Source organism: Taudactylus pleione, unplaced genomic scaffold (genome assembly GCF_031769625.1).
Source record: "Taudactylus pleione unplaced genomic scaffold, aTauple2 ptg000192l, whole genome shotgun sequence".
Lineage (NCBI taxonomy): Eukaryota > Metazoa > Chordata > Amphibia > Anura > Myobatrachidae > Taudactylus > Taudactylus pleione.
The window spans coordinates 726,818-870,996 of NW_028284594.1; positions in this window are offsets into that span (position 1 = coordinate 726,818).

The window sequence follows — 144,179 nt, forward strand, 5'->3', positions numbered from 1 at the left end:
GTGCAAGGTTCTTCAGCCCTTCGAACTTGCCACACGTGAAGTCAGTTCAGACACTGCCAGCTTGAGTCAGGTCATTCCCCTCATCAGGCTTTTGCAGAAGCAGCTGGAGAAAGTGAAGGAGGAGCTAAGACGGAGCGATTCCGCTCGGCATGTGGGACTTGTGGATGAAGCCCTTCATTCGCTTTGCCAGGATTCCAGGGTGGTCAATCTGTTGAAATCAGACCACTACATTTTGGCCACCGTGCTCGATCCTAGGTTTAAAGCCTATGTGGTGTCTCTCTTTCCGGCCGACACAAGCCTGCAGAGGTGCAAAGACCTGCTGGTGAACACACTGTCAGCTGAAGCGGAACGTGACACGTCAACGGCTCCTTCTTCATTTTCTCCCGCAACTGGGGCTGCCAGGAAAAAACTTAGGTATCCTAAGCAACCCGCTGGCGGTGATGCAGGGCAGGCAGGACCAAGTTTGGACATCTGGTCCGGACTGAAGGACCTGGCAACAATTTCTGACATGTCTACTGTCACTGCATATGATACTGTCACCATTGACAGAATGGTGGAGGATTACATCGGTGACAGCATCCAAGTAGGCATGTCAGACAGTCCATACCTGTACTGGCAGGAAAAAGAGGCAATTTGGAGGCCCCTGTACAAACTGGCTCTATTTTACCTGAGTTGCCCCCCCTCCAGTGTGTACTCCGAAAGAGTGTTTAGTGCAGCCGGGAACCTTGTCAGCGAAAGGCGTAGGAGGTTGCTTCCACAGAATGTGGAGAAGATGATGTTCATCAAAATGAATTATCAGCTCTTCCAGGGAGACCAGCCTCCAGAAGGTACAGAGGGACCTGTGGTGGTGGATTCAAGTGGGGACGAGTTAATACTTTGTGAGGATGAGGATGTACACACTGAAGAGGGTGAGGAATCGGTGGATGAGGAGGATGAGGATGACATCTTGCCTCCGTAGAGCCAGTTTGTGCAGGGACACATTAATTGCCAGCTTGTTTTGTGGGGGCCCAAACGAACCAATCATTTCAGCCACAGTTGTGTGGCAGACCCTGGCGCTGAAATGATTGATTTGTTAAAGTGTGCATGTCCTGTTTATACAACATAAGGGTGGGTGGGAGGGCCCAAGGACAATTCCATCTTGCACCTCTTTTTTTCTTTGCATTATGTACAGTTTGGGGCCTAGTTTTTCTAACTGCCATCCTGCCTGCCACTGCAGTGTCACTCCTAGATGGGTCACGTGTTTGTGCCGCCCACTCGTGTCGCTTAGCATAGTCATCCAGCTACCTCGGTGCAACCTTTTGGACATAAAAACACTATTGTGAGGTGTGAGGTGTTCAGAATAGACTGGAAATGAGTGGAAATTAAGGTTATTGAGGTTAATAATAGCATAGGAGCAGAAAAACCTACAAATTCTGTGATTTTAGCTGTTTTTATGCTTTTTTTCAAAAAAATACAGATCCAAAACACAAAACCCAGAACCCAAAACACGGAAGGGTGGTTTTGGCAAAACCAATCCAGATCCAAAACACGAAGAAAGATCCAGATCCAAAACCAAAACACAAAACACGAAAAGTGGCCGGTGCACACCCCTAGTGCATACCCATAAAGTAGGTGCATACATAAACACCCATGCAGATGTACTTTGATTTGAAGGTGAACTGGGGCAGGTGTAAATAGCTGCTGCTGCTGATGATGATGCTGGACCCCAGCACCAATGCGCTGCTTATGATTGTCTGGTTGTGACTGCTCCTCTCTCACTGACTGGTGAATTCTTTGTTGCTCTGGCATATGTTACAGTGTGGTGCATGTGTTTAAGCAAAACTCTTTTTTTTGTACATACACAAGATGAGGATTTGTCTCTGCTGCATTAGGGAGGTTATTGCAGTATTATTGTTGCCTAGTATTGATTTGTGTTTGTTGCAAATAAGTATATGGTTAATAACACAGCACAGGGCCTGATTCAGAGATCTACACAAACCATAGTTGCTAACTCTCGGTGATTGTCGAGGAGACTCCATTAAATAGTAGCAATCTCCCTGTCTCCCTGATGAGTCTAGGAATCTCCCTGATTGCACCTTACCCCCATTATGTAGCTGTTATATACAAAAAAAGAGATATTTACATACAAATGGGATCATTAGTGTCATTTCCCTGCATTAGTTATAAGGCACAATGATCCCTATGGCTACATGCGTTTTCTGAAAGGTATCAGTGTGTTTTCATCAACAAGTAGATCTTAATAACTACTTTGGGGCTCATTTACATTTGGATGTAAGTAATTGTACAGCACACCTCTCAGATGTAACAGTACACGTCCACTTTACCACCACGCTCATAGGTGTTGCTGTCACAATCTCCCTTAAATACTTTTTTAAAAGTAGGCAAGTATGACGCAAACCTGATGGTTAGCATACATCCCCGATTGTTGGTGGTCTGCACATGATCACTCACAGTTCCCCCTTAGCTGCAGCATGATTGACATGCTGTGGCATTTGGTGGTGGGCAGAAGGACCATTCTCCAATACGAGGGCATGTCGTCCCTGTTTTGGAGGTGTGTTGAGCCCAGGGTCTGCATTGTCTCATGCAGAGTTCCTGCACTCGGCTGTCCAGTTCAGATGGCCAGGCTGAGTAGTTTCAGCTTATGCAGCCTGGCCAAAGCAGCAACCATCACAACCAGATGGCAGCTGCATGTACTGTAGGTGGTGTCTATTTCCTACAGACTGCTCCTGCTGCATTTGCATTTAGTTGGATGGTATTGCACAGCTGCTTCCCTGTGGCTGTGCAATACCGTCCATCAGGCCCACATTACGGTATTCTGAAAACAGTCTACATTTATACAGTAAATGTATAGAGAAAATAGCCAACGGTGCTGATGACACGCAGCTGTCAAAATCAGGTGGCAAAGCAATGAAGAACTACTATAGAAAAAGCATACACAGGGCTGAAATAGGGCTGTCTATATTTTTCTATAGTAGTTCTACATTTATACAGTCACCACCATTAATGACCTCTGCCTTCTGTCAAATATAATGACCCTATAAATTCTACTTTTTCATTCTAATTCTACAATTTTAATAAAAATATTATGTCTAACAACTATTAATCAGTTAAAACAATTTAATTTAGAGAGACTGTGAATTTTACTTGGTAGAGCCAATTATGTTATCATAGTACATGTGCATGTTCATTTTATTCCCCACAAAGAAGAAAACTATGCTTCCCTATGTGCCACGGATAATGATACAAAACTGTATAATTGAAATATATGGGAACTATTAGAGAACAACGAGCTCGGGCACTGTCTCCTCTCTCCATCATATATGCTAGGGGAGGCGCGACCTCTGACCTGATGAAGTCACTGCTGGGCTACTGCTCATGTAGCTGGAATCATCTTTATTGTGTAGAACAGGAGTGGCCAAACCGCGGCTTTTAACCGCGGCTCTTACTTAGTTGTGCTGTTGCTCCTAACAGCAGACCCCATGGTGGCAACTGTGAACGCTAGCCTCTGTGAAAGCTTCAGAGGCCAGCGTTCCCAGTGATGCAGTGTTCGGGTGAGATCATGACGGAAAGCCTGCCCTGCGTGTCTGCTGGATCCAGTGAGATCCAGTCAGAGGCAGCAGTAGCGGGTGCCAGCGTGGTCAGGTAAGTACTAGGCTGGGGGCACTGCATAAAGGGCACAACTATAGGGGGCACAACTACAGGGGCACTGCATATAGGGCACAACTACAGGGAGCACAACTACAGGCAGGGGCGCCGAGAGGGGGGGGAGCGGATACAGATTACCGGGGCCCGGGCTTCCTGAGGGACCCGGCGGGGCCCGGGTTCGGCGCTGCTCCCCCTCCCTCACAGCAGCCCAGCACACAGCGTGTGCTGAGCTGCAGTGGAGTCTGCTCGTGGCTGCTGAGCAGCAGCCACAGCAATCTCCTATGCTTTTGGGGGGGAACGATCACACTGATCGTGCCCCCCCTTCCTGGCTTTGAGCAGGGCTGAGGGGGCCCAGAGCGCCCCCCCTCCCCAGCGCTGCAAATCTTTTTTTTTCGGGAAGGGGGCGTGGCCGCGCCTCCCGCGATTAGGCCACGCCCCCTATTGCCCGGGCCCGCCGCGGCTCTCAGCGGGCCTGACTACAGGGGTCACCCGCGCACGCAGGGGGGGTTTCCGAGTACCTTGAAACCCCCCCTGCCCGACCCAGTGAGCAGAGCTGAACAAAATAAATATATATATATTTTTTTTGCATGCACGCTGAGACTGCCTGGGCTGGCTGTAGGGTGAGCGGCAGCGCGCAAGCCCCTCCCAGTCAGTTCCCATAGGCCAGGCAGATCATGAGAGAGCTGCTGCTGCCGGGACACTGCCAGCGCTGTGTAGTTTTGGAGGTGAGCCGCAAGAACTATTGACGTAGGTGGCTGGGTGCAGCCCGGGGGGGTAATACTGTATGACTCACTGCTCTATGCCGGGAGTCTTGCGGGCGGCGGTGGCAGAGGGGGGTGAATTCTTAAATTATGCCATTCTGCTTTGTGTGTATGGGGTGGGGGAGGGGCGGGTGGCAGGGCAGGGGAATAATATGTATTAAAATGATACCATTGCATTTCAACTATGTATTTGCGGTGGGGGTGAAGGGGGGGAGGATAATTTTTTATTACATTATGCCAACTCAGCTGTCTGCTGTATGTTATTCCCTGGAGGGTGGGGGGGGGGGGATGGGAGGATAATATTTATTAGATAATGCCAGCTGCTGTCTGCTGTATGTTATTCCAGGGGGGGGGGGGATAATATTTAATAAATTATGCCAATTATTATCCTCCCATCCCCCCACCCCTCGGGAATAACATACAGCAGATAGCTGAGCTGGCATAATCTAATAAATATTATCACTGCTGTATGTATTTTGACTCTGCATTCATGTTTTTTAGGTGAGCGCTGTGGTGTGTGTGTATATGTGTGTGTGTATCTGTCTCTGTCAATGTGTGTGTTTATGTGTATCTGTCTGTGTCATATTGTGTAGTGTGCAAGCTATGGAAGAGGGGTTATTTTGATTGTGCAGTATTAATGCTGGGGGTATCGTTGCTTGTCTCAGACAACGGTCAGAAGATCGTTGTCTGACCATTCTGCATGTGCTGGATCGAGCATCCAGCACATGCAGTAACCCCCCCCCCACTACTGTTGATCGCTGGTCCCTATAGTAAACAGGTTAACATGGTCGATATCGACTATGTTAGCCTGCAAGCATGGGCGATGGTAGGTGTATGTTGCAGGCTTATTCTGGTTAGACGTTTTTGTCATTGGGTCTGTAGCCAATTATTTGGAAACCCCCCTTTCAAAATCCTGCGTTTGCCACTGGGGGTCAATGCATATGGGGTACTACTACAAGAAGCACTGCATAATGGACAGTACTACCTGGGGCATTGCATAAGGGGCATTCAAAAAAATTATTGAAAACAGGGATTGTCAATAGTCCCACTAATAAAAAATTACAGCAAAAAGGTAAAAAATATATATATTTGGAAAATTATGTAAATTGTGTATTTTAAATGTGCTGGGCTCTCCCCCAGCATAACTAAAAACAGATTTGTGACACAAGGTCAAGCTCCTGCAAATGTCATATCAAACAAAGGTGTGCGCACATAAATGGGGCGTGGCCTTGTGTCAGCTCTTTAACTTGACTACAGATATTTTTGGGCTCTTTGCCTCTGACTGGTTGACCACCCCTGGTGTAGAGTGTCACAGTACTGTGCGGATGCCCAGTATTACTTACCGCTGATACCACTGTATTACCTCTATTTCCTGTTACCCTATTATTAATAAACCCAGCACCGTGGTTAAGAACTCTCTGTGTGGCCTAACACTCACTTTTACATTCTGCCTGATACCTGCAGTATTGCGACCACCACCTCAATAAGCTATATCAATAAGAACATTGGCCCTCATTCAGAGGCGGTCGCAAGAAGCGATCGCTCGCTCTGAATGAGGGCGGCCGCTTGTTTTTTTAAGTGCGGCCTCCTGGTCACTAGCTAAGCTGTGGGTTACCACCCACAGCTTTAGCGACCGACCAGGTTGATGGTCGCGATGGTCAAGACCATTGCGACCATCGGGCTTGCAACGAGACCCTAAGGTTGGGTCTCGGCAACCGCAAGCCCCAGGGAGCTTCCTGCTCTGATTGAGCAGGAAGCTCCCCACTGACATCACTGCTGATGTCAGTGCGGCCGCCCACAAAACGGCAGGCGTTCCTTAAGGAAAGCCTCCGTTTGTGTAGCCACCCACGCCGCGCCTACAAAACGGGGCGGGCTGTCGATCAACATCGACAGCCGCCCGTTTTGTAGTGAGCTCCAGAGCGAGAGAAATTCTCTCTTGCTCCAGGGCTTGCGCACGCGCAGTGTGGCCGCTGCACGTGCACAGGGCATAAACATTGACCCGGTTGCGAGCGCTCAGTGCTTGCGACCGGGTCTGAATGAGGACCATTATCTTTAGAAGCTTGTAGGTATTAGATGTTTTTTTCTGGGGCATTTTTGCATACAACTATTTAGTATGTTACTGTGGTGTTATTTGAGCTGCAGTATTGTATTTTGTGTTTTATTTTCGTACTGTTTCTCTGTTTAAGTCTCAATGACCTAAATATTTCTCTGTGCTGCAAACTGTATGTACCTAGGTGTAAATTTTACATATACTGTATGCAGTTATAAGGCTGATTTTTGTCACCTGCCGCCTCAATTTATCAATACAATTTTGCCAGGTAGCTGCCTGGTGACACTGGTCAGGAGCGCTAAGAGTTTAGGGGTCTATGTACTGAGCTTTGGAGAGAGATAAAGGGCCTCATTCAGACCCGGTCGCAAGCGCTGAGCACTCGCAACCGGGTCGATGTTAAGACCCTGCGCACGCAAGCCTCGGAGCGAGAGAGAAATTCTCTCACTCCGGAGCTCACTACAAAAGGGGTGGCTGTCGATGTTGATCGACAGATCGCCCCGTTTTGTAGGCGGGGCGGGGGGTGGCAACAAAAACGGAGGCCTGCCGTTTTGTGGGGGGCCACACTGATATCAGCAGTGATGTCAGTGGGGAGCTTCCTGCTCGATCAGAGCAGGAAGCTCCCTGGGGCTCGCGGTTGCCGAGACCCAACCTTGGGGTCTCGTCGCATGCCACGATGGTTGCGATGGTCTTGACCATCGTGACCATCACCCTGGTCGGTCGCTGAAGCTGTGGGTGGTAACCCACAGCTTAGCTAGCGACCAGGAGGCCACACTTAGAAAAACAAGCGGCTGCTCTTATTCAGAACGAGCGCTAGCTTCTTGCGAGCGCCTCTGGATGAGGGCCAAGGTCCCAACCAACTAGCTCGTACAGTAACTGTTATATTTCCAGCACAACCTGTGAAATGGCATGATTGGAGCTGATTGACTGGGACTTTGGGGCTGATTCAGCAAGATGTGCTATTTTGATCACAATAGCGATTACGCACGCAGTCTCACTGCGAAGATGATTGCAATTGTAACTCGATACACAGTCTAACATAAGGACGCCCATCGAAACCATCGGTAACATCGAGTACAATCACAGCCTCACGCACACTTACACAAGCTCTGTCCTTACTCAGAAATTGCTAACCTCATTGCAAGCAGTGAAAGCACTAGCACACGCAGGGGGGTTTCTGGGTATCCAGAAACCCCCCCCTGTCCAACTAATTTTTTTTTTTCCAGAGACAGAGACAGCCTTGTCTCTGTCTCTGCACAATCAGCGGGCCACACTCGGAGCTGCCTAGCCGCGGCCTATTCAGCTGCCAGTGCTTCTGTCTCAGGTGGCTTTCATACCACCAGATGCGGAAGCGCTGACAGCTGCACTGACAGTGGCCAGGCAGCGCGCAGCAATCACCAGGGCCGTCATCAGAGAATAGACTGGAGGCCCGGATAGAGAGGGGGCCCCGCTCGCCCGGCATTGCCGACCCCCGCACCCGCTATTTTTTTGGAAGGAGAGAGAGACCCAGCGGCCGTCGCGCATGATGTCACGCCGCGCCACTGAGAGCAGAGGACTTGGACCCGCGGCTTTTGACTGAGGAGCTACAAGCATCAGGTAAGTGTGGGGTTGGCTGTCTGGGGCTGGCAGGCTGGAGGTGTTTTATTCACCTCATATGTTGCAAGTCAAAGTAATACGATTAGCTGGTCAACGTGTGCCTTTGTCAAGACCTCCCAGACCCACAGCAACATGGGAAGTAAGTCAAGGGGCCTATTTATTAATGTACTATCTGCAGTCAATCTTCCGAAAAGGATTGCTGCTTTATTGAGTGTTGGGGCTATTTAACTTAATGGTATTTACATTTTTAATTCACAAAGCAGTGCCCAAATTGGCCTATTTACCAAGCTCTGAAAAGCTTAGCTTTCGGAGCTGGCACCTGGTAACTAATGCCACCTAGAAATGGTGTTCGTCATTGTCAGCCTTTCAGCAACCTTTTCGCAGAGAGGGATCCTCAGACCCCTGGGTGTGCATTTGCAAGAGGTCAGCGGGTCCTATGCTCCCAGTAAAGAGATCGCATATGCTATCATTTTACCTTTTACGGGTTGGGGCTGGCTGTCTGGATAGAGGCTGGCAGTGTGGGGTAGGGGCTGGCTATTGGGGGCTGGCTGGCTGGGGTGATGATCTGGTGCAAGGGCTGTCTGGGACTGGTTGTTTGTGGCTGGGGCTGATATACAGTATATGTGTGTATGTGGAATCCCCCCCCAAAAAATCCTGCGTTTGCCCCTGGAAAGCCCAAGCTGCGTATGGCATTGCAGTGACTAATTTATCTCCGCCCCTGTAATGGCGTTCAAACACACTGACATGCCTGTGTTTCGCCGACCACTTCCCCCAAATTGTACTTCCTGTCTATCACTCTGCGATGGGTCTGCGTAGTGGAGTGTTCGCGTACACTCACTGCGATATATACACATGCTCAGAACGCAACAATCAGCCGATTGCATGTGTAATCGCAATAACGATCCTTGCTAAATCAGGCCTTTTATCTCTGTTCACTTTATCTCCATCCAAGGCTTAGTACCTTGACCTCTTAATCAGTAGTGACCACTATTATCAGCAGAACACCAGATCAAACTGGCCGTGAGCTTTTCAACCTATGATAAATATGCCCCTTAATGTATGTTTGCCTATACTCCCGAATCCTGCGGGAGACTCCCGGTTCAATGTGGAGTCTCCCGATGCCCCGGAAAGTTAAATAAAAACCCCGGATTCCCCACCGATTCCCCAAACGTGATGAGGCGGAGCCTGAATAATACATTGTCATGATGAAGCCCGGCATAAACGGAGTCATCCCCAGGTCCCCCCGGACTGTACAGGGATGCTTGCAGTCTGTCCTGCCGGTAAGTGCACTGCTTTGTCGGTGGAGATTGCAGGAGGGAGGTATGCGGTGTGCTTCACAACAACAGCGCATCATCATATCCAATCCGGGGCTTCCAATAGGGGCTGGAGGGGAGCGCCTGCACAGGCTTCCGGAGCTTCTGTCTCCCCCCACAGACACAGGGCAGAAGACAACTTCCCCAGCGGATCGGCGGGGAGTGCCTGAAAGGAATCGTGGCACAAGCGCCTCTCCACCCTGGGGCCAAGCTGGTGGAGTGGCACGTCAGGCAGCAGCTCAGCTGCTGTCCGGAATGGTAGAGCTCTTCCCCCTGGCAGTGGAGAGGGAGTGACGGCGAGGAAGGGAGCTCGGTGGAGAGGGCAGAGGAGGATTGCCTGTTGTTTCCCGGGGTTAGTGTCTAAGGTTTTACCTGCAGCAGCTCCATATGCTGGCACTGCCCCTTGTGTATGAGTGTGTGTGTATATGCTGGCCCTGCTGTGTGTGTGTGTGTATGCTGGCACTGGTGTGTGTGTATGCTGGCACTGCTGTGTGTGTGTGTGTGTATACTGGCACTGGTGTGTGTGTGTGTGTATGCTGGCACTGGTGTGTGTGTATGCTGGCACTGGAGTGTGTGTGTATGCTGGCACTGGTGTGTGTGTGTATGCTGGCACTGGTGTGTGTGTGTGTATGCTGGCACTGGTGTGTGTGTGAACTGGCACGTGTGTGTGTCTCTAGGCTGACTCTGAACCCTGTGTGTGTTAGTCTGTACGGTGTGTGTTTGTCTGTAGGATGGCACTGACCCCTATGTTTTCGCTGGCACAACTTAGAAATATAATTTTATATTAAACAGGCAGGTCAGAATATTCCACAAATATGCTTATGCAACATTAAAATATTAGCTGCATCATATGTTTCTAATCCTAGAAACATATAGTTTAGAAGGTAGATAAGAAACTATTTGCCAATCTAGTTTGCCACTTTTGCCCAAAAGTGGAGGCTTAAAAAATAATTTGTTAGAGGACTCATATTGGTTAAGTCAACCAGAGTCATATACTGGGGCTGATTCTGGCACGGATGCAATGCCAGTTATCATGTAAATGAGTGATATTTTCTGTCTGCACATGTCACCCATTCACAAACCCCACCTGGCAGCCTGCTACACTTAGTACTTTTATATTACCGGCCACTGCAGGACACACCAATGACCAGCATTCGATATGCTCATAGGTGGAGCTAGACATGCCCTTTGGGCAGAGCATGACACGCCCCTAGGCCCCACGTCGCACTTAGCGCAGCGCATTCTAATATCGTTTATAGTCTCCCTGAAACAGTTTTTCAAAAGTAGGCAAGTATGCCTTAATGTAACAACCACTGGTTGTTACATTAAAATATATATACTAGCATTCACAGGGGTTCAAATCCTGACAGCCGAAGCCCGGCAAAGGTAAAGATCCCGAACGCTAAATAAGGTAAGTACTGCTAACCCTACTCCCTACCCTAACCCTAAGCCTCCCTTAGGGGTGCCTAACCCTAACCTCCCCCCAAGTGCCTAACCCTAACCACCCTCTAAGTGCCTACACCTAACCCCCCCTTCCCCTCAGTCTAACCCTGTCTCCCAGGGGGGTACCTAACCCTGACCTTCCCCCGGGGGTGCCTAACCCTAACCCCCCCTTCCCCTAGCCTAAACCTAACCCTCCTGGGGGGTGCCTAACCCCAATTTCCCCCGGGAGCCCTAAAACCTAACCATCCGCCCCCACGGCTGTCCGCGCCCGGCGCCTGGGATACCTTCGTTTGGTATACTGGGCGTCGGTCTTCCAGCATAGGTCTAATTACAGGCGTCAAGTTTTCGATGCCTGTCTTTAGTACCTTGCTGAGATTTGACAGTCGGGATGGTCGGTGGTCGGGATTTAGACCATCGGCTTCCTGACTACATCCCCATTTACAGTATAGATGTTATTCTTGTAGTCTGAACAGTAGTTTAATTGTTATTTTAGCATAAGTTATTTTTGCATATGCATGGCTATACTGTATATTACAATAAGGGGTAAATTTACTAAGATTCGAGTTTGGTCAACTTAGCATTCTCTGGAGAGTTTGGGCATTTTTTTCCACTAGCAAATTTAATGTCAAACTCGGGAGAGAAATCTCCTTTGCTACAGGAAAATTCTGGAGAGTTAGCAACCTCTTTTCACTTCACCATCGGCCAAACTTGAGTAACTTTTCAATAGTGAAGATAGGATTCGGGAATTTACAAAGATGAGAGTTTCTAAACTCTCATGAGAATGGACAAAACTCCTATCCAAATTCGTGAAATCAATTCACCTGCCTGTGAGCTGCGAGTTCAGCATAAACTATGTGCGCCGACCCCTGTGTTTTGGTTTTGGATCTGGATTGGTTTTGCCAAAACCTCACCTCCATGTTTTGTTTTCGTGTTTTGGTTTTGGATCTGGATTTTTTTCTTAACAAATAAAAAAAAACAGCTAAAATCACATAAAATGTGCCTTTTTTTGTCCTACAATATTAATAACCTCAATAACATTTGTTTCCGCTCGTTTCCAGTCAATTTTGGTTGCCTCACAGCTCACAATATTGATTTTTTTCATATAGTTAAAGGGCCAAAAGGTTGAATCCAGCTTGCTGGCTCAAAACTGATTGATATAGTTATTAATAGAGTTGAGGACTGTGCAAAGATGGGATGCCCTTGAGGATTGAAGGCATGGGCCTTCATAGAGGACAAGGAAGTTGATGGCCTTGCATTATCATGATGAGTGCTGGCGGCAGCTACAACATGTGGTTCTTGGCCTTGCTCTCCTGTCATGTGACAGCCCTCCATATTTTCTGCAGTCTTGAAGCAGTGTCACAAGCACCAACAGTGTAGCCAAGGTGCGGTTACAAAATTCACACACGTGCAGTTGTGCGCACACAGAATTTTTTTTTACAAAAAAAGACAATTGATTTACATTTTTTTATGCTCAAGAACTTGGGCCCAGAGCAGTGATTGATCACGACTGGAGTGGGGCAGCACTAGGTTGCAACTTGCGTTGTTGGCTGGATACAAGCACACACACAGACAGTTAAAGTTAAAGATAAAAAAAAAGACAATTTATTTTTATTTTTTTATGCTCCAGAACTTGGGCCCAGAGCAGCAATTGATCACGACTGGAGTCGGGCAGCACTAGGTTGCAACTTGCGTTGCTGGCTGGATCTTGTGCGGTTAAGCCTAACACGCACACACACACACACACAGAAAAATATTACACTAAAAGACACTTTTATTTTTTTACAATATATATTTTTTATTTTGGGAGTCTAGAACTTGGGCCCAGATGGACGCAGCACCAGCCCAGATGTATTCTACACCAGCCCAGATGGACACAGCAGACAGCAGAGCACCAGCCTAGAATGGATCAGCACTGCAGCACCAGCCCAGAACACAGCAGACAGCAGAGCACCAGCCCAGAATGGATCAGTAGTGCACCAGCCCAGGACACAGGACACAGCAGACAGCACAGCACCACTCTCCTAGCTCTACACTACCCACCCTCCCTGTTCAGTCTCCACAGCTGGAGTGAAATGGCGTCCGCCGCGTGGTCCCTATATACTACATTGATCATAGAGACGTAAGCTTGCGATCCGCGAGTTTTCCGACTCTATGGTTTTGCCTCAGTTTTGAGATCCGAGTCAGACGGGAAACTCCAAGCCTGCTTGGATCTGTCTCGGATCTGCAAAATCTCTGAGAACCGAACCCGCTCATCCCTAGCATAAACATACACAGATCAGTGTGATCAATGTATGTTTCTGCCTGTAAATAGTTAATGAAGGGTTCATTTTTATAAAAAAATTCCGTAGCATCCCCCGGGGGTAATAATGTGGGAAATAGTTCAAAACTATTGTATTTTACAGTGGAAGTACAGGTGCCAGCATGCCTGCCCTTTGATACTTGTGGAACTACAATTGCCAGCAGGCGGCCGGCACCCATACCCCCACTGTAAAATTAATATTTAAATAACCACAAGACACACGTATAGTAAAACTTTATTACATACCTACATAACTCATTCACACATTCTTATCTGCTGCCAGCTGTTCTATCCCCTTTTATAGTATAATCCAATGGGGGTACACGGAAAAGATCCCATACGCACCATCATCCTCGTGCCGCTCTCCGTAGCATCCCCGTACTTGGCAAAATAAAAAACGACTGACTCGATCCATGCCCGACATGTGTAAGTATATGTTGTCACATATACTTACAGTACACTACGCAAAATGACAGTTGACTGCTATCATCTGTATTTCCCATGGAGCACTAGCCGCTTTACATGTAGCGGCCGCTCATTAGCTTGGACCCACATGTAACCAGCCAATGAGCAGCCACTACATGTAAAGCGGCAGCTGATTGGCTAGTGGACCATGGAAAATACAGATGAAAGCGGTCATCTGTCATTTCGCGTAGTGTAACCCCGGGCTTGACTAAGCCTGGGGTGTTGGGAGAGGGCGGACCCCTTCTTGGGGGTCCCCACCTCCCCTGAGATCCCCAGCTTGGGATGACCGGCTTGGAGTGTGAATGCTTTGACTGGGGAGACCCGGTGATAGGGTCCCCTGGCTGTGGCATTACACCCCGGTCGGTTTGGGTCCGGTGCTGGCTTTAAATATAGGGGGATCCCTACGCATTTTCCCCCCCTATATTTAAAACCAGGACTGGCCCTGCAGCCAGGTGATGGTTCCTAAATTACAGGGGAACCCTACACATTTTTTTCCCTGAAATTTGAGCAACCTTGGACTGGCTGAGCAGCCCAGAGCTGGTTATTCTTTTGGGGGAGGCCCTACGTCATTTTTTAAAAACATTTAACCCTTGTTTTACAAGTACAACACAGGCAGCCTCCACATATCTCACTGATATGTGCAGGCTGCTTGTTCGGGAGAGTTTGCCAGAGAGAAAATACTACAATCTCGGGTGAGTAATCTTGTTCAAAACTTGCTGCTCGGTGGAGAAATCTCAATCTGCTTCACCACTGGCAAACTCACTTCTTAGTAAATTTGTGAGTTTCAGAAGCATCAAATCACCCAAGTTTCGGCTAATCAAGTTGAAAGAAAAAAAACTTGATTAGACTCGATTCTTAGTAAATTTACCCCTAAGGCTTTCATGATTTAGTATTAGTATGAATAACGATTCTCTTCGCTGCAAACTCATCTTTATGAAAGATCAAAATGTTTGGAATTAAACAGTTGGTAAACCACAATCGTGCTTCAAGATTTAAAAAACTGATTGAAATCAGACAATTTAGAGGTACTTATCAATTCTAATACAGGTTGAGTATCCCATATCCAAAATGCTTGGGACCAGGGGTATTTTGGATATCGGAATATTACGTATTTTGGAATAATTGCATACCATAATGAAATATCTTGGGAATGGGACCCAAATATACATACAGAATGCATTTATGTGTTATATACACCTTATGCACAAGCCTGCAGGTAATTTTATACAATATTTTCAATAATTTTGTGGCTCAAACAAAGTTTGTATACATACATGAAATTCATTTATGTTTCATATACACCTTATACACAAAGCCTGAACGTAATTTTATACTTTATTTTCTACTTCAGGGTCCATAGGGTATCCACAGGATACCTTGGGGGTATAGGTGTGACGTCAGTCGCAGGGCACCAAAGAGTTAAGCTTTCAGCCTCCCAGGATGCACTAGGTCCCCCTCCTATACCCCGCCCCCGAGCCAAGGCACCTCAGTTTAGTTTGGTGCCCGGCCGGAGTCGGGTGCACCTGTTGGAGTGGGGGCTAGAAGAGCCCCTGAAGCTTATTCTTCATGCAGCTGTGGCTGCACAACTGGATGAACAGCATGGACAGTCAGTCCTGACGTCCATGCTGTCTTCCCTACACCCCGCCGGTACCAGAACGCCGGTACTGATCCGGGGATGCTGGTGGGCGTCTGGGGTCACAGCTAGCGGTGACCCCAGATGCTCCGGACCATGGCCGGATTCAAGGGGGACAGAGGTAAGCAGCGGGGTCCCGCGGTGGGTCCCCGCTGATCATATGGTCCTAAGTCCCCAGGCAGGGGGCTCCCTGGGGACTGGCTGCAGCGTGGAGCCAGGCGACCAACCTGCGCTTCCACTACCCCCTGGGACAGCGGACCGCAGCAGAGCGGTAGCGCTGCGGCGTCCCAGGGGTTAAATGCATGCCAGGGGAGCGCGCCTTCCCTGTCTCACAGCCGGCGCCTCCCCCGCTGCACACAGCCCTCTCTGCATGCTGCCGACTGGTCCTGTGGCAGCGCTCCTCCCCCAGGCCAGCCTCCTCTCTGCTCCTCGGCGGCCATCTTCTCCAGAACGCATGGTGAACGCTGCTGGAAGCGCTGGAAGGAAGCATTGTGGTCTGGGTCCCCCCGCATACCTCTCCTCCGCTGTGGTCAGGTCTGTGTATGCAGCGCTGTGTCCTACCAGGCCCTGTGTCTGTGTAGTTGAGTGATCAGCGCTGTTAGTGCAGGAATTGTTATTTTTCTGCATTGTATGTGACTGTGCTAGCGCTGCTGCCTGTAATCTTTTCTCTCTAAACTGTCAGCTTTATTACTGTCCCTGTTCTTTCTGCTAAAGCCCTTGCGGTGCGGTGCTGCAGGGTGGTCTCTCGCCTATTTAATACTTAATTGGTGAGAGAGGTCACATACGTGGTGCCATCATGTCTGAAAGTGATTTTCCCCTCCGGCTACAGTGTACCACGTGCAAAGTACCGTTAGCGGAGGGGGAGGGTAGCGCGGAGGGCCTTTGCCGGCAGTGTTTGTCCATGGCGCGGCCTATTACGGTTACAGCACCGGTACAGGAGCCGCCCTGGGCTTGTTTCGCTCAGGCGTTAACAGCTTTAGTGGGCCAGTTAGCTCCGCAGCCCGCGTTTACTCCGATGGGTTTGTCCCAGCAGTCTGTGGTGTCGTCACCCATGCAGGGGTTCCCACGACAATTGGTGGTACCCCACAGTCTCCCTATTTCCCCGCTCCCGGGTTCTCAGGAGCCAGCGTGGGTTAACTCCCTGACGAGTTCTGTACAGCACTTGTCGGATGTGTTGCAAGGGGAGTCTGTGATGCGGTCTCATAAAAGGCCGGTGGCGTCTCTGTCCGCTCCTTATGAGGATGACGAAGGGACGTCTGATGATGGGGAGATTCTAGATCCTTACGATCAGGAACCTCTCCATACTAAGGACGCTGATGCTAAGTCCAAAGTATATATTCCTGGACTTATTCGGGCGGTCCGCACAGCCTTGGTGATTGAGGACGAAGTTCCCCCAGCGGCTAAATCTAAGTATGCCTTTTTCAAAGATGTGAAGGGCGATGCCACAGTCTTTCCTCTTTCGGGTCAGTTGGTGGACCATTTAGAGGAGGCGTGGAAACAACCTGGCAAAAGATACCAGCCGCAGAGACGCCTGGCGGTGGCTTATCCGTTCGCGGATAATTATTTTGCGAAGTGGGAATCCCCTCCACAGGTGGATTCTCACGTGACCCGTCTTGTCCGTAGTGCCACATTGCCGATGCCATCCATGTCCTCCCTTAAGGATGCTACGGACCGCAAGGTAGAAATCTGCCTGAAGTCCGCTTATTCCCTTGCAGGGGGGGCAGCACGGCCGGCTATGGCCATTTGCTGGGTTGCCAGAGCGATGGAGCGCTGGGCGGATTCATTAGAGGCTTCTTTTGAATCCGACTGTCCGGCCGATCAGGCGGAGTTGATTGGCAATCTCCGTGATTCGGCCACCTACATCAACGAGGCGGCTCTAGACATTAGTACTCTGGTGTCTAGAATTTCTTCAGCAGCGGTAGCTGCTCGTCGCACCTTGTGGCTGCGATCCTGGAAGGCGGACGCAGATTCCAAGAAAGGTCTGGAAGCGTTGCCGTTTACCGGAGAAGTTCTCTTCGGTCCGGATCTGGATAAGATTGTGGCCACGCTGGCGGCAGCCAAATCTGCCTGTCTCCCGTCGGCCGCTGCTCCTTCTGGTTCGGGACCATCGTCCTTTCGGTCATCTAGGGCCCAGGGCAGGCCCAAACCACAGTCGTTTCCTCGACAGGCTGGCCCTAAGAAATCGGTCAAGCCCCGGAAGCAGGCATGGAGTACCAGACGTCCGGCCCCCAAGCCAGATGGCAAGCCTGCGGCCTGACGGTCCGGGCCTCCCTTTGGGGGATCCCAGGGTGGGAGGCCGCCTGCTACAGTTTGCCCAGTGTTGGTCGACTACTACGACAGACACTTGGGTTCTGGAGGTGGTTTCCCACGGATACGCCCTCTCCTTCCGGCACAGACCCCCGGCTCGCTTCTTCACCACGGGTCTCCCATCAGACCGGAACAAGGCTACGGAGCTGCGGAAGGTATTGCACACTATGCTCCAGGCTGGAGTTATAGTGGCGGTTCCATTCTCCCAGAGGGGCCAGGGTTTCTATTCAAATCTATTTTTGGTACAGAAACCCAATGGGTCATATCGTCCGATTCTCAACCTCAAAGCACTCAACAAGTCTTTGCGGGTCCCGAAGTTTCGGATGGAGACCCTACGGTCCATCATTCTGGCGCTGGAACCTGGGGACTACTTGGTGTCATTGGACATACAGGACGCTTACCTGCATGTCCCTATTCTTTGGCGCCATCAACAGTTCCTCAGGTTTGCAATCAGCAGCGACCACTTCCAGTTTCGGGCGTTACCTTTTGGCCTGGCAACAGCACCACGTGTTTTCACCAAGGTGATGGCGGTCATGGCGGCTTCTCTGCGGCTGCAGGGAGTCCGCATGTTGCCGTATTTGGACGACCTGTTATTGGTGGCAGGATCTCCAGAGCTCCTGTTACGCCACTTGGACCTGACCATTGCACTGCTGCAACGGCACGGCTGGCTAATCAACTGGCAGAAGTCCACTCTAATCCCGTCTCGGAGGATTCTGCATCTTGGAGCCTTATTGGACTCGGGACAGCAAAGGATCTTCGTGACGGAGGACAAGATCTCTGCTTTACAGTCAAGGGTGCGCAGTTGTCTGCACAGCCGCCGGGTGTCCTTACACTCGGCGATGAGGTTACTGGGCTCCATGGTGTCGGTGTTCGACATGGTGGAATACGCCCAGTTTCACTCCAGACCTCTGCAGCACCTGATCCTGTCCAAGTGGAACGGGCTGACTCAGTCTCTGAAGTCCCAGACGATTGTGCTCACCCAGGAGGTTCGCCTGTCCCTTACGTGGTGGTTACAGACGACCCACCTCAACAAGGGACGTCCGTTCTGGGTTCCAAATTGGGTCCTGTTGACAACGGACGCCAGTCTTCGGGGCTGGGGAGCAGTTTCGGGTCCACACTTGTTCCAGGGCAGGTGGACGCCGACAGAAGCGGAGCTTCCAATAAATATCTTGGAACTCCGTGCGGTCTTCAATGCTCTCCAGCAGGCACAGCGGTTTCTCCAGGGTCGCCCGGTGCAGGTCCAGTCGGACAACGCTACCACCGTGGCCTACATAAACAGGCAAGGAGGAACTCGCAGTCGGGCGGCTCTCGTAGAGGTCTCTCGGATCCTGGTTTGGGCGGAGCGCAATCTTCCGGCCATATCAGCGGTTTTCATCCCGGGAGTGCTCAATTGGGAGGCGGACTTTCTAAGTCGCCAGGACGTTCATCCGGGGGAATGGTCCCTGCACCCGGACGTTTTTCAACTACTGGTGGACAGGTGGGGTCTTCCAGAAATCGACCTCATGGCGTCCCGGCACAACAACAAGTTGCCGGTGTACGGGTCTCGCACAAGAGACGAAGGGGCGTCTCTGGTGGATGCTCTGTCCGTCCGGTGGACGTTCCGGTTCGCATACCTGTTCCCTCCGGTCTCCCTTCTTCCACGGGTAATCCGGAAATTCAAACAGGAAGGAGGGACGCTCCTGTTGATAGCTCCCGCGTGGCCCAGACGGCACTGGTTCTCAGACCTTCAGGGTCTGTCCGTGGACATTCCTCTGCGGTTGCCGCTACGACCGGACCTTCTGTCTCAGGGTCCTTGCCTTCACCCGGACCTAACTCGGCTGTCTTTGACGGCGTGGCTGTTGAGACGGCCATGCTGAGGTCCCGGGGGTTTTCCAGCTCTGTGGTGCGTACCATGTTACGAGCTCGGAAACCGTCTTCCGCGAGGATATACCATCGCGTGTGGCATACGTTCTTCCAGTGGTGTCGACCGAGAGGTTATGCACCGCGGGAGTTTCGTCTGTCTCGGATTCTCGCCTTCCTGCAAGCGGGACTAGATCATGGGCTTCGCCTTGCTTCTTTGAAGGTACAGGTTTCGGCCCTATCTGTCTGGTTTCACCGTAGGATTGCTACAATCCCGGATGTGCGCACCTTTATGCAGGGTGTTCTCCGCATTCAGCCGCCCTTTGTTCCACCTGTGGCGCCTTGGGATTTGGCTGTGGTCCTGAGGGCTCTCCAAGGACCGCCGTTTGAACCACTGGGCTCAGTGGATCTTAAATGGCTAACAGCTAAGACTGTTTTCCTTCTGGCCATTGCTTCGGCCAGACGTGTTTCTGAGTTAGGGGCTCTTTCTTGTAGACCCCCTTTCTTGGTTTTTTATGGGAACAGGGCAGTGCTTCGCACTCGGCCCGAGTTTCTTCCCAAAGTTGTTTCCCAGTTTCATATTAACGAGGAAATAGTTGTTCCGGCCTTTAACTCACCGGGTCTTTCCGTGGGTGAGGCCTCTTTGGATGTTGTGCGGGCCTTAAGGACTTATGTTGACCGCACTTCTTCGTTTAGGAAGTCGGACGCTTTGTTTGTCCTCTTTGGCTTCCGTAAAAAGGGTTGGCCTGCTTCAAAGCAAACTTTGGCAGCCTGGATCCGTATGGCTATTTCTGAAGCTTATCTTCATGAAGGCCTACCGGTCCCTCCTTCTCTGAAGGCTCATTCCACTAGGTCTGTGGGTCCTTCGTGGGCAGCTCGACGTGGTGCCTCGGCAGTTCAGATCTGCAAGGCTGCTACGTGGTCTTCTGTCCATACCTTCGTGAGGTATTACAGGTTTGACACCTTCGCCTCTCAGGATGCTTCCTTCGGGCGGCGGATTCTCCTTTCTGCACAGGAGCGTCCCCACCCTTAAAGGATACTGCTTTGGGACATCCCCAAGGTATCCTGTGGATACCCTATGGACCCTGAAGTAGAAAATATGAGATATGGTAAGAACTTACCCTTGTTATCTCTATTTCTACGAAGTCCATAGGGTTCCACAGGACTCCCGCCCTGTCGCACCTGTGCTGCAGATGGACTTTGCTCTGGTCACCGGTTTTCCGTCTCCCTCTGGTGAGAATGTGATTCTTGTATGTGTCCAGATCTTTGTTCTCTCTCTTCCTTCTCCTCCTCCGGCCTATGGCTTGGTAACTAACTGAGGTGCCTTGGCTCGGGGGCGGGGTATAGGAGGGGGACCTAGTGCATCCTGGGAGGCTGAAAGCTTAACTCTTTGGTGCCCTGCAACTGACGTCACACCTATACCCCCAAGGTATCCTGTGGAACCCTATGGACTTCGTAGAAATAGAGATAACAAGGGTAAGTTCTTACCATATCTCATATTTTTAATAATTTTGTGCCTTAAACAAAGTTTGTGTACATTGAACCATTAAAAAGCAAAGGTTTCACTAACTCAGGTACACTAAAATAATCCGTATTACGGAATATTTGGATATGGGAGACTCAACCTGTGCCACTAATTAGTGGGACTTGAAATTGTGGTGGTCACAATAGATGGGGTGAGGTCTGGCTCCAGGGGTAGCTGTGCCCTGTGCCATGCTGGGTATACTGCGTTGTCTAGTCAAAAATGGAGACATGACCTAATTACCATAGGGCACGCCCACTAAGTGCTGTTATTTGGGGGCGTGCCCGCATGTCACACCTCCCGTGTAACGTCAGGCTGGGGGCAAGCCCAGCACTCCGTCACTAGCTGGGCTTCACCCAGCCCTCTCCTGGCACTGAATGGATGCCGTGTGCATGCGCACAGCATCCATTCAGCTACTCCAGGGGTCCGGCACTGCCGCACAGATACAGCGGTGGGGGTGCCCAACCTCCCGACCATACCACCCGTGGGCCGAAGTGGCCCACGGGTGGAATAGCGGGACACGCTGAAATCGGAATGTTGAGAGGGGTGCGCCCTCTATGGGGTGGTGCCCCTGTTCGACCACACTGGTCGAACACCCCAAGAGCCGGCCCTGGATGGAGCAATGGCTGATTCACTATGGGGCATATAACATCCCCATGGGCCCTTCCCCTACTCTATTGCCCCTTCAATGTAGTTGGAAGATATGCTAATATTATTTGTGTTAGCACTGTTTAAAGAAAAGGAAATACAACAATTAACATGGCCCTCAATGCAATTTTTGCATTTTGCATGACTAGACAACCAGGGCTGAATCTCACTATAACAAGTAATACAGTCCTTAGGTTGATCAGGCCTGTGTTTCTATTGTAGGGATATAAAAATTAGCATACAAAACAGAAAGACTTTTGCTGCTGGCACTAACAATAGTATACTGGGGATTTTCATATTTTGATCAAAACATTTAAGCTTGCAGCCTGCCATCAATGGACCCCAGTTCTCTGCAAGTTCCTACACTAGCATTATAGCATATATGCCCACCATTATACACACCATTAAATTACAGTTAAATGCACTCACCTCTCAGGTACAGAGGGGAACATCCAGACAAGGGCTGGTCTATGAGCCACACCCAACTAGGCTTTTTATAGCCTTGATTGAAAGCTGCCATGACAGCACTAGATAAAAATTTTAAACAAAACAGAAAAGAAATATGCCCGCAATTGGGCCCTGTTTCAGAGCCAGACGCTCTTTCAGAGCGCTCGCTCTGAATCAGGGCGTTTTTTTTTTTTTTGGAGCCGGCCTCCTGGCTGCTTGCATAGCTGTGGATGACCACCCACAGCTTTTGCGAGTGGCCAGGTGATGGAAGCCTTTAACTTCTCGGAGTCCATCTGGTTCGGAACCAGAGATAATATACCCGAAAAAGGGTATAACCGGAACTTCAAAAATGCACTTGGAGATCTTACCATAAAGCTTATTAGCGTGAAGGCGGCTTAATACCTCTTTGACATGGGTACAATGATCAGAAAGATTCCTGGAAAAAAATCAAAATATCATCAAGATAAACAATAACAAACTGATAAAGCATATCTCGGAAAATTTTATTCACAAACTCCTGGAACACCGCGGGAGCTTTACATAAACCAAAAGGCAAGATAAGGTTCTCATAATTGCCATCTCGCATATTAAACACAGTTTTCCACTCATCTCTTTCGTTAACTCTGATCAAGTTGTAAGCTCCCCTTAAATCAAGTTTAGTAAAGTCAAGACCCCTTTAACTCTGTCAAACAATTCTGTAATGAAAGGCAAAGGATATTTGTTTTTTTACCTTGATCTCATTTAGACCTCTAAAGTGGATACATGGACGAAGACCACCATCTTTTTCTTTACAAAAAAGAAGCCCGCTCCAGCGGGAGATGAAGAAGGCCTGATAAACCCCTTTCGTAGGTTATCTTGCACATATTCCGACATGGCTTAAGTCTCAGGAACAGAGAGAGGGTATACTCGACCTTTGGGTGGCATTTTACCAGGAATAAGTTCAATAGGACAATCCCAGGGAAGATGCGGTGGAAGTTTGTCTGCTGCCTGCTCAGAAAAGACATCAGCAAATTAATGATAAGGCTGTGGGAGAGAAGGTGGAACATCTACTTTCACTTCAGCGATTCGTACCACATGAATCAAACAATTTAATTTGCATTTAGGACTCCAAGAAAGAATTTGAGAACAAGTCCAGTCAATATGAGGGTTATGAAGAGTTAACCATGGTAAACCAAGAACTATATCATACATAGAAATAGGTAATACCAGAAACTCTAAACTTTCTTCATGCAAAGCTCCTACCCTCAACTTCATAGACTTTGTTTGATGTGAAACATATCCATTAGAAATTCTAATCCCATTTACTGCAGAAAGGGAAAGAGAACGGGTTAATTTGACAACAGGAATTAGAAATGTTTGAACCAATGACAGCAAAATAAAATTGCCCGCTGCTCCAGAATCTAGCAATGCAGAAAACTCTTGACACGGAGACCCAAAATCAGGAATACCCACAGAGATTAAACAATCCTTTTTGGGGAGAACTTTTGAAAGCACCCCTAGTTTGACTTCAACTCCATCAACTAGGGATGGCCATTTCCCGGCCTCATTAGACATTTAGCCAAAAAATGTTCTGAGGATGCACAATACAAGCACAAATTAGAACGCCTCCTATGTTGCTTCTCCACTTCAGACAACTTAGCTTTCTTAATTTGCATAGGCTCATCAGATGTACCATGAAGGGAGCGAGACTGGGGAAGAGAACTTTTAGAACACTCAGTGCGATTCCTCTGAACCACTCGTTCTCACATACACAAATCAATTTTAATAGTCAATGAAATTAACTCATCCAAATTCTCAGGAAGTTCCCGAGTCACTAACTCATCTTTAAGTTTCTGAGAGAGACCATTCCAATATGCTGCTCTTAATGCCTCATTGTTCCACTTAAGTTCTGCCACTATAGTTTGAAAGCGAATCACATACTGACCAACTGGGGCTGTTCCTTGTTTTACTGGTAACAATGTCCACAGACGCGGCCACTGATCTTCCAGGTTCGTCAAATACCCTTTTAAAAGTGGAAACAAAAGCTTGGTAATTAGACATTAAAGCATAATTTCTCTCCCATAAAGGAGAGGCCCACTTGAGAGCAGCACCAGACAACAATGACACGATATAAGCCACTCTAACATGAGAGGTGGTAAAACTTTGTGGTAATAATTCAAAATGAATCTCACATTGGTTGAGAAATACTCTACAGGTTTTTGGATTACCATCATAAGAGGTAGGAGTCGGTAAATGTAGATGGGAAGCAGAAGCCCCTGATGTAACAGGAATCTTAAGTTTATCAAGACGTGTGGAAAGATCCTGTAAACATTGCAAAACTTGAACTTGAGTATTTTCCTGTACTTCCAGATGGGCGGTCAAACCTTGAAGCACCTGTACCCCAGTAGCCTGTTCCAGATCCGGAATAATTTTTAGGTCTGTGCAAACTGTCACGGCTGCTGACACTTGAAACTCCTGGAAGGAGTCAGGCCTACTGGGCACTATAGGTTTTAGGAATGACCTGTTCATGGAATCTCAGTAACATGGAATAAAAGTAAATAGAATTTATTCATAGGCAAAATATATAGCAATGTTTCACATACAGTCTCAACAACACAGAAGTTCAGATATGCAGTAGTCAATATAGGAGTAAACCCCCATATGTAAATAAAGTCTCTGATACTAATGTGGTGGGGAACCCCAAGTCCAATATGAGGCTAAGACCTCAGGATGGTATAAGGACGTTACTAGGGTTGAGCCCTGTAGTGTGATGAAAATCCAGAACAGGGTTGAGCCCTGCAAAGTAGTGAAGATCCAGAACAGGGTTGAGCCCTGAGATGTGGTGAAAATCCGAGACAGGGTTGAGCCCTGTGATGTGAAGCATGGTTGAACCCTGTGATGCAGTGAAGATCCGTGACAGGGTTGAGCCCTGTGATCTAGTAAAGATCCACAGCAGGGTTGAGCCCTGTGATGTAGTGAAGATCCGGGACAGGGTTGAGCCCTGCGATGCGGTGAAGGTCCGGAGCAGGGTTGAGCCCTGCAGCGTGACGGGGATCCGAAGCGGGGTTGAGCCCCGCGATGTAGTGAGGGTCCGGAGCAGGGTTGAGCCCTGCGGCGTGACGGGGATCCGGAGCGGGGTTGAGCCCCGCTATGCACGAAGGGTCCGGCGACGATAACTGTAACAGTGCAGTTGACAACTGTAGTAGAGGTGAGTTCAATGTCCACGGAAGTAGAAGACAACAGGCAGAGTAAATAATCCTGTAAGGAATGCAACCACAGCGATGGAGCAGGATAACAATACTTAGGCAATGGCAATGCTGAGCTCTGTAGTGCGGCTGGTAACCAGTATCAGAAATTTAACCAGAACACGGGCAGAAATATAGCAAAGTCCACAGCAAACCACAGGCACAGCAGGGTTCTGGCAAGAGTCCAAGAAAGACCTGAAACTAACGTTGCACAGACACTGAGACATAGGGCCTGATTCAGACCCACTCGCGAGCGGCTGTCCGCTCGCAAGTGGGTCGATGTTCTGGACTGAGCATGCGCACGATGGAGGGAGCTCCGTCGTGCGCACGCGCCAGACGCGACGAGCGAAGGAAAGTCCTTCGCTCGTTGTGTCCGATCAAAGGGGGCGTGCTGTCAATGTTGATTGACAGCACGCCCCCTTTGGTAGGCGTGCCGGGGGCGTGCCTCCCTGACGGGGGCGTTCCCATGGGAACGCCTCCCGTCAAAAGCCGGCCCACTGACATCACTAGTGATGTCAGTGGGAGTGATTTGGGCTCTGATAGAGCCAAAATCACTCCGGAGCTTGCGGTTGAAAACCTTAACCGCAGGCTCCGGCTCGCAATTTCGATGGTCGCGATGGTCTCGACCATCGCGGCCATCAAAATGCACGCTCGTATAGCCTGTGGGTGGTGACCCACAGCTATACGAGCGTCCAGAAGGACGCTCCATTTTCATGGAGGCCGGCCCTCATTCAGAGCGTGCGCTCTGCTCAGAGCGTACGGCTCTGAATGAGGGCCATAGTTAGTAACAGGCTTTATACTATGGGTCTGTGATCCATAGGAAGTTCAGAACATGTGACCCAAATGGAATCAGGTTTGAAATAATAAGCAATCAGAAATCCCACAACCTGACAACACCTTTGAGACAGATGATCATTTTAACTCTCTATCCCCTGTATGTGGGGAACGCCAGCACCCAGGATAGATCCTCCAACGACCACAATGGAACTTTGGCAAATGTAGTTTATCTTTACATACTGAGATAGTCACAGTCCTGACAGTTCTGTCATTTTGTTTTATATTTTCTTCACTACAGGAATCAGTGGGTCCTGAATGTCAGGTTATGCTGGCACTTGTTGTTTAGCTGCTTCAGCCAGGTGCCAGCTACTGGAAAAATGTGGGAACCCAACATAGGTTTTCCCCCAATTTTCCACTACAGACGGGGCACAGAATTTTTTTTTAAACATTAACCCTTATTTCACACTTTAACACACCAAAGCCTGGACAGATCATGCTGATCTGTGCAGTGCTTTGAATCCACTTCCGACTGTTATTCATAATTATATCTGGTTGCGGAGTTTATCATAAATGGGAAAATCTGACTGAAACTGCACATGGAAGAAATAGATGAGTATCACCATCGGTTCAAAATAGTAAATTTGTGATTTTGACCTTCTAAACTGCTGGAAATGTCCAGCGATTTCATTTAGAAGTGAAACATGATTCTTAGTAAATTTTGCCTGGCCTTTATAGCCTGCGGTTTCAGTTCCTAAACTGTTCACATTTTAGGTTGTAGGAATATGGGTAGATTAATATTTATATATCTTTCTGATATCACAATCAATGCAAACAATCCAGGGTGGAATAAATTAAAGTGAGAAAAAATGTGGGTATAATAATCAGCCATGGTTTGATGTCATTGGGTATTTGAGAGTAAAAACTCTCAATTTTACTAGCGATGAGCGGGGCCGGTTCTCAGAGAACCAGACCCACCCGAACTTCCAGATCTGAGGTGAGATCCGAGCTAGGCTCGGGTTTCCCCATGTGACTCGAATCTCAAAACGAGGTAAAACATCATCCTCTCGGTGTCAGATTCTCGTGGGTTTTGGATTCTATAAAGTTCCCGGTGATCTGCGCCATTTTCACTGCGGGTGTGGATGGTGAACTGAACAGACATTTTGCTGTCACTGTCTGTGTCAGTGTGTTGACCAACTTATCCTGTCAGGGTCTGGGGCTGAAGGCTGCTGCTGTGTTGTCCATAAAGGGGCTGCAGTATATAAAGGGGGGCTTCAGTGGGTTCTGCAGCTGCTGTGTCACTTGTCCTGTCAATCAAGGGACTGCTGCTGTGCTATTATACATAAGGGCTGCTGCTGTGTTATTATATTATACATAAGGGCTGCTGTTTTCGTCCTGTCCATCAAGGGGCTAGGGCTGCAGTCCATAAAGGGGTGCTGTGTTGTCCAGGGGGGGCGTGCTCTGTCAATCAGTGGTGCTTTTCCCCAGTGTAAAAAAAGATGAGTGCTTTTTTTGTGTGTGTGTTAGCAACTTAGCTGCGCTATCATTGTTTGGTGACACTGCCAGCCAGACCTCAGTTTATTGTCCACGTATATATGTGACTCTGTAGGTGGTATGTCCGCACTCGGCAGGGGTGCTTTGTTGTCCATAAAGAAGGGGTGCTATCTTTGTTGTTCATCAAGGGGCAGCTGCCTCATTCAGGGGTGCTCTTCCCCAGTGTAAAAAAAATAAAAGTGCTTTTTTTGTGTGAGTTAGCAACTTAACTGTGTTATTATTGTTTGATGACACTACCGGCCAGACCAGTTTATTGTCCACGTATTTGTGACTGTGCACTGCAGGTGGTCTGTCTGCACTCGGCAGGGGTGCTTTGTTGTCCATCAAAAAGGGGTGCTGTCTGTGGTGTTCATCAAGGGGCTGCTGCCTCATTCAGGGGTGCTCTTCCCCAGTGTGAAAAAAATAAAAGTGTAATTAATAATATCAATCCACAAAAAAAAAAAATTTTTTTTGTGTGTGTGTGCGTTAGCAACCTAGCTGCGCTATTTTTGTACGGTGACACTGCCGTAGTTTATCGGCCATGTATTTGTGACTCTGCAGTGGTCTGTCCACACTTGGCAGGGTGCTTTGTTGCGTATCAAAAAGAAAGATCCTCTGGCGCCTCCTATAGGTTCCGTATATGGCAAATGAAATAGTAATCACAAATTAGTATTAAAACAAATGGTTTATTTTAAGACACCATGAGCATGTAATGGGAGAGGTACTGAAGCTAGTTAGTACCTCTCCCAATACTGGCCTCTCCCTAGGGCAACCAGAGAGTGGCATACTGAGGTCTGAGAGAGGAAGTGCTAGGGCTTCCATTCATTCACATGCTTCCTGGGCAGAGGAGCTGCGGGATATATATATACTGACATCTGGCTGCTTCCAGCCTTTCAGACCTGGCTGGAAATAATCATCCTTGTGGATTAGTACTTGCAGAGCAGCGGAACGATTGGATAGAGTACAGAACTTTTGGATATATCCCTACAAAAGGAAAGCGCTGACTTCAAACAGGAATAAAAGCCACGTGCTCGTGTGCACTCCACGATCGTGAAGCGGAAGTGACGTGTGACCGCATGACACAACGGACCAGAAGCTGACGCCAGACCGGCACTGCCCCATCCAACAATCGAGAATAATCGGAAGTGACGCGAACACAGTGGAGCCGCCGGCCGGAAGTGAAGTGCATGCGGCAGAGCGGGTAATACAGAGCGAGGAGGTATAAATAGGTCAGTAAGAAGGACATCCGCACACCATCCTGAGGAAGCCTAGTAGTAGGCGAAACGCGTTGATGACAGTGGAGGGGGACCTGGTTCACGTCCATATACATAGAGCACCCCAAGTTTGCCGGCAAACTACTTCAAACTGATTTACCTCCCGAAAAAGCCACTATTTGGAGGAACATCATCCAGTGCGGTAAGCACATGTGCATATACATTTTGGAACTATAACTTGAGACTTATATCACTTAGGAGGATATCTGCATATATCTTACCTCCTCATATTTGGACTATCTTTAAAAGGATTCTAGGAACAGAGTAAAACGCATATATAGCGTGTCTGTTCTCCTATCTATCACTGTATCTGTTTTATGTTTTATGTTATATGTTGTTAGTGAGTTTGTATAATTTCTTATTGGCTAAAGCCTATCTTACATTGCTCTATATCACCATACATAAGCATGCTCATGGTGTCTTAAAATAAACCATTTGTTTTAATACTAATTTGTGATTACTATTTCATTTGCCATATACGGAACCTATAGGAGGCGCCAGAGGATCTTTCTTTTTGATACGCACCATATTAGGGAAGGTGATCCCCAACCCTTTCCTCTATAGGCAGCAACCTAATAGGATTAGTACTAGCGCTACCTTCATTCCCCTTGTTTTCACTAAGGTGCTTTGTTGTCCATCAAAAATGGGTGCTGTCTGTGTTGTTCATCAAGGACTGCTGCCTCATTCAGGGGTGCTCTTCCCCAGTGTGAAAAAAATAAAAGTGAACTTAAATTAATAATATCAATATCAATCCACAAAATAAAAAAAAACATATTTGTGTGTGTGCATTAGCAACTTAGCTGAACTATAATTGTTTGGTGACATTGCCGGCCAGACTGCAGTTTATCGTCCATGTATTGTGACACTGTAAGTGGTAGCTTAGTGTGTTATTCTTATTCATAAATAATTAATCTTGTGACACTGTAAGTGGTAGCGCAGTCTACTATTCAACTTTTCACTTCTTTCCTCAATTGTGAATAAATGATTACTCAACAAGACCACAACAAAGTGCTAAGTCATGACGATACTAGTCCATCTACATCATCTACTAAAGCCGATGCCCAAGGGCATATAGGGCTTAAGTCGGGGTATCTAAAATCAAGAACCAATCTTTTACAGTGGTAAAGAAAAAAACATCAAAGGGAAAGTTAGCTGCAGAAAGATATAAAATTGGCAATATGCCAGTTTCACCACATAAAGTGGCAAGGAAATGCTAAGGCCTTGGCCTTTATTTATGACTGGTGGTTCAGCCTTTTATGATGATGTATCACAAGTGTACATGCTGACATAGAAATTGAGGATGCTTCTGTGGAATGCACCAGGATGAACAGGATATTTGTATAGCTGACGCTAATGAGGATGTTGATGATGAGGATGGTGTTGATGAGGATGTTGTTTGTGTAAATTAGGCACCAGTGGATAAAACAGTTGTTGGCCATGATAAGGAAAAGCCCATTGTCATGCCTGGGCACAATACAAAAAAACTTGGTTGTGTTGACTCATCTGCATCACCAGTGGGTTTTTTTTGGGAAAGTTAAGTTTTTTTCTTGGCAGATGCACTTGCTGGAGAAACTGAAGGAGAAGCCACCGCTGCATCATGTGCCACTTGAGCTGACAATTTGCTTACCAGCAGCTCTTTGCATCTCTTCAGATCTGTGACCATTGGGAAGAGAGACACAATGTCTTCATCCCTTCTTGAATGAAAAATCCAATCCCAGCAGGACTTAAACCTTAAATCTTGCATTTGCTCTTTTCAGCTTGTCCACATATCTGTGGTTAAGTGGACAGTGGGTACAATGGCATTTTGGGGGCCACTAATTAAGTTTTTTTTAATGTCCTTATAAAGGTTGGGAAATGCTTTTCTAGTGAAGTGGAATCTTTGAAAAGATTTGATTATCAGCCAATTGTTTTTGAAAGCACTATGAGTTGTCTTCCTGGTCCCCTTCTGAGATGAAAATCCACTCCCAGTAGCAACAGGCATAGCACTCAATGATTACTCTGGGGCAAGGACTGATGTGAATGAGAAAAATATATTTTGTAAATGCCTCCTCCCTTATAAATTTGCTTTGGAATCAAATAATGAAATTAAATTTACTACCAATCAACCCTTCCTGTCCCTGCCTTCAACTACATACATACTCCAACTCCCTCAGGCCTCTTAGTCAGCCAGATAGCTTGGTACAAATTTTGGGCCTAAACCGGATGAAAACAATATTGTGTGCTGTGAGGTGGTCAAAATTCATTGGAAATGAGTGGAAATTAATGTTATTGAGGTTAATAATACTGTAGGAACAAATTATGTGATTTTAGTAGTTTTATAAAGTTTTGAAAAAAAATACAGATCCAAAACCAAAACACGCAAGGGGCGGTTTTGGCAAATCCAGATTCAAAACACAAGGAGATACAGATCCAAAGCCAAAACCTAAACCAAAACACGGGGCTCAGAGCACATATCTAATTTGTACCCATTGTTTAGCGTTGCCCAAATGGGTCAAGTGTTTATTAGGACTCTATGTCTATGTCTTGTATATCATGTATTGTGCAGTTCTGTGGTTCACCACCCAGGGCTACTGCCCAGGCACCGCTCCTGGAATAATCAGATTTAACTGCAAGGAGTTAGGACCTCATTCAGAGTCGGTTGAAGCGGCCGCACGGTCGTACGCCACTGATGTTCGCTATACTGCGCATGCGTAAAGTTCGCAATGCGCGTGCGCAAACTAGCCGCTACAATCAGAAATTTCTCTCTCCTTGAACACAGCCAGGTCGGTAGTTTGAGTGACAGATGGAGGCGTTTGTGGGTGGTAACAGGGGAAGGTGCTTGAAAACGGGGGAGTGGAGATCCGAACGCAGGTGTGCCTCATTATGCGAACGGCGTTTTATGGGAGTGCATACGGATTATGGGAGTGCATAATTAACAAAGTAGCGTCATGGCACATGTGACATGGGAGGTTTTTACACTGACATGATCGTAGAGCTTAAGAGAGGGTATGGTCAACCTTAAGCTCTACGACCAGTTCCGATGGTTCCCGATGGTCTTGATTAATCCTTATATGCCCGGAGATGACGTGCAAAGCGTACGAGAAGGGGGCGTATTTTTTTGGCTTCCGACCGCTTCCTCCCCTTGGTTGGCCAACTACCGATCCGAACTTAGGGACGCAACTTGTGAGGGAATCATTTGAATATCTGGCCCCTTTTTCCGTACGACCGTGCGGCTGCTTCGACCGACTCTGAATGAGGTCCTTAATTCTCTCCGGTTAGCTGCACCTGTGGAGCAGGTATTAAACTCCTCTCTCTGACTCCTTTAGTTACTGGTTATTGGTGATTCTGCATCTGTTCCTACCTGCCTGGAACTCTCTGAGTTTGGACTCCTTGTACTGAAACTCTCTGTCAGATAATTTAATTTTGTTACCAGTGCTATCCTGGACTTTTGCTCAGCTCTGTTACACAGCATTCAGCAAACCTGCACATTTCAGGATATTTGACAAGTGTTTTCTGCAGACCTAACGACTGTTAACTCCCATTGAGTTTCCTGTGATATGTTCCTGGATAGTTTTGTGTCTAATGTGCCTTTGTCTACTGTTTCTCTCTGCCTGATACTGTATGTAAAGTATACTGTAAACTGGGACTTTTGTTTATCTGCCTGCCCACTGCTGAGCCACGTCAGTATGCAGTTACTGGATTTCTATGCCTGCATACCATGTTTTGTATTATTTGTGTACTCTCCAGTCTTCAAGGGCTCCACATACCCTGCATTCATGTATGATCTGTCTAATAAACCTTTTATGCACCTTCATCTGCTTCTGGAATCTGTATTTGGGTTTGCACATGCTGAGATTATAACTGAATGACCAGTTTAACCAAAATGGAGCCTGCTGCAGAGTACTTTATCTCAGATTCATGTCAAGGTAACTGGACTTTACAGGCCTGTCCCTTTACATTTGGAGGAACCTTCATTGCATTGCCACAGTTGGAGATGGTGCTACTATGTTGCCAGTTAGCACAATTGCTTAGTATTATGACTGATCTGCTGAAACACCTAGCACCACCTACCACAGTTAACAACAACTTGGGCAAAATGTACTAAGCGGCGGGTTCTAAACCCCGGTGGATTGGTTGCGGTTTGGCGGCTGTTTTACTATCCGCAGATTTACTAATGCCAAACTGCTGCAAAACCACTGCAAAACTGCCGTCAAAACAAATTTTAGAATAGAATAGAACAGGGCTGTCATTAAGAACCTGCCGTCAAACCACCATCAAACTGCCGGTGTTTAGAACCCACCGCTTAGTAAATTTTGCCCCTTCTATGCTGCTTCTGGCACTGCTGCATCATTTATCTCTGCAGGTTACCAGGTAGGAGAGGAAGGCCAAACCTTACCAATGGTGGGTCCCAGTGAAGGAACGTCTGTGGGGCTTACTAGTTTTCCTTTGGATTTTGTTTATCAGACTGAGCATGCTAGTAGTTACATCTTTGGGTGCAGAGGCGGATCAGGGAAGCCAAAACACTTTTGCGGCTTTTGCATATTTTAGCACAGTCGCTACATACAAAGTCGCAGAGGTCGCAGCGGTGGTCGCAAAGTCGCAGCGGTGGTCCATCTCTGAATCAGCCCCTCTAGCAGTAACTCAGTGGACTTGCAGGCCCAGTGATTCCAATTAGCAAATACAACAAAAACCTGAGCATTTAATAATAAAAACACACACAAATACCTTTCCATTTTTTTCACAGTGTGCGCTTAAATAAAATAAATATATGAGGAACGTCAGTATGATCCAAAATTTCAAAACCTGACATAATTAACTTGAATAGCACATAAAATGCTGAGTTCAAACAGGAATAACACTTGTTATTGCACTCTGGGTCTGATTCACTACGGATTGCAATATAGCGCACGCATGCATTTCAACTGCGATAGTATGCTAATCCACAGCGATCGCAATGCCGCCACAGCACTACATAAGGACGTCCACTTCACCTACACATCCGTAATGGTTAGCAAGACTGCGAAAAGATCAGTACAATTGAGTACCATCAGACCCATATGCAGAGTTAAGGCAGGTCAGACCTCACTGAGGAGTTGCTTACTTCAACGCATGCTATGAGGCCTCAGGCTGCATCTGGTATCGCAGCGGCTAATTTATGCATGCCCCTGCAACACTGTTAAAACGCACTGGCATGCCTGCGTTTGCCTGACCACCCCCCACCCCCCCATCACCACTTACAAACGGCGCTTCCTGTCAATCACTCTACGATTCTCTCTGGGTCGCAGTCCCGATTGCAATGACTGGTTTGCACACACTCACTGCGATGCATACACATGCGCAATACGCAACAATCAGCCGATTGCGTGCATATTAGTAACTGCGTACGGTAGTGAATCTGGCCCTCTGTTATTAAGCTGTAAATTCTACTAGTACAGGTACAGCTGACTACATTTAATTAGCAAAAAAACCCCAGGCATTTAAACTATTTAAAAGGTTTGTTTACAGTGAGTGGAATTTTTGGACAAAACAACATGACTAACTTAGCCCACGACACTACTAACTTTGTTCCCCTTTTTCTGCTGGAATATGTAAGTGACGCATGCTGTAGTTAAAAATAGTGCTGCTAGTTAGCTAACAAAGGCCCTCATTCAGAGGTGCTCGCAAGAAGCGAGCGCTCGTTCTGAATGAGGGCGGCCGCTTGTGTTTTTTGGTGCGGCCTCCTGGTCGCTAGCTAAGCTGTAAGTTACCACCCACAGCTTTAGCGACCGACCAGGTTGATGGTCGCGATGGTCAAGACCATTGCGACCATCGGGACTTGCGAAGAGACCCTAAGATTGGGTCTCGGCAACAGCAAGCCCCAGGGAGTTTCCTGCTCTGATCGAGCAGGAAGCTCCTCACTGACATCACTGCTGATGTCAGTGAGGCCGCCCACAAAATGGCAGGCGTTCCGTCAGGAACGCCTCCATTTGTGTAGCCACCCCCCCGCCCCGCCTACAAAACGGGGCAAGCTGTCGATCAACATCGACAGCCGCCCCTTTTGTAGTGAGCTCCGGAGCGAGAGATATTCTCTCTTGCTCCGGGGCTTGCACACGCACAGTGCGGCCGCTGCGCGTGCGCAGGGCCTTAATATCGACCTGGTTGGGCCTTAATATCGACCTGGTTGCGAGCGCTCAGCGCTTGCGACCGGGTCTGAATGAGACCCAAAGTGGTTAGCACTGGAGTCCATGTGATTTAGCCATGTCTTACAAATTTCCCAAATCAAAGATCAGGACATGTCTGCATTTATTTTGCCTGCCCTTTTATGTTATGCTTGTCCTGTTTTCCTGTCTAACACAACAGAGCCGTTTGGAACCTTACAAAACAATAATAATAATAATAATAATAATAATAATAATAGTATTAGTAATAATAACACAGTATGTAACATCTCTTCTCCACCCACAGGATGTGTGACATGACCTTCACTGTGTATCTAGTGTTACTCACTTGTGTTCTTATCACTGACACAGTGCATCCACCTAAGTCTTTCTTCACTTGCATAGGGACAACTCAGGGAACTCCTCATCTTGCTGGACATCCTCTCTGCTTACAGAAAGTTTACCATGGTCCGGAATGACCATCTCAGACACTCATTTAAAATACCCAGACTGTCAAATGTTCCCCAGGTTCTCCCAGAGGATCATCTATTCTGAGTCTCACTGAACTTTCTGTGACTGTTTTTACTACAGTCATTTGGCCACGCACTTCAGTCTGCTCTCCTCTACTCCAATCACTCCCAGCTCTCTCCAGCAGGATTCCTTCTTCAATAGTGCAGCCTGCAATGCTTGCAAAAGTGCAGTTCCCACTCTAAAGGCGATATAGCAGGCGATCCGACTAATTGGTGCGATTTGCCTGCTATATTGCACCGTGTATCGCCCTGATATCGGGCCGAGTGCGCTCCCGTGGGGTCGTACATCGCACCCCCTGATTTGTCATGTCCCATGGATTGCTATGCAGGTGAGACGGGGGGAGCCGGCATATCGGGCAGTCGGCCACCTGATCGCACCATGTGTGCGGACCGCGCGATATGTCGAACAATGGATCCAATATCTCCTCGCACGGTGCAATCGCACCGTTTATGGGGACCTTAAGCCTTCCAGTACGCCCACCTCTCACAAGAATGTTGCAGCAAGACTCTGGCTTTTCCTGCCCCAAGGGTCCTTTATTACATCTTCTTAGCTCCTTCCATTGGCTGGTTCTCCATCTCTCCTCCCACATATAGCACACCCGTACCAGGACCTGGCATCTCTCCAAGACTTAGGACCTCATTCAGAGTCAGTCGAAGCGGCCGCACAGTCGTACAGAAAAAGGGGCCAGATATTCAAATGATTCCCTCGCAAGTTGCGTCCCTAAGTTCGGATCGGTAGTTGGCCGACCAAGGGGAGGAAGCGGTCGGATGACAAAAAAATATGCCCCCTTCTCGAACGCATTGCACGTCATCTCCGGGCATATAAGGATTAATCAAGACCATCGGGAACCATCGGAACTGGTCGTAGAGCTTAAGGTTGACCATACCCTCTCTTAAGCTCTACGATCATGTCAGTGTAAAAACCTCCCATGTCACATGTGCCATGACGCTACTTTGTTAATTATGCACTCCCATAATCCGTATGCACTCCCATAAAATGCCGTTCGCATAATGAGGCACTCCTGCGTTCGGATCTCCACTCCCCCGTTTTCAAGCACCTTCCCCTGTTACCACCCACAAACGCCTCCATTTGTCACTCAAACTACGGAACCTGGCTGTGTTCAAGGAGAGAGAAATTTCTGATCGTAGCGGCTAGTTTGCGCACGCGCATTGCAAACTTTACGCATGCGCAGTATAGCGAACATGGTGGCGTACGACCGTGCGGCCGCTTCGACCGACTCTGAATGAGGTCCTTAGCCCAGTCTGCTGCAGTTAGGTGCTGCCATTTTAGGTGAATCTCACAATCGCATTGACCCCTTCACCACTAGTGATGGCAGGGGTTACATCTAGAAGGGGATGGGTACGGGATGCCGACTGTCAAAATCCCAACACCAGCATCCCGACAGGGTTAGGATACCGACACCTGTTGGTCGGTGTCCTAACCCTTCCCCTTTCCCTACTTCTAACCCTCCCCACAGCCTAAATCTAACCTCCCTCTAGTGCCTAAACCTAACCCGCCCTCTCCGTATCCTAAAGCTAACCTCCCCCTTAGTGCCTAAACCTAACCCTCCCTCTACATAGCCTAAAGCTAACCCCCCCTAGTGCCTAACCATAACCCCTAACACTCTCCCTTACCTAATGGTAATGGGACAGACTAGATGGGCCATGTGGTTCTTATCTGCCGTCAAATTCTATGTTTCTATGTAACCTTAGTACTTACCTTCGGTATCCCAGTGGTTGGGATGGCGCCGCCGGTATTCTGACTAGTGTCGGGATTCCGGCGTCAGCATTCTGACTGCAGGAATCCCCATGGTCGGGATATTGATCGCATCCATCTAGAAGTTGGTATAAAAGATTATTTAATGTGGCCTCTTCACTCTTCTCTGTCTCCATGACCCAGAAAGTGCACACTTTAACTGTGCCAGATCTAGGTCCAGGAAACAGTTGTGCTGGTAGCCATCTGGCTTTTAGATCAGCATCGGTGGATTGTGGACGACATACAACTTATGTCTGTCTGTATCCACCCTCACATCTTCTTATTTAAAACTAGAGTGGGGGGGGGGGAGTGAGGTGATGGGATGACATCAAAATGATGACATCAAAACGAGGTTTAACTCAGCATAGTCGTAAAAAAGAAAAAGTTGTATTTGTAGAACCACTGCCAGAGACAAGTGAGACAAGGGAGGAGATTTACAATGCGTTGTTTGGGAAGCGGTTTGCATACCACCACAGAATGCATTGCATTATTCAGAGCCACACCATCTAATTTGTTAACCTACTGTTTGGAGTCTTAAAACTCAAACTGCATGCAAATGGTTGCAGTTTGCAAAGTCCCAAACCACTTGCAGTTTAGAGAAAGCACTACAAAAAAAGGTACATTTTATAGACATGGTGCTGACAGGCAAAACATTGTGCAGTTTTGTCAGGACAGAAGAAAGGGGTTGGGTATGGGAGACTTGCAGTCGGGATGCCGACTGTCAAAAGACTGACAGCGGCATCCCGATGCTGAGAATTCTGACAGGGGCTCAGTAATTGGGATGCAGTCAGGAAGCCGACGGTCGATAGCTGACCGCCGGCTTCCCAACTGTCTAATCCTGGCAGGGGTCTAATGACAGTCATCGAGATCCTGACGCCTGTCATTTTACCATCGAGCCCGACGCCCGTCAAATCCATCGAAGGTTAGCCGGGCGGTGGGCGCGAACAGCCGCAGGGGGGAGGATTAGGTTAGGGGCTCCCGGGGGGGACTTAGGGTTAGGCACCCCCCCAGGAGGGTTAGGGTTAGGGGAAGGGGTGGTAAGGGTTAGGCACACCCCCTTCCCCGGGTTACTTAGGTTTAGGTTACGGGGAAATGGGGTTAGGTTTAGGCACTTACAGGGGGGTTAGGGTTAGGCACTTGGGGGGAAGGTTAGGGTTAGGCACCCCTAAGGGAGGGTTAGGGGGGGTTAGGTTAGCAAATAGAGAAAATACTTACCTGTCAGGATCTTCACTGCCGGTTTTCCAGCATTGGAATTCTAACCGGTATTTCATACCTATCCCCCGTAATTATCCTAACCCTCCTCCCTTCACCCCCTAATCCTCCCTTCGTGCAGCCTAACCCTAAACCCCCCCACACCATAACCCTCCCTGTTAGTGCCTAAACCTAACCCTCCCTATTAGTGCCTAAACCTAACCCTCCTGGTAGTGCCTATACCAAACCCTCACTTTCAGCAGCCTAAGCCTAACCTCCCATCCCCTGCAGCCTAACCCTAACCTCCCTGTGGTGCCTAAACCTAACCCTCTCGGTAGTGCCTATACCAAACCCTCACTTTCAGCAGCCTAAGCCTAACCTCCCATCCCCTGCAGCCTAACCCTAACCTCCCTGTGGTGCCTAAACCTAACCTTTTCCCCCCGCAGCTAACAGCTAACCCGGCTTGCTATACTTATGTTCAGGATGCTGGCAGTCGGGATTCCGGCGTCGGCATCTCTACTGATGGCAAGATTCTGGCGTTGGTGTTCTGGCCTCAGGCCGTGATTCTGGCGCTGGGATTTTGACCGCTGGCATCCCGTGCAGCGTTAAGCTGACTACGTCCTGAAAAAAGAATAAGGTAAGTTTTTATTAGAGTCTAAATTAATTAATTAATTATGGTGCAAAACCATTATAAGCACAGCAAGTATACTATTTCACCACCGCTATAGAAGGTGGGCATATTGCTAACATCCGCCACTGCATTTACTGCTCAGACACACAGCACACTATAATGTCCAGCAAGACCCTAAAGCTGCAGGCTGCTTTTATTTGCTACAGTTATACCTGCATATCCCTTATGCTGCTTGTTGTTCTGCAGTACCCGGAATAATAAAGCTAGAACTGGTTAAGCTATAATACATGTGGTCTAACTGCCACCAGCACCAAACAACTCTGCTACACACTCAACATCATATAATCATTGCCAATTGTATTCCCTCCTGGTGGGTAAATTGTCTGGGGGACTAATATATCCAGCATTTATTTAATACTGAATAAAAGAGCTGTATACATGTTAAACAGTAGAAATATATACTTAAATGAAATTATATTATAAGTAAAACATATCAGAGAGTCAATTAGCATGAAAGTTTGATTTGACTGCTTTAGTTTAGACTAGGGGTGTGCACCGGCCACTTTTCGTGTTTTGTGTTTTGGTTTTGGATCTGGATCTTTCTTCGTGTTTTGGATCTGGATTGGTTTTGCCAAAACCACCCTTCCGTGTTTTGGGTTCTGGGTTTTGTGTTTTGGATCTGTATTTTTTTGAAAAAAAGCATAAAAACAGCTAAAATCACAGAATTTGTAGGTTTTTCTGCTCCTATGCTATTATTAACCTCAATAACCTTAATTTCCACTCATTTCCAGTCTATTCTGAACACCTCACACCTCACAATAGTGTTTTTATGTCCAAAAGGTTGCACCGAGGTAGCTGGATGACTATGCTAAGCGACACGAGTGGGCGGCACAAACACGTGACCCATCTAGGCGTGATACTGCAGTGGCAGACAGGATGGCAGTTTGAAAAACTAGGCCCCAAACTGTACATAATGCAAAGAAAAAAAAGAGGTGCAAGATGGAATTGTCCTTGGGCCCTCCCACCCACCCTTATGTTGTATAAACAGGACATGCACACTTTAACAAACCAATCATTTCAGCGCCAGGGTCTGCCACACAACTGTGGCTGAAATGATTGGTTCGTTTGGGCCCCCACAAAACAAGCTGGCAATTAATCTGTCCCTGCACAAACTGGCTCTACGGAGGCAAGATGTCATCCTCATCCTCCTCATCCACCGATTCCTCACCCTCTTCAGTGTGTACATCCTCATCCTCACAGAGTATTAATTCGTCCCTGCTGGAACCACAGGTCCCTCTGTACGTTCTGGAGGCTGGTCTCCCTGGAAGAGTTGATAATTCATTTTATGAACATCATCTTCTCCACATTTTGTGGAAGCAACCTCCTACGCCTTTCGCTGACAAGGTTCCCGGCTGCACTAAACACTCTTTCGGAGTACACACTGGAGGGGGGGCAACTCAGGTAAAATAGAGCCAGTTTGTACAGGGACCTCCAAATTGCTTCTTTTTCCTGCCAGTACAGGTACGGACTGTCTGACATGCCTACTTGGATGCTGTCACCGATGTAATCCTTTAACAGATAGACGCACGCTTGTCGCTGCTGCTTTAAGGATGCAGGTGCGGCTACAGCCCACACAATTCACAAAGACAGAAAAAAGAAGAATATTTTTATTGTTTGTGTAGCACACTTTGAGGGTGTCACCACCCTTTAACAGACAGACGCACGCTTGTCGCTGCTGCTTTAAGGATGCAGGTGCGGCTATAGCCCACACAATTCACAAAGACAGAAAAAAGAAGAATATTTTTATTGTTTGTGTAGCACACTTTGAGGGTGTCACCACCCTTTAACAGACAGACGCACGCTTGTCGCTGCTGCTTTGAGGATGCAAGTGCGGCTACATCGCACACAAGTCACAAACACATTAAAAAAATAGTTTTTTATTTTTTGGAGCACTTTGAGAGTTACACCACCCTTTAACAGACAGACGCACGCTTGTCGCTGCTGCTTTAAGGATGCAGGTGCGGCTACAGCCCACACATTTCACAAAGACCGAAAAAAAAGAACAATATTTTAATTGTTTGTGTAGCACACTTTGAGGGTGTCACCACCCTTTAACAGACAGATGCACGCTTGTCGCTGCTGCTTTAAGGATGCAGGTGCGGCTACAGCCCACACAATTCACAAAGACAGAAAAAAGAAGAAGAATATTTTTAATGTTTGTGTAGCACACTTTGAGGGTGTCACCACCCTTTAACAGACAGACGCACGCTTGTCGCTGCTGCTTTGAGGATGCAAGTGCGGCTACATCGCACACAAGTCACAAACACATTAAAATTTTTTTTTTATTTTTTGGAGCACTTTGAGAGTTACAACACCCTTTAACAGACAGACGCACGCTTGTCGCTACTGCTTTGAGGATGCAAGTGCGGCTACAGCCCACACAATTCACAAAGACAGAAAAAAAATGAACAATATTTTAATTGTTTGTGTAGCACACTTTGAGGGTGTCACCACCCTTTAACAGACAGACGCACGCTTGTCGCTGCTGCTTTAAGGATGCAGGTGCGGCTACAGCCCACACATTTCACAAAGACAGAACCGAGGACACACTACCTCCATCAATTGTCTAAATCCCACTGCACTAATGGCGGATACCGGACGCACGTCTAACACCAACATAGCAGTCAAGGCCTCAGTTATACGTTTTGCTTCAGGATGACTGCTGTCGTACTTTATCCTCATCGCTAGGGACTGTTGGAGGGTCAATTGTTTAGTAAAAGTAGTGATGTTCCTACTTCCTCTCTGGGATGATGAACAACTCCCAGCAGCAGCAACAGCACTAGGAGGAAGTGGTTCTTGATCTTTCCCTATTTTATTTTTATCGGAGAAAGTTTGGTCCTCCATTTATGTTATATTGATATATACGTGCGGCTAAGGCGCACACAAACACAGAAAATATTTTTTTATTTTTGCTGGAGAGTAGTGCACTTTGTGGGTTACACCACCCTTTAAGAAATGAGCCAGCCGGCTCTTTACTTATGGGACACAGGCGCACGCTTGGCGCTGCTCCTTTGTTGATGCACGTGCAGCCACAGTGCACACAAGTCACAAACACAGAAAATATATATTTTTTTGTTTTGGAGTGTACTTTGGGGGTTACAGAACCCTTTAACGGTCAAGCCAGCCGGCCCTTTACTTATGACACAGGCGCACGCTTGGCACTACTTTGTTGATGCACGTGCGGCTACTGCGCACACAATTCACAAACACAGAAAATAATTTTTTTTTTGGTTTGGACTGGAGTGTACTTTCGGGGGTTACAGCACCCTTTAACGGTCAAGCCAGCCGGCCCTTTACTTATGACACAGGCGCACGCTTGGCACTACTTTGTTGATGCACGTGCGGCTACTGCGCACACAATTCACAAACACAGAAAATAATTTTTTTTTGGTTTGGACTGGAGTGTACTTTCGGGGGTTACAGCACCCTTTAACGGTCAAGCCAGCCGGCCCTTTACTTATGACACAGGCGCACGCTTGGCACTACTTTGTTGATGCACGTGCGGCTACTGCGCACACAATTCACAAACACAGAAAATAATTTTTTTTTTGGTTTGGACTGGAGTGTACTTTCGGGGGTTACAGCACCCTTAACGGTCAAGCCAGCCGGCCCTTTACTTATGACACAGGCGCACGCTTGGCACTACTTTGTTGATGCACGTGCGGCTACTGCGCACACAATTCACAAACACAGAAAAAAATTTTTTTTTGGTTTGGACTGGAGTGTACTTTCGGGGGTTACAGCACCCTTTAACGGTCAAGCCAGCCGGCCCTTTACTTATGACACAGGCGCACGCTTGGCACTACTTTGTTGATGCACGTGCGGCTACTGCGCACACAATTCACAAACACAGAAAATAATTTTTTTTTGGTTTGGACTGGAGTGTACTTTCGGGGGTTACAGCACCCTTTAACGGTCAAGCCAGCCGGCCCTTTACTTATGACACAGGCGCACGCTTGGCACTACTTTGTTGATGCACGTGCGGCTACTGCGCACACAATTCACAAACACAGAAAATAATTTTTTTTTTGGTTTGGACTGGAGTGTACTTTGGGGGTTACAGCACCCTTTAACGGTCAAGCCAGCCGGCCCTTTACTTATGACACAGGCGCACGCTTGGCACTACTTTGTTGATGCACGTGCGGCTACTGCGCACACAATTCACAAACACAGAAAATAATATTTTTTTGGGTTTGGACTGGAGTGTACTTTGGGGGTTACAGCACCCTTAACGGTCAAGCCAGCCGGCCCTTTACTTATGACACAGGCGCACGCTTGGCACTACTTTGTTGATGCACGTGCGGCTACTGCGCACACAATTCACAAACACAGAAAATAATTTTTTTTTTGGTTTGGACTGGAGTGTACTTTGGGGGTTACAGCACCCTTTAACGGTCAAGCCAGCCGGCCCTTTACTTATGACACAGGCGCACGCTTGGCACTACTTTGTTGATGCACGTGCGGCTACTGCGCACACAATTCACAAACACAGAAAATAATTTTTTTTTTGGTTTGGACTTGAGTGTACTTTGGGGGTTACAGCACCCTTTAACGGTCAAGCCAGCCGGCCCTTTACTTATGACACAGGCGCACGCTTGGCACTACTTTGTTGATGCACGTGCGGCTACTGCGCACACAATTCACAAACACAGAAAATATATTATTTTTTTAGCACTTGGGGGGAGCACCCCTGATGGACAGAGCACCCCCTGGACAACACTACAGCACTCCTTTAGGACTGGGACACTGCACAGGACTTTGGAGTGGACACAGCCCCTATGGAGAACTGACTGCACAACACAGTCCAGCCAGCCCCTATGGACTTTGAAGTAGTGGACACAGCCCCTATTAACAACAGCAGCACAGCACAACACAGCCAGCCCCTATGGACTTTGAAGTAGTGGACAACAGCAGCACTACACTACACTACACTACACAGCCCTAACTCCCACCCTCCCTCTTCACTGTCCACAGCCGAGTGAGAAAATGGCGCCGACGCGGGTACCTTATATAGGATCCAAAACCCGCGAGACTCGGAAGGCGGGATGATGACGTTTTGCCTCGATTTCAGATCCGAGTCAGGCGGGAAAAGTCGAGCCTGACTCGGATCGGACTCGGATCGGGGGGGCTCGAGGGGGTTCGGATTTCAGAAATCCGAACCCGCTCACCCCTAGTTTAGACAGAGCCATAACTAGACATTTTGGTGCCCTGTGCCAGAAAATGCATTGGTGTCCCCCCATGTTGTAAACAGGGACAGTCAGGGCCGGTGCAAGATTTCACCAACCGCCCCTGCTCCCTCCATTTCATAATATGCCACGCATCAGTCTCCCCAGTTTATAATATGCCACACAGCAGTGTCCCAAATTTATAATATACTATATAGAATATGCCATACAGGAGAGTGTCAAAATCATATCGACCCTCTTAACACTGCCGCCAATTCATAATATACCACACAGCTCTGGCACAATATTATATATCATTCTGCCGTGAATTCTGCCATTTTTTCCAGTGGCCGGCGCCCCTAAGCGGCTGCCTAAATTTGCCTAATGGTAGCACCGGCCCTGGGGACAGTGCACGTCACAGGTTCACGCCAGCAAAAAGGGTGTGGCCACACTATACTACCCCCCAATTCACATTACAAGACATAGTAGTGCCCCTTATTCACATTACACTACATAGTAGTGTCCCTTATACACGTTATGCTACACAGAAGTAATGCTTACACATTATGGCCACACAGTAGTAGCGCCCCTTACAGATTACACCACACAGTAGTAATGCCAATTACACATTATGCCCACAGTAGTAATGCCCCTTATACATTATGACCACACATTAGTAATGCCCCTTACACATTATGCACACAGTAGTAATGCTCCTTACACATTATGCCCACAGTAATAATGCCCCTTACACATTTTGCCCACAGTAGTAATGCCCCTTACACCAGAGCCGTAACTAGACTTTTTGGTGCCCTGAGCCAGAAAGAGCATTGGCGCCCCCCTCATTTTTCAAAGGGACATAGTGCACCCACAAAAGGGGAATGGTCTCATGGGGAAGGGCCAGGGAAGAGATAGGGGAGGCCAGGAGATGCTGGGATGAAATAAGAGGAAGCTGCAGTACAAGTGAGAATGATAATAAACAGATATTTGACAGGCCCAAACAGCACACCCTGACCTGTGGTGCCATGTGCGATGACGCCGGCTGCATTACCCTAGTTACGGCCCTGCCTTACATATTATGCCCACAGTAGTGATGCTCCTTACACATTATGCCAGACAGTAAAAATCTCCCCTTCCCCTTACATATTATGCCAGACAGTAAAAATCCCCCTTACACATTATGCCAGACAGTAAAAATGCCCCTTACACATTATGCCAGACAGTAAAAATCCACCCTTCCCTCAGGTCTCCCTCCATAAAGCAGCATTAGCTTTATAACAAAGTCTTTCAGCAGGTCACTGTGGGAGCCGGGGGTTAGGGGCACAGGGAGCCGCAGTCTCTGTATCCGCCGCAGTAGGAGGAATGGCAGCGGCTTCTTGGTGCAGGGCACCTTGGGACTGGACTGGGAGAGACATCATGACATCTCTCCCAGTCCACAGTGATACTACCAGAGAGAGGGATGGTGCGGACCACAGGGGCATGCAGTGCTGCAGCACTGCTCGGCCCACTGTAATGTATTTTAGTAGCGGTGTGTCCGGCAGTTAAAGAGCCAGGCACACCGCTATTATTAAACTTTGTAGGGGGCAGTAGTGGACGTGATCGCATGTGTTCTCTGTGCGGGCGCACCGGCCGCTCCACCCTAGTTATGGCCCTGAGTTTAGAGATCAATATATACACATCTAGGGTTATATTTACTAATGTGTGGGCTTATAGAAGTGGAGGTGCTGCCCATAGTGACCAATCAGATTCTAGCTATTATCTTCTAGAAAGTGCTAGATAAATAAGTAGAATCTGATTGGTTGGTATTGGTAACACCTCCACTTCTCTAATCCTGCACTTTAGTAAGTATCCCTGGATTCCAAATTTCTGGAAATTTCAAATAGTTTGAATCCAACCAGTTCCATGCCTTACCAGAGTCAATTGGCACGTAGGGCCTGGTAATACCCATTTGGCGCTCACACTGATGTTTGCCTTTACAAATTCCTCTATTGGACCCCTGTTTTATCTGGCAAAATTTATACATGGATTTTGAATTTCTACATGTACAAGCTTCCATTAATCAGGTTTGGAGTATACCTAAACTTTTGCACTCTGGGCCTGATTCATACCTGGTCGCAAGTGCTGAGCGCTCGCAACTGGGTCGATGGTGGCCCAGAGCGCATGTGCACGATGGAGCTGGCTCCGTCATGCGCATGCGCGAGACCCGGATAGCGACGGGCAATCCGTCGCTCCGGGTGTCGCACCAAAGGGGGCGTGCTGTCGATGTTGAGTGACAGCACGCCCCCTTTGGTTTGGCGGGCCGGGGGAATGGCTGCCCAGACGGAGGCGTTCCCATGAGAATGCTTACCATTTCAGGGCGGCCCCACTGACATCACAAGGGTCTCGTCGCAAGCCCAATGGTCGCGATGGTCTTGACCATCGCGACAATCATCCTGGCCGCTCACATTAGCTGTGGGTGGCAAATCACAGCAATGCGAGCGGCCAGGAGGCCGCTCCATAAAAAAAAAGACGCACTTATCCAGAGCGAGCGCTCTGTCAGAGCGTCCGGCTCTGAATCAGGGCTTCTGTGCACACCGCAGGCTGTTTCCTCACTTAGGAAGTTGGTAACAAGTAACTACACTAATTTCTATGGGACCCGGTTTGATACAAACAATTTGAAATTGCCCGTAATTTGCAGTCTAGAGGTAGACATATTGATATAATCAACTAAGGCATAATCTTCAAGTTTTCATGCTAATTGTCTCTAGGATATTTTTTATTTATGATATCAATTCATATAAGTATTCATGTGTAATATTTAACATATATGCAGCTTTTTTATTCAGTATTATACATAAGTATGTTAATGTTTTACACACACAATATTTCTACTATTTTTACATATGATTTGGTTGTAAGATTACTTATCCTTTGCGCTGTCTAGTCCCATAGATTTCAGTTATTCTGGACAGGTCACTATCTTGTTGTTGACAGCTGCCCATTAGGGTTGCTTATCTATAAATTGAAACAGTACTTAGCTTGGTTTAGTAGTACAATGAAGAGTTCTTTTTTTATCTCAAATATAATATTCTGTTTTCTGTGACAGTGCCACAAACAGGAAATATAGGCCCTCATTCAGAGCCGCTCATTAACAGCAGTACGCACGTTGCGTTCCGATGTTGAGAAAGCGCGCATGCGTCGGTGTAACACTGCGCATGTGCGTACGGCATATTGCGAGTTTTTTTTGTCTCGTTCGTCAAATTGCGTACAGGAAGTGACATGTCAAATGTGATTGACAGAACAGGGCGTTTTTGGGCGTTGACGGGGGTGGAGATGGAAAAACACAGGTGTGGCGAGGCGTTTTTTGGGCGTACATACATTATCTGATGCGAACGTAAAATGAGTTCGTACCAAGTCATACGTCACTGGATGATCCTCTTTCCGTTCAAACTGCTCGCACAGCTTGGGGTCTGGATTACTCGACCACATTGGCGATGGCCTTCTCCTCCGTCCCGGCCGTCCACGATGTTTCATCGATTAATCACGGCTTGTCAGAAAAACAATCAGTTTTGTATTGAAAATCAGCTTGTAATGTGTTTTGAAAACAGTTTTTTTGATTAGCACAAAACCGTACTCAGGTGGAAATCATAGCTGCTAATTTCAGGTTTACACAATCAATTCGCGTACATTTGTTGGTCTGTTTTTTTGGGTTGATATTTGGTTTTTGTGCTATTGTAACAATAATGTCATCATGTTTGTGTGTATTTTTCCATTTTGAATTTGTCGGGCGAATTTGCATCCTTATGTAAATTTTAAAGTGTTCCTTAAAGTGCCCTTTTTTTTTTTTTCAACTTTTAATTTTTTGGGTGCTCGTTTTTGCCTTGTGGGCCAGGATTAAATGTAAACCATTTCTAAAATAATGTCAGAATACAATGTGGAACATTTTTTCTCAATTTATTGGAAATTAAAATCAATTTCTGGCACATTTTTGGCCCAAACATTTTTGGCAGTGTTATTCCTAAAAAAAATATCATTTGTGCAAACATAAAAGGTATGGAAACTTAAATCAAAAAATTAAAAACAATTCACAAGAAAGTAGAGGGAAGTTTTGGCCAGAAAGGAATATGGGGCAAGCACAGAAGGAGTGTGGGAAAAGTAGCCAGTGCTGTCAACGTTTTTTCCCCCATTTGGCTGGGGGAGGGAGGGCGCCAGACCGGGTCCGGAATGTCATCGGGCTGGCCTGTCCAGAGGCAGATGTTGTGGCCTCTGCACTAGGCACAGGGCTAGGCACATTTGGAGGATTGGCTGATGTTGTGCCAGAGGTGGAGGATCCTGATGTTCCAGCAGGAAGGGAGGTCGGCTCCACGATGTGCTGGTGAACGAGCTGCTCCAGGGCATTGGCGATGTGGATGTTGGCCCTGGTATTTTCTGCCAGGGCCTGACCAATGGTCACGTTGGCCACAGCATTTTGCTCCAGGGCCTCAGCCACCCGTACCAGACTGGCGTCCATCCTCTGCAGAATCTCCGTATGGAAATCCGATTTAAAATTGAGTTCTGTGAGGAGGGACACTGCCTGCGAGGGGGATTGCCCTGGACTGGCTTCTGCAGGGTCCTCAGCCGGATGTACTGGTTCCTCCCCTGCAGAGCCAGCAGAAATTCTGCGGCCAAGGCTCCCCTCTGGAGCAGACTCATCCGCCTGTGTCTCTGTTTGAAAAATGAGAAAAGAGTCACATTAGAATCTACATATTGGCACAATAACATTTCAGAGTTGGTGACATCACAATATTTACCTTGGACAACATGAGGAGCCGTAAAGTCTGGCATGTCCGTATCCATGTTGGACACGCCAAACACCTCCACAGCCTGCACACACCCCTGTGCCAGCTCTTCTAAATCATTCAACTCCAATGACACAGGGGTGGGACCCCCACCTGTCCCCCTTGCATGCCTAGCCCTGTCCGCCATTTTTTGTTTCAGGCGATATTTGAAGTCTTGCCATCTGTGGGTGAAAAAGGAACCATTATTCCGTTTTTTTGGGGGGTTTTGGTTTTAGGGGGGTCAAGTTTTTACTTACCGCCGTTTGACATCCCGGGCTAGACGGACATAATCACCCACCCTATTGACAGCACTGGCTACCTCCTCCCACATTCTCCACTTCTGGCTTGCACCCATATTCCTGTCTGCCTGTGGCAGGATGTCCACACACTTCTGAACCAAAACCTCCATCTCCTTTCTTGTGAATTGTGGCTGCCTTTTCTTTTTCCCTGCTTTGGCCGGAGTACTGGGCCCAGCAGCCTCTTCCATGTCATCCTCCTCACCTATTTGTTTAAACGTTGAGAAATTTAAGCTTGACAACTTGCACTATATTATGTTTCAAAATAATCCTTGTTTGGAAATGCATGAAATACTTACCGGCAGACTCTTGGCCATTGTTTCCCTGGTCTGTAGCCATTTCTTATCTCCCAACAAGAAATACACCAGAACGTTTTTTTTGGGTCGTGACATATTTATACATGCGTCCTTATTTTTCGTCTGCATCATTCATTGTGCGTTCCTATGATCCCTCCTTAATTTGTGCGGGAAAATAAACACTATTTATGGCTTGGGGCGTCTCGAGTCGAGGTGGCGGTTGTTGGTTGTTGGAGGTTACGTTGGTCGGAGTGGATTGTTGGCGGGATTTGGATTTGGCGTTGTTTGGAGTGGTTTTTGGTTTGTCTTTTTGGAGTTTTATTTTCCCTTCGCTCTTTTTGCTGTGGTTGTTTTCTTTGTCGTGGTTTTTTTTGGTAAGTTTTTGCCCGTCTTACTTTTGTTCACTTTGTGTCTCCTTCTTTTTGTGAAGTTTGGCTCGTTAATTTCTTTAAAAATCTCCTTTGTTAGGTTTCTTTTGGCTCTGCCCCAACGACCTTTTTTATCGGTGACTTATATATCCTCTATTGGTAAGTTTATATTTTCACTTGTTTATTAAATGGTCATGGTTTTTTTTACGCAACTTTGTTTGACCTTACACTTTTAAACTTTGGTTTTGTGATTCCGAAATGTATGAACTAATTTGCTTTTTTTTATCTGCGTATTTTTTGCCTTGTATTTGCGAAGTAATTAGCGCATTTTTATCTGCGTATTTTTGCCTTGTATTTGCGAATTAATTAGCGCATTTTTATCTGCGTATTTTTGCCTTGTTTTTGCGAATTAATTAGCGCATTTTTATCTGCGTAATTTTTGCCTTGTATTTGCGAATTAATTAGCGCATTTTTATCTGCTTATTTTGTACCGTGAAATTGGTTGTGATTTCCCTTTAGCATTTTTTTAAAACATTTGGGCCCAAATTGAGGTAGTCTGCGCACTGTCGTTTTACTCTTTGCCCAAATGTGTGTTTCTCCCCTTTTCTGTTTTGTCTTGCACCCAATTTAGATTCCTAAATGCCCACCCTAAATTGTTGCATTGTTTATTTGTTATTATTTATAGGTTGGGAAAATCATGACAATACCCCGGCATGTAAGCATCATTGGATTGTATCGTCAAGCTAAGTAATTTTTCAATTATTTTTGGGCAAAAAAACCTTACATTCAATTCTTGCAATTTCAGGTTGATCTTGGTCGGATTGTTCTGGCCATTCTCCTGGAATCCGACCAACCTCATTCTCGTCCCAGGCGTAGGCATCGTAGGCGTGCAAGGCCCCAGATATATCGAACATGTGTCACCCTTTTTGGAATGCCCGATGATGAGGTGTTAAGACGCTACCGTCTTCCGCCCCAAATCATCATAGACACTCTCTCATTAATAGAGAGTGATCTTGAGCGGCAAATTGACAGTCCTACAGCAATACCACCACTTACACAATTTATGGCGGTGTTACATTTCTGTGCCTCAGGATCGTTTCAAACAACGGTGGGAATAGTGGCGGGAATCTCACAATCCTCCTTTTCCCGGATCCTGAGGGCAGTGATGGAGGCCCTTTTCAAGCACCTCCATCATTTTATTAAAATGTCTTTGGATATGGGTGCCCTTAGTGTGGCCAAGGCCAATTTTTACCAAATAGCTGGCTTCCCACACATCATAGGGGTTGTGGATGGTACTCACATACCACTTCAGCCTCCAGCACGGCTGGAGGCCATATTTCGCAACCGGAAACACTATCACTCCCTGAATGTAATGGTGGTATGTGATGCCTCCCTCCAGATCCTGTCCCTGAATGCAAAATTACCCGGAAGTGCACATGACTCATTCGTCATCCGGCAATCAGGGATATGGCACAAATTAAACAACCTACAAGCTGGTGATGCGTGGCTTCTGGGTAAGTGGAGACCTTTAGTACATAACAATGTTAAGCTTGATACACAGTGATCCTGATGTTGTCACTTCTTTTTCACAGGAGACAGTGGCTACCCTTGCACGCCCTGGCTGCTCACTCCTTATTTGGCTCCCACACCAGGGCCACAAAGTAATTTTAATGCCGCACTTACAGCCACCAGGCAAGTGGTGGAGTGCTGTATCTGCCTTTTAAAAGGCCGATTCAGATGCCTCCACCGCTCTGGTGGCGAGCTCATGTATTTGCCGGATATGGTTTCGAAAATTGTGGTCCTGTGTGGGATATTTCACAACATCGCCATAAGGAGTGGTGTCCCAATGCAGGCAGAGGATGCCTTGCCTGAGGATGGCCCCCCCGAGGTTGGTCGGAGGTCAGTATGTGGGGGGGCCATACGCGATGATGTGGTGGCCAGATATTTTAGGTAATTATTGGCAACAAAGAAGTTTTTTGACACAATGTGGTAAGGATTTTTGGAGACCATCTAATTAATTTGTTTTTTGTTTCCCATCTTCTGTTTGATTTCATAATCTTTGGGACTCAAACGATGACTACTTCCTGCTACCCAAAAAAAACCTTCATGGGGACACATTGGATATATATTCTGGAACCAATATTGCAACGCAACATTTGTGGAATCATGTTGGCATGCTCCTTCGTCAACCAGTTCTTGATTTTTCATTACTTTTTTCATATGGTGTTTGATGGGTTGTATTTTTTGTTTTCACTGTGTGTATTGTTTGTGAGTCAACACTTTGGTTTTTTAGTTATGTTGAGAATAAATGTTTTGAGAGTGTAATTTTGCAAATTTTATTGACCATTGCAAGCAAGTGTAACCAGGTTCACCCACGTTAAAATTTATTAAGGGTTAATCCTGTAATGACGCAATTTAATCTAAATTTAAATATGCTTTCTGGGTCAAAACCAACACCAAAAGGAATTCTGTACAATCAGTAGGCTTTGTAGTCTCGGCCTAAGCAGGTTGCCCCCCAAATTGGAACATGTAAAATGTAGTAATATATAAATTGTCACACAAAAAAAGGCCAAGCAGATTGTTACTGTTAGGTGTTTCATGTGCCTGTTTCCCTAAAAAATACAACACACAATCTTAGTGACATTAATTGCAAATACTTGCTGGAAGAGTCTACTTATGTCAGTGTAAACAATCTAAGATTTGGAGACAAGGAATGAGACAGAACGTTAAGTTAAAATTTTTAATTAATACAACTATTTAAAAAAAAATAAAAAAAAATTAGGGACGCAGGATCACAGACATACGGTCAAGGACCACCAGCAGCCCGATGACGTAGCCCCGCATCCTTTTGAGGCATCCGGCTAGGTCCGCCAAATGCCTCTGGTCCTCTGTGGGTTCGAAAAGTGTGGGGCTTAATACATAATTAATGAAACCCAATGAAAAAACAAGCCAAACAAAGCTATCCAAAAATGACAATATTGTGACCAAAAGCACATTTAACCCAAAAAATCCAAGGACCCAAAAATGGACACCCAAAAAATTACACCAAAAAACATCAGATTTTTACAGGTGGGATATGTGTATGGGGAAATCAGCAGTAAAAGGTAAAGACAAACAGAAATCTACACCAAATTCTGACAAACCAAAAAAAGTTAAGGCACAGACACAGGATTAGATACAAACATTTAATAAAAAAAAAAAAAAGGCAAACATACCGTTCAAAATGACACCCGGTCCAGAAGCAACTCCCTCGTCCTCCTCGGAGGTGCCAACATTCTCCAACGAGGTGGGAGGGGTGATTTGGGATTCAGGGGAGGGGGTAGTTACGAGAGGGGTGGTTGGAGGGGAGGGGGAATTGGGATGGAGGGGAAGGAGCCCCGACACATGTGCCACAGGGTCTGTGCAGGCTGGGGAGGAGGGGGAATTTAGGGAATTTTGGGGTGTGGATGTTTGGCTGGGGGTTGGGGAGAGGGGCCGAGAGCGCCGTCTTTGACGGTGATGACGCCGTAGTCTTCGCTCTGCCCCTAAAAGATGGGAAACAAATTGTGGTTATTTTCGACCATGACCTTGTTAAACGCTAATTTTTGACACCACAAATATGTAAACATGCCCATGCAGATATGAGTACAAAGAATAAATAGGCCATACATGAAAAAATGCCCATGCAGATATGAGTACAAAGAATAAATAGGCCATACATGAAAACATGCACATACAGATATGAGTACAAAGAATAAATAGGCCATACATGAAAACAAGCCCATGCAGATATGAGTACAAAGAATAAATAGGCCATACATGAAAACATGCACATGCAGATATGAGTACAAAGAATAAATAGGCCATACATGAAAACATGCCCATGCAGATATGAGTATAAAGAATAAATAGGCCATACATGAAAACATGCACATGCAGATATGAGTACAAAGAATAAATAGGCCATACATGAAAACATGCACATGCAGATATGAGTACAAAGAATAAATAGGCCATACATGAAAACATGCACATGCAGATATGAGTACAAAGAATAAATAGGCCATACATGAAAACATGCACATGCAGTTAGGGCCACAAAGATAAACATGAAAACCACAGTCAAAAAAACTTACTTTCCGCGATCTGCATTCGAAAGCATGCCAGCAAGCGGGGCGTCCGCCGTTGCAGGTCGGACCACCTGCGCTCCAGCTGGCCGATCTGGCGGCGTGAGCCGAAGGAACGCAGGCGGCCACGTACCTCCGCATATGCGGAACGCTTTTCCCTATTGGTGATGGGGGGAGGCTGGCTGGTGATCCGCCTGTCCATCACCTCGGTTAACACCATCAGCTCGCGCCTGGTGAATGCCGAGGCTCTCATGATGGCAATGGTGTATTTTATAAAAAACAATTTTAATAAAGACCCGAAAATAAATTTGATTGGCTAATGTATTTGGGTAATTAACAGGACAAATTCTATTGGTTAGTGTATGAGTCATGTGTTTTCGACAGGGCCACAAATCTTTTGCGAGTTTTGATAGGCTTGATGCAGTGACATGCGTAAGCTAATTTAAATAAAGAAATGAACCCAGTAAAATATGCGTGGTTAAAAACAAAGAAAACAAATGTTTAATTGGCTCAAACATGTATTTTGACAAATAAAAGCAAATGTTTAAGCCGTACGTATTCTGCGGGTAAACACAAACACGGACAAGAGTAAAGTTTATTGCATTGCCAAAAAAAAAAATGACGAGCAATTAAGATAATTGATATATTGATTGGCATGATACGATTGAGGGAGGTAGGCAGAATAAAGAAGCAGGTAATCGGAATCTGACAGGCCCACTTCCGGGTTGAACTTGTGCGTGCGTTCCCTGCAAGCCACATTGGGATGTACGCTCGCTATTTGGCACGCTCGTTAGTTAGAGGAGGGGTTGGTAGAGTTTGGGGAGGATGTTTAGATGCATTCGAAATTATGAGCGAGTGCTTGAATTAACATATTTCTGTACGTACGCCGAACGTACGAACGCCCACTTGCGTCAGGGTCTGAATGAGGGCCATAGTTCCAATAGTCTTACCAACCAAATCTGTCGAGAATACATGCATAACGGTTGAATGTTGCTATAGGACAGAGGTTTATATATGTATATATATCTCTATCTATCTATCTATCTATCTATCTATCTATCTATATATTAGGGGTGTGCACCGGCCACTTTTCGTGTTTTGTGTTTTGGTTTTGGATCTGGATCTTTCTTCGTGTTTTGGATCTGGATTGGTTTTACCAAAACCACCCTTCCGTGTTTTGGGTTCTGGGTTTTGTAACTGTATGTTTTTAAAAAAAGCATAAAAACAGCTAAAATCACAGAATTTGTGGGTTTTTCTGCTCCTATGCTATTATTAACTTCAATAACCTTAATTTCCATTCATTTTCAGTCTATTCTGAACACCTCACAATAGTGTTTTTATGTCCAAAAGGTTGCACCGAGGTAGCTGGATGACTATGCTAAGCGATACGAGTGGGCGGCACAAACACGTGGCCCATCTAAGAGTGACACTGCACGGGCAGACAGGATGGCAGTTTGAAAAACTAGGCCCCAAACAGCACATAATGCAAAGAAAAAAAAGAGGTGCAAGATGGAATTGTCCTTGGGTCCTCCCACCCACCCTTATGTTGTATAAACAGGACATGCACACTTTAACAAACCAATCATTTCAGCGCCAGGGTCTGCCACACGACTGTGGCTGAAATTATTGGTTCGTTTGGGCCCCCACAAAACAAGCTGGCAATTAATCTGTCCCTGCACAAACTGGCTCTACGGAGGCAAGATATAATACTCATCCTCCTAATCCACCGATTCCTCACCCTCTTCAGTGCTGTGTACATCCTCATCCTCACAGAGTATTAATTCGTCCCCGCTGGAATCCACCACCACAGGTCCCTCTGTACGTTCTGGAGGCTGGTATCCCTGGAAGAGTTGATAATTCATTTTTATGAACATCATCTTCTCCACATTTTGTGGAAGCAACCTCCTACGCCTTTCGCTGACAAGGTTCCCGGCTGCACTAAACACTCTTTCGGAGTACACACTGGAGGGGGGGCAACTCAGGTAAAATAGAGCCAGTTTGTACAGGGGCCTCCAAATTGCCTCTTTTTCCTGCCAGTACAGGTACGGACTGTCTGACATGCCTACTTGGATGCTGTCACCGATGTAATCCTCCACCATTCTGTCAATGGTGACAGTATCATATGCAGTGACAGTAGACATGTCAGGAATTGTTGCCAGGTCCTTCAGTCCGGACCAGATGTCCAAACTTGGTTCTGCCTGCCCTGCATCACCACCAGCGGGTTGCTTAAGATACCTACGTTTTTTCCTGGCAGCCCCAGTTGCGGGAGAAAATGAAGAAGGAGCTGTTCACATGTCACGTTCCGCTTCAGCTGACAGTGTTTTCACCAGCAGGTCTTTGCACCTCTGCAGGCTTGTGTGAGGTGGAAAGAGAGACACCACATAGGCTTTAAACCTAGGATCGAGCATGGTGGCCAAAATGTAGTGGTATGATTTCAACAGATTGACCACCCTGGAATCCTGGCAAAGTGAATGAAGAGCTTCATCCTCAAGTCCCACATGCCGAGCGGAATCGATCCATCTTAGCTCCTCATTCACTTTCTCCAGCTGCTTCTGCAAAAGCCGGATGAGGGGAATGACCTGACACAAGCTGGCAGTGTCTGAACTGACTTCACGTGTGGCAAGTTTGAAGGGCTGGAGAACCTTGCACAACACGGAAATCATTCTCCACTGCGCTTGAGTCAGGTGCATACCCCCTCCTTTGCCTATGTCATAGGTGGATATATAGGCTTGAATGGCCTTTTGCTGCTCCTCCATCCTCTGAAGCATATAGAGGGTTGAGTTCCACCGCGTCACAACCTCTTGCTTCAGGTGATGGCGGGGCAGGTTCAAGAGTGTTTGCTGGTGCCCCAGTCTTCGGCACGCAGTCGCTGAATGGCGAAAGTGGGCAGAAATTTTTCGGGCCACCCAAAGCGTCTCCTGCACGCCCCTGTCGCTTTTCAGAAAATTCTGCACCACCAAGTTTGTTGTGTGAGCAAATCATGGGATGTGCTGGAATTTGCCCAGATGTAATGCCCGCACAATATTGGTGGTGTTGTCAGATATCACAAATCCCCAGGAGAGTCTAAGTGGGGTGAGCCACTGGGCGATGATTTCCCTCAGTTTCTCTAAGAGGTTGTCGGCAGTGTGCCTCTTACTAAAACCAGTGATACACAGCGTAGCCTGCCTTGGAACAAGCTGGTGTTTCTGAGATGCTGCTACTGGTGATGCTGCTGTTGTTGCTGCGTAAGGTGATACATCTACCCAGTGGGCTGTCACAGTCATATAGCCCTTAGTCTGCCCTGTTCCACTTGTCTACATGTCCATGGTTAAGTGGACATTGGGTACAACTGCATTTTTCAGGACACTGAGGACACTTTCTGACGTTTCTGTACAGTCTCGGTATCACCTGCCTAGTGAAGTGGAATCTAGATGGGATTTGGACCCGGGGACACACTACCTCCATCAATTGTCTAAATCCCACTGCACTAATGGCAGATACCGGACACACGTCTAACACCAACATAGCAGTCAAGGCCTCAGTTATACGTTTTGCTTCAGGAGGACTGCTGTCGTACTTCATCCTCCTCGCTAAGGACTGTTGGAGGATCAATTGTTTAGTAAAAGTAGTGGTGTTTCTACTTCCTCTCTGGGATGATGAACGACTCCCAGCAGCAACAGCAGCAGCGGCAGCAGTAGGCGTAGCAATGCAGGATCCCCCAGAGGATTCCCGGATAGAAGAGTCAGTCATGCCAGTGACATTGCCTGCAGGACTACTTCCGATCCTGACTAAGGAGGAAATTGACGAGGAGGGAGTTGACGGTGTAGTTTGCAGGCGCTTTAATACAACAGGACAAAGGGATATAGGTGTCCCTGGACTGCTTACGGTCTTAGCCAAAGTTTCTGAACTTGACAGTAACTTTTTATGAACGCGCTGCAGGTGACGTATAAGGGAGGATGATCCTAGGTGGTTAACGTCCCTACCCCTACTTATTTCACCATTACATATGGTACATATGGCAAGACAGTTGTTGTCCGGATTTGGATAGAAATATTGCCAGACCAAAGAGGTGGAATGTTTGGTCTTCTGCCCAGGCATGACATTGATGGGCTTTTTCATTCCATGGACAACAACTGTCTCCCCCGGAGCCTGATTTAAAAAAACCACATCACCATCAGAATCCTCCTCGCCAACTTCCTCCTCAGCGCCAGCTACACCAGTATCCTCATCCTGTTGTACTTCAACAGTGACATCTTCAATTTGCATATCAGCAAGTGGACTGTGGGTGCTCCTTTCAGCACTTGCAGGGGGCGTGCAAATGGTGGAAAGAGCCACCTCTTCCTGTCCAGTGCTGGGAAGGTCAGGCATCACAACCGCCACCACACTTAGACTCTCCTTGGGGATTTGTGATAATTTCTTCGAAGAACGCAAAGTTGTTTGCTGTGCTTTTGCCAGCTTAAGTCGTTTGATTTTTTTAGCGGGAGGAGGGCTTCCATCGTCATGTGAGGCTGAACCACTAGCCATGAACATAGGGAAAGTCCTTAGCCATTCCTTGCCACTCCGTGTCATAAATGGCATATTGGCAAGTTTACGTTTCTCCTCAGATGATTTAAATGTTTTTTTTAAGGTTTTCCTGAACTTTGTCATTTGGGATTGTATGTGCCCTCTACTATGACATTGGGCATCGGCCATGGCAGACGACATTGATGGCATGTTATCGTCTATGTCATGACTAGTGGCAGCAGCTTCAGCACTAGGAGGAAGTGGTTCTTGATCTTTCCCTATTTTATTTTTATCAGAGAAAGTTTGGTCCTCCATTTATGTTATATTGATATATATGTACGGCTAAGGTGCACACAAACACAGAAAATAATTTTAAATTTTTGTTGGAGACTAGTGCACTTTGTGGGTTATACCACCCTTTAAGAAATGTGCCAGCTGGCTCTTTACTTATGGGACACAGGCGCACGCTTGGTGCTGCTCCTTTGTTGATGCACGTGCAGCTACAGTGCACACAATTCACAAAGACAGAAAAAAAAGAATTTTTTATTTTTTGTGGAGCGCACTTTGATGGTTACAGCACCCTTTAACAGACAGCCGCACGCTTGGCGCTGCTGCTTTGAGGATGCACGTACAGTGCAGACAATTCACAAACACAGAGGAAAATGTTTTATTTTTGTTGGAGTGCACTTTGGGGGTTACACCACCCTTTAACAGACAGACGCACGCTTGGCGCTGCTGCTTTGAGGATGCACGTACAGTGCACACAATTCACAAACACAGAAAAAAAATATATTTTTTGGAGTGCACTTTGGGGGTTACAGCACCCTTTTTAACGGACGAGCCAACCGGCCCTTTACTTATGACACAGGCGCACGCTTGGCGCTACTTTGTTGTTCAACGTGCGGCTACTGCGCACACAATTCACAAACACAAAAAATAATTTTTTATTTTGTTTGGAGTGCACTTTGGAGGTTACACCACCCTTTAACAGATGAGCCAGCCGGCCCTTTACTTATGACACAGGCGCACGCTTGGCGCTACTTTGTTGATGCATGTGCGGCTACTGCGCACACAATTCACAAACACAAAAAATAATTTTTTATTTTATTTGGAGTGCTCTTTGGGGGTTACAGCACCCTTTAACGGTCAAGCCAGCCGGCCCTTCACTTATGACACAGGCGCACGCTTGGCGCTACTTTGTTGATGCACATGCGGCTACTGCGTACACAATTCACAAACACACAAAAAATGTTTTTATTTTTTTGGAGAGCACTTTGTGGGTTACAGCACCCTTTAACGGACAAGCCAGCTGGCGCTTTACTTATGGGACACAGGCACACGCTTGGCGCTGCTCCTTTGTTGATGCACATGCAGCCACAGTGCACACAATTCACAAACACAGAAAATATTTTTTTATTTTGTTTGGAGTGCACTTTGGGGGTTACACCACCCTTTAACAGATGAGCCAGCCGGCACTTTACTTATGACACAGGCGCACGCTTGGCGATACTTTGTTGATGCACGTGCGGCTACTGCACACAAAATTCACAAACACAAAAAATTATTTTTTATTTTGTTTGGAGTGCACTTTGGGGTTTACAGCACCCTTTAATGGTCAAGCCAGCCGCCCCTTCACTTATGACACAGGCACACGCTTGATGCTACTTTGTTGATGCATGTACTGCGCACACAATTCACAAAAACATAAAAAAAAATTTTTGGGAGTGCACTTTGGGGAGCACCCCTGATGCACAGATCACCCCCTGGACAACACTGGCCTTTATGGGACACTGCACAACACAGTCCAGCCAGCCCCTATAGACTTTGGAGTGGACACAGCCCCTATGGACAACTGACTGCACAACACAGCCCAGCCAGCCTCTATGACAGCAGCACAACACAGCCCAGCTAGCCCCTATGGACAGCAGCAGCACAACACAGCCCAGCCAGCCTCTATGACAGCAGCACAACACAGCCCAGCTAGCCCCTATGGACAACAGCAGCACAACACAGCCCTGCCAGCCTCTATGACAGCAGCACAACACAGCCCAGCTAGCCCCTATGGACAACAGCAGCACAACACACCCCAGTCAGCCCTAGCTCCCACCCTCCCTCTTCACTGTCCACAGCCGGAGTGAGAAATGGCGCCGACGCGGGGACCTTTTATAGAATCCAAAACCCGCGAGATCTTGAAGGTGGGATGATGACGTTTTGCCTCGATTTCAGTTCCGAGTCAGGCAAGAAAAGTCGAGCCTGACTCGGATACGACTCGGATCGGGGGGGTTCGGATTTCAGAAATCTGAATCCGCTCATCCCATATATATATATATATATATATATATATATATACACACACAGTACCAGTCAAAAGTTTGGACACACCTTCTCATTCAATGGTAACCAGCATGGCTACCACAGCATTCTACAGTGCTATGCCATCCCATCTAGTTTGCGCTTACTGGGACCATCATTTGTTTTTCAACAAGACAATGACCCCAAACACACCTCCAGGCTATGTAAGGGCTACTTGACCCAGAAAGAAAGTGATGGAGTGCTGCATCAGATGACCTGGCCTCCACAATCACCCAACCTAAACCCAATTGAGCTGGTTTGGGATGAGTTGGACCGCAGAGTGAAGGAAAAGCAGCCAACAAGTGCTCAGCACCTCTGGGAACTCCTTCAAGACTGTTGGAAAACCATTCCAGGAGATTACCTCATGAAGCTGATTGAGAGAATGCCAAGAGTGTGCAAAGCTGTCATCCAAGCAAAAGGGGGCTACTTTGAGGAAGCTATAATATAAAACATATTTTGATTTGTTTAACACTTTTTTGTTTACAACATAATTCCATATGTGTTCTTTCATAGTTTTGATATCTTCAGTATTAATCTACTATGTTGAAAATAATTTAAATAAACAAAAACCATTGAATGAGAAGGTGTGTCCAAACTTTTGACTGGTACTGTATATATATATATATATATATATATATATATACAGTATAATATATATATATATATATATATATATATTGTATTATTATTTTTAGATGGCAGGATCCCCAATAAGTATTATTATACAGATTTCTTTCTGCATTTTCACTATGAGTCTGTGCGTTTCGGACTAAGAAATTCCCTCTTCCTTAGTAGACAAAGGCACATCGTCACAAAGACTGTATTTATAGTACTGTACTAGTGCACTTTCTGTGGCCCTAAGTGTGCATCTAGTGCATATCAATACAACCAAATGCCAATCATGTCACTCGGTCTGAATACCTAGGTCCATCCTTTTCCAATTTGATCACACATTTGACCAAATTCACCAGAAAGTCTGTGAGTGAGCCAACAAGTTGGGTCATGTGGGGTGACTGCTAATTTGGTCAGAGGATCACTACATTCACTTTCCAAAGGTCCAAAGTGTAACACAAGCTGGTGTATAGAAGTATTCAGATTAGTTTTAGGTGGATAATTTTTTGCGATGCTGTTAGTTCTTAGGCCACAAAAGTCTTAGGCTGGTAGTTCTTAGAACACAAAAGTCTATATTGGGACAATTGTCCTAATGGCCACAAATATTACTGTGTGTTTGGTCAACATTAGTCATAGCAGATAACATAGAAATATGCCACCTAGTGGTATGCTATGAAATAATTTTTTCTCAGAATGCACAAAGCCTGTTTTACATATGCAATTTACAGGTCATCGGTGGGATAGCAGTTATTTCTTCTTAAATTATCATGACAGAGAATATTATGTTTCTGTTAATAGGTCTAAAAACGATTGAGTTTAATAGGGGGAGATATTTTGCACACATGGAAGTAGCATATCCTTTTATTTTATATAATATATTTTTCTTGGAATCGGTATGTAATGCTGCCGTATCTATTCTCGCTGGACCAAATACAGACGCCGGAAGCCCGAACAGTTAAGATCCTGACTAGGGCTGGTAAATTCCCTAATCCTCCCCTCTCCTCCCCCTAACCCTCCCTTAGTGGTGCCTAACCCTAACCTCCCTGGGGGGATGCCTAACCCTAACCTCCGCCCGGTGGTGCCTAACCCTAAACCCCCCTTCCCCTAGCCTAACCCTAACCAGGGGGTGCCTAACCCTAAGTCCCCTCCGGGGGTGTCTAAACCTAACCCTTTCCCCTGCAGCTATCAGCTAGAAAGCCCCGGCTTACCTTCGTTCGGGATACCAGGCATAAGGATTTTGGCTTGGGGTTAAAGATAGGCATCAGGATTTAGATGCTTATCTTTAGTCCCTGGTCGAGCTTCCAGTGTCAGGATTCCAACAGGCGGCATTCCGGATGGCGATATGTTAACCGCATCCCATTTTTCTTACTCTAGTGACTCATTACTTTTAGAGTGACTGGGCAGGGAACAGAGAGGAAGGGACAGCAGAGAGAAGGAATAGATAACAGTCAGTCTAATGGGATAGATAACCGTCAGATAATGGTACAGCCACAAGCAGGTTATGACAGGTTGGGCTGGTTACAGTATAACAGGGAAAGATGCATGATGGGGTCCGTCTGTCATAAAGTGATGAATCCATACCTTGCTCAGTAGAGCAAGGTTTGGATTCATCACTTTATGACGGACGGAATTCCAGAGGGAGATCACACTTTTTTTTTGTAAGACTTAGCGCAATGTAACACATATAATTGGTAATACGAGGGTTGTTCAAAAAGTAATGCCTAAATGTTCACAACTAAAATTTTATTATAGATACAGATTTGAAAATTTGCAGTAAAATACTTTGAAGTCTTAGTAACAGAATGACTCTACTCAAAATATTCACCATCTATCCTCAAACATTTTCTCCACCTCTCAACCCAAGCTGTGAATCCACTTTGGAAAAATTCCAGTGGTTGGTGTTTGACCCAGGAACGTATGACGATTTTAACAACCTCTATGTCTTCAAAATGTTAACCCCAGAGACAGTATTTGAGAGGGCCAAAAAGATAAAAGTCAGAAGGGGCCAAATCAGGACTCTATGGTGTATGTGGCATTATTGCCCACCCCATTTTGGCAATGGCCGTAGATGTTGCCATCGAAGTGTGAGGTCTGGCATTGTCGTGGTGTAAGATGACATTTGACAGTGGAATTGTTGACCTTTTTTGCGGATGGCTTCTTTCAGCTTCTTAAGTGTATCGATCACTGTTGATTGATTGGTTTGGTTCCAAGTAATCAATTAGAATAACACCTCGGCAATCCCAGAAGAATGTGGCCATAACTTTGTTTACGGATCGCTGTGATTTAAACTTTTTTGGCCTAGTTGAACTTGGGTGTTTCCATTGTTTTGATTGGGCCTTTGTTTCTGGTCATAAAGGAATACCCAGGTCTCATCTCCTGTAATGACATTTTCCAAAAATATCTCAGGGTTGGCTTCAAAGTTGGTCAAAAGGTCTTTGCACACTTCCACCCTCTGGGCTTTATGATCCCTGGTTAATTGCTTTGAAACCCATTTAGCACACACTTTACGATATCCCAAATCATTGATTAGTGTTTCTACAGTGCCATGGCTACATTCAAGTTCATCACTGATATCTCTGATGGTCTTATGGTCACATGACGGTCTTTCTGAATCATGGCATCGACTTTGTGTTGGTTCTCTGCTGTCACTGCAGTTGATGGTCTGCCACCACGAGGTTTGTCGCACATGGACGATTCTCCCGATTGAAAACACTTCATCCACCTTCTGACATTGCTAATTGTATGCTCACCACACATTTTTTTCAGTCTTCTGTGCATTTCTGTAGCACTGCAGCCTTTTTTTCCAGAAATTCAATGATGGGTCTTTGTTTCATCTTGGATTCCATGGTATTTCTTGGAGTACCTAAAAAAAATACATATACAGCTAGCAGACATATTTTGTACAAACTGACAAAGTTTCAAATAAATGTTGCATATTATTTTAGAGCTATGAGCATTTAGGCATTACTTTTTGGACAACCCTCTTAGTAACTGTTTCCTGGGGAAGGGGGGGGGGGGGGGTGGGACACAATTTGCTTGAGATGTAGTAATTCAGATAATTAACAGTAGTAATGTAATTCTGATGGGTGTGGTGTTAAAAAAATAGAATCACTACCAGGGCCAGACTGGGACTTAAAATAGGCCCTGGCATTTAAAGCACACAGGCCCACCTCACATCAGCACCTGGCTTCTGGCATAGACTCCTCCTCTTACTACTCCTGACTCCTCCCACTTCTTAATCTATGCTCTTACAAATATAATTAATATTAGAACAATATACAAGTATACATTATTCTCTGTATTAGAATGCACACAACAGAGGACATGCAGGGGATTCAAACATGAGCCATAGTCAGACATTTGGTATTTGGTTGGTTCTGTTAGGTAAAGCTGGCACAAAGAAAAGGGAAGGCATTTTCCCAATTAATGAAGCTCTCTTACCAGTTGTAGAGGATTAGATAGCATTCACTGTAGGATTTTTTTAGGGCTGGGTGCTGAACAGAGAGGAGGACACATCTGTGCACACCAAAGCAAGCCATTACTATACATTTTGGTGCCCTGTGAAGAGAAAGAGCATTTGTGCAGCCATCCACAACTGAAGAAGGGAGAGCGCGCGTCGAAAAATACAGATGTGGTCTCGCTGGGAAGGGGTGTGACCACACAATAGTACCCCCAGTTCAAATTACACCACACAGTCGTGTAACTTATTCACATTACTCCACACAGAGCCCATTCAGGTTACGCCACACAGAGCCCATTCACGTTACACCACACAGAGCCCATTCACGTTCTGCCACATAGAGCCCATTCACGTTATGCCACATAGTAGTATTGCTAATACATTATGCCACGCAGTAGTACTCCTTAAAACACATTATGCCACACACAGCAATGCCCCTTAAAACACATTATGCTACACACAGTAATGCCCCTTAAAACACATTATGCCACACACAGTAATGCCCCTTAAAACACATTATACCACACACAGTAATGCCCTTTAAAACACACTGGGCAAAATTTACTAAGCGGCGGGTTCTAAAGCCTGGTGGTTTGACAGCAGGTTCTAAAACCCCGACGGTTTAATGGTTGTATGACGGCTGTTTCTAAATGACACCAAAACCGCTGACTAGTAATTTTAGCCCTAGCTCTATTCTATTCTATTCTATTCTAAAATGTGTTTTGATGGTGGTTTTGTGGCAGTTTTGCAGTGGTTTTGGTATATGCGAATAGAAAACCTGCAGCCAAAACGCTGGGGTTTAGAACCAGCTGCTTACTAAATTTTGCTCATTATGCCACACGTTAATGCCCCTTAAAATACATTATGCCACACACAGTGATGCCCCTTAAAACACATTATACCACACACAGTAGTGCCCCTTAAAACACATTATGCCACACAGTAATGCTCCTTAAAACTATCACAAGCCGCCACGTCTTGTTGGACAATGGTGCTCCTGGAGATTTTCTTAGGCCTGTTGCCGGGAGACGGAGATGCCACGCTGTCAACTCATGAAGTCCTCCCATCTGGCTGTACATCATCCCTACTGGGACTGGATTGGTTCTTCCTCCTTTTTTCTGTCCTGCTAATGCCTTGCTCGGATTTCGGTGATAGCATCTTACATGTGTTTCTGGTTCCATAGAGTTGGTATCTCATTGTTATTGTCAGTATCTCCAGTTCTGAGTCTGTCATGTCTCCTGTTGTATTACATCCCAGCGGCATATGTCGCACTGCAGCGTCTGAGGTTCCAGCATAACATCGCGGGTATCTCCACTACAGAGTGCATCCAGCCTTCCAAGTGCAGTGTCATTCCAGCGACACAGTGTGAGGGTCTCCAGCCTTACACCGCAACGACCTCTGCAGTGTGTGTACATTACCACATCACCCCCCGGTGGCATTAACCACAGTGCAGCGTCTGAGTGGACTAAGCTTAAACATCATGGCAATCTCCACTGCTCTGCATCTTCAGTAATCACAATTGCTGCACCATCATGGCGGCATTAACCGCAGTGCAGTGTCTTAGTGGACTTCATTGTACACCAAGGTTATCTCTACTGCTCTGCATCTCGGAACATTTGCAGCTGATCAGGCTGCTTTGTGATCATCAAGTATCTCCAGCTCTCAAGGCTGCTCTGTGACCATCAGGTCACCACCTTTGCCAAGTATCCCCAGCCCTCAAGGCTGCTCCGTGATCATCAGGTCACCACCTTTGCCAAGTATCTCCAGCCCTCAAGGCTGCTCCATGACCATCAGGTCACCCCCTTTGCCAAGTATATCCAGCCCTCAAGGCTGCTACGTGACTACCAGATCTCCACCTTTGTCTAGCATCTAAGGTCTTGGGTTACAACTGCACTATCCTTCGGTTGATCCAATCGCTATAATAATCCTCAGAACTATTGCCTCCTGCTGAAGAGATTCTTCTTAGAATTCATAACAAAAACACATAATCCTACACCCAGTAATGCCCCTTAAAACACATTATGCCACACAGTAATGCCCCTTAGAACACATTATGAAACACAGTAATGCCCCTTCAAACACATTATGGCACACACAGTTGCCCCTTAAAACAAATTATGCCACACACTGCAGTGCAGTGTCTGTGTGGACTTAATTGTGCACCAAAGTTTTCTCCGCTGCACTGCATTTTGGAACATTTCCAGCTGTTCAGGCTGCTCTGTGACCATCAGGTCACCATCTTGCCAAGTATCTCCAGCCCTCATGGCTGCTCCGTAACCATGAGGTTACCACCTTTTCCCAGTATCCACAGCCCTCAAGGCTGCTCTGTGACCATCAGGTCACCATCTTTGCCAAGTATCTCCAGCCCTCAAGACTGGTTCCGTGACCATTAGGTCACCATTTTTGTCAAGCACCTCAAGCCCTCAAGGCTGCTACGTTACTACCAGATCTCCACCTTTGTCTAGCATCTAAGGTCTTGGGTTACAACTGCACTATCCTTCGGTTGATCCAATCGCTATAATAATCCTCAGAACTATTGCCTCCTGCTGAAGAGATTCTTCTTAGAATTCATAACAAAAACACATAATCCTACACCCAGTAATGCCCCTTAAAACACATTATGCCACACAGTAATGCCCCTTAGAACACATTATGAAACACAGTAATGCCCCTTCAAACACATTATGGCACACACAGTTGCCCCTTAAAACAAATTATGCCACACACTGCAGTGCAGTGTCTGTGTGGACTTAATTGTGCACCAAAGTTTTCTCCGCTGCACTGCATCTTGGAACATTTCCAGCTGTTCAGGCTGCTCTGTGACCATCAGGTCACCATCTTGCCAAGTATCTCCAGCCCTCATGGCTGCTCCGTAACCATGAGGTTACCACCTTTTCCCAGTATCCACAGCCCTCAAGGCTGCTCTGTGACCATCAGGTCACCATCTTTGCCAAGTATCTCCAGCCCTCAAGACTGGTTCCGTGACCATCAGGTCACCATTTTTGTCAAGCACCTCAAGCCCTCAAGGCTGCTACGTTACTACCAGATCTCCACCTTTGTCTAGCATCTAAGGTCTTGGGTTACAACTGCACTATCCTTCGGTTGATCCAATCGCTATGATAATCCTCAGAACTATTGTCTCCTGCTGAAGAGATGCTTCTTAGAATTCATAACAAAAACACATAATGCTACACCCAGTAATGCCCCTTAAAACACATTATGCCACACAGTAATGCCCCTTAGAACACATTATGAAACACAGTAATGCCCCTTCAAACACATTATGGCACATACAGACGCCCCTTAAAACAAATTATGCGACACACTGCAGTGCAGTGTCTGTGTGGACTTAATTGTGCACCAAAGTTTTCTGCACTGCTCTGCATCTTGGAACATTTCCAGCTGTTCAGGCTGCTCTGTGACCATCAGGTCACCATCTTGCCAAGTATCTCCAGCCCTCATGGCTGCTCTGTGACCATGAGGTTACCACCTTTTCCCAGTATCCACAGCCCTCAAGGCTGCTCTGTGACCATCAGGTCACCATCTTTGCCAAGTATCTCCAGCCCTCAAGACTGGTTTCCGTGACCATCAGGTCACCATTTTTGTCAAGCACCTCAAGCCCTCAAGGCTGCTACGTGACTACCAGATCTCCACCTTTGTCTAGCATCTATGGTCTTGGGTTACAATTGCACTATCCTTTGGTTAATCCCATCGCTATAATACTCCTCACAAGTATTGCCTCCTGATGAAGATATTCTTCTTAGGAGTCATAACAAAAACACATTATGCCACACTCAGTAATGCCCCTTAAAACAAATGATGCCACACAGTAATGCCCCTTAAAACAAATGATGCCACACACAGTAATGTCCCTTAATTAATATTTGTATGTACTAAAGGCCCCCATATATGGGGCGATATAGCAGGTGATCCGACTGATTGTTGCGATTTGCCTGCTATATTGCAGCATGTATGGCCATGATATAGGGCCGAGCGCGCACCCATGGGGTCATACATCGCACCCCCTGATCTGTCTGTAGAACCATAGGATCAGGGGATGCGATGTGCGATCCCATTCATTGCTATGCAGGTGAGACAGGGGGAGCTGGCATATCGAACAGTTGGTGACTCGATCACACTGTATGTGTGGACCACCCAATATGTCAGAAAACTGATCCCCTGTTGCCTCGCATGGTATGGGGGCTTTAAGTCTTAATTGGCTACTATCAATTCCTAATAACCTTTATACCCAAAATGTTGCTATTTAGAATTCTAAGTTGAACAAGAAATAATTGCTTTCCAGACTTTGATTGTGGTTCCAAAGCACAAAAAGATATTATTCACCAAAAAGCAGATAGTTACACGCCTTGATCTAAAATACAATTAGCACAAAAGATTATACATAAACAAGGTACAGTCAATACATTATGCAGGCGCTCTGGATCCAGATTTCCAGCATCAAAGGTGAAGCCTCCGTCAACAGAAAGAATATGATGACTAACTAACAGATCCAAGGTGCTTGCATATAAACCCTTGCAGAGATTAGGCAATACAATAGAAATGAGTTGGCATAATCCTATTGGTTCTTCTTCTTGGTTCTTCTGTCATAGGTCAGTTGGTACAATGGTAGTTCAGCCCTCCAATGGCTCTTTGTGTGTGTTTTAACTAATCAATAGACACTACATACAAAGTACATTCTAACAAATAATTCCCTATAATCCATAACTTGCAGACGCATGTTGGAATCTCCTTGCCGATGGAACCAGAGAACTGCAAATAAAATGTGGTTTAGAATAGCACCAAAGACGATGTGGCTACTACATACTAATCCTTAGATATCAAATACATGCATTTTATAACATTATACAACAACGAATAAACCTTCTAATATTAGCCTTTATACTAAGGAACCTTTTAGAAAATTTGTGTATGTGTAAGTGTAAGAGAATCTTGCATAAAGTTACTAATATGCGTGGTGCGTTTATGTGTAGAGTGCTTATGATAAAGTCTATGTGTGTGTGTTATGCAATTCAGTGTATTTATGATGGATTAATATTTATTTTTTATCCCTTTCTAACATATTTTAAAACTACAGTGCAAGGTGTTACAAGCAGCTAGGTTCACTTTCAAGCAGGGTGGAGACCCCCAGCTGACTGCCGTTGCCACTTCGTCTGATAGCTAATTTAAAGGTTTTCCTCTGCCTATTTAGAATACACTTGTCAGTACTTCTTAAGCAAACGTCTGATCATTGTTTCTCTTCATTCAGACGAATTCAATTGTGCATATCAGTGTCTGGGTTATATTTCAATTGCTACAGCAATACTTGTCTGTATGCGGGGCTTCTCAATTTATATGTAAAACACTCACAGTATCCTGGTGTATTTATTTTTAATTACTTTTCTCAGACATGTATACAGAAGCTGTTTCTCATTACTAACTAAACCCTGCATGAATATTGTGTTTGTCAGTGTGAGAGTGTTGTATATTATTTGCTATTTAGTGTTGTGCGAATGTGTGGATACGTGCGCACACTGGGTGCGTGCGCACGCAATGGTGCATCATGGATTGTACCAACATAAATCGGACAGCGGACGACCAAATCGTTCGATAACAGTTGAATTGCGGTCGCATGCAACTATTCGACTTCGACACTATCTATGCCTTAGATATAATAATGACATAATTCTGCATTATCTTTTTGTTCCCATGTAGGAATCCGACATCGTTGCCTTTTGGCCTTCATTTCTGCTTATTGCAGTTTAATGCTATCTCAGTTAGCTCATTTGTTTATGTAAAAACTAAGACCTGCTGCCGCCAGTCACTCTGTATGTGTTAAACTTATACATTTTAAACCTATAAATCTTATTGCTAGAACAATTTATATAGCAGTTCAACCTATACATATCTCCGCAGTTAATCACACCTGCAGAGAAATAAAACACTAATCTCTACACACTTTTTAATGCATCATTTAACATGCTTCTAGCTAAGATATAAAACAAAACAGCTGCTGCATCAGACACACAAGTTTAGAGAGGAAAGGGAAAGCCTTATCCGCTCTAGGCCTGAGGCCATTCGACAAGTGTGCAACTCGCACAGCAAATACATATATTCTCAGTGCAGGAAAAGAAAGTAAGCATGCAAATATTTATGAGTTGCTGAATGAATATGTACGTCCACATATTTCTGTTTTATCACTCATGACATAATTACACTCCTGCGCAGAATCAAATCCATTTAACCTAGATCATGATGACTGCATCTCAACAGCATCATGATACTTTTAAAGTATGCCACATGCTTTAAATATTCTCATTTTCTCTTGGGTAAAATAAATTCGACTTCATTGCATTATTATATTGTATACAAATAGGGTACTGTAATGTGAATTTAGCTTTAACCAAAAAAAAACTGTCAAGCTGCATCTCTATCTTATCAATGGGCATAAGGACACACACCCATACACACGATGTATGCCAGATGCAAATACTACTGTTTTCGAGTTGTACACATTTTGCACTACATCTGACTCAACATACACAAGTAAATATGCTTTTTGCATGGGTCTGTTCCTGCGTATGTTTCTGTGCATATTCAGCCAAATCTAATTGAGGCTTATTTCCTACCAGTGAGTAAGGACCCCATACATCAACAATGGATTGGAGCAATCCCCGATCTCCAGACTCCAGGATCGGGGCATCAGTGAAATCCAACATGTTGGATTTTCACTGATTTGCCAATCACGATCAAAATATGATCAAGAAATTGAGATTTTTAACTTGAAGAATTTCACCGATTCCTCGACAGATTGGCGATTATTGATGGTAGCAGATCGGCATTTCCGACTAGATCGGTGGTTCCGGGGAATTGGTGAAGCGGCCACATGATGTATGTCCTTAAGAGTGAGTGTTTAATTCAGATCCCCTGGGCAGCTATCAATCAGTGCAGCAGCACTACCAGGAAAATAAAAACACAAACTCATTCAATGTTTAGTTCACCCTGTGGCCCTGTATGAGTGAAACGATCAACAATTGAGTGCATTTGTTGAATGCGCTAATGATTGTTATGTCATAGTACCAATATAGCATGCTTCATATTAGGGATGTGCAGGCTCGGATAGGTTCGAGTTTGCACGTGGAGTTCGGATTTTTCCCTCCAAAAAAACGGAACTCAGAACGAGGCAAAACGTCATCTTACATGGACGAACATCATCATTCCTGGACAAAAGACCAGGAATGATGATGTTCGTCCATTTAAGATGACGTTTTGCCTCGTTCTGAGTTCCGTTTTTTTGGAGGGAAAAATCCGAACTCCACGTGCAAACTCGAACCTATCCGAGCCTGCACATCCCTACTTCATATACAGTACATTACACAAAAGCACTTCTGAAGCTAGAAATCCGCTAGTATCCTTATGACACCATCCTTATATTAGTGCTGGAGGTTTTTATGGCCCCTAAAATGTTATTTCATTCAAGTAGCTTTATCCAGCACAATCTGTAAAAGATTATGCATTATTAAAAGTGATGCAAAGTAGTACAGAAAGTTAACTATTGATATCACTTAGTCTGTCAAATACAATAAAACATATTCTTCTCCAAACAAGTTTGAAGGATGTTTGAAATATTATCAGGCCTCAAACTTCTGGAGCAGCACTCAATTATTCCTCTTAAAGTAGAATTATCTTTAGTAAATCCAATTTTCAACACACTTCATTGGCACTTTTTTTTAAAAGGAGTATGCTGTGCATAATTCAGGCTTTTGTCATTTCACAAGACACTTTGATATTGATTTCCATTAGACAGGGCACATAAAAGAATATGTGCTTGCCTAATAGCCAGGTCCCTAATGCAACATCTATCACATTGGATAAAATTACCTAGATGTCTGGGCTTTACCTACTTGTTAGTCCTCCCATGTCCTAATTCAGCAAACAGCTAAATCTTTCACTCTATGGCTTTTCATCCCGATTCACAAGGTCAGATCTATTTCCAGCAATGTCAACTATACTCACAATATTTCTCATGTGAGTTCATGGCTAACATTCTGCACTTGTGTCGATAATCTTGTATTTTTTACTTTTGAAATCCACAGAGGATTCAGGGCAAGTACATGTGGGCACTTTCTCTCTTTCCATTGCATGCTACTGTATTCCATGTCTAACTGTGTCCAGGGCCGGCGCTAGGCTTCTCTGCGCCCAGTGCTGTCCTGTGCTGCACTGTCACGCCCCTTCCATCCCCTGCTCCCACCCCCTGAGTGTATACCCAATAACACCAGCGGGTGGGCAGGTTTTTCTGGAGCTGGGCGATGGTGAGTGCCACTGTACACCTGCCCACACCCTTTTTACCTATCCAGGTTTAATGAGATGCAGGTAAGAAATATGTAAAAACGTATATGTGGTTGTATGTGTACACATCGTTGGCACGCATATCTTACATTCAATGTGACTCATGTTTACCAACTCTTCCAAAGAGTGGTCACTCCTGGACTCCTGAGACTGTGGGATGGTCTCTCACATGGTTCCCATTTTCTGAGCAACGTGGTCGGTCCAGGACTAGATGATGCGATTTGCATTGGTGTGCGCCATTGTGGCCCCATTCCCTGCAGTACTATGCAATGAAACATGTGAAAAGAGGGGGGGAGGGGATGAAAAGATGGCAAGTATGATGTGAATGCAGGCTGAAACTTGAACGCAAGTAAATGGTTTATGGAAGTAGGGCACAGATTTATGTTTTGATTTTCAAAACAGTGGACAGAGGGCCTGATTCAGAGACGGACACTCTGAATCAGGACGTTTTTTTTTGTTTTGTGCGGCCTCCTGGCCTCTCGCTTAGCTATGAGTGATCATCGCAACCATCAGGGCTTGCGACGAGACCCTAGTGGTAGGGTCTCGTGGCCGCAAGCCCCAGAGAGCTTTCGGCTGTAATAGAGCCGGAAGCTCTCCCACTGACATCACTGGTGATGTCAGTGGGGCCGCCCACAAACGGCAGGTGTTCGCTTGGGTACGCCTCCGTTTGTGAAGCCACCCCCCCGCCACGCCTACAAAATGGGCGAGCTGTCGATCAACATTGACAGCCGCCCCTTTTGTAGTGAGCCACGGAGCGAGAGAATTTCTCTCTTGCTCTGGGGCTTGCGCACATGCAGTGCGACCGCTGCTCGTGCACAGAAGCCACCATCGACCCGCTTGCGAGCGGGTCTGAATTAGGCCCAGATTCCTTTGTACATGCACAGAGAAACACAATGGGACAGAAAGAATCTAAGGGCTCTATTTATTAACATTATTTTTACTAAAATAAAGTGACACCCTTTTCACATTATTTTAGTATCACCTATAGTTATTACAGGGCAATTGGAGTTTCGTAAAATTCTACTTCAACCCCTAAGTATCACTTATTTTTAGTAAGCAGATCACATTTCCCATAATTGTAATGGGAAATGTGATCCGACCAAAGTTACTAAAAATAATTTGTAAAAAAATATCGGGGAAAGCCCTGTGATAATAACTCCACCTGTAGGTGGCGTTATCCAGGGTCTGCCCCAGTTACCTGACTCCTACTCTGTTCTAATGGGGAGAGCAGAGCCCGGAGCAGGTCCCAGTGATCAGCTGTATGGTCTAAACAGACCGCAAGCTGATTTCTGCTAAAAAAAAAAGTAAAATAAAAAAATTCACTTACCTGACTCCAGGGACCGGTGGTCGGGGCTCCGGTGATGTTCTCCCTCTGGTCAGCTCGTCTCCCATGGTGCACTGCGGCCCGGTCATCGGGTCCCAGTGCTGTATGGGATATCAGCTGACCGAAGGCATGGAAGACATCATCGGAGCACCGATGACTGCAGGTTAGTGCTATTAAGGGAGGGGGTTGCGGGGAGGGTTGCGGGGGGGTCCGCGATCGCGGGAGGCCGGGCTTAACGACGGATGCGGGGCTTAGCGCCGGCAGGGGTAGAAGCGGCGGCCGGTCGGCGCATGAGCGGGAACTTTGTCACGGTATTTTTTGCAAAAATACCGTGACTAGTGTGCGGAGGGGATTCACAGGGACAGAGCTTTATCGCAAGCTCTGTTCCTGCAAGGGATTTGCAGTAAATCCCTGTGATATTGCCTGAATTCGCAATGCGAATTCAGTCGATAATATCACACTACAATCTGCATTCAATATGCGGATTGTAGTAAATAGAGCCCTAAATCCCCTAATTTATGACTATTTTTGTATTTTTTTCCCATTTTGACAACAGCAGATCAAGAAAGAAGAAAAGAAGGTAAAATATATTTTCTTTTATATTTAACAGCTTTCTGATTGGGTTTTTGGGTGCCCTTTATTCAGATAAAGTTTATTTGAAAATGTTACAGTATATGTGTGTTTCATTTTTGTTTGCTTTTTATTTTTACTTTTTTTCACTTTAATGGTTAAAAAACATCTGTGCGACAAAATACTTCACACATGCAATGCATTTTTGTAAAAAAATTTAATAAATAGATTAATAAAAATAAAGTAGGGACATCATGCCTACACCAGATCCTCAATTAGCCAAGGCTAGCCAGCCTGGGCTGGTTACTACTATAACCTGAAGTTAGCACGCGTCTCCTTTTCCCTGAACTGACCCAAGAGGTTATATTTGAGCAGATGCACAGGGCAGTTTGACAACTTGGTTAATATGCTACAATAAGAAACATGAATCAGCTTCTATAAAAAGCCAGTATTTCCAACATGAATCAGAAGAAGCAAAGGGTGTGCACAAATATTGCCTCTTTCAATGAGCACATGTAAAATGAGAGAACCTAAGTACAGCGAAAGTACATTTTAAAGGCCATGTACTTGAGTTGAAACTATAATTCTGCTATAATGACACCCTTTCAGTAGCAAGATCCTAGAAGATAATATAAGGGTTGTAGTTTCCTGATTCTATGGTTTAAATGGAGATACTTTCTAAAGCCGCTCAATATATAAAAAAAGGCTCGCTTTAAACTATCAGCGTACACTTACATAGTGTCCGACACCTGACAGCGTATCCCATTACAATATGAATACCAAGGCTTAAATCAGCAGTGTGTAAATGGAACATTATGCAACAAACTCATTACTCAAAAGCATAAATGATAAATTATATTGTTCAAGTGAAATGTGTGGTGACTTATCTTAAGGTGAACTGTCAGCATGCGGCCCGGGATCGGGCAGTACTTACCTCTGTGCCGGCGTCTTCGGGCTCCGAGGCATCCGGATGCCAGACGCAGTTCTAGTAGAGGCTCGGATATATTCTCTCGGGACTGCTAGGCCTCCATGAGTGTGTCATATTCTCCGCAGTACGGGCATGGGCGTCGCCATGTTGGTTGATATCACCTGTTCAGTTTCCTCCAATGGGTGTCCAGGGCTCGGTCAGCTGAAATCCATGGCCTATGACCAACTACCTTACAATTTTTCTGGAAGTCTTGTGGAACAGGGAATTGCCTGTACTACTTCGCTTCACTAGTCACTACTAGTTGTTGCTGCATCTCAGACTGGTACATTTTTCCAGAGTGCATTCTGAATCTATTTGTTTTCCAGTGTCTGGATCCCCAGTAGTGGTATTCAGTACCCATCCACCAGTGCTATCCCCATCGCTTTCAGCGACTGCAGGATCTCTTCTCAAGTCTTCTTTGGAACATTTCTGCCATAACCCTTGGTGAACTATACAGTATTCTTACATTTGTTATTAGGACTTTAGTGTCCTCGCTTCTCTCAGGTACTTACCCCGGGGGCCGAGACCTGTTCATCTGGTGCAGCGAATACTCACGTCCCGCTTGAAGGGGTCACTAGTGAAACCGTCAGGTGGACTAGACTTGGGCTAGGTCTCGCCAACACCTGAGAGTGGCATATGAGGAGGTCCTATGTTCTTCCACCCCGATTCCAGTCTCCTGCTCACCCTAGCCCTCCGGCCACTAAGCCTAGTACAGAGAACTACCAGTATCCAGACGTGACATGTACTTTATGATCAACAGGTTGATTCATGTATTCTGTTACGTAACACTTTCTTACTGTATGAAGTGACACCAAACATGCAGACTTGTTTTAGTATATAAGTAAGGGCAAACAGAACAATTAAATCATATAGTTCTCTAGCAACAAATATCCTCAAAAACTAATAAACTAGAGATTTGCGGGTTCGGTTTTACTTGGTTCTTTTCGCCACGTTAGCGCAAGTTCGGATTAGTTTGGATTTATCTTACTGGCTATCCAAAACACATGAGAGCCGGATAGCCAATAAGATATATCTGAACTAATCTGAACTTGCACTATTGTGGCGAAAAGAACCGAGTAAAACCGAACCTGCACATCTCTAAAATAAACATTATGGGCCAAATGTCATAGGGTGAGAGTTTAGAAAATGTGAGAGTTATCAGTAAACATTGGTTGAGTTTTATCTTCAAAATGGGAAAACATCTGGATAAAAGTTTAAATCGTGAGAGTTTTTTGAGAATATAAACATGCGAGTTTGCATATTCTCGGACTATTACATTGGTCGAGTTTAAAAAATGTGACAGTTTACTGCTAAACTCTCACATTTTCTAAACTCTCGCCCTATTATATTTGGCCCTATGTGTTATGTTTACTAATCCAACTTTTCTATTAGGTTGGACTCCTTATTTACAAGCTGTGTCGGTTTCTGCAAGTTTGCATCTACCGTTTCCAGGCCAGCAGCAGAGGAGCCTTCAGCACTCTGTGTGAAATAAGCACTGAGGATATGGTCACAGAACTGACACAGGTTGGGAAGCTGCTTCAAATGCATCAGTCATCTAGGCATCAGTCATCTAGGCATCAGTCATCTAGGCATCACAATTTGGTCCTTGTCAAAGCCGCTCAGATCCTTATGCTTGTCCATTTTTCCTGCTTCTAACACATCAACTTCAAGAACTGACTGCTCACTTAGGGGTCCATTCATCATCCATTAATGGAAAGTTACACATGCGGAAACGTTAGTTTTTGTGTATTAAAGGTAACGGGCCATTTATCATCAGGGGTCCGATACTCAGCAAACTCTGTAAACTTAAAGTTGTTGGAGTTTGCCTGCAAGAACAAATGTCATTTTCAGATGGCACTTGTACCAACGGGGACAGGTAAGTAACGCTGCTAAGGAAGTAGCAGTATTACTGATTATTATTATTATTATTATTATTAACAGTTGCTTATATAGCGCAGCATAAGCTGCATTATTCAATAAAATAATGAAATAAAACATGAATAAAAAGTAATTCACTAACAGGTTGGGACACAGATGAGTCCAAACTGGTAAAAGCAGTGGTCGTGGGTCACAATCCCATGGGACACACGATATATAAGTTCAAATTCAATGCAATGTTCGAAGGGAATGCAAAGCGGTTACCCGCATGGAGTTGGAACAGCCAGTATAAAAAAGTACACTTGATAGACGCAATACTAGCAGTGTATAAATAAGTGAATCCACTGTCAATAGTGGGTTCATATATTAGGAAAATCCTACCTGAGTAGAAGAAAGGAGCCAGCGGTTGTTAGCTGCAGGATACCGGGGTTGCCCTGCAGTGGCTCCAATAGATTAACCCCAAACGGGGAGGAAATCCTGTAGGTGAACTTAGGGTCCAGGAGATGACAGGTGCAGGTTGCCGATGCGTTTCGAGACGTATAGTCTCTTCCTCAAGGCTTACCTGTGTGCCTTGTGTCCTTTTAAAGCTGTCTGTATGATGAGGTGGGTGTGTTGGATGGTCCTTCCTGCCACACTTCCGGTTTGCGGACATGCAGAAACGGTAGTTTTTGTGTATTTAAGGTAACGGGCCATTCATCATCAGGGGTCCGATATTCAGCAAATTCTGTAAACTTAAAGTTGTCGGAGTTTGCCTGCAAGAACAAACGCCATTTTCAGATGGCACTTGTACCGACGGGGACATGTAAGTAACACTGCTAAGGAAGTAGCAGTATTACTGATTACAGAGACAGCTGCTTTATGGGCGCTACGCTGATGCAACCATTTGGGAAGCTGATGAAATGAGAAGGTTTCAGAGTTTAAACATGAAACAAATACATTTATTCAATAAAATAATTAAATAAAACATGAATAAAAAGTAATTCACTAACAGGTTGGGACACAGATGAGTCCAAACTGGTAAAAGCAGTGGTCGTGGGTCACAATCCCGTGGGACACACGATATATAAGTTCAAATGCAATGCAATGTTCAAAATCGAAGGGAATGCAAAGCAGTTACCCGCATGTAGTTGGAATTACCAGTATAAAAAAGTACACTTGATGGATGCAATACGAGCAGTGTATAAATAAGTGAATCCACTGTCAATAGTGGGTTCATATATTAGGAAAATCCTACCCGAGGAGAAGTAAGGAGCCAGTGAGTGTTAGCTGCAGGATACCCGGGTTGCCCTGCAGTGGCTCCGATAGCTTAACCCCAAATGGGGAGGAAATCCTGTAGGTGAACTTAGCGTCCAGCAGATGACACAGGTGCAGGTCGCCGACGTGTTTCGAGACATATAGTCTCTTCCTCAAGGCTGCTGCTTACCTGTGTGCCTTGTGTCCTTTTATAGCTGTCTGTATGATGAGGTGGGCGTGTTGGACGGTCCTTCCTGCCCCACTTCCGGTTTGCGGAGTGCAGATGAGCGGAAGTGACGTCACGGGATTACCTGATCTTGTTCCTGTTGTTTCTGCTTTTGTTTTTGTGTTAGGTGGTACTGTCACGAGATCTCTAGAATACGTGGTCACTGATTAATCTCTTTAGTCATGTACATAACAATATTGCTGGAAGCTCGTTTCTTTTTTCCTGTGACCGGAAGTACTCCGGTGGCCATCTTGGTGTGGGATTTATTCTACAGGAAGTGCCTTGGATGCCGTTTTTTAAAGGATATCTTCTATTCCCTATTGGTCCTTAGTGTCCGTCTGTGACTTGATGATTACGGTGGCCGTGTTAGTGTAGTTCTATTTGCCGTGACCGGAAGTACTCCGGTGGCCATCTTGTTATGAGAAATTTTCTGACAGGGAATATTTTGGTCGCCATTTTTAAAGAGATTTCTTTTGTGCCCTAGCGATCATCAATGGCAGTCTGTAGCTAAACGTTTAAGGTGGCCATGTTGGTGTGGTCCTATTTTCTTATATCAATATGCTGTTTTCCAAGATTCTTTTAGAAAAGGGAGCTATCTATAATAGAGAAGTAGCTTACAGTAAAAGTTTCTGTTTGTTCTCTTGTAAGGTAAAGCCAGTTTACTCACTTAGGGGTCCATTCTTCACTCGTTAATGGCCAGTTACACATGCAGAAACGGTAGTTTTTGTGTATTTAAGGTAAGGGCCATTCATCATCAGGGGTCCGGTATTCAGCAAATTCAGTAAACTTAAAGTTGTCGGAGTTTGCCTGCAAGAACAAACGCCATTTTCAGATGGCACTTGTACCGACGGGGACAGGTAAGTAACGCTGCCAAGGAAGTAGCAGTATTACTGATTATGGAGACAGCTGCTTTATGGAGCAGCTGTCCCCACATCGGAGCAATGCTGAACTGCTCTGTTGATAAGTATCCCTGCGGTGAGGTGGGCACTTAGGCATCTTCCGCGGCGAGGTGGATACTTCATCATCGAAGGCCATACGGCCCCTGATGATGAAAAGACCCCTTACTCCCTAATATATTCCTACCCTTGACAGGAATCAATGTAATGAGATAAGCCATTGTCAGTGGTTTTATTGTTATGGCTGAAGGTTGTACTGTATATACAGTAAGTGCTCAATTAATGGAGTTCACGATTTACTATTTTTTTATATTTAACGGGTAGTTTAATGATAGCATTAGATGGAATGCATGACTAAACAGCACAACAGGCAGGTCCCTGTCTACCTCTTTCTTGCACCCTTCCAGGAACGTATTTATAATGGGTGCAGGGTGTGCGGTGCACACGGGCCCCTGGGTCCAGGATGGCCCACAGTTAGTTATACTTACCTTTCCGCAGATTCCGGTGTCCTGCTCTGGTTTGACAAGAGTGCTATAATGTGGCACAAACATGCAATAATAGCTGGCTGTGGTGAGAAAGACCTGTACCTGCTGCTGGGTAGCGGGCTAAGACCATTTAATAATTTCTTCCACTTTGGCTGGCTGCAGTAGTACTTTACTCCACTCCACCTGGTGTCACAGATATTGTAGCTCTGTGACTCCTAACTGGCATTTGCCCAGTCTTATGGTGAGTCCTGCTACGTGGATGTGGGACAGGAGATATAACTAAAGATATCATTGGCATCTAAGTAGACTTGGGTAAATAACTGCCATCCTGCCAAGATGTGGCCTATATCTGCTTTTTGAATAGTTCTTAGTGCTCAGACTGATGAAAGCTCTGACCGCTATTGTGCTTCCCGAATAAGGGCATTTTCCAGTACATGTTACATTCATGACAGAGGCTCCATGCTGCGAGTGTAGCAGTTTGTTTCAATAGGACATGGGATAAACGTCTGTCACCTGCAATCTTTCAAATCCTTCAACTGCTCCCATGGGGTTTAATTCTGAGTCAGACGTAGCCGCATCCGCGTGTGCACCTTTAGCCGCAGGGTATGTCCGTGTGTCTAAATGTGCAAGGACTGAGGAACCCACTTTCAGGGACCACAGACACTGAATACCGCTTGGTGATCTTTAGACCCACCATCAGACGCATCATTAAATCTTGCACAAGCCCTATCACAGGTGCAGATTATCGGTCTGAGAATCTGATTCAGTAAGGATCACTATTGCGATCGCAGCTCCGTAATCGCACACAGATCCACTTCAAAAGTATGCTAATGTTTGCAATCGCAGTCTAACGTAAGGACGCCCACATCCCCTTACACACATCCGTAATACTTAGCAAAATAGCGAAACCATCAGTAACATCGAGTAACATTGGTCCCTCACACAGAGTGCCTGATTCAGACCCACTCGCGAGCGCTGAGCGCTCGCAAGCGGGTCGATGTTGGCCCAGAGCGCATGCGCACGACGGAGCCGGCTCCGTCGTGCGTATGAGCGAGACCCGGATAGCGATGAGCAAGCCGTCGCTCCGGGTCTCGTACCAAAGGGGGCATGCTGTCGATGGTGAGTGACAGCACGCCCCCTTTAGTGGGCGTGCCGGGGGCGTGGCTGCCCAGATGGAGGCGTTCCCATGGGAACACCTACCGTCTGGGGCCGGCCCCACTGACATCACAAGTGATGTCAGTGGGAGTGCCTTCGGCTCTGATAGAGCCAAAAGCACTCCAGGGCTTGCAGCAACAAGACCCTACCACAAGGGTCTCGTCGCAAGCCCAATATTCGCAATGGTCTTGACCATTGCGACCATCTTCCTGGACGCTTGCTATGAGTGGTCACCCAGAGCTATATGAGCGGCCAGGAGGCCGCTCTAAAAATTAAGGACGGCCCTGATTCAGAGTGAGCGCTCTGTCAGAGCGTCCGGCTCTGAATCATGGCCAGAATTACAGCAGCCCTGATCTTACTTTGAAATTGCTACCTTCATTGCACACAGTGGAGTACTCAAGCTGCGTATGCCATCACAAGCATCCCCCTGCACCCTCTGTAGCTGGTGCAACTGGGAACGCTGGTCGCTTCAGAGGCCAGCTTTCTCAGTGAAGCAGTGCACGGGTGACGTGATGACGTCACCCACATCATCCAACATGTGAGGAGCATGTGTGCCTGCTGGATCTAGTTAGATCCAGTAGGCCGCAGGCACAGATGCCTGAGTGTAGCTGGAGCGCTGACAAGCATGAAGATTGGTAAGTACTGCACAGCGGAGGGGGCACAGCATAAGGGGCATTACCTGGGGCACAGAATAAGGGGCCTTACCAGGGCACATCATATGGGGCATTACCGGGGGCTCAGCATAAGTGGCATTACCGGGGGTACAGCATAAGGGGTATTACTGGTGGCACTGCATAACAAGCAATGTAAAAGGGGAACTAGTGGGGGCACTGTATAAATGGCACTACTGGGTGGCATTGCATAAGGGGCTCTAATACAGGGGGCATTGCAGAATGGGCACAACTACAGGGGGCAATACATAATGGGTACAACTACATGGGGCACTGTATAAGGGGCACTGCATAAGGGGCACTACTACAGGGGGTATTGCATAATGAGCACAACTACATGGGCACCGTATAGGGAGACCTACAGGGGCCCCGAGGAAATTTTGCTATGGGGCCCCCATACCTCTAGTTACGCCCCTGTAACCTCCCAGTCACTGCCCAGGAACACCACTTACATTTCTGGTACCATGCATCTAAATTTGTACTGTGACTTTGTATTAGCAAAATTGGATGCATGCACTCTACTGCATCTGACATCTCCACTGCGTCCAACTCATGGACTAAATCCAGTGAGCTTAGTGTCCTTTTAATAATTCAAAAGTAGAAACAAACGACATCCAGTCTCATCCTTCTTATTTAACATACAACTGCAGTAATTGCTTGAGGGTGCTGTTCATCTGAGGATGGCAAAGTGCTACAAATGTGCAAAATGGGTCTGCGATCCCGAACGCAGACTGGCAGCAAACTGTTATTGATTGACAGTCTGCTGCCATTTGGTGGTGGGGTGGGGGCGGCAATCTCCTCCGTTTTCCGGGGCGTGTTGCTACCGTTAGGGGGGGGGGGGAAGACCCAGGATCTCTGTCGGCTGATGGAGATTTCCTGACCTCTTTCTCTCATTGCAGTGGACGGCTTGGGTGATCCCACGGGTCACTCAGCTGGCCAAACGGATCCCAGATGTTCCGCTGTACAATGTAGCTCAGATTGGTATTACCGTAATAGAGCTATCGCAGCTGCTATCAGGTTAGCAGCTGCGATGGCTCTTGCAACCTATGCTGAGTGCATGCGCATTGGTTCATTTATCTTGCAAACTAGCATTATTGGAGCTGCCCCTTAGAACTATTAATTTATTTTTCCACCTTCCCAATTGCAAAACTAATTACTTTCAAAGCTTAAAATGTTGAAAATGGGTGGCAGCTGCATAACCATCTTGAAATACTCTCTCAATTGCCTATTTTACCAGATTCATGAAACAAATATCAATTCCTCAAGCAAAGTTTGTGCTGTCTTGGTTCACTGTTATATTCACAATGTGCACTGCAAATTAACCCCCTGACTCGCTCACTGCCCACTGGCGCATGACAGTGGGGCAGTGGATCACATATTTTTTAATCTTTTCCAATTCACTATTACAATTATTTCTTTGTGTTTCTTCTTAAATACATTACTGTTATATTCACAATGTGCACTTCAAATTAACCCCCCGACTTGTTCACTGCCCACTGGCGCATGACAGTAGGGCAGTGGATCACACTTTTTTTAATCTTTGCCAATTCACTATTATGATTATTTCTTTGTGTTTCTTCTTAATTACATTTTACGGAAAGGGATTGTTTTACCAGTGCAAATACCGACAGGGAGAGCCCGGCAGGACAGAATGCCGACAGCGCAGGTAAGTTAGTCTAACCCTCCCCTCTCCCCCACCTAACCCGCCTTTAGGGGTGCCTAACCCTAACCTCCCCCCTTAGTGCCTAACCCTAACCTCCCCCCGTTAGAGCCAGGAGTCGCTATGGCAGCATTGACTCATATTTCTGCTCTCACAGAAGTAGGAAGAATGAGGACTGTCTACATAACACTTTTTTAAAGGATTTTGGTCATGACTGCTGTGTTACTGTTATATATCACTCTACTATAATTATGTGGTATCCCGCAACTGTGAAGTACCACTTCATTGGCTTGCCGGCACTGCTCAGGCCACTGCAGCCATAATGAACTACTGCCCCACAATTTACCAGGCTCATCTAGGGAGGCGAGCACATGTATGGCCTGAAGTGACAGTTACAGAGAGGACAGTAAAGCTGCGTACACACGGTCAGATAAATCCTATCATTATCATTAAAATCGTCCAGTTTCTGGCCCCTGCAAACAACCAAATTCATGCGCGGGCACGAATGGTTGTTATCGACCATAATCCGTCGCCCGTGCAAACTGGCATAAATGGTTGATTCGACCATGTTAGCCTGTTTACTATAGGGACCTGCGATCGTTAATGCATGTTCGATAACGATCATCAAACACATGCAGAACGATCAGATAATGATCGTTATCTGGTTGTCGTGCAGTTGTCCCGTGTGTACGCACCTTAAGGGATGGTTACAGGTGAGGCAGAGCTGGACAAGGAGGTGCTGGGTGATCTGTACATCATGGTGAGAAGGAGAAAGACAGCTCCAGGACTTGGAAGTGGGATTACATACAGCTGCTGAGAATAAGATCGAGGAAACAGCATAAAGCAAAAACTGATTGGGTTGCAAGCAACTCTGCGTCCATAGTCACTTACACTTAGTGCAAGGAGCCGGAAGTTGTTATCATACCTGATTTGCCCAAGTTCAGAGGTAGAGCTGATTCTTCACTAGTGACACTCAGCACTAGGTGAGAACATTCCAATTATTGCACCAGATTGTGGAATAAATATTGTTGTTATATTGCACCTGAACTGTGTTGCATCTCTCTGGGGAATCATTGCCCCTCTGCTGGGATTTGGCTTTAGTGAAGAGCTATTGCTGAAAGACTTCCCCACCAAGGTAACTCTGATCTGTACAAGCACCTCTCAATTATCTCCCTTAATACTTTGGGGTATCACATTTAGCTTGATTCTAGTGGAGTTTATGTATTCTGAATCTAGGACTGAAACAGAAAGGGATATAGATAGTCCTATCTTGCCCTTTGTGACAGAATATAATATTTGTAGTGACAAGATCCACAAGATTATAAGCAAAAACTTTCTTCTACTTAAATTAGATAAAGTTTTAACACCTTATCTAGAATCTCAAGCCAAAGTTATTTTCAGAAAAATAAGTAATCTGAAGGATAACCTAGCTCCAAGCTTCTTTCAGAATACTAAAAAAGACAACTCAAATAAAACTGATAACATTACAGCTGGTCAATCTATCACAACTTGGCTACCAACAAGAATAAAAGGTAGTTACAAATGTGGTAAAAACAAATGTGTTACTTGTAACTACATTAGTCACAAAAAACAGGCCTTTTTTTCTTATTCTATGAATCAGAAGTACAATATTGAACATCTTATCAACTGCCTATCAAACTTATATATGTAATAACATGTACGTGTGGGATGCAATACGTGGGTGGCACTACACAGAGTTTAAATACCCGTTTTTTAGAACATAGAAGAAACATGTTAAAAGGTGTAATGACACACAGTCTCTCTAGACATGTGTGGAATATACATAATGGAGATGATAAGATTTCAACAATTACTGGTATTGAACATATACCCTCTACCAACAGAGGAGGAGATAGATATGGAATGCTATGTAAACGAGAAGCCTATTGGATTTTTGCTCTGGGGACACTGGGTCTCATTCAGACCCACTCGCGAGCGCAGGACGCTCGCAAGCGGGTCGATGTTACCCAAATGCGCATGCGCACGACGGAGGGAGCTCCGTCATGCGCATGCGCGAGACCCAGATAGCGACAGCCAAGCTGTCGCTCCGGGTCTCGCACCAAAGGGGGCGTGCTGTCGATGGTGACTGACAGCATGCCCCCTTTGGTGGGCATGCCGGGGGCGTGGCTGCCAGACGGAGCCGGCTCCTTCGTGCGCATGCGTGAGACCCGCTACGACCGACAGCGCCGGTCGTAGCGGGTCTCTTTCCAAAGGGGGCGAGCTGTCGATGTTGATTGACAGCTTGCCCCGTTTGGAAGGTGGGCCGGGGGGGTGGCAGCCCAAACGGAGGCGTTCCCATGGGAACGCCTACCGTTTTGGGGAGGCCCCACTGACATCACTAGTGATGTCAGTGGAGAGCTTCCGGCTCTGACAGAGCCAGAAGCTCTCCGGGGCTTACGACAAGTGAGACCCTACCCTAGGGTCTCGTCGTAAGCCCCGATGGTCGCGATGGTCTCTGACCATCGCGACCATCACCCTAGTGGTCGTTAGAGCTGTGGGTGTAAACCCACAGCTTAACGACCGACACAGAGGCGGGCGGTCAGGATGCAAGCGTCCGCCCAATTTCTGAGCGAACGCTTGCATCCTCCGACCGCCTCTGAATGAGGCCCTTAGTGTCCCTTTTAATTATTCTGCCCGTTGTGTATAAATATACCAGTTAGATACATATATCTCTGGTCAGTTAATAGAATGATGTCTACTACTCTCTATTTTATATTTAATGGAGCGAGTATTTCCTTGTAGATTAGTACATGTTCTGACCCATATACAAAATGTGTACATAGGCATCTTTAAATCAATCTGTATTCAAAATTCTTAATAAGTGACTTGAAAAATTGTCTGGTATGTACCATTAGTATCTGGGATTGCTGCTACTTATTCCTAGAATAGTGGTATATGTATTTTATATGATCTGTATATTTATTACTCTTATATGATTAACATGTAATCATCAATCAAAGTATAATATATAAAATAAACAGTAATGGTGTTTAGGAGATCTAAAATAACTATGGAGACTTAATGGTGGACGGCTGATGGGGTATCAGAACCTGGGTCATCCAGGTCCCAGGAGGGACCATATAGGTCCATATAAATTGGTTGACAAGGAGTGTTACCACAATTATTGCTATTATTACCAATGAGCCTTGAATTATTTATCACACTTTTAATTAGGGGTGTGCACCGGCCACTTTTTGTGTTTTGGTTTTGGATCTGGATCTTTCTTCGTGTTTTGGATCTGGATTGGTTTTGCCAAAACCACCCTTCCGTGTTTTGGGTTCTGGGTTTTGTGTTTTGGATCTGTATTTTTTTGAAAAAAAGCATAAAAACAGCTAAAATCACAGATTTTGTAGGTTTTTCTGCTCCTATGCTATTATTAACCTCAATAACCTTAATTTCCACTCATTTCCAGTCTATTCTGAACACCTCACACCTCACAATAGTGTTTTTATGTCCAAAAGGTTGCACCGAGGTAGCTGGATGACTATGCTAAGCGACACGAGTGGGCGGCACAAACACGTGACCCATCTAGGCGTGATACTGCAGTGGCAGACAGGATGGCAGTTTGAAAAACTAGGCCCCAAACTGTACATAATGCAAAGAAAAAAAAGAGGTGCAAGATGGAATTGTCCTTGGGCCCTCCCACCCACCCTTATGTTGTATAAACAGGACATGCACACTTTAACAAGCCAATCATTTCAGCGCCTGGGTCTACCACACAACTGTGGCTGAAATGATTGGTTCGTTTGGGCCCCCACAAAACAAGCTGGCAATTAATCTGTCCCTGCACAAACTGGCTCTACGGAGGCAAGATGTCATCCTCATCCTCCTCATCCACCGATTCCTCACCCTCTTCAGTGTGTACATCCTCATCCTCACAAAGTATTAACTTGTCCCCACTTGAATCCACCACCACAGGTCCCTCTGTACGTTCTGGAGGCTGGTCTCCCTGGAAGAGCTGATAATTCATTTTGATGAACATCATCTTCTCCACATTCTGTGGAAGCAACCTCCTACGCCTTTCGCTGACAAGGTTCCCGACTGCACTAAACACTCTTTCAGAGTACACACTGGAGGGGGGGCAACTCAGGTAAAATAGAGCCAGTTTGTACAGGGGCCTCCAAATTGCCTCTTTTTCCTGCCAGTACAGGTATGGACTGTCTGACATGCCTACTTGGATGCTGTCACCGATGTAATACTCCATCCTTTTTGTCAATGGTGACAGTATCATATGCAGTGACAGTAGACATGTCAGAAATTGTTGCCAGGTCCTTCAGTCCGGACCAGATGTCCAAACTTGGTCCTGCCTGCCCTGCATCACTGCCAGCAGGTTGCTTAGGATACCTAAGTTTTTTCCTGGCAGCCCCAGTTGCGGGAGAAAATGAAGAAGGAGCTGTTGACGTGTCACGTTCCGCTTCAGCTGACAGTGTGTTCACCAGCAGGTCTTTGCACCTCTGCAGGCTTGTGTCAGCCGGAAAAGGGAGACACCACATAGGCTTTAAACCTAGGATCGAGCACGGTGGCCAAAATGTAGTGGTCTGATTTCAACAGATTGACCACCCTGGAATCCTGGCAAAGCGAATGAAGGGCTTCATCCACAAGTCCCACATGCCGAGCGGAATCGCTCCGTCTTAGCTCCTCCTTCACTTTCTCCAGCTGCTTCTGCAAAAGCCTGATGAGCGGAATGACCTGACTCAAGCTGGCAGTGTCTGAACTGACTTCACGTGTGGCAAGTTCGAAGGGCTGGAGAACCTTGCACAACACGGAAATCATTCTCCACTGCGCTTGAGTCAGGTGCATACCCCCTCCTTTGCCTATGTCATAGGTGGATGTATAGGCTTGAATGGCCTTTTGCTGCTCCTCCATCCTCTGAAGCATATAGAGGGTTGAGTTCCACCGCGTCACAACCTCTTGCTTCAGGTGATGGCGGGGCAGGTTCAAGAGTGTTTGCTGGCGCTCCAGTCTTCGGCACGCAGTCGCTGAATGGCGAAAGTGGCCAGAAATTTTTCGGGCCACCAAAAGCGTCTCCTGCACGCCCCTGTCGCTTTTCAGAAAATTCTGCACCACCAAGTTTATTGTGTGAGCAAAACATGGGACGTGCTGGAATTTGCCCAGATGTAATGCCCGCACAATATTGGTGGCGTTGTCAGATATCACAAATCCCCAGGAGAGTCTAAGTGGGGTAAGCCACTGGGCGATGATTTCCCTCAGTTTCTCTAAGAGGTTGTCGGCGGTGTGCCTCTTACTGAAACCGGTGATACACAGCGTAGCCTGCCTTGGAACGAGCTGGCGTTTCTGAGATGCTGCGACTGGTGACGCTGCTGCTGTTGCTGCGTAAGGTGATACATCTACCCAGTGGGCTGTCACAGTCATATAGTCCTTAGGCTGCCCTGTTCCACTTGTCCACATGTCCGTGGTTAAGTGGACATTGGGTACAACGGCATTTTTCAGGATACTGAGGACACTTTTTCTGACGTTTCTGTACAGTCTCGGTATCGCCTGCCTAGTGAAGTGGAATCTAGACGGGATTTGGAACCGGGGACACACTACCTCCATCAATTGTCTAAATCCCACTGCACTAATGGCGGATACCGGATGCACGTCTAACACCAACATAGCAGTCAAGGCCTCAGTTATACGTTTTGCTTCAGGATGACTGCTGTCGTACTTCATCCTCCTCGCTAAGGACTGTTGGAGGGTCAATTGTTTAGTAAAAGTAGTGGTGTTCCTACTTCCTCTCTGGGATGATGAACGACTCCCAGCAGCAGTAACAGCAGCAGCAGCAGCAGGAGGCGTAGCAATGCAGGATCCTCCGGAGGAATCCGGGATAGGAGAGTCAGTCATGCCAGTGACATGGCCTGCAGGACTACTTCCGATCCTGACTAAGGAGGAAATTGACGAGGAGGGAGTTGACGGTGTGGTTTGCAGGCGCTTGGATACAACAGGACAACGGGATTTAGATGTCCCTGGACTGCTTACGGTCTTAGCCAAAGTTTCTGAACTTGACAGTAACTTATTATGAACGCGCTGCAGGTGCCGTATAAGGGAGGATGTTCCTAGGTGGTTAACGTCCCTACCCCTACTTATTCCACCTTTACATAAGGTACATATGGCAAGACAGTTGTTGTCTGGATTTGGATAGAAATATTGCCAGACCAAAGAGGTGGAATGTTTGGTCTTCTGCCCAGGCATGACTGTGATGGGCTTTTTCATCCCACGGACAACAACTGTCTCCCCCGGAGCCTGATTTAAACAAACCACATCACCATCAGAATCCTCCTCGCCAACTTCCTCCTCAGCGCCAGCTACACCAGTATCCTCATCCTGTTGTACTTCAACAGTGACATCTTAAATTTGCATATCAGCAAGTGGACTGTGGGTGCTCCTTTCAGCACTTGCAGGGGGCGTGCAAATGGTGGAAAGAGCCACCTCTTCCCGTCCAGTGCTGGGAAGGTCAGGCATCGCAACCACCACCACACTTGGACTCTCCTTGGGGATTTGTGATATCTTCTTAGAAAGCACAGTTCTTCGCTGTGCTTTTGCCAGCTTAACTCTTTTGACTTTTTTAGTGGGAGGAGGGCTTCCATCGTCATGTGAAGCTGAACCACTAGTCATGAACATACTAGGGATCGACCTTAGCCGTTCCTTGCCACTCCGTGTCGTAAATGGCATATTGGCAAGCTTACGTTTCTCTCCAGCTGATTTAAATGTTTTTTTCAAGGTCTTTTTCCTGAACTTTGTCATTTGGGATTGTATGTGCCCTCTATTATGACATTGGGCATCGGCCTTGGCAGACGACGTTGATGGCATGTTATCGTCTATGTCATGACTAGTGGCAGCAGCTTCAGCACTAGGAGGAAGTGGTTCTTGATCTTTCTCTATTTTATTTTTATCGGAGAAAGTTTGGTCCTCCATTTATGTTATATCGATTTGATATATACGTGCGGCTAAACATAGAAAATATTTTTTTTTGGTTTGAACTGGAGTGTACTTTGGGGGTTACAGCAAACTTTAACGGTCAAGCCAGCCGGCCCTTTACTTATGACACAGGCGCACGCTTGGCACTACTTTGTTGATGCACGTGTGGCTACTGCGCACACAATTCACAAACACACAAAAAATATTATTTTTTTGGTTTGAACTGGAGTGTACTTTGGGGGTTACAGCACCCTTTAATGGTCAAGCCAGCCGGCCCTTTACTTATGACACAGGCGCACGCTTGGCACTACTTTGTTGATGCACGTGCGGCTACTGCGCACACAATTCACAAACACACAAAAAATATTATTTTTTTGGTTTGAACTGGAGTGTACTTTGGGGGTTACAGCACCCTTTAATGGTCAAGCCAGCCGGCCCTTTACTTATGACACAGGCGCACGCTTGGCACTACTTTGTTGATGCACGTGCGGCTACTGCGCACACAATTCACAAACACACAAAAAATATAATTTTTTTGGTTTGAACTGGAGTGTACTTTGGGGGTTACAGCACCCTTTAATGGTCAAGCCAGCCGGCCCTTTACTTATGACACAGGCACACGCTTGGCACTACTTTGTTGATGCACGTGCGGCTACTGCGCACACAATTCACAAACACACAAAAAATATTATTTTTTTGGTTTGAACTGGAGTGTACTTTGGGTGTTACAGCACCCTTTAACGGTCAAGCCAGCCGGCCCTTTACTTATGACACAGGCGCACGCTTGGCACTACTTTGTTGATGCACGTGCGGCTACTGCGCACACAATTCACAAACACACAAAAAATATATTTTTTTGGTTTGGACTGGAGTGTACTTTGGGGGTTACAGCACCCTTTAACGGTCAAGCCAGCCGGCCCTTTACTTATGACACAGGCGCACGCTTGGCACTACTTTGTTGATGCACGTGCGGCTACTGCGCACACAATTCACAAACACACAAAAAATATTATTTTTTTGGTTTGAACTGGAGTGTACTTTGGGGGTTACAGCACCCTTTAACGGTCAAGCCAGCCAGCCTTTTACTTATGACACAGGTGCACGCTTGGCACTACTTTGTTGATGCACGTGCGGCTACTGCGCACACAATTCACAAACACAGAAAATATTTTTTTTTTGGTTTGGAGTGTACTTTGGGGGTTACAGCACCCTTTAACGGTCAAGCCAGCCGGCCCTTTACTTATGACACAGGCGCACGCTTGGCACTACTTTGTTGATGCACGTGCGGCTACTGCGCACACAATTCACAAACACAGAAAATATATATTTTTTTGGTTTGGACTGGAGTGTACTTTGGGGGTTACAGCACCCTTTAATGGTCAAGCCAGCCGGCCCTTTACTTATGACACAGGCACACGCTTGGCACTACTTTGTTGATGCACGTGCGGCTACTGCGCACACAATTCACAAACACAGAAAATATATATTTTTTGGGTTTGGACTGGAGTGTACTTTGGGGGTTACAGCACCCTTTAATGGTCAAGCCAGCCGGCCCTTTACTTATGACACGGGCGCACGCTTGGCACTACTTTGTTGATGCACGTGCGGCTACTGCACACACAATTCACAAACACAGAAAATATATATTTTTTTGGTTTGGACTGGAGTGTACTTTGGGGGTTACAGCACCCTTTAATGGTCAAGCCAGCCGGCCCTTTACTTATGACACAGGCACACGCTTGGCACTACTTTGTTGATGCACGTGCGGCTACTGCGCACACAATTCACAAACACAGAAAATAATTTTTTTTTTGGTTTGGACTGTAGTGTACTTTGGGGGTTACAGCACCCTTTAACGGTCAAGCCAGCCGGCCCTTTACTTATGACACAGGCGCACGCTTGGCACTACTTTGTTGATGCACGTGCGGCTACTGTGCACACAATTCACAAACACACAAAAAATATAATTTTTTTAGCACTTGGGGGGAGCACCCGTGATGGACAGAGCACCCCCTGGACAACACTACCGCACTCCTTTAGGACTGGGACACTGCACAGGACTTTGGCGTGGACACAGCCCCTATGGAGAACTGACTGCACAACACAGTCCAGCCAGCCCCTATGGACTTTGAAGTAGTGGACACCGCCCCTATTAACAACAGCAGCACAACACAACACAGCCAGCCCCTATGGACTTTGAAGTAGTGGACAACAGCAGCACAGCGCAGCACAGCACAGCACAGCACAGCACAACACTACTCTGCACTACACTACACTACACTACACAGCCCAGCCAGCCCTAACTCCCACCCTCCCTCTTCACTGTCCACAGCCGAGTGAGAAAATGGCGCCGACGCGGGTACCTTATATAGGTTCCAAAACCAGCGAGACTCGGAAGGTGGGATGATGACGTTTAGCCTCGATTTCAGATCCGAGTCAGGCGGGAAAAGTCGAGCCTGACTCGGATCGGCCTCGGATCTGGGGGGCTCAGGGGGGTTCGGATTTCAGAAATCCGAAACCCGCTCACCCCTACTTTGAATATATGCTTATTATCATTGATCAAATATCAATGTTGTCTGTGCTTCTAAATATTGTTTCCTCTCTATTCCTTCCTTTTCTATAAAGATTCTTTTCGATGACAATATAGAAATATAAATAAAAAGAAATTAAAGGTGATGTTGAAAAAATAAAATAGAATATTAATAATAAAATAAAATAATAAAACAACAGACATCTGATGTGGGATTTGAAGACGGGTCTCCCAGATGCAGTACTGGTGCCTTGCCTCTGCGCCATCTCCAGACATATATATTTGTTCTAATATTATGATATTTAAACTTTTGAATTACATCATCTTTAATCACAGTAATAATATCTTCTGAATGCCAATTATCCTATTATTAGAATACTAAAACAAAATGTATCTGTAAATTAGGGGTGTGCACCGGCCACTTTTCGTGTTTTGTATTTGGTTTTGGATCTGGATCTTTCTTCGTGTTTTGGATCTGGATTGGTTTTGCCAAAACCACCCTTCCGTGCTTTGGGTTCTGGGTTTTGTGTTTTGGATCTGGATTTTTTCTTAAAAAATAAAAAAAAAGCTAAAATCACATAAAATGGGCCTTTTTTTGTTCCTACGCTATTAATAACCCCAATAACATTAATTTCCACTCATTTCCAGTCTATTCTGAACACCGCACACCTTACAATATTGTTTTTAGGCCAAAAGGTTGCACCGAGGTAGCTGGATGACTATGCTAAGCGACACAAGTGGGCGGCACAAACACGTGGCCCATCTAGGAGTGGCACTGCAGTGGCAGACAGGAAGCCAATCAGCGTTATGGTGCCCATTTGCATGTAGCAATGACCCGGAAGATCCGAGCTACATGCATCTGTGTGATTGGCACAGAGCAATGACGGGTCCGTGAGACCCGTCTGTGCTGCTGTGGTAAAAAAAAAAAAAAAACCTGTGTAAAAAAAGAAAAAAATGGCGTGCCCCCGCCCAAAAAAGAGCAACCAGCCCCAGGCATTAGTGACCCAGTGCTGGGTGTGCTTAAATACAGGGGACAAACTGTGTAGGGGTCCCCTGTACTTAAGCACAACCAGCACCGGGCTAGTCAGAACCAGCGCTGGTTGCCAAAATACGGGGGACAAACTACTTAGGGGTTCCCCTGTATTCTGCACAACCAGCTCTGGGCTCTGATCCGATCCTGGTTCTGGAAATACAGGGGTAAAAAATGAGTAGGGTTCCCCTGTATGTTCCAGAACCAGCACTGGACTTTTTCTAGCAGGGGGCTGATGCCACAGCCAGGGGATCCCTTTCACCGGGCCCCCCAGCTGCAGCATCAGCCCTGGCCGCTAGTCAGCCCAGGCCAGGGATCCCTGGAGAGCTGGGAACCCCCCAATAAAGGGGTCACCCTCTCCAGGGCACCCCAGGCCCAGGCTGATAGCCCGGGGCTATCCCCACCACCCCTGGTGGCGGTGGGTGGCGGGTTGATAGTGTGGTGTGGTGTAAATAAATAATATCAAACATTGTCTTTACAAGTAGAACTGCAAGTCCCAGCAAGCCTCCCCCGCATGCTGGTACTTGGAAAACCACAAGTACCAGCATGCAGGGCATTAAGGGCCCACTAGTATCTGTAGTTCACCTGTAAAAGACAAAAAACAAAAACACAGGACACACACACCGTGACAGTATGTTTATTAAACATACATACACACACATGTACACATACTCACCTATGTAACCCTGTAGCATCGGCCCACTTGTCCGGTAAAGTATCCATAGGGGACCTGTGAAAAAAAACATACTCACCATCTCCTATGCGAGGTTCTGTCCTCTTCGTTCCAAAGTAGGCATCCCCGGACTTAGCAAAAAAAAAAAATGAAAACCCGATCCACGAACTTAGTACCGTTCTATAGAACGTTACTTCCCGAATGAGAGCTTAGCGGCGGGGTATCACCATGAAAACCCCGCTGCTAAGCGTTCATTGGATTAGAGAGGTCATCTCCCGTCTCTCAGCCAATGAACGGCTCCCTCCATTGTAGTCAATGGTGGGAACCCTGTATTTAAGCACACCCAGCACTGGATCACTAATGCCCGGGGCTGGTTGCTCTTTTCTGGGGGGGGAGGCAAGCCATTTTTTTCTTTTTTTTTTACACAGGTTTTTTTTTTTCTTTTTACCACAGCAGCACAGACGGGTCTCACGGACCCGTCAGTGCTCTGTGTCAATGACACAGATGCAAGTAGCACGGATCTCCTTGTCCGTGCGTGCATCTGTGTCATTGAAATATACAGCAGCACAGACGGGTCTCACTGACCCATCTGTGCTCTGTGTCACTGTCAATCACACAGATGCATGTAGCACGGATCTCCCGAGTCCGTGCTACATGCAAATGAGCACCATAATGCTGATTGGCTGAGAGCCATGACAGATGGCTCTGTCAGCCAATTAACACTTTGCAAATTAAAGGCAAAGGCATTTTTTTTAAATGGCCGCTCGAGGCAAAACCTCGAGATCCGACAGCAGATCTCGAGGTTTTGCCTCGGGAAAGGGATCCGGGGCAGACAAGGAGATCCGAGCTTGGGCTCGGATCGCCCCGGATCCCCGAAGTTCGGGTGGGTTCGGTTCTCAGGGAACCGAACCCGCTCATACTACTGTAAATATATTTTCTAGAAGAGTGTCCTCAATATCTAGAATTTCTTTATAAGTCTATATAGGTATTTTAATGTTATATGTTTTTATATACAAAAAAATGGATAAACACATACTAGTGTGCCATACACACACACATACAGGTGATCCTGATGAACTTGATCACCATCAGATGATTGGTGGATTCAGGTTTAAAAACCCCAACAGGATTACCAGGAGATTCACCCTCTGACGAAACCGCAAGGACTTGCAGCAGAGAAACGCGTAAGGGCTCCTTTACATATTACCAGCTGGTTCTCTGCTATGCCAAACCGAAGAGCGGTCCTGGAACTGACGAGCGGTTCAGCCAAGCACCGGGGGTCCATGCATGAGACCATCACAAGCAGCCGACAGAGTTGGAAACAGTCTCGGGAGTGATGCCATTTACATCTGACTCCAATTGACGGATCAGCACACCCCTCATAAAAGCCGGCTGGCGGTAAGGTATCACCACGGAGACTTATTATTGAGAATCAGTCTCTGTCACATTGATTGCATGGACAGTGTTGTACACTATTATGGGCTGAAGTCCACACCACTGAATCTGTATCCAAGAGAATCTTAAATTAGGGGTGAGCGGGTTCGGATTTCTGAAATCCGAACCCCCCCGAGCCTCCCGATCCGATGCCGATCCGAGTCAGGCTCGACTTTCCCCGCCTGACTCGGATCTGAAATCGAAGCAAAACGTCATCATCCCGCCTTCCAGGTCTCGTAGGTTTTGGATCCTATATAAAGTACCCGCGTCGGCGCCATTTTCTCACTCGGCTGTGGACAGCATCAACAAAGGAGCAGCGCCAAGCGTGCGCCTGTGTCCCATAAGTAAAGAGCCGGCTGGCTCATTTCTTAAAGGGTGGTGTAACCCACAAAGTGCACTACTCTCCAGCAAAAATAAAAAAATATTTTCTGTGTTTGTGTGCGCCTTAGCCGCACGTATATATCAATATAACATAAATGGAGGACCAAACTTTCTCCGATAAAAATAAAATAGGGAAAGATCAAGAACCACTTCCTCCTAGTGCTGTTGCTGATGCTGGGAGTTGTTCATCATCCCAGAGAGGAAGTAGGAAGACCACTACTTTTACTAAACAATTGACCCTCCAACAGTCTTTAGCGAGGAGGATGAAGTACGATAGCAGTCATCCTGAAGCAAAACGTATAACTGAGGCCTTGACTGCTATGTTGGTGTTAGACGTGCGTCCGGTATCTGCCATTAGTGCAGTGGGATTTAGACAATTGATGGAGGTAGTGTGTCCCCGGTTCCAAATCCCGTCTAGATTCCACGTGCATCCTCAAAGCAGCAGCGACAAGCGTGCGTCTGTCTGTTAAAGGGTGGTGGCACCTTCAAAGTGTGCTCCACAAACAATAAAAAAATTCTTCTTTTTTTTCTGTCTTTGTGAAATGTGTGGGCTGTAGCCGCACCTGCATCCTTAAAGCAGCAGCGACAAGCGTGCGTCTGTCTGTTAAAGGGTGATGTAACCCTCAAAGTGTGCTCCACAAACAATAAAAAAAATCTTATTTTTTTTTCTCTTTGTGAAATGTGTGGGCTGTAGCCGCACCTGCATCCTTAAAGCAGCAGCAACAAGCGTGCCTCTGTCTGTTAAAGGGTAGTGTAACCCTCAAAGTGCGCTCCACAAACAATAAAAAAATTCTTATTTTTTTTTCTCTCTGTGAAATGTGTGGGCTGTAGCCGCACCTGCATCCTTAAAGCAGCAGCGACAAGCGTGCGTCTGTCTGTTAAAGGATTACATCGGTGACAGCATCCAAGTAGGCATGTCAGACAGTCCGTACATGTACTGGCAGGAAAAAGAGGCAATTTGGAAGCCCCTGTACAAACTGGCTCTATTTTACCTGAGTTGTCCCCCCTCCAGTGTGCACGCCAAAAGAGTGTTTAGTGCAGCCGGGAACCTTGTCAGCAAAAGGCGTAGGAGGTTGCTTCCACAAAATGTGGAGAAGATGATGTTCATAAAAATGAATTATCAGCTTTTCCAGGGAGACCAGCCTCCAGACCGTACAGAGGGACCTGTGGTGGTGGATTCCAGCGGGGACGAATTAATACTCTGTGAGGATGAGGATGTACACAACACTGAAGAGGGTGAGGAATCGGTGGATGAGGAGGATGAGGACGACATCTTGCCTCCGTAGAGCCAGTTTGTGCAGGGCCAGATTAATTGCCAGCTTGTTTTGTGGGGGCCCAAACGAACCAATCATTTCAGCCACAGTCGTGTGGCAGACCCTGGCGCTGAAATGATTGGTTTATTAAAGTATGCATGTCCTGTTTATACAACATAAGGGTGGGTGGGAGGGCCCAAAGACAATTCCATCTTGCACCTCTTTTTTTTCTTTGCATTATGTACTGTTTGGGGCCTAGTTTTTCAAACTGCCATCCTGTCTGCCACTGCAGTGTCACTCCTAGATGGGCCACGTGTTTGTGCCGCCCACTTGTGTCGCTTAGCATAGTCATCCATCTACCTCGGTGCAACCTTTGGACATAAAAACAATATTGTGAGGTGTGAGGTGTTCAGAATAGACTGAAAATGAGTGGAAATTAAGGTTATTGAGGTTAATAATAGCATAGGAGCAGAAAAACCCACAAATTCTGTGATTTTAGCTGTTTTTATGCTTTTTAAAAAAAAAATACAGATCCAAAACACAAACCCCAGAACCCAAAACACCGAAGGGTGGTTTTGGCAAAACCAATCCAGATCCAAAACACGAAGAAAGATCCAGATCCAAAACCAAAACACAAAACACGAAATGTGGCCGGTGCACACCCCTATCTTAAATAGAACACACCAATTACCTGCTATCACTTGCCTGGTGTAAGTTGACACATCGTTACTGAGGGATTATTTCAGTGAGACTGTGCTAGTGTGTGACTTTGAGTCTTAATACATTCGAAGATATTGGCTACCGAAGAACTTATTTCAATAACTCTGCATCAATACATACAAATGTATGTGAACAAGCCATAGCATTAGTGGTGTCCTATATCAACTATTTACCTGGATGCTAGTGATTTCTTTGTGGAACTATTTACACTCAGGGCCTGATTCAGAGTCGGACGCTCTGAATCAGGGCCCTCCTCCCTAAAAATGGAGCGGCCTCCTGGCCGCTCGCATAGCTGTAGGTGACCACCCACAGCTTAAGCGAGCAGCCAAAAAGATGGGCTTGCGACGAGACCCTGCGTTAGGGTCTTGCTGCCGCAAGCCCAGGAGTGCTTTTGGCTCTATCAGAGCCAAAAGCACTCCCACTGACATCACTAGTAATGTCAGTGTGGCCGAACCCAGACGGTAGGCGTTCCCATGGGAACGCCTCCGTCTGGGCAGCAACGCCCTCGGCACGCCCACCAAAGGGGGCGTGCTGTCAGTCACCATCGACAGCACGCCCCCTTTCATGCGCTCCTTGTCTGGTTTAGTCAGAGTTCTGGAATATACTGTTGGGTCAACACAGATATATATACCTTTTATCAGATCCATTTTTCTTATTTATTATTCTGAATCTAGTCTAAATATGGCCTGTTCACAATCTATCCACTATGTAGGATGTTCTGAAGTACATAAAAATTTCAGCATTGGACTAATTGATTACCTCATCTATACAAAACAAAAACTTCGCCCACACACATAACAAAACACATACAAAAAGTATGCACAATAATAACCCGACAAGAGATATATGCAAGATGGCATGTTTACCTTTCAGAGAGCCACTATTCAGAAACAACCCATATACAGGTATATGACAAGACATGTCTGAGCACAGCCTTTTGTTTTCTCTCAGCTCAGTAGGGACAGGTTGACATGTTCCATCCTTTATAATTAGAAAATGCATTATCACATTATGTTTTGGTTGTGGAATTTTATATGACTGACTAGCTCTTCGTGATTGTTTGGTACTAATAATGTGATATTGGATATTTGATGACGAAAGTACATGTGACAGTTAGCTCTCAAGTGCAGTTTGAAATGTTTTCATCTGCACATACAGTACAACAAAATACACATTTTTGTAGTGATTTATCCAAAACAGTGATTTATTGTTAGCCATAGACGTATCACATTTTCTGTTGGCTTGAGCAGCTTTTCTTTGGCTCTCTGGGCCTGATTCAGACCCGCTCACTAGGCTGCATTCGCACGCAGCCAGCCATTGTTTGCAATCTGCGCAAGCGTGCGCATCGCAGTGCGCGTGCATGAATTAGTCCATGCGATCGGGAAGCGTTTGTTCACTGCGCATAGACAGGTGGTTGGTGACGGGTTGGTCGATGGAAACGGGGGAGTGGTGGTGCGAACGCATGCCTGAGCGTCTTAACGTTGTTTAAGAGACATATATCATTAAGAGGCAGCATTATAGTACACGTCGCATGGTTGAAAATCACACTGAAGCACTAGCAGTGCTTGCGGTAGGGTATGGTCAGCCACAAGTGCTGCGATCGCTTCCGATGGTACTCGATGTTACCGATGGTTGCATACACATCCTGGAGATGACGTGCATAATGGGGCGTCTTAAGACAGGCTGCTGGGCATCTGCATACACACCATGATCGCATGTTAAGACATAGTGGGCGTGCTAATGCCTTGCCGTGCGATTGCAAATTTGCATACTTTCACTGCGTGCGAATGCATCTAGCGAGCGGGTCTGAATCGAGCCCTCTGATTGTTTCTCAGAATATTTATTATTTCATATAGTGTTTGTGTATCTAATATATGGCTGTATCATTAATTATGCTTTATTAATTATTAGGTTTAACATAACAAACTGTTTAAAAAAAAGTCTAAAATAGTCAGTAACAGTGACCACAGTGTCTGAAATATAGTTATGTGCCTCTATCATACCTTATATATTTATTTATTGGTAGGTACCTATATGTTACCTTATATACTTTAGTTTTGTATTTGTAGGTACCTATATCTCATCTTATAGCTATAAATTGTATGTTACCGTATATAGGGAGAGATGTATGACCCGGAAATATGGGGAAGGAGTGGTATCAGCGTACGTTATGTATGTTATGTAGATTGATAAAGCTTCTCCCCCATGTATTAAACTGGGGTTGGGTGGTAAATGACAGGGGCTCTATGCACCCCCATCATTATCGGTGCTGCCATCTATAAGATAGCGTGCCAATGTGCCACCAAATGTATGAACTGTCAGTTGCACTGTCCGTTCTGACAGCTGCAGCTATTGATTTTGACAGCTGCAGCTGTAGTTCCCCTTTCACCACAGCAGGGACAGCACTGTCCCTGGCTGTGGTGGCTGCCGGCTCCGGGTTGCACGTGAGGTCTCGCGATGCTTGCGAGATCTTGCGCATGCCCAGTGGAGACGGCTGGGAAGGGAGACACACCAGAGAGGTGGGGGGGGGGGTTTCACTCTTGTCGGTACTGCTTCCTGCTTTGCATCGGTAAAGAGGCGAAGAAGGAAGAGTTATAGTGGCACGATTTGTGCCGCAATAATACTTTTTGTGACACAGAAGGATTATAAAGTACTGTAAATAATGCAGCCACAACATCTCTCAAACCAGAAAAGTAATTTGCACCTGATTAGTGAGCACTAAAGGTGCATACACAAGTAACAAGTTTTTGAACGATTTAACTATAACGACGTTAAATCTTTAAAAAAATCGTACATTTTTTGTGGGTGAACGATGAACGATAATCATCCAAGCACGCTCCCATTTGTAGTTTGTAGTTCATCGTCTATTCTGACTGTCCAACATAACGATTTTCGTTCAGAGAATTGTTCATGTTGTATAGAATGAACGATGAATGATGAACGATGTCCATTCACTGTATGCATGATCAAAAAATTGTTCATCGTTCATGAAAATCGTTCACAAAATCGTTCAGTATTTTAGTAACCAATGATATTTATAAATGATTTTTGTTCACTTTTTCAAGGGAAAATCTGAACGAAAATCGTTGGTTACTAAAATCGTTACGTGTGTATGCAGCTTAAGCCATGTTACTATTTTTTCTGTCTTTATAAGCTTAGATATAAAACTAGTTCCAGTCTGGCAGCAAAAAGCTACTCTAACACATGAATAGTCTACAAAATGTACATTTATTGGAAAACACTGAAAAGGCTAAATTAGATTTGTCTTCTGGTGTTATGCAGTGATGCTGACTGATTGCCTTAATTTCATCATTATGTAACTGTAACAAAATTGCAGCTAAACCAAAGATATAAAATTATCCACAGGATTGGGAAAGGCACACAAAATAAACATCATTATTCCACAAGAGCTACAAGTTATGTAATGTACAAACAGAATGCTCCCTCACCCTGTCATGGGGAGAATTTAGTAGATTTGTTTGGGGTTCCTTTCAGAGCCTGACTTAGGGGCTTATTCAGCAGAGGACACAGATCAGGGTTTTCAGGCAGATTTGACAAGCAGAGGCGTTTGTGGGGCATTGCGGGGGCGGGGACAGCCTGCATTTTCCAGAAGGGTTGAGGCCAGGGTCAGCGTCCATGGACTTCCTGGCCTCGTAAGCCAGCCAGCCTGCATAAACTGAGGCTTACTTAGCTGGCTGGTGCCACACAACATTGTGATCGATGGTCGCGATGGTAATCCCAGGCTATGGCCTCCTTTGCAGCGCTGGGATCGCAGATGCTGACAGGAGGCATCTCTTCACTTCAGACGCCTCCTGCAGCAGTTGAATTTTAGCAGGGCAGAACTGCAAAGCCTCTTGTGTACAGCTTTGCAGTTCTGTCCACTGCTGAATCAGCCTCTTAGTCTCCAACCTAGGGCCCAGTGAACAAGAAGGGGCCCTTATTGTTATTTGTGTTTTTATGTGTGTTTTTTTTTTTCTATAAATATCAACTTTTCATTCATATTAAAATAATACCATTAAATAAGCAAAATCTAAAAAAAATATATGATTTATAATAATATTTGTGTACAGGTTGATGATGTAAAAGTCATTGTACACAACAGCGGATGCCTTGAGACAATGTACCAGTGGAGTGGTTTATTGATGTTATATGGGGTGTTATACACACATGTATACTCTATAATACATGGGAAAGAGTCAGCAAAAGACATGTGGACAGCACTGCAAGCGCGTATCAAGATGGAGGTCTTAAGAGGAGGTTAGATTTAAGTTGTGTATTGTATAACACCAAATTGAATGAATGCAGTAATATGAGTGATTACATACTGTAGGCAAAATGTTGTCTGTCTCTCAGCAATTAATGCCTGTTAGAGTGCAAGTGGATGATGAAGAAATTGCTACAGCAATGCTGCAGAACTTGACACCTGAGTGTTGCTTCTTGATTGTGGAAATAGAAGCAAATACAGCAAAGTTAGCAATAGATATTGGTCCTCATTCAGACCCACTCGCGAGCGGCTGTCCGCTCGCAAGTGGGTCGATGGTCCGCACTGTGCATGCGCACGATGGAGGGAGCTCCGTCGTGTGCATGCGCGAGACCCGACGAGCGAAGGACTTTACTTCGCTCGGAGTGTCTCATCAAAATCAAAGGGGGCGTGCTGTCGATGTTGACTGACAGCACGCCCCCTTTGGTGGGCGTGCCGGGGGCGTGCATGCCAGACGGAGGCGTTCCCAAGGGAACGCCTACCGTCTGAAGCCGGCCCCACTGACATCACTAGTGATGTCAGTGGGAGTGATTTGGGCTCTGATAGAGCCAAAATCACTCCTGGCCTTGCGGTTGAAAAACTCAACCGCAGGCTTTTGCTCGCAGTTTCGATGGTCGCGATGGTTAAGACCATCGCAACCATCATCCTGCACGTTCGTATATGCTGTGGGTGGTGACCCACAGCTATACGAGTGTCCAGGAGGACGCTCCATATTAATGAAGATGGGCCCTGATTCAGAGCGAGCGCTCTGGTCAGAGCGTCCGGCTCTGAATCAGGGCCATAGTCAGAGCAAAATTATTACAGTTTCATGAATGTGCCCTGTGATTCAAGTGCTGAGACTACTGCATTGCATATAAAGAGTGAAACATTCAGAAAATAAAAAAATCAAGTGTAACAACTGTCACAAGATAGGTCAACAAGTATTTGAGTGCAAGCAAAATAATGTAAATCCTATAGAAATCAAGAAATGGAATGGTACAGATAAGTCAGCTAAACAGATAAATGTGACCCTATCTCAATCAAATAAATTGGAAATCAAGTCCTTACAGCAACAAAAGTTGGGACTATTAAAGCTTGCCTAAAAATTGGGACAAGAACAAAAGTCTTGGAGATCCAAGATATGGTTTATGTACCAGAACTAGAAACAAATCTTAACACAATCAGTCTCCTAGAACAGAAAGGCCAAAGAGTTCACTTCGTAAAAGAAAAGTGTCATGTGTGAAATTGAAGAGGGACAGTAATAGCTACAGGAACAAGGTGTCAGCAATTGTATGTCCTTGATACACAAAAGTGTTACGCAATGATGATAACTGAGTTACAGTCATTGGAACTCTGGCAGAGAAGATTTGGTTACCTTGGATTTGACAGTGTTCAAAAGCTACAGAGCGTGATGGTCACAGGAATATTAGTGACTAACACAGAGATTTCCCTTATGTGAGTGCTGTATTGTTGGGAATTAAAGTTAGCTATTTCCCCAAAAAAATCAACAGAGCTCCAAAACCACTTGAAATAGTACATTCAGATGTGTGTGGTCCAATGGAAATAAAACCTGTGAGTGGATACAGATACTTTGTGATGTTTTAGTTACCTTCACAAGGATAACACGTGTACATCAGAGAGAAATCTGAAGTGGTGAAAAAGATCACAGATTGAAAAGATTGAAAGATTCCACTGGTCAAGTAACTGGGCTGTTTATAGTTCGAGTCATCCACTGATCTGTGCCTACATAACTCTGCAATATCAACACCTCCACACACATAATTTCTAACATTGCTAGCTGGTATAATTAAATAATAATCATTATGCTAGTTAATAACACCTAATTTTTTTAAGCAATGTTCTCTTGAATATAAGTCCAGCAGACAAAATGGCTGCCTTCACGGTGTGTAGAAAACTGCTGCTTTAAATGAAGACCATATTGTGGGACTTCTGTCAATGTTCCATAAGTTTTCTGTTATTACTGTTAAAATGTGAAATGAAAACATCTGCAGCAATCTGTTAGCCAACAGAAAATATGACGCAGCTTAAAACGATTCTATAATTTCAAATGAAGTGCTTCTCAAGATAAAAGAATAATTATTGCTTTTCTATAACACATAACCTTGCAATGATGCTGTTTGTGGATTGGAATAATTACCTGTTATCATCAGGATTATGTTAGAAAATAAACATACTTGGGGCTCTATTTACTACAATCCGCATATTGAATGCGGATTGTAGTGTGATATTACCGAGTGAATTCGCATTGCGAATTCAGGCAATATCACAGGGATTTACTATAAATCCCTTGCAGGGACAGAGCTTGCGATAAAGCTCTGTCCCTGCGGATCCCATCCGCACTCTAGTCGCGGTATTTTCGGAAAAAATACCGCGACTAAGAGCCCGCGCATGCGCCGACCCACCGTCGCTACTACCCCCCACCGACGCTAAGCCCCGCCCCCCGGTGCTAAGCTCCGCCCCCCGTGATCGCGGACCCCGCGACCCCCCCCTCCCCCCCCCCCCGCGACCCCCCCTCCCTTCATTACACTTACCTGCACCTCCTGGCCTCCGGTGATCTTCTCCGGGCTTCCCGATCAGGTGATCTCCCATACTGCACTGGGACCCGATCACCTGATGACCGGGCCCCAGTGCACTGTGGGAGACCAGCTGACCGGAGAGGAGCCATCACCGGAGGCCCGATCACCGGTCCCTGGATTCAGGTAAGGAAAAAAAAAATGTTTCATTTTTTTTTCTTTTTTTTACAGTAATCAGCTTGCGGTCTACTTAGACCACATAGCTGATTACTGGTACCGGCTCCCGCCTCTGCTCTCCCCGTTAGAGCAGAGTGGGAGCCCGGTAACCGGGGGAGACCCTGGATAACACCACCTACAGGTGGCGTTATTATCACAGGGCTTCCCCCTGTATTTTTTTACAATTTATTTTTAGTAACTTGCACACAGATCACATTTCCCATTACAATTATGGGAAATGCGATCTGCTTTACTAAAAATAAGTGATACTGGGGGTTGGAGTAGAATTTTACTAATTCTACTCCAATTGCCCTGTAATAACTACAGGTGAAACTAAAATAATGTGAAAAGGGTGTGAAAACACCCTTTTTCACTTTATTTTAGTAAAAATAATGTTAATAAATAGAGCCCTTAATCACTAAAATATTTCACATAAAACTTTGCAGTTTAATGTGGCAGAACCTGAGTAGGACGCAAAAGTTGTGGCGCATGTCTGTCTTTATGATAATGCAAGATTCCACCTTTATAGTAAAGGCCTGTGTACTGCATGTGGATGCCTATCCTGCCCACTGCTTTTACGTCTGCTGCCTCAGCCATCATCAGCAGGGCCTTACACAAGCCACAGTGCAGCCCTCTGCCGGCCCTGCCTCCTAAACCCATAACGTCATGATGCCACACCTAGGGGGAGGGATGTAGGCTCCACCACTTCCGGTAAGTAGAGCACTATGGCCAGCTTTACAGACAGCAGGGTGCCCATCCAGATCTTTCCTTGGAGGCTCCAGGCGCCTCTGCAGTAGCGCTAGTGGCTGCAGGGTGCTATTCCAGACACCCTGCAAGCCACATTCAGGTGCGGTGGTGCAGTGATGGTGCCCCCCATTGGGGCCCTCTGCTCTTTGCAGTGACACCAATAGCACATCCCTAGTTACGTCTTTGATGGGTGCAACAAATCTGGCTGAAACAGACGTTTCATTTATGTACGCATGCTGTGAATGAGCACAGCCAACATGCCACCCAGTTACCACCCACAAATGCCCATTTCATGGATAGTGTTGTCTGTAGATGGACTGTTCAATCCGTATGCACTAGAGTTCTCCACTCATGTGCGAATACCTGATCTGGTACATGTGCATAAGTCAGTTTTTGTTTTTCGGTGCAAGCACACTAAGCTGAAATTCACAAGATCCATGCGCATTGCAACTTAGGGTCCTGATTCAAACCCGCTCGCTAGGCTGTGTTTGCAGGCAGCCAGGCAATTTTTGGAATCTGCGCAAGCGTACGCATCGCATTGCGCGTGCGCGAACTAGTCCATGCGGTCAGGAAGCGTTCGCTTGCTGCGCATAGACAGCTCGCTAGCTAGAGTGACAGGACAAGCCGTTTGTGGGTGGTGACAGGTGATGGTCCATGAAAACGGGGCAGTGGTGGTGCAAACACTGGCATGCCTGAGCGTCTCAACACCGTTTCAGAGCCGTGAATAATTAAGAGGCAGCATCATAGTACACGTCACATGGTTGAAAATGCCACCGAATCAGTAGCAGTGCTTGTGGTAGGGTATGGTCAGCCACAAGAACTGCGATCGCTTCCGATGGTACTCGATGTTTCCGATGGTTGCATACACTTCCTGGACATAACGTGGGAAAGTGGGTATCTTAAGACAGGCTGGTGGGCGTCTGCATACACAGTGCGATCGCACGCTAAGACATAGTGGGCGTGCTTATGCCTTGCTGTGCGATTGCGGATTTGCATACTTTCACCTCGTGCGAACGCATCTAGCTAGTGTGTCTGAATCGAGTCCTAGGGGCGACACTGAATCCGCCCCTTATTGAGAGTTTAGGATTCATTGTGAATCAGCACTTGAATAAGGGGAATGACTAGAGGCATGACAGGCGACGAACCTCAATTTTGTTTTGGAATACTTCCTTTTTTACTCCAATTTGACCTTTAAGTCATCAGAATGTGTGTAAGAAGAAGTCATAGCCATGTGTGCTCTATGAGACAGTCATAGGAAACATCTTGCAGGCGTTGTGTGGGATAGTTACATACAGGAAACATGACTACATTGAAATGAAGAGTTAACTTTGCTAGAATACCAAAATAAGCACAAGAACCTTATAAATAATTGCTTAAGGATAGTAAATTGTACCCTTTACAAACAATAGCTTAACCAATCACTTCAAACCACAGTGATGAAGAATAACAGAGATAAATATTTATTTAAGAATAAAAGTTTTAATAGAAGCTGTTATATTTTCTGTTTATTCCATCAACCAACTGTGATGACTTTATGATAATTAAATTGTTCCTGTGCTGTGAAATAAAGCTTCATAAAAGATCTAAATTTGAACACAGGGCAAGTGCAGTGCTGATCGCAGATTCCCGATTATCGACCCTGCTAATTGACATGCAAAGCCATTTAAGGGGCAATGTGGGGGCAGGGTTGACCAGCGTTCCCGAAAATGGGGACGTGTCTGTTTTCCGGGAGTGGCAAGCCCAGGGATTGCGTTGACCGACACAGTATCCTGGGCTCACAAGCCGGCCAGCCTGAGTAAGCTGAGGCTTACTCAGCTGACTGGCGGCCCAGCGCCATCCACCATCGCGACCATCGGCCCCGATGGTCGCGGTGGTGATCCCAGCCTGCGACCTCCGTCACAGTGCTGGGCTCGCAAATGCAGCAGGGGGTGTCATACACCTCCTGCTGCATTTGCATAATAGCAAGGATGTAATTACCTGCGTGCAGCTTTGCAATTGTGATCCTTGCTGAATCACACCCACAGTTCCAGTTTCCAACAAGGCAGTTTGATTTCTTATATTGTATTTTAACCTGTTTGATATAAACGATTAGAGTTGTGCTTTATTCAGTTTACCATTCTCATTGCAGATGGCAGGTGCCTGTTACTAAAGTAATGACAGTGATTTGCAGCATCTACCATATATGGCTGTTTCAATCACGGCATGTGACTTTCCATCATGTCCCTGAGGACAGCCACATGCTGTGATTGAAACAGGCTACTGTCTAAGTCAATTACTTATTTACTTTAATAAAAGCAAGATTTTATTTTCACCTAAACCTGGCTTGTGCTGGTTCTTCTTACCTACTATTGCCGGACGGTGCCATGCACTGTGACTGCAGTAAGCCACTGTTCACAAAGGCTGCTGGGAGTAGCTACTGTGCATGACGCTCCGATGTCGGGAGTGCCTATATGAGGATTTTAAACAAGAAATCATACAACCATTGGTGCAGCCATGGCAAGATATCAGTCCAGCAGGTGGGTTTCTAGGTACTCAGAAGCCTCCCCCCCCCCATCTGTGCCAGTGACTACACTGCTCAAAAGTACAGTATACATTTTTTAAGCTCTTTTGAAGTGAAGCTGTCACTTAAACACAGTGTAGGTGGTCATTATGGAAGCAGTGTCATCACTGAGAATTTGTCAATACATTTATTGCACTTTCATGAATATTCTCTAAGATCACACAAGGGTTGCCTCATTCACTAGTATAGTCTGCAGTATGCATAAAAGTTGTATAACATATTTATGTCTATGGGAAGGGGTATATTAAACTGTAATATGGATCTAGTTAGAAACCTGTGCTATGGAAAACTTCAGTTATTAAAGAGGGAAATCCTATCAGATTATGAGTGATTACCGTGATTTTATTCTATTAATTTGCAGTAAATAAACTTGACCTTTCCAAGTGCTCAGCCGCCTTTGACATGAATACAAAATACAATGATCAATTTGAGTACAAAATGTTCTAACAACGGTGTTCCAATAGTCTGTAATCATTTCCTACTTTATTCATTTGAAATTGTTACAAAAGCTTGCGAAAGCTGTTACTCTGAAGATTGCTGTCCTTCTACACCACGTTCATAGGATCTTCTCATCTCAGCACTTACCTAAGAATTACAACTATTGGCAGACACAATAGTGGGGGATCCAGTCTAAAGATCTACAGTAAAAAGGTAGACAATGTCTAGATAGACACCAGATGTTAAACAGACAATATGTCGACAGGGACAAAATGTCGACACACTAAAGGTCGAAATGTAAGAAGGTCGACAGGTACAAATGGTAGATGGGTCAAAAGGTCGACATGAAAATGGTCGACACAAGTTTTTTTTTTTTTAGGGTTAGGGTTTGACACTTACTGGAGTGTTAGGGTTAGGAACTTACCCCAACGGTTAGGCACTTACTCCAAAGGTTAGGGTTAGGCACCAGGAGGAAGGGTTAGGCACTTACCGAAGGGTCAGGCACTAGAAGGGACGGTTAGGGTCAGGCACCTACCCCGATGGTTAGGCACCAGGATGGAGGGTTAGGGTGAAGATTATAATTATAACAAAAAACAAGTGTCAACCATTTTCATGTCGATCATATGCATGTCGACCGTTGACCATGTCGACCATTTGCACATGTCGACCTTTAGTGTGTCGACATTTTGTCCCTGTCGACCTATTGCCTGTCTAACTAGACATTGTCTATCTTTTTACTGTAGATCATTCAATCCACACCCCAATAGTGGTAAGTGGCAGTGTTGTGTAAATGGAGGTTAGTCCACACAGGAGATGACTTAACCAGGGAATTGGTTTAATAACCAGGTAGAAAACAGGTAGCAGGATATCATAGGGTTGAATGTAAGTACAGGTTAAGGATTGTCCAGTTACAGGCAGGAGCTTTAGGGTTATGCTGGGAGCAGGGGTGAATTGGGATGGAAAACCAGCCCGGGAAGTTTGTGGAAGCAGCTCTAATGGGGGTGAGGTCTGTCAAAAGGGGGATGGGATACCTACTCATAGGGCCTGATTCTGCACTGGACACAGTTGCAGCCTTCCTTGCTTCTTTTCCTGTAGTGGCTTCTGCAACTTTATGCTAATGCTGCTACAATGCCCTTCCCTGGTGTACATCTGTGCGTCCCAATATATAAGGATGAGATGTCCGCTGTAGTGTCTACAGATGCTGTTATCATGCTTTGTGCATCTTTAGACGCCACCATTGGTCGCCCTATTGAAACTTTCAAAAGCCGTATGCTAGGTGCAGATCATTCGTATGGCTTCCAATCTGACAATTCAGCGTCTCTATATGCAACCACTTTCACACCCATGTCACTCCAATAACACAACACACCCATGTCACTCCAATAACATGCCAATACTAACTTACATCTAAGTCTAAGGGGCCCATTTATCAAAGTTAATTTGAGGTAAATACCCCGAAAACACTTGTTTTCGGGGGTTTACCTCAAATATTAAGTATCCCCCGGATGTATGAAAGAGGGACCGCAGCAGGTATCGGAGATACCTGCTGCGATCCCTCCATTGCCGCCGGCAGCCGCCTCCCCCATAGGTTTCTATGGGGGATGCGATGGTGCCAAATGTATCAATATCGGGAATGCGAAGCATTCCCGATATTGGCCCCAGCAGCTCACGCCATCTGAAGATAGCGTTAGCCGCTGTAGTGTATGGGGACTTACCGCATTTCTGCCAGCGGAGGGATCTCGCAGATCCCTCCGCTGGCAATGGGCGCCGCTCATGCGCAGTCCGCGGGACTGCGCATGCGCAGAAGCCCCGACTGCCCTCCGGAGACATCGCAGGGACGGGCTCTTTTCGGAGCCCGTCTCCCTGCATGTCCCGGATAATACATCCGGCAGATAGGATCGCATTTTGCAATGCGATCAGGGGCGGTACTGCATGCCCTGATCGCATTGCAAAATGCGATCATTAATAAATGGGCCCCTAATAGATTACACTACTTGGTGCATGCCTCTGAATCTATACTGCAGCTCTGTACAAACACATTGGTCCATACAGGAAAACAAACACACACATTGGCCTCAATAGGAAAACAAACACATTGTCCACCACAGGAAAAAAAAAACACAACTGCCCCCACAGGGAAAAAGCACATGCTTTGGCCTACACAGGAAAAACTTGGTCCCACTCCCGCACTCACCCTGGCCCTCAGCACCTCATCTCTGTCCTCAGCCCTCGTCATCTTTGCCCCTCATCACCTTCCTCTGCTCCCCAGCACCATCCTTTGCCCCTCACCACCATCCTCTGCCCCTCACTACCATCCTCAGCCCCTCATCACCATCCTTTAACCCCTCATCACATCCTCATCACCTTCCCCATCCCCTGTGTCTTTCACCCTCACCATTCCCCAGCCCGTGTCTCTCAGCTCCAAACCCCCTCCTTGACACTTAGCTGTTATATAGAGTTATTATAAACAGACAGGCAGATATATTAGAAATAAGTTTACTGTTTACTTACTGACTATCACACTAGTGTGACGCAGTCAGAAATGGCAGGCCGGTGCCTGCTCCTGTTTGCTGCTATGTGCAGACTGCAGACGTCACGTAGCTGGTTTTGGACGGGCTTAAGGTGGAGCCGTCGGTGGTTTTAGGGTCAGCCGGTGGCAGACTGGTAGTAGAGGCGCAGAGCATGCCTCTACCAACAATCTCCCCTTCTTGCTCAAGGCTGTCTCTAGTTACATAAATTCAATCTAAGCAAAACACATTTAGGACATCTCACACATGACACAACAAAATCCATCAACATTAAAAATATTTTCTGCAAGAAAACATTCAAAGTACATGTGATGTCTGACATTTAATTAACATGTCAGCAACATTGTATTCACTGGTCACATGAAACACTCTGACTAAGGCACTATCTACCAGCTCTCTAGTGCATACTTGCCGACATTCAGCTCCCTCCTTCCGAGAGGGGTCTGAATGTCAGCTTACAGCGGGGGGCGTGGCCACACGATAATGGCGTTGCGGGGCGTGGCCAGTGCGGGCCGGGGGTGTGGCCACGAGATTGCGTCATTGCGGCTCCGCCCCCTCATCACAATGCCGGAGTAAACGGCATTGTAAAGCGGGGGGCGGGGCCACGATGAAGCGATTCAGCGCGAATCGCGTCACCGGGCCTCCCCGCTGTGGGGGTTTCCCTAGTAACTCTGCAGTGGGGTAGGGAGGGATGGCGGTTTGCGGGAGGCTTGGCTGCCTTCCCGGGGGGCCGGGGGCGGCACCCGAAAATCAGGAGGCTCCCGGCCAAATCGGGAGGGTAGGCAAGCCTGCTCTAGTGTCTAATAGCAATATTCTTCTACCATGGTGGCTAGTACTGGAAGATACATCTATTGCACCTCTGTTGTCACATGCAGTGTTGATGGTCTCATCTAAACAAACAATACCTAATGAACACATAGGGATTTATTTACAAAGCGTTGGTTTGTAAGACCTAGCATTTCTGTTTTTTGGCATGTTTATGCCTGATATTTAAAAGGGTAATGTTTTTACTAGCTGTGTCTTGCTAGTAAAAGCATTGCCCTTTTAGATATTGGACACATTTAGAAGCTCCAGGTTTTACAGCTCGACACTTTGTAAATAATGCCTCTATGGGTCTATTTACTAAGGGGAGATAAGGGGTTAGAAATGCTAAAGACAGAGAAAATCCCTGTACATACCACTTCTCAGTATGTACTAAAGGGATTTTCTCTGCCTGCAGCCTGCCAGCGCTAAGTGCAGGCTACAATATCGCACTGCACCTGGTTCACTTAGCGCTGTCATAGCCACCTATGGCAGTGCTAAGTGTCGCAGGTGTTACTAAGGGGAGAAGGCACCTACCATCGGGTGTCTTCTCCAGCACTGATACCGCCTCCTGTAGCTGCCGGTATCTGCTTCTCCTCACTGGAGAAGCAGGACTTGAGTTGTGTCAATTTGGACGTTTATTAATAAAGTTTGTTGAAAAAAAAAAAAAACTCCACTCTGCTTCCTGCTGCATTGGACTCCGGAGACCTGGTAATGCTGAGTCCTGAGTCTCTTTACTATGCTTACACCGCCGAGTGGGTGACTTAACGTTCACCCTACTCTTCGGGTCTTGTATTAGTAATACCCGCGGTAGCCAGCTCCTGCTTCGCAATGGTAGCAGGCGAAGCTGGAGTGGCATTAACTCCACGGTATGTCTAGTCTTAGAAAATAGACATCCTAGTCTCTTTCAGCCATAATGCCACTTTTCTGTTAGAGTCATATATTCTGCCTTGGTAGTAGATAAGGAAACATTTGGCTGTTTTCTACTTGCCCAGCTGATGGTTGCATCTGCCACAGCAAATAGGTGTCCAATGTAGGATCACCTGTAGTCTTCATCCTCTCCCCAATTGGTGTCGCAGAATGCTTGTAGCTTTCAAGTTCTTGAACTTTAGCTTTAAGGAAATTATTCCTCTCAGGTATGCGCTTGACAGCTGTGCAGTGCTCTCTTCCTGGGTTGTTCGCAAATTGGCTTAAGCCGCATATCCACTAGGCGACTAGGGAAAGACAGTACGCTTACATCGTAATTGTACCGTCGTTCACCATCTCCTGCAGCGCCTACACTGAACAATTAGTAGTTCAATGTAGGCACCCTCCCTCATTCATGAACATGGCCAATCTGTCAGTATCGGCAGGTTGACTGCCATGTTTCGGGCGATGATTAATGTCAGAAACAACCAGCGGGAGCGCGCATCGCTGGTCGTTTCCGACATTATAGTGTCTGCATCCTCAAAAAGTTGGGGAAACCACAAACCGCTGCCCTGCATAGCAGAGCAGCGGGTGTGCAGGAGGAGAACAGATGCCGTGCGCACGGGCTGTGTACGGGCTGCCCAGCATCTCGGAGAGTGCTGGGCACGCCCCCAAAGTGACAAAAACGGAGGAAGCTGCGAGGCTCTGCCCCATTTTCAATTGACTCCACCCCTTTTCCCAGAAACCACGCCCCCTTTCCAGGCGCACGCGCTCTGTCCCTCCTTCCTTCATTGAAATGTTGGGAGGTATGGTAATGGCATAATTCACTAAAGCTGGCCATACACACTACAATTATCGGGGCAATTCGCCCGATATCCACGGATTGCCCCGATAATTGTAGCGTGTGTACGGGTGACCGAGAGTTAAATATTGCTCGGTAGGGCTTGTCGGATTGTCCAGCATGCCCGTCTGATGCAATATTTAACAGATAAACTGTCGGCCGCATTGGACTGTGTATGCCCAGCCGCGGCCGACAGACATTTCCTGAGTTCCTTCCCATGGAAGGAACAGGGAAATGTCTCCCCCCCCCCCCCCGGGGCGGAGCGCAAATGTCGGGCTAATACACTGTGAGAAATCTCACAGTGTATGCCGCAGACATCTGCGGCTGGTATGCTGCCAGATAAAATGTCTGTTGGTCTGACAGGCATTTTATCTGCACTTGTATGCCCAGCTTAAGGCACCGCTGGAGAAATCTGAGATTTCTCCAAGGTCAGCCTTTTAATACATTTTACAGAAGCAGTAATAACCCCTTTTTGGCAAAAATGTATTAGTACATAGCCGTACAAGATAATAATACTAATAATATCAAAATGATGATAATAATAATAATTTAATTTATATGGTGTTCTTTCACCTATGGGACTCAAAATGCTTAACAGATAAGGCAGTTATATCTGGGAAAACCATCCCCCTTTGTGCTTAGCTTGTATAAATTGATATTTCACAATTCATGTTTTTTTCTGCTGCCAATGGGTAAATGCATTTGTACATCTTTGCATTTTTCAACCACTGTGCCATGACACGCTAGTGTGCCGCGAGCAGTTGTCAAGTGTGCCGCGAGGTCAGTGCAGTCAGAGCTGGCTGTACTTGTACTGCTGGCCCAGGCAGTGTTGGGCTCAGGCGTGCCCAGGCTGTGACCTTTGTAGATGAGGCAGTGTGACATAGGTTACGCATGATGCATTGCACGCCTGTCTGCACACTGCTCCCAGCTCTGCACTGTGTGCTCAGTCACTGAGTGTGACTGAGCTACCCTAGCCGATGAGGGACAGGACAGGGACGACAGCCAGTGTGATTGTTTTTTTCTGTGGGGGCCAATGTGTGTGTTTGTTTTCTGTGGGGGCCAATGTGTTTGTTTTTGTTCTGTGGGGCCAATATTTTTTTTTCTGTGGGGGGCCATGTGTGTAATTGTTTTTCTGTGGGGGCCAATTTGTGAGTGTTTTTTCCCATGGGGGCCAATGTGTGTGTCTTAGCAATTTTAAAATCTTGTGCGGTGTGCAGCGAGTTGAAAAAGGTTGAAAATCTTAGAGCAGCTTCACTTATAGCTATTGGTAGAATTTGGATACAAGATAAAAGATGAATGACATATAGTGTCATGGGTTAATACATTAGAGAATAAATTATCTACTTTTCTGCCATGATGGTAAACATGAATCTAACAGAGTTAATGTACAGTACATATAACAAAGGGAAGTTGTTATCTTTTCCCAATCCTGTGTCCTGCACTAAACTCACTATACAAGTTATTGATTTATAGTGCCGTCATGTAAATGCCCCATAAAATAGTATGTACAGGTGTAGCCACTCTCATCATAGCCACGATGCGAGCGCATCACAGCATGGATGTCGCGACTAGCGTGCCCGCATCTATATCGTGCATGTGCATAAGCACGCGCATACCATACACTTCAATGGGATAATCGTCAGCTGCGAGTGCTCACAGCCTGTCAATTGCTGCGCTTTGCCACGATGCGTGCGCATGTGCAGGCACATCGCGGCATAGATGAGGCTGGCTACATCTGTAATATGCATATTGGTCTTAGGAAATAATCTTCCTAGGAATGCTGACTATTTCAATTAGGCCAATGTGTTCAATAAAAGCTAAACTTTTTTTATCTAAATAGTGTATTGTATGTCTTTAGAAATGGAAGTGACTGTACTCTCATTTGGGGAATTGGTGACTGTTCATATAGGGCAGGGGGCAGGGGTGGCCAACCAGTCAGAGGCAAAGAGCCCAAAAATATCTGTAGGTATATCAAAGAGCCGAGATCATGTGCATGCCGAAGGCACACGTGCAAAAAGGGGCATGGCCAGCTAGGCCACGCCCCTGGCATGATGTTTGAAGGAGAATGTAAAAACGCATGCACACAATCACTGTGGAGGTAACTATTAAAGAGAGAGAAAAAGCCAGATCCACATAAAATACACTGAAACAGTCACAGCCACAAAAAATACATAAAAAAAGAGATTCACATAATACAATCCAACCCCTCCATGTGTCACTTCAGCAGCCTCTCATGTGTCACTCCAGTAACCCCCCCAGATGTCACTCCAGCAACCCATGTGTCACTTCAGCAACCCCCTCATGTGCCACTCCAGCCCCCCCCCCCTGTCCCCGGATCCCACCAGTTCAGCCACCTTCCCCCACACTCCCTTCCACTCCACAGGCCACTCTAGCCCCCCCATGTCACAAATAAAATGAAAAAAAAACTCCCACAGCTTTTGTTGTGACTTTCTGTGTCACATAGGTAGGCTCTGGCGTTTGCAACTGCATCCTCCTCATGGCTGCAGGTTCAGTCACAAGTTGAGCTCGCCTCCTGTTTGTGGCGTGACATCACCACATCGCCCATACATGCCACCAGAGCGGAGCAGACTGCTGCAATAAAGGATGAGCCTCCTCTGAACAGCTGTGCGTCTATCAGAGGAGGCAGTCAGTGTCAGTTAGGGAAGCCAGCAGAAGAGCCGCATGTAGCTCAAGAGCCACAGGTTGGCCACCGCTGATATAGGGCATATCAAACTCTTTTTGTAAGGATTATTGTGATTCTAAATCCCCCCACGCCCCTTCCTTTTTGTAATTTTTACTTTCACCTATGATTATGATGGGTTTTCAAAATTGTATAAATAAAGACTATAAAATAAATTATTTTCAAAATTTTGAAAAACAAATGAGTTCTTTCTCATTATTAATCAACTGTCAAGGGTTCTGAAGCCAAAATAAAATAATTCCACAGTAATTTTAATTCACTTCTAACAAAAGGAAGTAATTGCATTTAATCAAAGAAATGAATAATAACACCTGATTATTATACAGACCATCCCCATCAATTTACAAATGGATTGGAAACCTCTGAATAGAATAGAGTTCATTGTTATGCTTTTATGTGATTAAAAGATAATATGCAAGGCTCAAAACGAAGGTTAATCAAAGTATGAAACGGATATTTACAAGCTAACACATAACAGCCGAATTGTTGCAAACCCATGACAAATGACTTTATGGTTTTAGGACTGAGAAACAGGTCACTCTCCATAGACATTTATTAAGCTCTGAGTAATGTTTTTCAAGCACAAAACTAGAAAAAGTTCCCTTTCCAGTTACTTTTTTTTGTGTTATAATAACGCAGAAATATGGAAAGACAGAGATTTACAGAATGAACTCAAACAGGGAAATGATGGAATGGGAAGATGTTAGGAATAGTCTTAAGATGGTCATACACTAGACCAACTTACATCCAACTATCCAACTAATTGGTTGGTTGGTTGGAATGAAAATCTGGTAAGGTATGGGAGCAATTGACAATCAACATTTGCTCCCAAACCCCAGAAAATGGACAAAAACTGTTGTTTAAACAAATTATTTAAATCAAACATTTAACCAACTTGTCTGAATGACCATTCATCTGTTTTCAGGCACTTGGGAGCAAATTGTTGATTATCATTTGCTCCCATACCTTACCAGTTTTTCATTCCAAGCAGCCAACTAGTTGGATGGTTGGATGAAAGTTGGTCTAGTGTATGGCCAGCTTTAGACAATTTAATCTCTGGTCACCAGAGTTTATTATTGCACCTAAACATGTTATTGAACTTGTAATTTCCCCAGATGCCCCCTACTGCCTTCACATTATCTTGTTTCCTGTTTGGACCTATGGGTGGGCACATCCCAAAATAAGACTTTTCTTAAGTATTGCTCTGCTCCTGTTATGTGAACCTGTTGCTCTTGGATTATCTAATAATGTGTTTGACCAGGCCTACTACTGACTTCTTACTTGTCTATTGACTTGGCTTGTACCTGACTAACCGAAGACGCAGCATTGAATCAACATCGCAATCATCGCTCGTGATGTTTGTACTGTAGCATCAGCCATCTGAGTAAGCTGACGCTCATTCAGACTGGCCTCTTTGTGCCGCTTGTGAGACCAGGAAATTCCCTGATATAGCCCCTGGCCTCTGTATTCTCAGAAGATGGGGACGACTCGTTTCCAGGAACGCAAGCCAGCCACACCCCTCCTTGCCCTCAAATGGCCGCAGCATGTCAATCATGCTGATGTTTGGGCTACTGCATGCTAACATGCAGGGCTCGTTCTGCACATGCATAGACCCACAATAATTGAAGATGTACGTAAACCATCAGGTACATACATCTCAGAATCAGGTCACTGTCCACTTGGGAACAAAAAAAAATATTTTGTTATCTGTATCTACTCCTCTAATGTTCACTTGTTCACTTTTTTGGATTACTGGTTTTTAGCAATGACAACTCTTCCAATCCGTGGTGTTGTGTTTGGAGTAAATACCCTGATGCAGGATGAGTTACAGATTGAAGACTCTAACTATAAAAATTCTGATTTTATTAATTCTGCAAGGGTACAATTTGCAGATCAAAGATGAACCATACTCTTAGGACATAAATACTGCTAACAAATAAACAATGTACACGTGTAAATAATAGTTTTTGCAATCTTTCATTTTTATTTGTCCTTAAATATATGTACCACAATTAGTAATGCTGAGTCACAATAAAGGGAATAGGAACTCCCAATCACATTTCAATAGTTACTACAATTGTCAGAGGCGGATTCAAGGGGGTTGTGTGATTTTTTTTCGGACTCGCTTTAATCAGTCTCCTCGGATAGGAGATGTTAGGAGGCAGTCCCACTCACACAAGCACTGTGCTCAGCTTTAGCCTAGAAAGGATGTGCATTCACTTCATGTCAGAGGCTCAGCCGGAGAGTAGGGATGGACATCGGAAGCCTGCCATCAAATGATGGCTGGGCTTCTCCCACCTAAACTTTTGATGCAATGGTAACTGACCATTGCATCAAAAGAATTTGATGAAAAAATGGTTGCACAAAAAAACATGTTTGCACATGAGCAGTAGCGACCCGTGGCTATTCTCGATGTTAAACGTTAAATTCAGCTGTATTTTTCATTGAATGGCCATCACTTACACACCATTCGATAGTGGCTGCCATTGGAAAGCCACCATCAAATGGTACCATCACAAGAAAAATATTGACAATGGCTCCCACATACAGGGGAGGGGCCTAAAGTGGAAGGGGGTAATTGGGCCAAAGAGCAGATGGCCGGAGCACAACCATGCTGCCGATGTTGATGCACATAAAATGGGAAAGCCGGGAGCGATGTGTCGCATCTAGATCGTGATACCATCGCAAGACTCTGCCTGAGAGGAGCTCCCCACAGTCCCCACAGTCCAGCCCTGGTCCTAATTCCTCTAAGTTTGCCATGTGATCACTATTCTATCAGATACTCAGTCATACAGCAGAGGCATCCCAGCTTGGTCACTTGTTGAGGAGGAACTAATAAGCCAGGAATGATCCAACTTGCCTATCAGCAAAACATAGCAAATTAAAATGAAAACATAGGTAGTGTTCTTTTAATGTGCTCTAGTAAATTATTTATTACATTTATTTCCCATACACATAATCCTTCAGCTAAAGGTAAATATTACATACAGGGTCATGCTGCTCCATCACTGCTTGACAATGCATCTAAATTTTTCAATACTTTTACCAAATTGGTAAACCTGTATAATTAATTGTAGGGTTTTAATGCTTTAGAACACTCTCTTAACTGAACGTTCTAAAGGAAAAAGACAGTATATAATAAACAAAGCTGCTGTAGAACTTCTTTTAGATAATACGCTCAAATTAATTTTTCTGTTATATAATATTGTCCCAAATGGATCTTAAGCAGCCCAGATCTATAAGAACTGTATGTTATGCAAACTGAGGGCCTGATTCCGAGATTTACGCTAATGTAATCGTAACTGCATTCTCTCATGGATCGCAGTTACTAAAATATGCTAATGTCTACCAAAGCATAGCTAGCATAGGCGTGCCCACTGCTGCCTACTCATATCTGTCCAATGGCAATTGGAGTCCACAATGTGTTCACAATAGGTCCGCAGTTGTCTGGAGTTAGGGTATTGCAGCCTGAATAACCCACCTGACATGTTTCACTGGCCTGCAGCTTTATCAAAGGTTTGATAAAGCTGCATGGCAGCAAAATACATCAGCTGGAATTATCTTTGGGAGCACAAGTACCTTAAAACCATGTAATGTACAGGACAACAAACTCCGCATGGACTTTTCCTTCTAAAAGACCCCGGATTCACCGGCTTGGACCGGTGATATACCTATTTATCTAGATGTCTCTCCCTGAAACAAATGGCAGCTGCGTAATTTAATAAGGAACAACTGGGAATGGACTATTTCTAAACAAGTATAAAAGCCACAAAATTTGGTCCAGACACAGGAGCCTATTCATCAACACTAAAATAATGTTTTTAAGGACATTTTCCTTAATTAACGTTATTTTAGTATTCATGAAGATACTTAACACAGGAGATATCACTGATATCTCCTTGCTAAGTCCCCCTGCATTAATTTCCACACTCCCCATACATTAGTATGGGGATATGGAAATTATGGTATTCATCAAATTCTGAAATTTATGTATTTTCGGAATTTGATGGCGTTACTATTCGCCACTGTGAGGTGGCGAATAGCAGGTGACACTTACCTGTGTCAGCGTGGACAGGTCCACCGGCGTCTCCCTCCAGTGCTCTGGACCGTCCTCTGGCTCCGGAGGCTGGTCTGACACGTGTTCTCCCAGCAGAACACAATAAATTTTAGAAGAGAAAAAAAAAACACTTTTTTTCTAAACTACTCTGGTCATCTGGGAGAACACGTGACAGCACAGCCACCGGAACCAGAGGCGCTGCAGCGGGCAGGTAAGTGCGGGGATGGGGGGAGGTGAGCAGAGGGGGGAGGGGGGATTTGGGGGGGGGGACACAAAATTAAGATTGGATTGTCATACTTTCACCTAACAACCCATAGCCCCTCCAACAACCACTGGCAGATCCTATATTCATAGCGAGCTCAAGGTGACATCTCCTCATTCACTTGACCAGACAGCTTCTGGCTCTATCACCGCCCATCCCCCGATTATAGTGCCCCGTCTCATTTTTTTCCGGATCTGCCACTGACAATTGTCCAGATGATTTGGCAGTACAATGAGGGTGAGGTGATGTGAGCATTGTGTGATTTTGTCACATGATGTATGTTACCTTGGGGTGCCCTCTCTGGTGTTGAGCACCAAGCAAATCTATTCTCTTAAAGATGAAGATTTTTTTTCAAAGACTTTATGTTACATTACGTAGCAGAAAATTTTATTACTTGATGTTTTTGTGCTTTTTGTCAGAGAAAACAACCTCAAAAACAAAAATGTTCCTAACAAAATGTAATATTAATAACAGGACTTCCATAACCGTAATTTCTCAGATCCTGGGATGTTTCTTAAGAATGCAAAAAAGGATCTTCCCTCCTACCAATCCTCATTATTTCCATCATGTGATTCCTTTCATTCATAAATAATTGAGCTGAAAAGGAAAATAACAAACTATACCATAGTAACAAATATTGCAGACACATAACAACTACATTATATGTTATTAAATAATAGAACACTTTGACATTAGTTCTTATTACTGTTTCAATGTCTCAATATACTATATATAGTATACCTACCCACATGTGGTTAATAAACATTTTATTTTATACAACTGTATTAGGTTGTTGCAATTTTAAAATATAAAAAAAGCTTTTAATAATATCAGGTTATACAACAAAAGTCAATGCACCACGTTGTCTCAATGAATTGTGTCCCCATCAGTCTTGTGATGTGTCAACCAGATGAGAGGCGACCTTTTCATTGGAAAGAATGAATGGGCTAAACAAGCAATACATAAAAACATATTCTGCTTTCACCTTTTAAATTGCCTGTCAGAGATCGGATTTTCTGTAAAGTTTTTATTTATGGAAGAAGTAATTCAGGAAACATTTTTCTCTGTGCATATAAAATACTCTATAAAGTAAAAGCTTAAACAAAGAATATAAAAGTGATCAATATGAATTACTCTGTGGGGTACAGTTATTAAAATGTTATTTAGCAAATTTGCAAGCTTTGGATAGCAATTTTATGTGCAGTTTTCAAAACAAAAGGCAAAACCGTATATATATTATAGTGTTTTTAAATTTCACAGTTTAAAACTGCTTCCCCATTTTATCAAATTGTAGGCATACAAACAGTTTGATCTTATGACTATAAAACCTCAAAATATATCAAAAAAAAAAATTGCATGTTTTTGGGCATTCTTTTAAACGGGATGTAGTTAGGAGACCGACGGACAGGTTGCCGCTGGTCGTAATCCCAAGTCGCAAACCCAACACGGGACTAAAGATAGATGTCAAAATACCGACACCTATCTTAATCCTGACGCCGGAATCTAGACAGACACCATCCCGAACGAGGTACTGACTGCCAGTATTTCATACCCATTCCCTGCTAAACAGCAAAATAGCTCAAACTGCATATGGTTTCAGTTTTCTTGTTTGTCACAATAAAGAAATCCATTTAAATAAATAAAGAAAAACCCCTTTACAAAAACCAGTGCAATTTTGCATTGGGACAGTCATCTATGGGGGAAACAGGGGTAGCCTGGCCCAATTCTGATTAGCACTGGGCTCTTCTCCTGGTGTTAATGTTAAAATATAGTGTCCGCTGTGGTGGCACTGAAAGTGTCAGTATACATGCAGTTGTAGTTCCACAAGCTTGCTGTATAGGTGTTATATTTGACTCGGAAGGGGCCTATTCAGCAACACTAAAATAAAGTTTTTAAGGACTTTTTCCTTAATTAATGTTATTTTAGTATTCATGAAGATACTTAACTTGATTAGTATGGGGATATGGAAATTATGATATTCATCAAATTCCGAAAATTACGTATTTTCGGAATTTGATGGTGTTACCATACGCCACTGTGAGGTGGCGTATAGTAGGTAACACTTACCTGCTTTCAGCTGGGTAGGTCTCCCGGCATCTTCCTCCGTTGCTCTGTTCCCTCCTCTGACACTGTGTTCTCCCAACAGAACACAATAAAGTTTAGAAAAAAAAAAAACGTTTTTTTTTTTTTTCTAAACTGTATTGTGTTCTGCCAGGAGAACACATGTCAGCATAGCAGATAGAGCCAGAGGCTGCTGCGCGGGCAGGTAAGTCGCGGGCGAGGGGGAGGTGAGCAGAGAGGGGAGGGGGAAGGAGGAGGGAGGGTTGGGGGGGCACACAAAATTACTGCAGCTGTAGGCAGTGCTGCGCATGCGCTGGTTTTACAGCTGTAACAGCGCATGCACAGCATGGATTCCAGCTGCGGTAAGTTAGAGTAGAGAGGGATAACTATCTATTTCCTGAAAAACTGTCATCGCAAAAATGACAGCTTTTCTAAATAGATAGTTATGGGGAGGAGGAATGATGAATTCTTCCGGTAATTAGGTAGAACTCCATGCGAGTTCTAAACCTAATTACCTCCAGAGAAAGTTTAAGTATAATGAATAGGGGGGGGGGCAATGTAACTGGTGTGTAGTGCAGGCCGCAGTAGTGCGGTCTGCGCTACATAGTAAAACAAACGCACTGCCGCTGGCGCAGCGGTGTGTTTGTTTTAGCAGCCAAGCACAAACAGCCAGAGCCAGACTTGAGCTCTCTCATGAGCTCCGGCTTCTGGCTCCCACTGTGGGTGAAGAGAGAAACATGGGAGGATAGATGAGCGGATGGTGGTGGGCGCAGGAGCTGGGATTCATGTAAGTATTTGTTTTTGTTTGTCTATATGTAAGTGGCACTCTATAATGGGCACTGCATAGGGGGGACCACTACTGGGGGCACTCTATAAGGGGCATTCCATAGGGGGGACCACAACTGGGGGCACTCTGTAAGGGGCACTGCATAGGGAGGACCACTACTGGGGGAACTTTATAAGGTGCACTGCATAGGGGGAACCACTACTGGGGCACTCTATAAGGGGCTCTGCATAAGAGGTACTATTGGGGGCACTATATAAGGGGACATTGCATAAGTGGCACTACTGGGGGCACCACATAAGAGGCACTGGGGCACTGTATAAGGGGGCACTGTATAAGGGGGCATTGCATAAGCGGCACTGTATAAAGGGGAACTGTATAAAGGGTCACTGCATAAGGGCCACTACTGGGGGCACTGTATAAGGGGGCGCACCACTGGGGGCACTGTATAAGGGGCACACTACTGGGGGCACTGTATAAGGGGACATTGCATAAGGGGAACTACTGGTGGCACTGCATAATGTGCACTACAATGGGGCATTGCATAAGGTGAACTAGTATTGGGGGCATTAAGGCTTATATGGAATGGAAAGGAATGTTCCCAGAGTGATGAGAAATGGTGGTGTGTCATTTTTCAGTGGACACGCCCCTTGTGGCATGTGACCATGACCCCTTTTTGTCAGCACGAGCGTACATACTTAGAGGGGGGACTACATATCATAACTTGCCCTGAGCTCCAAATACCCTAGTTGCACCACTGCCTACCAGCACTGTTGCCACTACACAGCCTGCTGCAGCCCACACTACCCCTTGAACAGAAGAAAGGGGGCTTGGCCGCTGCTACCGGACGCTGCCACAGTTTCCATTAAGTTTCCATCAAGTAAATGAAGCCAGGGCCCATTCTGGCAGCTCCTCCACCAACCTACACAGGACCCGCTGTCCCCTGATACTTACCTTTGGGACACCGATGGTATAAATACCGGTGGCAAAATCCTGACAATCCTGAAATCCGGACCCAGCACCAATATCCTGACCGCCATCATCCTTAAGGTAAGTATCAGGATGTTAGGGGAAGGTTAGGGTTAGGCACTGGGGGGGCGGCTTTTAAGATCTTGCTATGTGGCCCACAAAGTTCTAGTTACGCCCTTGCATGCAAACACAGGCTCTGGATTTAATATGAACTTGTATGAGTCATCAAGTTTGCTCAGACAGGTTAAAAGGATACTTTTGTAGCTTTCTCACAGGCTTTTTGCAGTCTATCATTTTCCCCTGGAGACAGCCCCGTCACTGGTGTAATTTAAGACTGTCCCCATTTTTAGACATTGTGTGGTAGTGTGTGGCCCTGGCGAAGTTCAAACCTAGGCAAAAACCTAATCCTGGTCAAACTACACCACCATGTCAAAATTGGTGGCATTAAGTCCAAAAGTGAGGCCATGCAAAAAGGACAAACAGACGGACAGACAGTCAAGTTTCCTCGCTTATTATATAGAATACTTACAGTAAATATCTATCCATAATTTTATCCAGACATCTATTCTAATTAGAATTCTATATATTCAAAAGTATTTTAGGAAGTATATCAATATATAAGATACTGATATTGTTTGTGATATTTTATGGTACTCTATTTTTAATGAGTAAATTGCATTTAAAAACAACCGTGGACACATTTGCTAAATGGTCTTTATGTATTGCAAATTTAGTAATTTGATTATAGCTCTGTATGTAATCAAGTAGTAGAGGTCAGGGCAGTCTCCTCAAATGGCTTAGCAGGGACTAGGCAACCACTGATTATACAAAACAGGAGACAACTTCTGAACCCTTAGGACACAAGGCAACCACTAAACCCTCAGGACTGGAGGTTGACACTGGATCCTCTGGAGAGGAGACAGCCACTGAATCCTCAGAATAAGAGGCAGCCACTGAATCCTCAGGACAGGAAGCAGCCACTGAACCTTGAGTACAGGAGGCAGCCACTGAACCCTCAGAACAGGAGGTGGACACTGCATCCTCAGGACAGGAGGCAGCCACTAAATCCTCAGGACAGGAGGCAGCGACTGAATCTTCAGGACAGGAAATAGACACTGAACCCTCAGGACAGGAGGTGGACACTGGATCCTCAGGACAGGAGGCAATGACTGAATCCTCAGGACAGGAAATAGACACTGAACCCTCAGGACAGGAGGTGGACACTGGATCCTCAGGATAGGAGGCAGCCACTGGCCCATCAGCACAGGAGTTGGTCACTCGGATGCTTTGGAAAGGAGATGATGACTGAACCCTCCGGTTGAGACAGAAGTTGACCATGGAACCCTCACAACAGATGCCCACGCAACCCTCAAAACAGGTATTGACTACTGAACCCTCAAGACAGGTATTGATCACTGAACCCTAAGGATAGGAGGTAGTCGCTGAACCATCAGGACAGAAGGCTGCCACTGCCCCATCAGCACAGGAGTTGGCCACATTGATGCTCTGGAAAGGAGATGATCACTGAACCCTCAGGTTGAGAAAGAAGTTGCCCATGGAGCCCTCACGGCAGATGCCCACTCAACCCTCAGGACAGGTATTGACTACTGAACCCTCAAGACAGGTATTGATCACTGATCCTTTAGGACAGGAGGTGGCTACTGAACCCTCAGGGCAAGATGTGGTTACTGGACACTCAAGGCAGCAAACAGCCACTGAAACCTTAGGACAAGAGGTAGCCCTGGACTCAAAGGTAGTAGATGGCCACTGGAATTTCAGGAGTCCAAGACTGATGAATGTAAAACCAATACTGGAGAAGCAATCAGCACTGTATTGTATCACCAAAATGACAGGTTTTTATTTTATTCACTTTGCATTTAAATAACTTGCAAAATCAATAAAATTCTTTATGCATTAATTGTGAAAAAAGAATATATTGCCCATTACAACCAAACATTTGCTTTCAATTTGTACGTCTATTTAACAAAAGGAAATGTCTTGTCCCATCAGTGTATAATAATGTATAATAAGATAATATTTGTAGGCATATTGCAGTAATACAAAATTGTTAATTTCAGCAATGTATTAAAAAAAGGTTTACATAAACAAAACCTCCTTGAAAAGTGTACAAAGTAAGGTGATTGTTTATGTAATCACTTTACTTCCAGGATTAGACCTGGCCGAGTTACAGTATGTGGCTGTCATGTGCAAGCGACCATTGCTAACTCTGCCAAACTATCAATGGTGATTGTATGGACCAAGCTACTGCAATTTCATGAGCGCATTCCTCTGTCATGTGAAAGTAACCATTGCTAACCCTGCCAAACTATCAATGGTAATTGTACAGACCAAGTTACTGCAATTTCATGAGCGCATTCCTCTTAAAACCAATGCTGAGAATTCTAATTTGCTATCAAAGTGAGTAAAACCCAAGAAGATCCAGTACTTCAAGTGCTTCAAGATGGGACATAAGGCTATACAGCAAGTTACCCAAGTGGTACATCATCATGCAAGCATGATAGAAAGAATGAATCAGCTGCCAGTCACTGATTGCCGATATTCAGGAGCCACAAGGCATTTCAGCTATTAAGAAAGTTAGTTTTAAATCACTAAAGTTGTGTGATCCTATAAACAACATAAGGGGAGTACTAGATAAAGTCTCAAATACCAGAAAAGTTGGGAAAATTACTGTGCGCTTAAGGATCAAGGGCAAAACAGTTGATATAGACATAGAAGATTTACTATTTGTGCCAGATCTAGGAACCAATATGATTGCAATCAGTGTACTGGAGAAGAAAGGATACAAGTACTAATTTGCAAATGGACAGTATGTTGTACACAACAAAAGAGGGAGTGTAATTTTAACAGCAACCCAGTGCCAACAACTGTACATCCTAGACACTGAGGTGTGTTGTGCAATGGTGGCTTCTGATACCAACCAGTCCAGCAAGCTATGGCATAGGAAAATGGGTCACCTTGGGTATGACAATGAACAGAAGCTTCCAGATGACACAATGCCAGGTATGTTAATGAACAAGTACTCAGGAAAAACCTTCCATTGGCCTCGGCCAATGTGCAGCGTGATTCCTTTGTGGGGCACTCTTTTATAATAAATTAATTGATATAATTGATATCAGGAAATATACATAATTACAACATAACTTTTAATTGGTTCCCTCTTTAAAGAGATTGGGGATTATTTTGACTCTGAGTGTAAAAATATGACAGAGTCACCCATCATTAAACACCCATAAATACCATATAATTTATATAATTGACATCAAGAAATTAACATAATTAAAACATAACTTTTAATCAAATCCTTCTTTAAAAGAAATTGTGAATTATTATGACTTTGATTAAGAAAATATGTTACCCATCAATAAGCACACATAAATATCATATCCATCAATAAGCAGACATAAATATCATATTAGACATTCTGTAATTGTGTATGAAATAATTACCTTGTGGTGATCATATTTAATCATTAACAATGTATCCCCTAATGGGTAAAATAGGCAGGTTTAACAGTTAATACATTTACTCCCTTTCTTAATTAATTTATGTAGTAGCACTATATGCAATCAAAATTTGGTAACTAATTATTAGAATGTACTAAATTGCTGGTCTATAAATTGAATTACATTTTTGTCATGTGCAGGATATTGTGGGTGTTTCATGTCAATGAACAACACAGAGAGACCAGAGTGTGAAAGTTGCATGAAGGGTGATCAAACACATTTTCCCTTTCCAAAGTCAGCGTCCATAGTTAAGGTACCATTGAAACTAGTGCACACGGATGTGTGTGGGCTGATGGAGGCAGTCAATGAGTGGGAAATACTACTTAATTATGCTCATAAATGATGCTACAAGGATGACACATATACTAGTAACCAGCAAGATTGTAGAATACAAGAGTTTAGATACAATCAAACAAGCCTAAAAATAAAAGTGCTGAGGTTTGACAACAGTTAAGAATATGACAACAGAGAAATAACTATCTTTCTGAAGAAGACTGGCACCCAACTCCAATTAACATTACATGTGAGGAAAATGGCATTAGTGAAAGAGCAAATAGAACAATCATTGAAAGAGCACGGTCTATGCTAATGATGATGTGGGTTTGGGCAAGAGATTCTAGGTAGAGGAAACTGGTGTATTTCAAGAGCACTTACAGTACAGTTACATACCATTGGGGGTGTGGTCTAGTAAAAAGCCAAGTGTCAATAATCTATTTGTCTTTGGGTGTAAAGCATATGCCCATATCACTAAAGAAAGGAGATGTAAGTTAGATCCTAAATCCATACCATGTAACATGCTTGTATATTGTCAAGAATGGAAAGGATACAGATTGTGGGGCACTCAATAAAAAGCTAAAAAAAATGAGACTTAGGGGTAAATTTACTAAAGTGAGAGTTTACAGAAGTGGAGATATTGCCCATAGCAACAAGTCAGATCCTACTTAACAGTTAACTAGCACCTTCTAGAAGATACTAGCTAGAATCGGATTTGTTGCAAAAACTCTCAGTAAATGTACCCATTAGTGATTTACAATACAGTTTAAAATAAAGAGAAGCTGGATTTTGCAAAACCACAAAACATTTTAATTGTAGATACACTGTACCAACAGCTGTAACCTGGAAACTGAAACCATACATACAAGTTATCAGGCACAGAGCAGGATCTTTATGAGAAGCAACAAAGGTAGCCCACCTAGAACAGGGTTTTCCAACAACGGTCCTTAAGGCATATTAACAGTCCAGGTTTTAAGGATAGCCATACTTGAGCACAGGTGTATTAATTATTACCTCAGTTATTTTGATTTAACCATCTGTGCTCAAGCATCAATAACATCTGGCCTGTTAGTGTGCCTTAAGGACTGAGGTTGGGAAACACTGACCTAGAAGATACAATGAAAAATGATCTAACTTTGGGTCTGATTCATTACTAATCACAACTGCGATTACGCACGCAATCGGCCGATTGTTGTGTTCTGTACATGGGTATGCATCGCAGTGCGCGAACACTTCACTGCGTTCGGGACTATGCAGACCCATCACAGAGCGATTGACAGGAAGTGACCATTTGGAGGTGGTGAATTCTGTTACATAAATTAGCCATTGCAATGCTATACACAGCTTGGACTTTCACTGCGTGCGAACAAGGTTAGTAATTCCAGAGTAAGGTCAGGCCTTGTGCAAGCGTACTTGAGGCTCCGATTGTACTCAATGTTACAGATGGTTTCGCAGACTTGCAAAGCATTATGGATGTGTATAAGGTAAAGCCCTTATGTTTGGCTGTGACGGCATTGTAATCAAATTTTTGCAGTGAGACTACATGCGTAATTACAATTGCAATAGCGATCCGTAATGAATCAGGCCTTTTGTCTGCTGTGAACTTCAAACTATTAAAGAAGCAAAGTAAAGCAGTGACTGGGAAGAATTGAACGGGAGCCTGTTGTCAAGGGTTATACACAGAAATCAGGCATCGACTATAAAGAGATATTCTCAACAGTTGCAAGGGTACAATTTTATTGTTATCCTTTATTTATATGATGCCACAAGGGGTCTGCAGTGACTTAGAGAATAAATAAACAGAAAAAAGTGACTAACAGCAAAAAACATTGGTGCTGCAGCAATGTTTTTAAATTAATTCAAGCTTGATGGCGTATTACTGGAAATTGACTTTGTACATTCCAAAACATATCACTGTACTATAAGTGTAAGGAGAAAAGCTAATTCTTCATAGTTGTGTATGTAGATGATCTATTACTTGTAGGCCAGGAAAGCCAGAGAGCAGAAATGTAATTGTTGCTGTGTTGCAGGTTTAGACTCAAAGACCTTAGGTTGACACACCATCTGCTGGGTATGAGGATTATACAAAATATGAATGCTGGGACTGCTACTATAGACCAACAAAGATACATTGAAGCAATGCTTATCACATTTTGAATGGCAGACACCAAACCTGTCAGTACATTAATTGGCAAAAGTACAAAAATAACAAAAGCTACTGTGAACAACAACACAGAGACATAAATAGATTAAATGAGGAGAGTTCCTTATCAAAGGATTCATTAAGGCAATGCTTCAAGTTTGGAATGGCAGACGCTAAACCTGTCAGCACACCAATTGACAAAAGCACAAAAATAACAAAAGCTATGTGTCCAACAACAGAAACAGAGAAAATGAGCAGCATTCCTTATTAAAGCGCCATTGGAACTTTAATGTATACAAATGTTGGCACGCACCCAGACATCACTAATGCAATTAGTCGCGTTAGCCAATTTACAATCAATCGTGGAAGAGATGCACTATACCCTCTAACCCACAGCACCCATCCTGCATGGTCTTGTCCCTGACCCCTAAAGAATGTGGAGAGTGCACATATTGATGTGGGGTTGTAGGTATCTGCACAGCAGGATGTGCTTTGTAGTGGTCACCCAATACTCTTTTGCACTTTACACATGAATTCCATGTTGGAAAGTGCACTTTTATTCCTGCAAATCCTAGTGTTAAAACCAAATATTGAATACGCAAGTGAGATGCATGAAATAGTCTTAATAGTCACTTTCTTAGTACTCTTAATGTATATACATTACCAGGTACACAGATGTTCAGTGATTTAGATATTTGAATAGTTGTCCTGTGAAGACCAGCTCATTCTTCCAGTTTGTTCATGTCATCCCTAGAAATGACCACTATCTGTAAAGCACATTGTTTGATCCATTCAATGCCTGATCCAACGGCTGAGTTATACTTACAGCAACATCACACTCCAGCCTAATCCAATTTAACATCCAAAACTGATCTAGGGCCTTCTGTAAGTCATCCATCATGTGTGAACACCTGATACAGGGATCACTAATAGAAAATGTACTTCATTTTCTAAAGTACCGTAACATTTTGGTGAACAAATTTTTTAGCTCTGAAATTTATCAATATATTTAGTTTAAGAGATTGTACATAAAATGTTTCAAGTAACGGAGAAGAGTTCAAATCAATAGGGAGCGTGTGGTTTACTGAAAAAAAAAATACTGTACTTTGGTCAACGAGGACACAGCTGGGTTCTTATAAACATATTTCTCCTTCAGGCATTGAGAGCCAGGGGAGATTAATCAAGGACAAATTAAATAACAGATTTGGTTTACATCTCATGTTCTGTAGGAGCCACATAAATAATACTTATAACTATAAGGCTTGTAACCAGAATAAAAAAATTGAGTTTTTTATGATATCTAAACTCACCTAACCTGACTAGTTTTCCTACAAATCCATTGGCTGTTTAAGGATATATATTTATAGGTGTTTTCAACTTTAGTGCAGGGTACTGGAATTTTGGGAGATTGTACACATTTGAAGTGGATGAAATGAAGCTTACTTTGCTTAACTATATGAAACATGCAAGGTTGTTTTATGTATTCAGTGGGCCTGTGCTTCTTCCTCCCAACACATAAGTCTCACAGGCTCCTACTTGCTGCAGGGTCTAGAATAGGAGGGCTCTGGTTTTCACAGCAGCTTCAACTCCTGCTCAGGGCCGGCTCTAGGGGTGTTTGACCAGTGCGGCCGCACAGGGGCGCCACCCTTAGAGGGTGCACCCCTCCCCAGCATCCCGATTTCTGCGGGACATTACTGTTCCGCTGTTCCACTCGCGGGGCAAAGTGGCCCATGGGTAGTCAAATCGGGAGGTTGGGGACCCCCACCGCCGCCAAAAATGCACCTTCAACAAACACCTGCAATCAAAAATACACCTCCGCCATACTTCCAGACACCCCCCAAAAGCTATTTCGCTACTTTTTGATTTTGTACTCCCACTTTGATTTTTTTCGCCAATTTTTTCAAAGTGCTTTTTTGGGGTGTCTTTAGTGGCTTTTATTGAGTTTTTTGACGCAATTAGCGTCAAGGGGGGTGTACAAAGGGTTTAGGGGTTGCTGCAATTTTGCACCCCAAAACCTAGATTCTGCACTTTTTTCCGCTGGGCATCCATTGCCGATACTTTTCCGCTGGTTACAATGAGCAAACTTTTCGCACCGGCGAAAAGTCAGGGAAATTGAATATGGGGATAAATGAAATCGGTGAAAATTACGTCATCGGCGAAAAAGGCTCCAAATTGAATACGGGCCTAAGAATTCCTATACCACTTTCAAAACCATCTCTGTAATGATCCAGTCTTCCACAATTCTCACAACAAAAACCTTCCTCTGCAACATACTCCTCCCACCTCTCTAGTAGCACATTCCCAATTACCTTCCCTTGTAATATATCTCTGTAGTACCACATCCACCGCATCACCTCTGTAGTAATATATTTCCCCTATGCTCCCTGTAGCAACACAATTTCCCTCTACCACTGTAGAAATGCGGTCTCCCTTCTGTAACAACACATTAACACATTCTCCCTCCTACAACGCTTTCTGACAATTTTTCTTATCTCTTCTCTCTAGCAGCAACTTAGGATTAAATGTACTAAAGGGCATGTTTGCCCCCATCACCAGTGGTTCTCATCTCCAAGTTGCCATCTTTACTATTCTGGATGGTGAATTGAATTCTGGTGGCGATGCTGAATGAGACACTCCTACTAACAGACAATTAGCTTGTTTAGAATTGGGTAGCTGAAACAATCAGTGCATTTCATTACATATGGGTTTTTTAAATTGATTACACTGGAGCAATAAAGAGTAAAGGCAAGTCATTCTTGGATACCACTACACTATGGAAAAAACTTGTGGACAATATGGAGCACCAAAGCTCCTTAAATATGTTTTGTGGACAATAATATTATTAATAGCAAATGGCTGCGTATTCAATAATTAATTAATTCAACCCACAATTTTAATTTGAACACATTGGGACTGATTCTGAGTGGCATACAAAGTGGCTGTAGGTGCGAGCAGCTGTGTAAGCCTGATTTACTACCATATGCTAATGCGAGAATCTGTAGGACTAAAGTGGGGGTTCATGCATCTGCAAGCAGAAACCGGTGCTGTCCTTTGGTTTTAAACCTGTTGTTGCTGTAGATACATGGTGAGATGAGAATGCTGGAGAGACATGTGGGTAAGTTTAGACTTCTGGAGAGACACAGGGGGAGCTGGGGATGCTGTAGAGACAGGGAGCTAGCTGGAAAGAGATATAGAGGTAGCTGAGACTGCTGGAGGGACATTTTGGAACACACTGGTAGAGACACACAATGAGGGGGGAAGCTGTGAATCTGGTGAGACACGGGGGGAGCTTATGATGCTGTAGAAACACAGGGGGAAGCTGAAGCTGCTGGAGAGACATGGTGAGATGAGATTGCTGGAGAGACACAGGGGGAAGGGGCTGGAGATTATCTACAACTTTCATTAGTAGAATTAAAAAGCTGGGGCACGATCACACCCACAGAGTTGATGAAAAACACTAGGTTACTCATTATTATTATTTCCTCCCTCCAACCATCAATCAACTGTCACGTGCAACAGTGGTTGATGTGCACAGCACACATTCACAACTACTCTAATACAATTACGGACATCATTCAAGCTGGAACAGTTGGGTTGTCTGAAGTATGCTATTTTGTTAAAGTGCAAGTGAAAGATGTAAATTGCTTCATAAAAGAGTATAGGACAAGATCTGCTATATACATCAGGTCCCCACATAAAACTGTTAAGTTTCATTTACTACAGTGAATTGTAGTTGCCCGGTGACCTTTTTAGTGACCTACCATAATTAGGCATAATGTAATTTTATTGATCGTGCAATGCTATGCATCAAGTTTTAATGGACAAATAAGAATCCAGGTAATGGCATTTAAATTGTAATATAAGGTAGATATAAGGGTTGTTATATTTAATGAATGTTGAAAGAATGAACAAGTATGGCTACCGGAATAACTTAATGTTGATTTAAAAATTTAGTACGGTAGATGTTAAAGATATCGTTATCTGTGTTATTCCTTTAGTGATAGATATGTTTATTTCGCCTTGTGTAAGACCTAAGGTTTTTATTAATATTTAATGCATTATTATACAGTCCTGTGCATTGATGTATTGAAAACTCATCAAGTATGAGCTGGTAACCTTCAAAAAGACAAATAAATAAAAGGACACTGCAAATTGATGCTGGTACCTTAATACTTGAGTTTCTCAATAGCCGTATCGATTTGTTTGAGAAATCATATACTTCAAGGTGAAATCTACCCATTTAAAAAAATCTTTCCAAATGAGAAATTTTGCAAATGTGCAACTTTTTTCTACTGTTTCATGGTGTAAATCCAGAACTTACATAAGATGAACATACTCGTGTGATTCAGAATCAAGTTAAAAAATTTTTTTCCTTTGGATGACTTTAAATGATTGTCATGAATTTTAAGGGAGAAAAAAATATTGGACCCCTGCACCTAGGACCTCATTCAGAGTCGGTCGAAGCGGCCGCACGGTCGTACGCCACCGATGTTCGCTATACTGCGCATGCGTAAAGTACGCAATGCGCGTGTGCAAACTAGCCGCTACGATCAGAAATTTCTCTCTCCTTGAACACAGCCAGGTCGGTAGTTTGAGTGACAGATTGAGGCGTTTGTGGGTGGTAACAGGGGAAGGTGCTTGAAAACGGGGGAGTGGAAATCCGAACGCAGGCGTGCCTAATTATGCGAACGGCGTTTTATGGGAGTGCATACGGTTTATGGGAGTGCATAATTAACAAAGTAGCGTCATGGCACATGTGACATGAGAGGTTTTTACACTGACATGATCGTAGAGTTTAAGAGAGGGTATGGTGAACCTTAAGCTCTACGACCAGTGCCGATGGTTTCCGATGGTCTCGATTAATCCTTATATGCCCGGAGATGACGTGCAATGCGTACAAGAAGGGGGCATATTTTTTTGTCTTCCGACCGCTTCCTCCCCTTGGTCGGCCAACTACCGATCCGAACTTAGGGACGCAACTTGCGAGGGAATCATTTGAATATCCGGCCCCTTTTTCCGTACGACCGTGCGGCCGCTTCGACCGACTCTGAATGAGGTCCCTAGTGCCCATCCAATGTTGGGTACCAGGGGCCTAATTTTGAGTTGGGAGTAAAGCAGAAAAGAGCAAGTAACTGTGGGCCTGCTTCGGATTTCTAAGCAAACTCAATGGTGTACATACAAATCTGATGATGGGGCATCTGCACGGAATGTAGTCAGCATCCCGGCAGTCAGGATGCTGACGTCACAATACCAACAGTGGCATCCCGACTATTAGAATACTGACAGATTATGGAATTAAGTATTAGGGTAAGGCTTAGGGTTAGGCATTAGGGGGAGAGTTAGGCTGTGGGAGGGGAGGGTTACTGTTAGGCTGCTGGAGGGGAGGTTAGGCTGCGGAACAGGAGGGTTAGGATTCAGCTGTGGGATGGGAGGTTTAGGGCTAGGCTGCAGGAGGGGAGGGTTAGATTTAGGCTGCGGGATGGGATGGTTAGGGGCGGATGGGAAGGGTTATGGGGAGGGTTAGGGTAAGGGTTATATTACTTACAGAAATCTATCGGGATTCTGGCTGTCGTGTTCTGACCATCAGCATTTTGTACCTAACCCATCTGCACACGTGCAGAGCGGGTCCTGTGTTGTTTATGCTATAATGTGGTATATAAGAAGTCTATGAATCACTAATAAACTAGTCAGTGAGAAGAGACAGCCAGGGCTTAGGAGATAGCAGTGTAGTTTGGAATCAGCACCATAGGCGAAACTAGACATTTGGTAATGGGTGGTCCCAGTTCCAACCCACTACCAGAACTTATGTTATCTTGGAAGTTTGGCGCTGTGTTTTTTGACAATTATTTAGGCAGCAAAGAGTCCTAATGTTATTTCTATTAGTGTTCATTGCAGACCGTGGGTAGTGCAGGGAGCTGAGGTGCAGGTAGAGTCTTAATGTGCATGCCGAAGGCACACGCTCCTAGAAAAGGGGTGTGGCTTACTGGGAGGGGGCGTGTTCTTGTTAGAGATGAGCGGGTTTGGATCTCAGAGATCCGAACCCATCCGATTTCAGAGATCCGAGTTCGGTTCGGTTCCCCCGCCGGCCTTGGATCTCAAACCGAGGCAAAACATCAGAGACTAAATCTCGCGGCTCGTGAGCTTTCGTCTCTGCTTTATAAGGAGCAGCCCGCATTGGCACCATTTCACTCCGGCTGTGTAGAGTGAACAGGGAGGGTGGGTAGTGTAGGGCTGGTGGTGTCTGCTGTGTCCATCTGGGCTGGTGGTGTCTGCTGTGTCCATCTGGGCTGGTGCTGTCTGCTGTGTCCATCTGGGCTGCTGTGCTGTGTCCATCTAGGCTGGTAGCGTGCTGCCTGTGTCGTCAATCGCTGCTGCCTCGGTCAGGGGTGCTCCGGGCCCCAAGTTGTGGGCAAAAAAAAAAATCTATATAATAAAAAGTGTATTTTTTTTTTCAGTGTGCGTGTGCGTTAGCCGCACTTATACAGACAGCAACCTAGTGCTGTCTGTGTCGTCAGTTGCTGCTACCTCAGTAATGGGTGCTCTGGGCACCAAGTTATGGGCAAAAATGAAAAATCTATATAATAAAAAGTGTAGGTTTTTTTTGTGTGTGCATGTGCGTTAGAAGCACTTATTCAGACAGCAACCTAGTGCTGCCTGTGTCAGCAATCGCTGCTTCCTCGGTATGGGGTGCTCCGGGCCCCAAGTTCTGGACAAAAAATTTTTTATTTTTTTTTCTGTGTGCGTGTGCGTTAGCCGCAACTTGGCTGCACTATTGCTGCTTGCTTGGTGACACTGCTGCAAGACCGCAGTGAATATGCAGGGCAGTCACATCACAGGAGAGCAAGAACCACATGTTGTAGCTTCCGGCAGCAGTCATGATTGCTGCCTGACATTTTGAATTTGATTTTTTATGAATGTCCAGAAATTGTAATGGCCACACTCAGCATCTCCTGTATGCCCCTTTCATTTTTTTTAAAAAATGGCCACATGTTAGTGCCGCCCAGTGCTGTCGCTTAGTTTAGTCAGCCAGCTAGCTGGATGCAACATTTTGGCTATAGGCCTAACCTAGATTAAAAAAAATCAATATTGTGAGCTGTGAGGTGGTCAAAATTTATTGCAAATGACTGGGAATAAATGTTATTAAGGTTAATAATACTGTAGGAACAAAAACAGGCCCAAATTATGTGGTTTTACCTGTTTTTATAATTTTTTTTAAAAAAGCTCCAAAACCAAAACACGCAAAGGTGGTTTGGCAACACCAAATCCAGATCCAAAACACAAAGGAGATGCAGATCCAAAACCCAAAACAAAACCAAAACACGGGAGTCAGCGCACATCCCTAGTTCTTGTTACATGTCCCGAATTCATCATTTTTGATGGCAGATAAACTGAGGTGGAGTTACAAGGAGGGTGAAGGCAGAGACACTGAGGGGTAGTTACAGGGAGGGTGAGGATAGGGACACTGAGAGGGAGTTATAGGGAGAGTGAGGGTAGGAAAACTAGGGGGAGTTACAGGGAGGATGAGGGTAGGGACAATGAGGGGAAGTTACAGGGAGCATGAGGGTAGGGACACTGAGGTGAAGTTATGGGGAGGGTGAGGGTAGGGACATTGAGGTGAAGTTACGAGGAGGGTGAGGGTAGGGACACTGAGGTGAAGTTACAAGGGGGGTGAGGGCAGGGACACTGAGGGGGAGTTACAGGGAGGGTGAGGGTAGGGACACTGAGGGGGAGTTACAGGGAGGATGAAGGCAGAGACACTGAGATGAAGTTACAGGGAGGGTGAGAGCAGAGACACTGAGGTGAAGTTACAGTGGTGGAGAGGGCAGGTACACTGAGTGGAAGTTACAGGGGGGGTGAGGGCAGGGACACTGAGGGGGAGTTACAGGGAGGGTGAGGGTAGGGACACTGAGGGGGAGTTACAGGGAGGGTGAGACAGGGACACTGAGGGGGAGTTACAAGGAGGGGGAGGATAGGGACACTGGGCAACTTACGGGGAGGGTGAGGACAGGGACACTGAGGTGAGGTTACAGGGAGGGTGCGGGCAGGGACACTGAGGGGGAGTTACAGGGAGGGTGAGGGTGCCCAACAGAGAGAGAGGGAGAGAGAGAGATGAGACGGGTGCGTTACTGGAAGTGTGCTTGTTGATGACTCCTTCCGGAAGCAAGACACCAGCGTGGGAGCAGTGACGGGAGGTGTTTAGTGTTGGTATATACAGTATGTGGGTAAGTGTTATGTTATTTATTCTTATTATCTGTTTGGTCCTGATGACGGGGCAGCAACTTCGAAACGTTGATATCCTTGTCAATAAAACTTTTTATTACATTTAAATAATGCTGTTTAGTGCTGTTTATGTGGAGTGGTGTATATATAGATATATATATATATATATATATATATATATATACATACACACACGAGGAAGGGTTGTTCCACTGGGTCTTCACCTGCTCTGCCAACCTTGATGGACACAGTAGGGTGCCCTCTGCACTAGCCCTTCCCCGCAGGGGTCAGTGCCGCTTCACAGTTTGCCAAGCGCTGGATCCTCACTTGCCTCTCAGTGGTGTAGCTTGGCACCATCTACTTGACTCCCGACAGACTTAACTTGAACAGCAAAGAAGCAGATTTCTCTCTCTATATATATGTATTTACTGTATATACACACACACCTACTCATACACATGTAAAAAGAATACATATTATGATTGAATTAGTATGCTAGTATAATGTATATCAGTCCCCATTTTTCTTCTTTTTAAGATATTTTGAGGTTTATATATATCCTTTATACTAACATTACTATTACAATCATAAAATATATTATTTTTACATTATGCTTCCTATTTTTTTTTCCTTGTCTTGTCCTTTCATATATCTGTATGTATGTGCCTTCCCCTATATGTTCTGTATTATATGTTCTGTATTGTGCTTCCCCTTCTCTGTATCCCACTGTGCTCCACATCCCGCATTGTACTTCCCTTTCCCTATCCCGCACTATGCTCCCGCTTCCCTCATCTCACCCACACCGTGCTCCCTCATCCCACCCACACTGTGCCCTCATTCCCTCATCCCACCCACACTGTGCCCCCTCAACCCACCCACACTGTCCCCTCATTCCACATTGTACTTCCCTTTCCCTATCCCGCACTATGCTCACCCTTCCCTCATTTCACCCACACTGTGCTCTCCCTTCCCTCATTTCACCCACACTGTGCCCTCCCTTCCCTCATCTCACCCACACTGTGCCCTCCCTTCCCTCATCTCACCCACACTATGCTCACCCTTCCCTCATTTCACCCACATTGTGCTCTCCCTTCCCTCATTTCACCCACACTGTGCCCTCCCTTTCCTCATCTCACCCACACTGTGCCCTCCCTTCCCTCATTTCACCCACACTGTGCTCTCCCTTCCCTCATTTCACCCACACTGTGCCCTCCCTTCCCTCATCTCACCCACACTGTGCCCTCCCTTCCCTCATCTCACCCACACTATGCTCACCCTTCCCTCATTTCACCCACATTGTGCTCTCCCTTCCCTCATTTCACCCACACTGTGCCCTCCCTTTCCTCATCTCACCCACACTGTGCCCTCCCTTCCCTCATTTCACCCACACTGTGCTCTCCCTTCCCTCATTTCACCCACACTGTGCCCTCCCTTCCCTCATCTCACCCACACTGTGCCCTCCCTTCCCTCATCTCACCCACACTATGCTCACCCTTCCCTCATTTCACCCACACTGTGCTCTCCCTTCCCTCATTTCACCCACACTGTGCCCTCCCTTCCCTCATCTCACCCACACTATGCTCACCCTTCCCTCATTTCACCCACACTGTGCTCTCCCTTCCCTCATTTCACCCACACTGTGCCCTCCCTTTCCTCATCTCACCCACACTGTGCTCTCCCTTCCCTCATTTCACCCACACTGTTATCCTCTTCCCTCATCTCACCCACACTGTGCTCTCCCTTCCCTCATTTCACCCACACTGTGCTCTCCCTTCCCTCATTTCACCCACACTGTGCCCTCCCTTCCCTCATTTTACCCTCACTGTGCCCTCCTTCCCTCATTTCACCCACACTGTGCTCTCCCTTCCCTCATCTCACCCACACTATGCTCTCCCTTCCCTCATCTCACCCACACTATGCTCTCCTTCCCTCATTTCACCCACACTGTGCTCTCCCTTCCCTCATTTCACCCACACTGTGCCCTCCCTTCCCTCATTTTACCCACACTGTGCTCTCCCTTCCCTCATTTCACCCACACTGTGCTCTCCCTTCCCTCATTTCACCCACACTGTTATCCTCTTCCCTCATCTCACCCACAATATGCTCTCCTTCTCTCATTTCACCCACACTGTGCTCTCCCTTCCTTCATCTCACCCACACTATGCTCTCCCTTCCCTCATCTCACCCACTGCCCTGCCTTCCCTAATTTCTCACCCCACTGTGCTCTCCCTTCCCTCATCTCACCCACACTATGCTCTCCCTTCCCTCATCTCACCCACACTATGCTCTCCTTCCCTCATTTCACCCACACTATGCTCTCCTTTCCCTCATCTCACCCACACTATGCTCTCCTTCCCTCATTTCACCCACACTGTGCTCTCCCTTCCTTCATCTCACCCACACTATGCTCTCCCTTCCCTCATCTCACCCACACTATGCTCTCCCTTCCCTCATCTCACCCACTGCCCTGCCTTCCCTAATTTCTCACCCCACTGTGCTCTCCCTTCCCTCATTTCCCCCACACTGTCCTCCCTTACCTCATTTCCCCCACACTGTGCTCTCCCTTCCCTCATTTCACCCACACTCTGACCCCCCCCCCTTCCCTCATCTGACCCACACTGTGCTGCCCCCTCACTTACCTGTAACAACGCTGGCCAGAAAGAGAATTTCTTGGACCTGCTCCTCTGAGCCTGGCTGCTGCAGCTGTCATCAGGCAGCCGGGCTCTGCCCACACCCCAGTGCCGCTCTGTTCAGCCTCTCCAGGGCACACAACGTAGAAGATGCTGCTGATGCCGGGCTATACTCTCAGTCCAGGCAGCCTTTTGGGGGTAGTAGTGGGTGGCCGCAGGATCCCCCAAGTGTCCAGTCACTGGTGTAGGTAGGTGGAGTGGGAGGGCACCCCCCTAAGTGTCTGACTCCAGCCCAGGATTCCAGTCCCGGAAGTTCCCCCATGATGGCAGCCCTGAGGGTAATGTCTAGGTGTTCTCCTTCTGGCTGCCATTGTAAGAAGAATAGCGCACACACACGGGCCGACGTCATGACGTCACCACGCGCTTGTGCATCAGAAGGATCAGATGACTGATCCTATTGGTTGCCGATGCAGGGGAGGCAGAGCTAGAGAAGGTCCTCCCGGTCAGGCGCAGAGGTAACACGTTCCTGACTGGGCGTCCACTAATTTCATAAAAAAATGTTGAAATGGCGGCGGAGACTAATGGGTGGTTCGGTGCACCCCCGGACCACCCCTTAGTTTCGCCTATGAACCTATGCAGACTTTCTGGTCCCGGCAGAGTGAAACCACTGGCCATCCTGCATGACGCAAGTGATCGGATGGCTGCATTATCAGCCGCAGCTGAAGATCACTGAAGCTTGTAGGAGGCGTCTTTCTACTACAGAAACCTCCTACTGCTTTTGCATCTGTAATCCTCACTGCTATGTCCAAAGACTCAGCAACGAGGCTAAATCCGTCAGAGAATCAGGCCCTGTGCACCTTGGTAAAACCAAGCTGCACTGCAGGTTGGGCAGATGTAAAATAACCAGAGATTTAGATTTGAGAGGGGCGTGTCCAAATTTAAGTCTAAACTGCTGTGTAAAAATAAAGCTGCCCAGTATATGTGGTCTGCTTGTAACAGCTCCAGTAAGCTCTTGAGACACTGCAAGTGCCAGCATGCACTGACAGCACCAGGGGCGCCGAGAGGGGGGGGGAGCGGGTACAGATTACCCGGGCCCGGGCTTTCTGAGGGGCCCGGCGGGGGCCCGTGTCCGGCGCCGCCGCCCCCTCTCACAGCAGCCCAGCACACAGCATGTGCTGAGCTGCAGTTGGAGACTGCTCGTGGCTGCTGAGGAGCAGCCACAGCAGTCTCCTATGCCTGTGCGGGGGAGCAATCACACTGATCACGCCCCCCCTGGCTTTGCGCTGGGCTGAGGGGGCTCAGAGCGCCCCCCTCCTCAGCGCGCAGCGCCGCGGCAAATATTTTCTTTTTTTGCTATCGGCAAGGGGGCGTGGCCACGCCTCCCGC